This window comes from Schistocerca cancellata, chromosome 1, assembly GCF_023864275.1.
Source record: "Schistocerca cancellata isolate TAMUIC-IGC-003103 chromosome 1, iqSchCanc2.1, whole genome shotgun sequence".
Classification (NCBI taxonomy): Eukaryota; Metazoa; Arthropoda; class Insecta; order Orthoptera; family Acrididae; genus Schistocerca; species Schistocerca cancellata.
This window is the reverse complement of record NC_064626.1, coordinates 484,174,242-484,318,420: the sequence shown is the minus strand read 5'-3', so window position 1 is coordinate 484,318,420 and position 144,179 is coordinate 484,174,242. Positions and strand designations below refer to the sequence as shown.

The 144,179-nt window shown below is 40.6% G+C and overlaps 1 protein-coding gene across 1 annotated transcript; it reads left to right on the top strand.

Moving 5' to 3' along the window:
* Positions 1–32,744: 32,744 nt before the first annotated feature.
* Positions 32,745–137,814, top strand: LOC126177668 (serine protease snake-like). Its single transcript, XM_049924472.1, has 7 exons — positions 32,745–32,897; positions 99,873–100,199; positions 101,899–102,053; positions 107,657–107,763; positions 121,266–121,528; positions 128,827–128,990; positions 137,041–137,814. The coding sequence occupies exons 1-7, from the start codon at positions 32,804–32,806 to the stop codon at positions 137,206–137,208; spliced, it is 1,278 nt and encodes a 425-aa protein (XP_049780429.1). The 5' UTR covers positions 32,745–32,803; the 3' UTR covers positions 137,209–137,814.
* The last annotated feature ends 6,365 nt before the right edge of the window (positions 137,815–144,179 follow it).

Below are 144,179 nucleotides of genomic sequence, written 5' to 3'. Positions count from 1 at the left end.
AACATTCGTTCTAGGATACAACCATGCCCCACCGACGAGTAAGCAAATCGGTTGAACAGCGTCATTCATTTGAACGGGATCGCATTGTGAACCTGCGAGGAGCTGGATGGTTGTATCGACCTATTGCTACATATGTTGAGCACGATGTATCGTTAGTGTGTCGCTGCTTTCAACAGTCGTCTGTGGAACATTTCCAAATTGTAGATGAGGTTCTGGACGTCCACGTAGTACAGACGCCCTTCAACATCGGCGCATTGTGTGAGCAGCGATGGCCGGCCGAATATCATCCATGAACGACATCCTTGCGCATGTTACATCTGCTGCTTGCATCAGGTTTATGATCCTGTGTGCCTCTGCCCAGGCTACTACTCACACCGCCACACCGCCAGTCATCGCTACATTGGTGTCGTGAAAGAGCTGACTGGGGAATGGAATGCCAATCTGTTATCTTCAGTGACGAGATTAGGGTCTCTCTGCGTGCCAGTGATACACGTATACCTGTTGAGCTGCCTGTTCCACTGTGCATTCGCCCATGACACACAGGTTCCTTCCCAGGATTCACGGTGTGGACAGGCAATCAGTAACAACGTGAGGTCAGATTTGGTGTTTCTGCAGGGTAAAGTACCCAGTGCTCGCTACATTGCATAGGCTGTTGTCCCAGTCCTACTGCCATTTCTTTGACAGGAAGGTGCTTTTCCACCAGGACAATGCACGTCCACACACGAGGCTGAGACGCAACGTGCTCTTCGTGGTGTGCAACAACTGCCCTGCCCAGCAAGATCACGAGATCTCTCGTCAATTGAACACATACGGGGCACGGTGAAGAGGGACCTTACTCGTTCTCCAAGGCGTGCAAGAACCATTGCCGAATTGCAACGTAAGGCGCAAGATGTTTTGGACAGTTTATTGCAGGATGTCATTCGTCACCTTCTCGGTTCCATGCGAGGATACATGCCTGCGTTGCCACCAGAGAAGGTGCACTGTGTATTGTTTCGAATGTTTGGGCACCCTTTACTGTGACACGTGTGTTTCATTAGGTTTGAATTTGTTGTCATATACTGCTACAGTTATGGACTACCTGTCCCAAGCCTTGTCAATAAAACGGCATTGTCACTGAGTGTGTTCCAATTTTTTCGGCAGAGTATTATTTACTGTTAACTGACATAATTAGAATATGTCTCAAAGCAACGCTTTTGGATTCAGTGGATAGAATTCTAAACCAGATCGGCGAAAATACTTTGTCCAAAAGTCTGGGCTCTGAGCACTATGGAACTTAACATCTGAGGTCATCAGTCCCCTAGAACTTAGAACTACTTAAACCTAACTAACCTAAGGACATAACACACATCCATTTCTGAGGCAGGATTCGAACCCGCAACCGGAGCGGTCGCGCGGTTCCGGACTGAAGCGCCTAGAACCGCTCGGTCAAAGCGGCCGGCCAAAAGTCTGGCACTCAGTTTTAATCTGCCAGGAAGTTTCATATCAGCGCGCGCTCTGCTTTAGAGTGAAAATTTCGTTCCGATAATAATAAATTGTTAAACAATAATGAAATATATAAAACGTCTTAACATAATAATAATTTTTTACGTCAGTCCTTAGTACATCGCTTAGCATGACGTCAAAGAAACTGCAGTTCAGAGTATTTCACGAAGCAGCACGATTATGAACAGAAGTCTGCAGACTGTGACTGTGCGAGCATGTAAATGACGGGAATACTTTTTCTTTTAGTGGCTTCCGGCCACGTTCAGAAGGGCAATGTTACTGCTTTTTTTCCTTTTTAGTTCGGTGGAGGGACTTCCCCGTTTTATCTTCTCTTAGTCAGCTTCTTGATGGTTCTACTAGTGTAATCAGGAACCATGTCACATTTGTTGTTGGCAGCATCTACGGTCCGATTCTCAATTTGTGCTTTTACCTGCGTGCAATGTTACCGATAATACGTAAGCGTATCTTCGTGGGAAGCTCTGATGCACGCAACTGAAAAGTACAGGCGTTGGACGAATGTATGGAAACACCAAAAACGCAACACATTACCATGCCTCATAGGGTGTAGGAAACCCGTCGCCACTCAAAAACTGCTTCCAGTTGTCTCGGATCCCACACCGTTTTTTTTTTAATGGAATGTTATATCATTCTTCCTGCGAAATAGTGGCAAGGTCGGTATCGATGATGGAGGTACACTATTGACCATTAAAATTGCTACACCACGAAGATGACGTGCTACAGACGCGAAATTTAACCGACAGGCAGAGGATGCTGTGATATGAAAATAATTAGCTTTTCAGAGCATCCACACAAGGTTGGCGCCGGTGGCGACACCTACAACGTGCTGACATGAGGAACGTTTCCAACCGATTTCTCATACACAAACAGCAGTTGACCGGCGGTGCCTGGTGAAACGTTGTTATGATGCCTCGTGTGAGGAGGGGAAATGCGTACCATCACGTTTCCGACATTGATAAAGGTCGGATTGTAGCCTATCCCGATGGCGGTTTATCGTATCGTGACATTGCTGCTCGCGTTGGTCGAGATCCAATGACTGTTAGCAGAATATGGAATCGGTGGGTTCAGGAGGGTAATACGGAACGCCGTGCTGGATCCCAACGGCCTCGTATCACTAGCCGTCGAGATGACAGACATCTTATCCGCATGGCTCTAACGGATCGTGCAGCCACGTCTCGATCCCTGAGTCAACAGATGGGGACGTTTGCAAGACAACAACCATATGCACGAACAGTTCGACGACGTTTGCAGCAAAATGGACTATCAGCTCGGAGACCATGGCTGCGGTTACCCTTGACGCTGCATCACAGACAGGAGCGCCAGCGATGGTGTACTCAACGACGAACCTGAGTGTACGAATGGCAAAACGTCATTTTTTCGGATGAATCCAGATTCTGTTTACAGCATCATGATGGTCGCATCCGTGTTTAGTGACATCGCGGTGAACACACATTGGAAGCGTGTATTCGTCATCGCCATACTAGTGTATCACCCGGCGTGATGGTATGGGGTGCCATTGGTTACACGTCTCGGTCACCTCTTGTTCGCATTGATGGAATTCTGAACAGTGGACGTTACATTTCAGATGTGTTACGACCCGTGGCTCTACCCTTCATTCGATCCTTGTGAAACCCTACATTTCAGCAGGATAATGCACGACCGCATGTTGCAGGTCCTGTACGGGCCTTTCTGGATACAGAAAATGTTCGACTGCTGCCCTGGCCATCACATTCTCCAGATCTCTCACGAACTGAAAACGTCTCGTCAATGATGGCCGAGCAACTGGCTCGTCACAATATGCCATTCACTACTCTTGATGAACTGTGGTATCGTGTTGAAGCTTCATCGGCAGCTGTACCTGTACACGCCATCCAAGCTCTGTTTGACTCAATGCGCTGGCGTATCAAGGCCGTTATTACGGCCAGAGGTGGTTGTTCTGGGTACTGATTTCTCAGGATCTATGCACCCAAATTGTGTGAAAATGTAATCACATGTCAGTTCTAATATAATATATTTGTCCAATTAATACCCGTTTATGGTATCATCTGTATTTCTTCTTGGTGTAGCAATTGTAATGGCCAGAAATGTAGATAGCGATATGCGATCTTTTCTCCAAAGCAGACCAGAAAGGTTGTATAATATTGAGAACTGGTGATTGTGGTGCCCAGGGGAGGTGCAACAGACAGTTCATCCTGGTGCTCATAAACCAATCCTGGACGATGCGAACTTTGTGGCCAGGCGCTCTGTCATCTTGGAACACAGCATCATCACTGGATTACAAACAATGTTCCATGGGATGGACCCGATCAGCAAAAATGGACACATAATCCATGGCAGTAATTCGACCTTGCAGAGTAACTATAGGTCCCAAGGAATACCACGATATGTTTGTCCAAACCATCCCCGAGCCGCCTCTATATTTCACTCTTGGACGTAAATTCGGACAGAAGTTGGAAAAAGTGTGAAACAAGACTCATCCACCCAAATGAATTTCTTCATTGATCCATGGTCCAGCTTCTCCTGTTACGGGCGTACGCATGACTGATGAGTGGTTTCGGAATTCTAAATCACCCTGCAATTTCCTGCTTATAGATTTCAGGGTTCGCTAGTGCGACGTTCAATTATGCATTGACTTTTACAGCTCTCGTTACGATCGTCTGTCACGATTACTCAACACACACTTCCTCCGGGTTGTGTCTTGCGGCTGATGTCTTTCCGCTTTCCCTACATGCGGTATAAATCTTCGACACGGCGCCTCTTGAAGCACCGAATACTTCGACTACCTTGGTTACAGAAGCATGCACCATATGAGCACCAACAATTTTCCCACATTCGAATCCACCTAGCTCCGACATAATGCGCTCACAACTACAGAGAACATTGTTCTGACCGCGACTGACACTTCCAACCTATTGAAAAAGATGCGCAGGTGCCGTTGGTGGTCAAATGCAACGGAGCAAACTCCAGATTTGACTAGAATATTGTGTATTTACTATATATGCAAGCACGCATTTCTCGTGGTTTTCCGTATTTTTGTCCAACCCCCAGTATACTATCTTAAACGTACGAGTAGCTTCTGATTGTTCGAATACCTTGTCATTTTCGAAAATTTTACTTTTGACGCTATTAATTCTCTGAATGTTAACTGTGAAATTTGGAAATAAACGCTCTACTAAAATTTTTCCTTTATGGAAGGAGTGTAATGACCCCGCCGCCCCTTTGGATGCGCCCCTAATTGGGGACCGACGTCGGGCAGTTAACGCTGCAGACATGTTTGTTCTACTGAGAATATTGTGGCTGGAATCCGTGTACCATGGTGTTACACCTGTGCTTTTCTAAGCTCGATGGAGAAGTGCCAGGAAGCGACACAGAGAAGATTGGAGACTCTTTATTTCAGCTTTGAGCTGTAACGTTTTGCATCCATCTTGACTGCAGGACATTGCCTTAATCGCCGCCGCTTCGAGACACTGACAATTTCCCGTGAACAGAGATAGAACATTGCTAAAAACACAGGATTTCCCGTCACGCTCGGCAATGACAATTAGCAGTTCGTTGAAGCGCAGACAACAGTTGCCAGAAAATCGTGGGAATTTTGTAATGAGTAGTTTATAACCTGAGATTCCAGCAGGAGGCAAATGCTTCCTCTTGCTCTCACCTGCGATCGCCTATTAGGTCAACTCAGTTTTCTGTAGGTATCGTTACAATGACTTCAGCAACACCGAGCAATTTTTATTAACGAATGTAATTCTTGTAGTTTCAAACCATAGTTAATTACCAGAGTATCTCTGTCCTGTGTTTCGCAGCGTTTCGTAATTTTGTAGACATTGTAATGATGTCCCCAAATACAGTATATTATTTTTTCCACTTCAGCTACATGTGGTAAATATTTATAACAATTTATTTCAGTGTATCTGTGTTAAATTTATTTCCAAATATTCACACAAGTTTGTTTATTTTCTGCGAAGTTTAGGAGATTGTGACGACGCGCACTTTGAACTGCGCGCTGCAGGTCGCCGGGATGATTTAGTCGACGGCCGGCAAACGTGAGAAGTGGGAATCCACAGCGTCAAGAGCCTCGATGCGCTTTATTTCAATAATAAAAAAAGAATTGAAATAAAAAACCTTGTAAATAATCATGCACTTGACGCAATATAAACGTTTGGTTTCTTTTACGAGTTCGTTGACGGCGGACGTCGTCCGTTTCACACTGGTAGTATTTGTATTGTCTACAGTATGAGAGAAATTTAACCATATATCTTACAGGAAATAATAACTGATCTGAGAAGATTTACCCGGAACAATAAACGAGAATTCTGTGTATTTTATTCCAAGAACATTAACTATTTCGCATGCCTGCATCTGAAATTAACGGAATGTCACACACACACACACACACACACACACACACACACACACACAAACAAAAGAAAATGTGGACTGAAAATATTATTCTCGTGTGCCTCTGAAATTAGAATATATCGTCACTGATCGATAGTCATCTCTGACTTAATAATTACGTAATTTTGTTTTACAAGTGGAAGTAATAACTCTGTTCTCTACTCAGAATTTTCCGCTGAACCAGAATATTTACGAGAAAATTACGTGAAATCTATAAAAGAGCTAATACTTTTTCGCACATGATAAGATGGGAAAATAATTTATTATATGAGGTGTTTCGTCGAGCTCCCGAGAAGTCTGATGGTTCAAATGGCTCTGAGCACTATGGGACTTAACTTCTAAGGTCATCAGTCCCCTAGAACTTAGAACTACTTAAACCTAACTAACCTAAGGACATCACACACATCCATGCCCGAGGCAGGATTCGAACCTGCGACCGTAGCGGTCGCGCGGTTCCAGACTGTAGCGCCTAGAACCGCTCGGCCACCCTGGCCGGCGAGAAGTCTGACGCCGATAAATTTACAAACGCCTCAAAAAGCATCAACATTAATTTCAAGGGAAACACTACATATTTCACTGACATAGCAGTCCCATTTTTACAGTTTGAGCTTCTTTCTCTTGCAACTGTTGCTGATACTCTGTATTCGTTTCTGCATTTAGTTGGTTTTTGAGGGTGAAAGTGTTACCGGGTGTGTTTCCTTCTTCTGAATGATCATTTGATATAATGTGATCCGCCGCGTCAGACGACTAGATGTACTTCTTGTAAACTCACACTTCTATTTTCTGAGCTGTTGGCCCAGAAACTCTTCGATTAGTCTGTACTTCGTGAAAACCAGGAAGATCTTAATAATATATTGAAGACCAGTCATCTGTATTGCAGTCGAATATAAAATAATTCCCATGAAAGCAACATTAAATATTGTGCAACCTTTTTCGTGGCTCTTCTTCATAAATATCAAACACTGGTGCTGTATTGCGTAAAGAGTAGATCGTGTTATGACCGTGTCAGTTACGAGTTAAGTTATGACCGCGGCGGTGGCAGTTTACTGCTGACGAAGAGGAAAAGGTTATTCCCTGAGCTCAGTTTAAATTTGGAGCTGACTAGGCGAGGATACCGAGAACGCTTCATACATGGTAAGGGCCTGGCTATACGAGTCGCCGTCAGTTGTTCTTTACTGACCGTTTGTCGTCTTGGTTAGTCTACTACGGCGTTGATGAGCGAACGATTATTTTACTTTACTGAGAATCAACGACAGAGAAACCTTTCAAGAAAGTAAATCACGAGACTTCACGTCATATTAGGTAGAAGCAGAAGCATCCCCAGCATTTACTAAATAACAGATATGAAACGGTATGTGCACCTACTATTTCCTGTTACGACTCTTTACCTCTGGTGAATTTCTCTTTTAAGGGACCGCACCTACTCATCATCACCGATTTCGTCCAGATTTATTGTATACAATGAGTGATCAAACAGAAATGGGAATTTTTTAATTCGAGGACTTTATATACACGATTATCGGAGTTTTTTTATTTTGTTGGTGCACGTGGTTTGCATTGCCAACTGTTGTGAATATTTTGTGTATTGTTGACAATCGAAAAGTTATACGTGTTTTTGCGTGCTCTGCGAATTTTTACTTTCGAAAAAGATGGATCGAAGAATTTACATTAAATTTTTCTTGAAAAATGGAGTAAAGTGAAGTACCTCATTCGGAATGTTGTCTGTGGCTTTTGGCGAATCTACTTTGAGTAATTCAAGAGTTTGCGAGTGTGTAAACGTTTCAAACAGGGTCGAGAAGACGTTGAACACGACCATTGCCATGGACGCCCTAGCACATAAGTTACTGACGGCAATGTGGAAGAAGTAAAGAAAATGGTTCCGGCAAATCGCCAGATCACAATCAGAGATGTTGCTGATGATGCCGCTATATCCTTTGTCTCACGTCAACTCGGATGTTTTAAGAATGAACAGTGTAGCAGCAAAGTTTGTTCCGAAATTCTTGAATTTCCACCAAAAACGACGTCGCGTAGCAATCGCTCAGGAGTTGCTGAATAAATGAAGCCGACAATGATCCAGAACTTCTAAAGAAGGTTATAACAGATGGTGACATATGGCCAAATCTTTAACATATTGCAGCGTGTCAGCAACTGTGAAATGTACAGCAAATAAACAATGTTTTCAGCCTTCAGTTGCAAGGTAATTTTATTCGTTTACCTAGGTTTCGATTCCAGTAATGGAATCTTCTTCAGAACCTATAAATTAAACCACATATGGACATATATTACTCACTAAAATGCATTATCAGTCTAATGATTGAATAATGAAGAAATTGTGATACTTACAACAATGAAATTATTTTTTGAGCCAAACACTGGCCATGTCACAGATTAAAAATTAAAACATTAAAGACGCATAATCATAAGATTATGTCAGTCAAAATTAAAACCATTAGGGCGAACGTAGACGGAGCTGCGCCGGCCATAAATCAGGACCACACGTAAGCGGCTCGAAAACTAGGCGTCGTGAGCCGTTACGCGGCGAGGCTCGGCCGCGGCCAAGCGCATGCGCAAGCGCAAGCGCGAGAGACAAACTGTCTCAAAATTACTTAGAGCAAATATACATATAAACAAAATGTAACTGAAAGCTGTCTTACAATTGGACATACCTATCTATTGGTATAGCAACATTAAACAATTTACCTGTAAAGGTTCTGAAAGCATGACTTTCTGTTCTGAAAATACAGCTCCTCGATGTTCTAATGATCTGCAATATCCTGCCACTAAATTCAGTGCTGTGCTGTGCATTTAACTGTTATTGCCCCAAAACAGGCCTTTGCCACTGAAGAGAAAAGCCTTCACTATCTTTGGGTGGGGGTAGGGGGGGGGATGACGTGATATCACATGGCAAAAAAATGGTTCAAATGGCTCTGAGCACTATGGGACTTAATTTCTGAGGTCATCAGTCCCCTAGAACTTAGAACTACTTAAACCTAACTAACCTAAGGACATCACGCACATCCATGCCCGAGGCAGGATTCGAACCTGCGACCGTAGCGGTCGCGCGGTTCCAGACTGTAGTGCCTAGAACCGCACGGCCACTCCGGCCGACTATCAGATAGCACATCAATCGCCGAGTGGTTTCGTGAGTCCGGCCTAGTAGTGTACTGGTTTTCAGAGATCGAAATTAGAGGATCGGCTAAAGCACTCAGCCGAATACTACATGTAGAGATCCATACGCATGTCTATGATCCAGTAAATGGAGGGTCGAGCTTTATATAGCTTCCTGAGGATACAGATGATAAGAAGGCATGTATTAATACCAAAAATAAAACTGACCAGGCTTGTTTGGTGTGGTGTCACAGCCAGACACCACACTTGCTAGGTGGTAGCCTTTAAATCGGCCGCGGTCCGTTAGTATACGTCGGACCCGCGTGTCGCCACTATCAGTGATTGCAGACCGAGCGCCGCCACACGGCAGGTCTAGAGAGACTTCCTAGCACTCGCCCCAGTTGGACAACTGACTTTGCTAGCGATGGTTCACTGACAAAATACGCTCTCAGTTGCCTAGACGACAGTTAGCGTAGCCTTCAGCTACGTCAATTGCTACGACCTTGCAAGGCGCCATTACCAGTTACTATTGAGATTATGAATAATGTACCCTCAAGAGCGATGTTCACCATTTATGGATTAAAGTTAAGTATTCCAGCAGCTACGTACGTTTTTTGCTAAAGTCTAATTTCCTTGTCCTGTTCCAGACCTCACGCCAGCCTGCGTGAGCTAAAACTCGTGCCTTTCGGCTTCCTCTCATACCGGTGTTGGCTCTCCTGCCAACCCACAACATTTGGCATGGTCAGTCATGGGTTGCAAAAGATCTGCAATGGCCATCTCGATACAGTAGATACCTTGACACTCATAAGCGTTACAATTTTGATGGTATTGAGTTCCTCATCAAGATCCAGGACATACCTAAATATGAGGTGCAGAATCTGGAATATCGGTTCATGTGTATGGCCCAGAAAAACGCAAGTCAGATGAGCAGAACAAGCGGGATATACATATAGTCGTCAGACCCCTCTATTCCTCAAAATTTGCTGGTGGGCGTAACATGCGTGTGAACATGCATGCTACTATTCTCAGATGGAGACAGACATCTTTATGGTTCGATCAGGGTCATGCACCACCTACTTTCATCACAAACGAGTAAAAATGGTCATAAACAGCATATTTGTTTAAGATGTCTCAATGCCTTTTCCCTCAGACAAGTTATTAGCGAAGCATCTAGTAGATTGTTCTTTCAAGCATCCAGTACATGTTATTATGCCTACTGAGGAAAAGAAATTCATTAAATTTAAGAATGCTCACCATCAGGAGCGGCTCCCGTTTGTGGTGTATGCCAACTCTGAATCCCTCCTCACTCCTGTGCCCCACCGTGAAGGTGACCCTACAGCTTCACATACTACCTTCACAGGAAGACAAGCACCAAATGTGGTAGTGTACCAAGTTGCATCGTCCCACGATGCGAGACTTAACTGATACTAATCTTATGTCACCGATGATCATGTGGTTTGGCTTCTCATGGAACTTGAATATCTTTACAGCAATAACAGTCCCATGACCAAATCGAAGAAGGATGAAGATTTGTACAATAATGCACTTGACTGCCGTATTTGTGAACTGCAATTAGACAAAAAAGTAGAAACTTTTCATAGTGACCACCATCATCTTGTGGGAAAGTTCCATGGCGCCGCCTGCAACTCATGCAACATAAAGTATCAATTACTGTGACACATACCCGTTTTCTTTCACAATTTAAGCGGGTATGATGCTCTCTTTCTTGTTGAGCTCTCTGATAACTATGGAGAAGGATCAGGTCAGTTTCCTGCCTGAGAGTGTTGGAAAATATATTTCATTCTCCAAACGAATGATGCCGAGAATTAAGCCCCGCTTCTTTGACTCGCTACGTGTTATGGAGGTGACTCTGCAGAAACTTGTTGAAACTCTGCCTCAAAACAATATACAGATCACCCAAGCTGCATACCCTGATGAGGAAAGTTTCAATTTCTGACTAGGAAGGGGGTTCTTCCATATAAGTATCTGGATAGTGTGGCAAAACTCAACAAAATCAGGCTAACGGACGTAGCTGCATTTTCCAGCAACCTCACAGGCGATGCCATATCGGATGCAGAGTAAGAGCATGCTGTGAATGTCAATTGGGAATTCAACACCTCCACAGCTTTACATAGACACAGATGTGTGCTTCATCAGAGATGTTTTTGAGAAATTCTGTAGTCTATGCATGACCACATATTCCCTGGATCCCACCTTCTATTACACAGCAGGTGGGTTGTCGCGGGACACTGAGCTGAAGAAAACGATGAGCAGCATCAAACTATTGACGAGTGCTGACATGGTTCTTTTCTTTGAGCAAGAGACCCAGGGGGGCTTTGTCAATGTGTCCATGGGCACACCAATGCAAATAATCCATTTGTGGGTGAACAGCTCAGTAAATCCCTTGATTCGAGTTACATAATGTACTTGGATGTCAATAACCTATACCGGCACACCATGCAACAATCGTTGCCAATTGGCAATTTCAATAGATGCTCAAAGAAGAATGCAAAGGATTAGGTGGAAAAATCGAGGGTACGGCATCTAAGGCTGGTGTGGCGTATATGGTGGAGGCAGAACTCACATACGCTATTAATTTGCATGACGTGCATGCCGGCTTTCTGCTGTGTCCGGAGCATCTAGATCTGGGAGGAGACTCCACCCAAAACTGACGATAATGCTAGGGAATAAGCCGAGATACGTTATTTACTATCCTTATTTCCAGTAGTTTCTCCTATCGGGGATGAGGCTATGGGCTATCTCCTTCAAGCAGTCCCCCTGGTTGAAGGAGTATTTTGATTTCAATACTACACTAAGGGATGTGGCGATGTGTGAATTTGAGAAAGATTTTTAAAAATTAATGAATAATTCAATTTTCGGCAAAACAACGGAGAATTTGAGGGAACATTGTGAAATTTTGATTAGTACCGAATGGGGCATAAGACCAAATTTTAAGCAGTTCACAATATTCATTGGGAATTTTGTTGCTGTGGAAATGGCGAAGGTTGCAGTAGAGTTCATGAAACCTATCTATGTGGAGATCTGCATACGAGACCTGTCCAAATTCCACATGTACTGCTTTTATTACGAGTTTGCGAAACGTCATTTCACTGATCCTAAGTTACTTTATGTGGATACAAGTAGCTTCATTTATTCGCTGAAGAATTGCAATCCATATGAAGTAATGAGATGCCACAGTGAAGAATTCGACACATTTTCATACACGGCCGATAATCCTTACAGTATTGTTCCACAGAACAAGAAATTTATTGGTCTAATGAAAGACAGGGCGAATGGGTCACTAATTATGGAGTTTGTAGGTCTGTGAGCAAAAGTGTATGTGTATCACACGTTGGAAGGTACCACCCAGAGGTAGGCTAAGACTGTGCATCATGCGGCATTGAGAGCCCTCTCTATCGAAGACTAAATGCAGTGGCTTTACAGCAGTGTTCTCTGTGTTCTGCCCCAGCAATAGTATATGGTACAGCAAACTAGTGTTCAATTGAGAGGACACGACAAAGCAGGGTGGTGCAGTGCTTAGCACACTGTACTCGCATTCAGAAGGACGACGATTGAAACCCATACAGATTTAGGTTTTCTGTGATTTCCCTAAGTCGCTCCAGGCAAATACTGGGATGGTTCCTTTGAAAGGGTATGCTCGATTTCCTTCCCCATCTTTGACACAGTCCGATCTTGTGCTCCATTTCTAATGGTCTTGATGCCAACAGGACGTTAAACCTAATGTTCCTTCCTTCCTTTGAGAGGATACGAGGTATATACTGTGCCGCAATTTGAAGTCAGCCTTTCGCCTCATGACAATGAAAGAGTCATTTGTGATGATGGGTCTGAAACTTTCCTGTACTCACACTATCCATTTGTTGAGAGAGAGGGAGTTGGAGGACTCTGATTGAGTGAGAGAGAGAGAGAGAGAGAGAATAAGACTGGGTGTAAATGTTGCAGAATAGTATGACCCATTTATCGTAGCATAAATAATTTTGTTGTGTGTGGGGAGGTGGGATGGGTAAATCTTTATTTATGTGCACTATGTGTGTGAGTAATGTATACCGTGCACACTTGTAATTATATGTCTTTTAAAAATATATCTGTGCACCATGTGCACTGACAAAAAAACTTGTACATCAGAAATATATATATATACTCATCTTGCCTTTCATGTAAATAGAATAGTTTATTTAAGTTTCACCTGCTGATAGTCATACAAGTCTGATTAGTTTATAAGTGTATATGTATATACACGTAGTTCACAGCCCATTGGAACTGTTGTTGTGTAACACAGCCATGTAACTGCTACTACTGGGATTGTGGAATTGAATAAAAGTATGTCCACAATAGTTTTTGGCACAGATTTATGTAACTCCATATTGTAAAAGTATCAACGAGTTATTTTTTTGTTAGTGTGTAAAAAAAGTATCTCTGCATTGAATATTGTAACTAAATTTTACGTCAAGTACCGAATTGTTTCTCAGGAACTAAACTATATCTCAAGAATCAAATAATATCTATGAGAATTGAAGAAACGAAAAAATTTGTTACCATACTTCTTTGTTTCTAGATCTACACTCTACAAACCACCGTGACGTGCATGGCAGAGGGCGCATCCCTTTGTACCACTTATTATAGTTTCTTCCTGTTCCATTCACGTTGGAGCGTGGGAAGAATAATGGTCTGAATGCCTCTGTGCATACAATAATTATTCTATCTTATCTTCGTGATTCCTGTGGAAGCAATTCGCAGGGGGTTGTAGTATATCCCTAGAGTAATCATTTAAAGACAATTCTTGAAACCTTGTTAATAGACCTTCTCAGGATAGTTTACATCTGTCTTCAAGGGTCTATCAGTTCAGTTCCTTCAGTTTCTCTTTGACCCTTTCCCTTGGATTAAACAAACCTGTGACCACTTGTGCTGCTCTTCTCTGTATATGTTCAATATCCCCTGTTAGTCGTATCTAGTGCGAGTCCCACACACTTGAGCAATATTCCTGAACCAGTCGCACGAGCGATTTGTAAGCAGTCTCTTTTATAGACTGGTTAAACTTCCCCAGAATCCCACCAATAAACCGAAATCTATCACCTGCTTTACCCACAGCTGAACGTATGTGATCATTCCATTTCATATCCGTTCAAAGTGTTACATTCAGGTATTTGTATGAGTTGGCCGATCACAATGGTGACTCACTGATATTATAGTCATCAGAGACTACAGTTTTTCTTATTGTGAAGCGCAAAATTTTACATTTATGAAAATTTAGAGCGAATTGCGAGCCTCTGCACCATGTTGAAATCTTATTAAGATCAGGCTAAATATTTATGCAGTTTCTCTCAGATAGTACTTCATTATAGATAACTCTATCATCGGCAAAAATCTTAATTTTACTATTAGTATTGTCTGCAAGGTCATTAATATACAACATGAACAGCAAGGGTCCCAACAGACTTCCCTGGGGCACACCTGAAGTTACTTCTACATCTGATGATGACTATCCCTACCAAAAAGTCCTCAAGCTAGTGAAAAATTTCACTTGATACCCTATATGATCATACTTTTGACAATAAGCATAGATGCAGTACTGTGTCAAATGCTTTTTGGAAATCAAGAAACACTGCATCCATCTGCTTGCTTTGATCCAAAGTACGTCATGTGAGCTTTGCTGCTTTGTTGTTGTTATTAACATAAAACCTGTTCCGACACAAATGATCTTGGTTTTGAACATGAAGGTGAAGTTTAACATTGGAATTAACAAAATATATAGAATGGTTACATGGGATTGTACCTATCATGCAGCATTCCCATTTCGAAAGACATACAGCAAACATGTATAAAATTATATTACAAGTACTTGAAGAAAACCACAGACATACTATATGGGCAAAGCTGTATATTGTCAAGGTGGGAGCAACTTGAAAAGCAATCATACAAATATTGTGAGGTAAAAGCTCATTTAATTTTCCACCCAACTTGAAAGTAATTTTGCATTCTCATAAGCAGAAACAACACCATTTTCCCAAGTCTTTTTCTTGGGTTAATGGGGAGCAGGGCACCTGTTGAATTCCAGGAATTGAATAGCAGCAAACTTGAAGATTCGACTCATCCAAGCGATCTTCTTCTCAGCTTTGATGTAGATGAAGGTATCTGTGTGGTTGAATGATTGAAGCGACATCACCACAACTGTACAGGGTGTACCAGGATCATCCCAGTGAATTCCATGTTAGAAACATGTTAACAACTTTTCACTCCTTCATGTTTTAGCACGCGTCACATCCTTTAAAGATCTTGGCAATGCAATATTTGATGAGATTGTATCTATTGTGCCAGCATTTTCTATGAATTCAACATCTTTAAATATGAACTGTCTCTGTTCATCATCGTAGAAACTCTGAGCATCTGCAGTGATGTTCACACCTTGAGATTCCATTGTGAAATGCTCAGGTATGGCTCAGCATCTGTTCATTTATACAACTCATTGCACAACATCATTGAGCATGCAATAGTTAATCACACAGTCATGTAAAACTAAAATATAAACTGCAGTGTGTTCTGGGAAATCTGAGGAAGATTCAGATTCAATTCGTACATCTATAGGTCCAGATTAAACTATCTTGTTCTGTTTTGAGCGGCCTATTACGATGACTGGCGCCAGCTCTTTGAATTTCCGTGGTCTGAGCAAACATCCTTCATCTTCATAGTATGAAGCACAGAACCTCATATGCTAACCTATACATTTTCTTTCCACAACAGGTGTAAATTATCATACGGATAGAAATTCGGAATACAGACAGACTCTGGCATTCGTTAACCTGCAGTTGTCAAACTTGGTGGAATCGTTTCCTACATTCTCTCTTCTATTGGTCTGAAACGCAAGTATGGTGAAGCTGGGCATCTCCAGTTGAGCATAGTTTTTAATAGTCCACGTTTTCCTGCTTGCTGTCAGTAGCACTCGGTACTCAAATCATCCCATAAGTGGAAAGAGGACGATAGAAATACACTGGCATTAAGAACAACTTGAAATGCTGCTCATCTGATACACTGATGTGTTGCGTTCTCCATACTATTTTACTGATGTTGATCTCATTCTCCTCTATAGCTCTTTGAATGTGTGAGCTGTTATCCATTGCACTCCGTTCCAGGATAAGTTCCTATTTAGCGTTTAGAACAGTTTGCCAAATGACATCAAAGTATTCCATAAGTAGCATTAGAGATATACATCCAATAAATCTCTTCTGCTTGTCCACTGTACTACTCACTGGCTCGACTATGAACCATCCAGCATTTTCTAAAGCGTTGAGATCCGAGGGACAGCAGAAACATTTGTTTTAAGAGTTGATGCTATGCAACGATGAGTTGGTTAGCCTGGTCCACAATGTACAGCTCCACATAGTCTAATGTCAGAACTGCTACTGAGAGATAAACAGCATTGGTACAGGTCTCAATGAGCCCATACCACGTTTTAAGTGACGGCAAGAATCCATAAATTGGATGAATCAATGCATTTTATAGATAATAGTTTGTTGCAATGTTACCTTCAACATGGATTGTACTGCCAATAAGTATATTCACTGACTCTTAAGATCTGTAAAATTTAATAAGGCGATTCTTCAAAACCTGTCCTTTCATGAAATCCAGTAGCCGTCCTATGGAACCTTTCTGGTTAAAGTCAGTCTCTGCATTAGGTGCCTTTCTACATCTACATCTACATCTATACTCCGCGAGCCACCTTACGGTGTGTGGCGGAGGGTACTTATTGTACCACTATCTGATCCCCCCTTCCCTGTTCCATTCACGAGTTGTGCGTGGGAAGAACGACTGCTTGTAAGTCTCCGTATTTGCTCTAATTTCTCGGATCTTTTCGTTGTGATCATTACGCGAGATATATGTGGGCGGTAGTAATATGTTGCCCATCTCTTCCCGGAATGTGCTCTCTCGTAATTTCGATAATAAACCTCTCCGTATTGCGTAACGCCTTTCTCGAAGTGTCCGCCACTGGAGCTTGTTCAGCATCTCCGTAACGCTCTCGCGCTGACTAAATGTCCCCATGACGAATCGCGCTGCTTTTCGCTGGATCATGTCTATCTCTTCTATTAATCCAACCTGGTAAGGGTCCCATACTGATGAGCAATACTCAAGAATCGGACGAACAAGCGTTTTGTAAGCTACTTCTTTCGTCGATGAGTCACATTTTCTTAGAATTCTTCCTATGAATCTCAACCTGGCGCCTGCTTTTCCCACTATTTGTTTTATGTGATCATTCCACTTCAGATCGCTCCGGATAGTAACTCCTAAGTATTTTACGGTCGTTACCGCTTCCAATGATTTACCACCTATGGCATAATCGTACTGGAATGGATTTCTGCCCCTATGTATGCGCATTATATTACATTTATCTACGTTTAGGGAAAGCTGCCAGCTGTCGCACCATGCATTAATCCTCTGCAGGTCTTCCTGGAGTACGTACGAGTCTTCTGATGTTGCTACTTTCTTGTAGACAACCGTGTCATCTGCAAATAGCCTCACGGAGCTACCGATGTTGTCAACTAAGTCATTTATGTATATTGTAAACAATAAAGGTCCTATCACGCTTCCTTGCGGTACTCCCGAAATTACCTCTACATCTGCAGACTTTGAACCGTTAAGAATGACATGTTGTGTTCTTTCTTCTAGGAAATCCTGAATCCAATCACAAACCTGATCCGATATTCCGTAAGCTCGTATTTTTTTCACTAAACGTAAGTGCGGAACCGTATCAAATGCCTTCCTGAAGTCCAGGAATACGGCGTCAATCTGCTCGCCATTTATTTCAAATTTAAGTGTATTGATCTTTACATGTAGCACAATCCCTTTTACAGACCGTTTTAAAACGTCATTTAAATGATAAACGTCATATGCACCAGGTTCTATTTCCACAATTTCTTTTTTACCATTAACTTCCAGAAGATACCTAGTTTTTGCCTCCGTGATATTCGGAACGCTGTTGCATGTCTCGAGTCTATTCAGCGCAACATACCATTCCCCAGTGCTGAAATCAATCAATGGGAAGTAACGTTCTTTTAAAGTCACAGTACACGACACTGAATCTGAACCTCAACTGATGAGTGAATGTTTAGTGCACCTCCTTATATATGACTCCTTGTAAACGTTAGGAGGAACATGATGCACAAATTTCCACACAAATATTTACTGAAATCTTGGTAGCGATGAAATATTTTGATTTCCGCATAGTCATCGGTAAAGTATCCTGCATAAACACACCATGGAATCTTGGAGTGCTGAATTTTTTTCTAACAAACTTAATAAAATCTGTGTTTGTAAGTGGTCTATCCGGTGGGATAGCTAATGGGCTTTTTTTCTTATTTATGAAGAGACATAGTCTTTTCTTGTATGCTTTCAGGCATAATCCTTTCCCGATGGCTGCAGCTTCCATCATGTGATTATGTCTTCTTATTTCCTCTGGCTGCTCCTCGGATTTCTCTCTGCTCCTGACTGCTCTGACAATAACCGCAGCACTACAGCCACTGAACCCATCGATGGAGAGACTTGCGAGGAAAGGAATGAGGAAGGGGATAATTGCGCCTGATGTCTTGGGTATTGGCAGAACCCAGGGTATTTTAAGCAGTCCTTTATGCTTCAAGGCGCTATTAGTTGCATACATCGCTGTCAGGATAAAGTTTTTTAAACATCCCTGCCTCGCTTCTTCTTCTTCTTCTTCTTCATTGTCTTCCTCTTCTTCAGGCCACGATGAGTGGCATTCATAACTTGCTTGCATCCAAGCCCAACTTAATTTTACCGCACATGGGTTCATCAAATACAAATGCTGCAATGTGCTGCCCTATACCAATAATATTTCTCGCACATTTTGCCTTGGCATTATCAGCTAAAATTTGATCTTCAGCGTGATGTCCTGGGAGATCTGTATGTTTTGCAGATGCAATGTCGTGTTCCAAACATGTCTTGTCAAAGAGGTTAATCCCATTATCACCATGAGCCAAACGTTTTTGAAACTTTGTACCAGATGTGTACCAGAGTGTGCAATCCAACTGGAAATTTTATTGAGAATGATGTGTCTCCTATTGTGAATTTATGCTGCTGCGCTGGCTGTGCGATTTGCACCCCATTATACAGCAAATCGTCAGCGCTAATCAAGCTGTTTTGTTTGCAAGAAAAAAAATGGTTCAAAAATGGTTCAAATGGCTCTGAGCACTATGGGACTTAACTGATGAGGTCATCAGTCCCCTAGAACTTAGAAATACTTAAACCTAAATAACCTAAGGACATCATACACATCCATGCCCGAGGCTGGATTCGAACCTGCGACCGTAGCGGTCGCGCGGTTCCAGACTGTAGCGCCTAGAACCGCTCGGCCGCCCCGGCCGGCCTATTTGCAAGAAAGCTAGGCCATTTAACTTATACTCTATACCGTCAACATCTTATGACATGCCCTATGAGAAATACACGTGGTTCTGAGCACTTCTGCATTTCTTGCGTGTAAAAGCATCCTGAAATTTCAGTGCCACTGCTATCCTTTAAGATGTAAGTTCTGGATTTGTTCTCTGCAATTTGGAAACTGTGAATATCTCACTCGACCAGTTTGAGAGGTATGAGTCCTCAAATGCTGTCTTTTGTTTTGAGATACACACCATTATATTTTTTGTTAGCGTGAATGCAGAATCTTAATATAATAGTATGCCTTATCCACGAGTCCATTATCATGAACATTAATTAGTCTCATTTTTATTGTGCTACGTTTGGTTAGATTATACTGTGCAGTTATTTCTGAGAGGATATCCATCCATTTGTATGAGCCACAAAGATTAAAACACATCCATATATGATCTTTTATCGTTCTGTTCAGATCTCCTGCTGGGTTTTCAAACCTAGTGAATAAGATTCGCTCCTCAAAGGTATCCGCAGTTACCAAGTATTCTAATTGCCATATAGTGTTACTAATCCGATGCCCTTCACTGAAAGATTAGGGGAGGAAACTATCGCTAGCCACAGGATTTCTCCTATTGTTACAACTACAGCTAGTTGATATCAATGCTGCTAGTATTGCTGCATGGAGGAGCAGGAGGAGGACGTATCCAGCGGTTTGGGTGAGAATGTGGGGGAAGAGAAGATGATGTGTTTCCCCAAAATGAGCAGCCTGGCTGTGGCTGTGGATGCATAGATGATTGCTGCTACAACCCTGAGCCAGTTACTGGAGGGAGGCTGGCCCATGGACACCAGAGTGGAGCTGATGCAGGGACACCATGGAGACAAGTACGGCAACTGCTGCAGCTTCCCATACAGTGATGAGCGACATCTAACATGGCGATGCATACCACACAGGACTGCATGTTGTATGTGGTTTCTTCACTACCCCGTGTACCCATGTATTGTGATGAGACAGTTACTGCCAGAAGAAGAATAATGAAAAACAATTGAGTTCAACTTTCTAGACATTGCTTGTTGCTGCTTCAAGTACATCATTATAAACACTGATTTATTTTGCCTGCCGGTGTGACCGAGCGGTTCTAGGCACTTCAGTCCGGAACCGCACGACCGCTACGGTCGCAGGTTCGAATCCTGATTCGGGCATGGATGTGTGTGATATCCTTAGGTTTGTTAGGTTTAAGTAGTTCTAAGTTCTAGGGGACTGATGACCTCAGATGTTAAGTCCCATAGTGCTCAGAGCCATTTGAACCATTTGAACTGATTTATTGCAAACAGTGTGAGTGTGTATAAAAATTACCTATATTGTTTTGGCTCTGTGACATGTTCCTCAGGTAACTGGAACTCACCTCCAGCATCTCCGTATGCCGACACAGCTCCCTCCCCATCTCCTCCATCCATAGTGGTGTGACATCACTCGCGCCAAAACCACAGTGGATCCATTAGTCCAGCTCACTGAAATCACTTACAACATATTGATTTAATAAAATTAAAATGTATATGCACACAAAATTCAGAAATGTTTTTTAGAATATACATTTGCACGATAGCTGTGACAGGGAATATACACTACTGGCCATTAAAATTGCTACACCAAGAAGAAATGCAGATGATAAACGGGTATTCATTGGACAAATATATTATACTAGAACTGGCATGTGATTACATTTTCACACAATTTGGGTGCATAGATCCTGAGAAATCAGTACCCAGAACAACCACTTCTGGCCATAATAACGGCCTTGATACGCCTGGACATTGAGTCAAACAGAGCTTGGATGGCGTGTACAGGTACAGCTGCCCATGTAGCTTCAACACGATACCACAGTTCATCAAGAGTAGTGACTGGCATATTGTGACGAGCCAGTTGCTCGGCCCCTATTGACCAGACGTTTTCAATTGATGAGAGATCTGGAGAATGTGCTGGCCAAGGCAGCAGTCGAACATTTTCTGTATCCAGAAAGGCCCGTACAGGACCTGCAACATGCGGTCGCGCATTATCCTGCTGAAATGTAGGGTTTCGCAGGGATCGAAAAAGGGTAGAGCCACGGGTCGTAACACATCTGAAATGTAACGTCCACTGTTCAAAGTGCCGTCAATCCGAACAAGAGGTGACCGAGACGTGTAACCAATGGCACCCCATACCATCACGCCGGGTTATACACCAGTATGGTGATGACGAATACACGCTTATAATGTGCATTCACCATGATGTCGCGAAACACGGATGCGACCATCATGATGCTGTAAACTGAACCTGGATTCATCCGAAAAAATGACGTTTTGCCATTCGTGCACCCAGGTTCGTCGTTGAGTATGCCATCGCAGGCGCTCCTGTCTGTGATGCAGCGTCAAGGGTAGGCTCCGTCACGGTCTCCGAGCTGATAGTCCATGCTGCTGCAAACGTCGTCGAAATGTTCGTGCAGATGGTTGTTGTCTTGCAAACGTCCCCATCTGTTGCCTCAGGGATCGAGACGTGGCTGCACGATCCGTTACAGCCATGCGGATAAGATGCCTGTCATCTCGACTGGTAGTGATACGAGGCCATTGGGACCCAGCACGGCGTTCCGTATTACACTCCTGAACCCACCGATTCCATATTCTGCTAACAGTTATTAAATCTCGACCAACGCGAGCAGCAATGTCGCGACACGATAAACCGCAATCGCGATAGGCTACAATCCGACCTTTATCAAAGTCGGAAACGTGATGGAACGCATTTGTCCTCCTTACACGAGGCATCACAACAATGTTTCACCAGGTAACGCCAGTCAACTGCTGTTTGTGTATGAGAAATCGGTTGGAAACTTTCCTCATGTCCGCACGTTGTAGGTGTCGCCAGCGGCGCCAACCTTGTGTGAATGCTCTGAAAAGCTAATCATTTTCATATCACAGCATCTTCTTCCTATCGGTTAAATTTCGCGTCTGTAGCACGTCATCTTCGTGGTGTAGAAATTTTAATGGCCAGTAGTATATCGATTTGAATATGTACGCACCTGGCAATTCTCCTTACCTAGAGCGTTTGGCACTGGTGCTGCTGTCTGCTGTTTCTGACCACTTCATGATAAGTCGATGGCTGCACTATTGAAAACTCTATGTACTAACGAAGATGCAGCCACACTGATGTGACCACGGATGATAACATAATTAGGATGCCTGGGAGTTGGGATAGCCTTTGTGTACCTTCACTGATTTGGCATCAGCCAACAGCAAGACAGTATTCTGAGGAGGGTTGAAAACCTCTGTCTGTGTGTTTGGATATGTTGGTTCATGCATATGTTCACAGGAATAGGAGGTAAACACTTGAGAGAGAGAGAGATACAGGAAGCAAGCCAGATTTACGTACAGATTTGCAGTCTTGGTGCGTGGGATAACGACGAGAGTGCTCCTGCTGTCCTACAAAATCACATCCCAGACTGTGACTCCACGTTTAGAGTCATTGTGTGTAGCACACAGACAGGTTGGTTGCAGGCCGCGAACTACCCTCTTCCTAACCAACATACAGCTATCATTGACGCCAAGGCAAAACCAGCTTTCGTCAGAAAACGCAACGTACCTCAACCTGTCCTCCAATGAGCTCTAGCTTGACATCACTGAAGTCACAAATGGCGGTGGGTTAGAATGTATGGAATGGACGTCTACAGGGCGTCTAGCTCAGAGCTGTCTTCGAAATAACCGGTTTGTAACAGCTCGTTGTGTCACTGTGGTACCAACTGCTGCTGAGACTGCTGATGCAGACGCAGTCCGATGCGCCAAAGCCACGAGCCCAACACGAAGCCCTTCCCTCACGGCAGTGCTACGTGGTCGTCCGAAGCCCAGTCTCTTGCCACCGTACATTCATATGATCGTCATTACCAGCAATCCTGTACAGTGGATACATTTCTGCCAAGTCCTTTTGCAGTATTGCAGAAGGAACATCCAGCATCTCGTAGCTCTATCATACGAACTCGTCCAAACTCAATGATGCACTGATAATGGCGTCTTTATAGCCTTAAAGGCATTCTTGACTACTATCAACTCACCACGTCCAGTGTCGAAGATAACTAACGCTCACGACCGTAACAGCGTGTACTTAAAGCAAACCTGATTGGCGTCCTGTGATACTAGCGCCACTCTTATGTGATTGGCGCGAAATATGAACAGAAATTATCTTTCGTATGTAGGAATACACCCACCAACTGTCGTTTACGTAGGACAGCTCGTTCTTGCCGGCCGCGGTGGTCTAGCGGTTCTAGGCGCTCAGTCCGGAACCGCGCGACTGCTACGGTCGCAGGTTCGAATCCTGCCTCGGGCATGGATGTGTGTGATGTCCTTAGGTTAGTTAGGTTTAAGTAGTTCTAAGTTCTAGGGGACTGATGACCACAGATGTTAAGTCCCATAGTGCTCAGAGCCATTTGAACCAATTTTTTTTTTTTTTTGAGCTCGTTCTTGGTGTTGCGATTTTTTTCCAGACTACTTGTATGTCACTACGGACATCGATAATGTGTGTCACTCATGAAGGGCGTTATGCTCAAATACCGACCTGGATAATAAATAACTTAAATGCAACCGATGGCGTGCAGCAACATGTCTTTCAAAGAATACTTACAAGCTGCGAATCACCAAGCAAACAAGATTTTCCCACTCAGTATTTTGCCATTTTAATTAAAAACGCTGAAATCAACACTTTGCCGAAGCGATGTGAGACTCGTAGTACGCAATTTTAATGGTGTAGTATCATATACATGTTGTACCAACGTCACTCTCAAGGTGGTTTGGGAAGAAAGCTTTTAGGCTTACATGACGTTGACGCAAGGCGGTGGGTTGTTTCCTAACACCGGAAGTTGAATTATTCTCACTATGCTCACTTATAATACGGAATTTCTTTGCTTTGGTATCTTCAATTTATCTTATTTCTGTTTTTTTATTTGTTTTCGTGACACATTGCGAAGGTTGGATGAGAACTATTTTTCTTCTAAATGTTCACCTACACGAGAGATAATATATTTCAAAGTGAAAAACGATATAGGTTGTACCGTATACGGTCAAAGACACCGTCTGTTTGTGTATAATAAGAATAAATAAGGGGCTGGCCATGAAAATTGTTTAAACAGTGAAAAACTCCGCTTTATGGGGAAAGAAAACAGTTTCTGTCGTAATACGACAATTAGAAAGAAAACAAGAACAAAAGGTTACAGTAAAAAAGCGCACTGTAATGTCTTCTACTGTTGATACGTGTGCAACTATGTTTTCTCAAGCAAATTAATGTCGAGGTTCTGAAACGTTTATACGACACTTTTCCTATTATAATTGTGTAGGCTTCTGCGGCCAGAGTCAGTCGACATAAAAGTTTTCTGGGTATGGTACCGCGTCATGTTGTGTAGACCCAGAAGAAGGCCGCTGCAACCGTCGCCGAAACGTTGGTTTTTCTCCAGCAGCAGTAGTTTAACACATTATGACGTGGTACCATACCCAGAAAACTTTTATATAGACTTTTCCTATTATTTCAACTCCCAGAAGTATGGGAAATTTAGCAGATGATCCATTTTAAGTACAGGAATTTTTTTGGTCATTAAGAAATTTTTAACAGAAGTAACATAGGAATTTTACGCCCACCCGTTTTCGTAAAAAAGATGTGTGATATGCGAGCCAGATACAGTCGACAACTACCGCAGTCGCAGATCATGAAGAGGAGTTCGTTCATGTAATGCACCAACCACTATGCAAACCACGTCCCATCTGATGATGGCTTAAGGTCCTTACATACAACGAATCTATCGGTCAACCGATGCACCAACCGACTTCGTGGCAGCCTACACTCTTCCCGACCGACTGCATTCAGCGATTACAGCAATGACCTTTTGTTGTGGTTTGTTCAAGTTCATTGAGTTTACGTTCTACGAGATCCTGTTTGGTTCCAGACAAACAAAACTTAAGGTGTGGCATGGCTGTTTTACAGGTAACAAGGCCAAAAAAGATCAAGAGAAAGCTGTGGAAAAGATACGGATAATGCAAAGAAAAAAATTTGTTCCTTAAGAAGGTGGGAGACCATGGTCTGCGCTATTATCCTGAGAGACAGCCTCCACTCCTTCCAAATTAACAATGTAAGTGGAATGTCAGATCCCTTAATCGGGCAGGTAGGTTAGAAAATTTAAAAAGGGAATTGGATAGGTTAAAGTTAGATATAGTGGGAATTAGTGAAGTTCGGTGGCAGGGGGAACAAGACTTCTGGTCAGGTGACTACAGGGTTATAAACACAAAGTCAAATAGGGGTAATGCAGGAGTAGGTTTAATAATGAATAGGAAAATAGGAATGCGGGTAAGCTACTACAAACAGCATAGTGAACGCATTATTGTGGCCAAGATAGATACGAAGCCCACACCTACTACAGTAGTACAAGTTTATATGCCAACTAGCTCTGCAGATGACGAAGAAATTGAAGAAATGTATGATGAAATAAAAGAAATTATTCAGATAGTGAAGGGAGACGAAAATTTAATAGTCATGGGTGACTGGAATTCGAGTGTAGGAAAAGGGAGAGAAGGAAACGTAGTAGGTGAATATGGATTGGGGCTAAGAAATAAAAGAGGAAGCCGCCTGGTAGAATTTTGCGCAGAGCACAACTTAATCATAGCTAACACTTGGTTTAAGAATCATGATAGAAGGTTGTATACATGGAAGAACCCTGGAGATACTAAAAGGTATCAGATAGATTATATAATGGTAAGACAGAGATTTAGGAACCAGGTTTTAAATTGTAAGTTATTTCCAGGGGCAGTTGTGGACTCTGACCACAATCTATTGGTTATGACCTGTAGATTAAAACTGAAGAATCTGCAAAAAGGTGGGAATTTAAGGAGATGGGACCTGGATAAACTGAAAGAACCAGAGGTTGTACAGAGTTTCAGGGAGAGCATAAGGGAACAATTGACAGGAATGGGGGAAAGAAATACAGTAGAAGAAGAATGGGTAGCTTTGAGGGATGAAGTAGTGAAGGCAGCATAGGATCAAGTAGGTAAAAAGACGAAAGCTAGTAGAAATCCTTGGTTAACAGAAGAAATATTGAATTTAATTGATGAAAGGAGAAAATATAAAAATGCAGTAAATGAAGCAGGCAAAAAGGAATACAAACGTCTCAAAAATGAGATCGACAGGAAGTGCAGAATGGCTAAGCAGGGATGGCTAGAGGACAAATGTAAGGATGTAGAGGCTTATCTCACTAGGGGTAAGATAGATACTGCCTACAGGAAAATTAAAGAGACCTTTGGAGATAAGAGAACCACTTGTATGAACATCAAGAGCTCAGATGGAAACCCAGTTCTAAGCAAAGAAGGGAAAGCAGAAAGGTGGAAGGAGTATATAGAGGGTCTATACAAGGGCGATGTACTTGAGGACAATATTATGGAAACGGGAAGAGGATGTAGATGAAGATGAAATGGGAGATACGATACTGCGTGAAGAGTTTGACAGAGCACTGAAAGACCTGAGTCGAAACAAGGCCCCCGGAGTAGACAACATTCCAGTAGAACTACTGGTTGCCTTGGGAGAGCCAGTCCTGACAAAACTCTACCATCTGGTGAGCAAGATGTATGAAACAGGCGAAATACCCTCAGACTTCAAGAAGAATATAATCATTCCAATCCCAAAGAAAGCAGGTGTTGACAGATGTGAAAATTACCGAACAATCAGTTTAATAAGCCACAGCTGCAAAATACTAACACGAATTGTTTACAGACGAATGGAAAAACTAGTAGAAGCCGACCTCGGGGAAGATCAGTTTGGATTCCGTAGAAATACTGGAACACGTGAGGCAATACTGACCTTACGACTTACCTTAGAAGATAGATTAAGGAAAGGCAAACCTACGTTTCTAGCATTTGTAGACTTAGAGAAAGCTTTTGACAATGTTGACTGGAATACTCTCTTTCAAATTCTAAAGGTGGCAGGGGTAAAATACAGGGAGCGAAAGGCTATTTACAATTTGTACAGAAACCAGATGGCAGTTATAAGAGTCGAGGGGCATGAGAGGGAAGCAGCGGTTGGGAAGGGAGTGAGACAGGGTTGTAGCCTCTCCCCAATGTTATTCAATCTGTATATTGAGCAAGCAGTAATGGAAACAAAAGAAAAATTCGGAGTAGGTATTAAAATCCATGGAGAAGAAATAAAAACTTTGAGGTTCGCTGATGACATTGTAATTCTGTCAGAGACAGCAAAGGACTTGGAAGAGCAGTTGAACGGAATGGATGGTGTCTTGAAGGGAGGATATAAGATGAACATCAACAAAAGCAAAACGAGGATAATGGAATGTAGTCGAATTAAGTTGGGTGATGCTGAGGTTATTAGATTAGGAAATGAGACACTTAAAGTAGTAAAGGAGTTTTGCTATTTGGGGAGCAAAATAACTGATGATGGTCGAAGTAGAGAGGATATAAAATGTAGACTGGCAATGTCAAGGAAAGCGTTTCTGAAGAAGAGAAATTTGTTAACATCAAGTATAGATTTAAGTGTCAGGAAGTCATTTCTGAACGTATTTGTATGGTGTGTAGCCATGTATGGAAGTGAAACATGGACGGTAAATCGTTTGGACAAGAAGAGAATAGAAGCTTTTGAAATGTGGTTCTACAGAAGAATGCTGAAGGGGATGGGTAGATCACATAACTAATGAGGAAGTATTGAATAGGATTGGGGAGAAGAGAAGTTTGTGGCACAACTTGACCAGAAGAAGGGATCGGTTGGTAGGACATGTTCTGAGGCATCAAGGGATCGCCAATTTAGTATTGGAAGGCAGCGTGGAGGGTAAAAATCGTAGAGGGAGACCAAGAGATGAATATACTAAGCAGATTCAGAAGGATGTAGGCTGCAGCAGGTACTGGGAGATGAAGAAGCTTGCACAGGATAGAGTAGCATGGAGAGCTGCATCAAACCAGTCTCAGGACTGAAGACGACAACAACAACAAGTGTAGGCCAGGTGTTGCTTGAATTCAAAGAAATAGTATCGGCAGCAATTGAGATATTTATACCAAATAAACTAACAAACGACGGAGCTCATCCTCCTTGGTACACTAAACGGGTCAGAAAACTGTTGCAGAAACAACGAAAAAAATCATGCCAAATTTAAACAGACGCAAAATCTCCAAGTTTGGCGACCGTTTACAGGAGCTCTAAATTTAGAGCGGACTTCAGTGCGAGATCCTCATAATAGTTTCCACAACGAAACTTTGTCTCGAAACCTAGCAGAAAATCCAAAGAGATTCTGGTCGTATGAGAAGTATGCTAGCGGTAAGACAGAATCTGTGCCTCCTCTGCGCGATAGCAATGGAGATACTATCGAAGACAGCGATGTCAAAGCAGAGTTATTAAACACAGCCGAAATACCTTCACAAAAGAAGACAAAGTAGATATACCAGAATTCGAATCAAGAAGAGCTGCCAATATGAGTAACGTAAAGTAAATATCGTCGGAGTTGTGAAGCAACTTCAGTCACTTAATAAAAACAAGTCTTCTGGTCCAGACTGCATACCAATTAGGTTCTTTTCAGAGTATGCTGATACAATAGCTCCAGACTTAACAACCATATACAACCGTTCGCTCGACGAAAGATCCGTACGCAAGGACTGGAAAGTTCCATAGGTCACACCAATATTCAAGAAAGGTAGTAGGAGTAATCCAGTAAATTACAGGTCCATATCATTAACGTCGATATGCAGCTGGATTTTGGAACATATATTCTGTTTGAACATTATGAATTATCTTAAAGAAAACGGTTTATTGACACACAGTCAACGCGGATTTAGAAAACATCGTTCTTGTGAAACACAACAAGCTCTTTACGCACAGGAAGTGTTGAGTGCTATCGACGAGGGATTTCAAATTGATTCCGTAATTCTGGATTTCCGGAAAGCTTTTGACACTGTACCACACAAGCGGTTAGTGGTGAAATTGAGTGCCTATGGAATATTGCCTCAGTTATTTGACGGGATTCGTGATTTCCTGTCAGAGAGGTCACAGTTCGTAGTAATTGACGGAAAGTCATCGAGTAAAACAGAAGTGATTTCTTGCGTTCCCCATGTACTCTTACAGGCTATTTGCTGTTCCTTGTCTATACAAACGATTTGGGAGACAATCTGAGCAGCCGTCTTAGGTTGTTTGTGATGACGCTGTTGTTTATCGACAATGAAGTCATCAGAAGATCAAAACAAACTGCAAAACGATTTAGAATAGCTGTCTGAAAGGTGCGAAAATTGGCAATTGACCCTAAATAACGAAAAGTGTGAGGTCATCCACATGAGTGCTAAAAGGAATTCGTTAAACTTCGGTTCCACGATAAATCAGTCTCATCTAAAGGCCGTAAATTCAACTAAATACCTAGGTATTACAGTTTCGAACAACTTAAATTGGAAAGAAAAACACTGAAAATGTTGTGGGGAAGGCTAACCAAAGACTGCGTTTTATTGGCTGGACACGTAGAAAATGTAACAGATCTTCTAAGGAGACTTTACACCACACTTGTCCGTCCTCTTTTAGAATACTACTGCGTGGTGTGGGATCTTTACCAGATAGGACTGACGGAGTACATCGAAAAAGTTCAAAGAAGGGCAGCACGTTTTCTATTATCGCGAAATAGGGGAGAGAGTGTCACTTAAATGATACAGGATATGGGCTGGACATAATTAAAACAAAGGCGTTTTTGGTTGCAGAGGAATCTTCTCACGAAATTCCGATCACCAACTTTCTCTTTCGAACGCGAAAATATTTTCTAGACGCCGACCTACATAGGGAGAAACGATCACTATGATAAAATAAGGGAAATCAGAGCTCGTACGGAAAGATATAGGTGTTCGTTCTTTCCGCGCGCTATACGAGATTGGAATAATAAAAAATTGTGAAGATGATTCGATGAATCCTCTGCCAGGCACTTAAATGTGATATGCAGTGTATCCAAGTAGATATAGATGTAGAACGGATGAAACATGCATTTAACAAACCATTCTTAACGAAAAAAGAATAAAGATACTGTCATAAGAAAGGCTGTAAGCTGCGAGGAGGGGCTACATTGCGGTTTCAGGCATTGGCAGAGGTTAAGAGGACCTCAAACTCGAGTGCTGTCGTATGGCCACAATTACTATCTAAAATGATTCCTGAAACCTGCAACGTGATTTGTAGTTGTCTGAGGAAATACGTCATGGTAAAACAAAATAAATGAAAGAAGCATTTAGCAACTGCTAGACCTGTAAAAAAAATTCCACACTTTGCTCTACCTAGCAGAAGGCTTGGACATTTTGGACTTTTTTAACACATATAACAATGGAGCAATCATGAGTAAGCGTCCATTGACTGGCTGTATTACGGTTTTTATGTTTTACTTCTGAAATCTCAAATCTAAGATCTAGTCAATCTATTCAGTCTGTATAAGGTCGACGGACTTTTATTTATAAAACATATATCTTCATATATATTCTTTACAGACGAATGGAAAAACTAGTAGAAGCCGACCTCGGGGAAGATCAGTTTGGATTCCGTAGAAATACTGGAACACGTGAGGCAATACTGACCTTACGACTTACCTTAGAAGAAAGATTAAGGAAAGGTAAACGTACGTTTCTAGCATTTGTAGACTTAGAGAAATCTTTTGACAATGTTGATTCGAATACTCTCTTTCAAATTCTGAAGGTGGCAGGGGTAAAATACAGAGAGCAAATGGCTATTTACAATTTGTACAGAAAGCAGATGGCGGTTATAAGAGTCGAGGGATATGAAAGGGAAGCAATGGTTGGGAAGGGAGTGAGACAGGGTTGTAGCCTCTCCCCGATGCTATTCAATCTGTATATTGAGCAAGCAGTAAAGGAAACAAAAGAAAAGTTCGGAGTACGTTTTAAAATATATGGAGAAGAAATAAAACTTTGAGGTTCGCCGACAGCAAAGGACTTGGAAGAGCAGTTGAATGGAATGGACAGTGTCTTGAAAGGAGGATATAAGATGAACATCAACAAAAGCAAAACGAAGATAATGGAATGTAGTCGAATTAAGTCGGGTGATGCTGAAGAAATTAGATTAGGAAATGAGACACTTAAAGTAGTAAAGGAGTTTTGCTATTTGGGGAGCAAAATAACTGATGATGGTCGAAGTACAGAAGATATAAAATGTAGATTGGCAATGGCAAGGAAAGCGTTTCTGAAGAAGAGAAATTTGTTAACATCGAGTATAGATTTAAGTGTGAGGAAGTCGTTTCTGAAAGTATTTGTATGGAGTGTAGCCATGTATGGAAGTGAAACATGGGCGATAAATAGTTTGGACAAGAAGAGAATAGAAGCTTTCGAAATGTGGTGCTACAGAAGAATGCTGAAGATTAGATGGGTAGATCACATAACTAATGAGGAAGTATTGAATAGGATTGGGGAGAAGAGAAGTTTGTGGCACAACTCGACCAGAAGAAGCGATCGGTTGGTAGGACATGTTCTGAGGCATCAAGGGATCACCAATTTAGTATTGGAGGGCAGCGTGGAGGGTAAAAATCGTAGAGGGAGACCAAGAGATGAATACACTAAGCAGATTCAGAAGGATGTAGATTGCAGTAGGTACTGGGAGATGAAGCAGCTTGCACAGGATAGAGTAGCATGGAGAGCTGCATCAAACCAGTCTCAGGACTGAAGACCACAACAACAACAACAACAACATATCTTTTACTCTCTCTATATTCTACATGAAATTATTCGTTAAAAAATGAAACAAATGCTTCATTTCTTGGATATCTATTGCTATACTCCTCGCACGACTTGTTCCACAAACATCTGGAGTCAGACAATTCCTCCAGAAACTCTGACGTTAAAGTGTCTTCCACTCTTACACTTTGTCATGTATATTAGAATAGTATTTAATCCCGCTCCCAGTGACGAAAGTCGAACTTTTGTCGGCCAGTTGGCACGACATCGCTACACACGCGTCAATTTATTGTGGTGGAGTGAGGGGGGTGGTGGTCGGTTATCGGAAGGTGCTATCCGACCGATATCCAGACAAGAAAAGTTGATCAGTCGGTTGGCCAAGCACCTACACACGTCCAATACATCGGTCGGTCTGGGATGCAAAAGCGAAAGATCTGGCGTACACACTGCACGAAAGAAGAAGAGCTGCACTGCCCCGGAACTGAAGAAACAGGAGATCCGCTGTCTACAACCTTCTGGTGCTCGAGAACGGAAAGAGAAGCGGAACTCGTTAGTTCCTTTCCAGGAGCAGACACGCGCCACGTCATTGAGAGCCAGGGAAGTGCCGGGCAGCGCAGGAAGTGTTTCGGCCGCGCGCGTTGCAACATAAGAGACCGAGGTGACCGCTCGTGGAGAAGCTGGAGGCCGCACAGTGCTGCTTCAGACGCCGACCAGGATGCACGCTCTGTGGCTGCTCGCGACGCTGTCCGCGCTGCTGTGTGGGACGGCGCATGCGCAGTGGAACCTCCCGCCGAGACGAGTCGGCATCGGTCAGTATACCGCTACGGTGCATGCCTAGTGCATGCGCTGTTACTTCGATACGGCCCGGAATGTGTAGTAAAAACGTGACACTTTCTGCGTCACATGGCTATCTTATTGCACGGTTTATTTCGAAGTGGTGGTGATGCCCGATGTTCTGTTATGTTTTCAGCTCGTTAGGAAGAAATGCGTGATTGTCCATCTGTGCCATACATAAGGCTTGTCTTCGGTCCCATTTGTGCTTTCCTTGTATAGTTTTTGGATGTTTGTTGTTTTTCGCTGCTCTGTAGTATATGAGGAACGTTGCGCTGTTGCATCAAGAAATGTCGAGTGAATTTCGCTCTAAAACTACCTTAGAACATATCCCCTGTTTTTTACATATCTCACGTATGCTGCTGAAAGTCGTAACAACGACTGAAATTATCGAAGTTGCCTAATAAATACTTCACTGCATGAATGTTCCTCCTGAGTGAGCACCTAACGTTAGCGTTTGTGAAACTGCTTTCCATTTCCGATGGAAACCTAATGGATTCATTATTATTATTATTATTAGGTAAGTAACGCTTGGTGTCAGCCATCTGTAGATTTGTACAGTGTCGTTGACCGTTCGGGTTAAAGTGTATTCACAACGACACAGCGTTTCAAAGATTGCATTAGGTGCGGATACAGTACTGGGTTCTGGGGTAGTGGGGGTGTGAGCCAGGAGGTGTTACGTTTACTGACAGCTTTCCCGCTCCCTCCAAATATAGCTTTTCAGCACCCACGTTTTTTACGTACCTCAGATACCTAGAAGCTTAATAATAATTACAATAAAATGTTTTACGGTAACAATTAGTTTACGTCAGTGCTCAGTGCTGGTCTTTAGCGTAACTATCAAGAAATAGCAGTTCAGAGTAATAAATCATCTGAAAAGCATTTGTCCGAAAATTTGAGAGTGCGAAATTAAAGCGTTCTCGCCGTCATCAGTATTTCACTTACCACTATGACTGTGAACACAGGTCGGCAGACTATAATCAGCCATGTAAATGTGAAGAGCGTGGGACGGTGTTATTTCTTTCAATAGTCTCTGCTTAGAGAAATTGTCATTCTTTCATCGTTACGCCCACTTGAAGAGCGCGTTTGAACTTGTTAGCTTGGTCTGACAGCTTCCACTTTATGCCTCCTTTCCCAAAATCGTTTCATGAATTCGCTGTTTCTTGCGTTTCTCTGTTGACGGTTTCCCAGTGGTGTTTTTAGCTTTGTCTGCGAACGCGTGATTTGTAATTAGAATTTCAAAGGCTTTTCGGTCTCTGTGGTATCTTCTGTAGTCTTCTTCTCTCGTAAGTCCTGCTTAGTTTCTTCTAACAAAGTGATTTTTACCTTACTTGAATTTAGTTTATTAAGTAGTTCTTTAATCTAATGTCCTTCTTAAGATGTGACCGTAGAGCTTCTAGCACCTACGTATTGCTTCAGTGAACTTGTCTATAATGTATTGGTCTGTAGTTCTTTCAGTCCATATGCCATTTATATTGATGGGACTACGAATTTTTCATTCTTTTTTTTTTTTTCAGTTTCCATCAATGTTTCAGTGGCCTCTTACAGATGTACTTCCTGAGTCATATAATGTTTCAGCCAAAATAGCTGTCTAGTAATACCGAAGTTTCGCATTATGAAATATCGCTTGTTTATCGTAGTGATTCCATGTTATTCAGTACGCTTTGTTGAGGTTGGTAGCTCGTTCTAAATTTGCGTTACTCAAGGCCAAAGCATGATGTAAGTTATGAATTACTTAAGACACACATGAAATCGTCCCATTCTTCGTTTGTAGTCGGTCTTTTCCCTAATCGATGGTCTTTTCCTTTGTCTTGCCTTACTCAGCTGCCTATGGGTTACTGGTTCTACGTCTGGACACACGAACCGTGTCAGGTTTTTTGACGACAGCAGGTACATTAAACGTATGAATGGGCACTTCTCGTGCCTGGATTGTTTTCTGCAGCCGGCAAGCCCATCCAAGCGGCCTAGCCCTCAGTGCTGCTGAAAATTAGTTTGTTTTAAACACAGCTTGTAATTTCACCAGAATTCCTGCCATTTTCAAGAGTATTAGTTGTTCAGTTACCTTATTTTTTCTTAAAAGAAATCGATGTATGTAGAAACATAAACGCTTCAAGTAAACTGTCCTGGAGGCCGGAGAGGGGAGAAGGGTGCGGCTATCATAATAACCGTGTCACCATTCCGCTCCTCTCCCCACCTCCCTGTACTTGAACTGCAACACAAATATGCTTTACCATGAGACTGCCTATGAACTAAACCTGCACCAACTAATTTCATATGCTAGTTCATCCATAGTTTCAGAAAACTTCCACTTCATAAGAGTACGTTCTGAGTGAGTCTTTTGTGAACATCACAATTGTGGTAAATACTGTCATCCATGAAATGACTGTTAATTGAAACTGGAGTCAGCTTTGTAACTACCGACATAAGTTATCTTAAATTTGTAACTGTCCGTGTTATTGACGTAATCGTGTGAGCTTAATAATGTGGGAATAGGGTGGGATGGAGAGGCGGGGACGATTTGTTTCTATTGAAAATACTATTGTATTTTATTCTTTCCGTGGGGAATAAAATGATACGCGTTGTAATTAGTTCTACTTAATCCAGGTCCAGGGTCTCACAGCGCGTCAAAATAACATTCTTCTTCGGTTACTAACCGCGTGAGTTGCAGTTCCCGTCAAGTCTTAAGTACCAAATTCTGTCGTCCTTTGTTATGTCTTACAACGAAGTGTGCGTGTGCGCGCGCGCGCGCGCTTTCATAATGCTTGATCTAGAGCATGCTGACTAAATATCAAGTTAACGGTACATCTAGAATAATAGGCATTTGGCTTGAACACAAGAAATGTTACTGTAAAACAGATGAGGTGAAAAAAGGTGCGATTAAGGAGTGCTTTTGGCTCTGAAGCAATTATTAATCTCGCGCACTTGCCCGAAATGCAGAAAGTAATACGACAAATATCCTCTCTGAAACAGACTAGTTAAGCATAGATATGTCTTTGTGCTGAAATTTTATGTAGGTCACTTCTGGAATTTAAACTACATTCAGACGACTAAAATTTACTCACAGGAACTGACGAAATATTACCAAAGGCAACTCAGTATTTTATAATATCGTTCCTCTGAATAAATGTGCCACACAATGCATACAAAACACGCTGTTTCTTTTTCCGCGAGCGAGTGATCACCCATCACGTGTATTCGCTTACAATTGCTGAATTAAAAGTTAATTTCATCTAAAGATGTTTATGTTCGACTTTAAGCAACTTAAATACCTTAAACGCATTGTGAACGTCCTAAATGAACGTGAAAACTGTGCACCTCTTCTATAACTTGGTTTCTCTGGTGTTTACAGCCCTATAACACATAGTAGCCCATCGAAGCGACATGAATTGGTACTTGTAAGATGTTGCATTATCTGTAATCCAACTCCGCAGATAATCGGATATGATAGCAATTCAGTATTTGCGCTAAAATGATTTGGAAAAAGTATATAAATGTCGAGCTCAAAATTAAGTTAATTTCAGGGCTTCTTGCTGACTGCGATTCGCGCAACTCGAAGCGAAACGAAGTTGGAGGGAGGGAACAGAATACTTTATATATGGCTTTCGATATTTAGGCCTGGTCCTAACCAAAGTTTCCATCCTACCGTTCGCTTTCTACTACAGAGGGCATTACAGGAGTTTATGCCAAATGCTATTTAAACTCTTAGAGTTGAACCATGGACATTGCCATCGGTGGAGAGAATTGCGTGCCTCTGCGATACAGATAGCCATATCGTAGGTGCAACCACAATGGAGGGGTATCTGTTGAGAGGCTGGACAAACGTATGGTTCCTGAAGAGAGCAGCAGCCCTTCAGTAATTGCAGAGGCTACAGTTTCGATGACTGTCTGATCTGGCATTGTAACTGTTGTGTAAGACTTCGTGCACAATGTTAAGGAGAGGTGTGGCAACTGTCGTCATAGAATGGTGGATAGAAGCAGAAACGATTAGCGTACAAAGACTCATTACAGATAATGAAGCAAGAAATAGCCCAGTTATTTCAGTGTCAAGGATGAAGCTCTCTGTACTAAAGCACGATTGATGCTATTGGAGATGTGACCAGATGACATATGCATAGCGTCACTTAGCAAACAGGCTCCAAATGTGAGTGGGCCAGCTGGCTGCTGATGGCGGTCCTATATCGTGGCGGCAGTGTGTGCACGTGATACGGAGCTGCTCGAGCCATGGCCCAGCTGCCATGCTCCATCGGGTCCACCAGATCCCACCGGCCGCCCCGATAGCTGAGTGGTCAGTGTGACGGATTGCCGGGCCCGGGTTCGATTGCCGGGCCCGGGTTCGATTCCCGGCTGGGTCGGGGATTTTATCCGCGCAGGGACTGGTTATTGTGTTCATCATTTCCTCCCCTTCCGGTGTGCAGGTCGCCCAATGTGGCGTGGAATGTAATAAGACCTGCACCAAGGCGGCCGGACCTGCCCCGTAAGGGGCCTCCCGGCCAATGACGCCAAACGCACATTTCCATTTTACCAGATCCCACACGACTATTGGCATCTGACGGAAACTTGCAATTCCGACGCCAGTTTTGACACCCATGGGATGGTATCAATATATGATACCACAGTAATATCAACCAAAGAGGCCTTGCTGTGCTGTTAAGGTGAACATCAGAAAACAATGGGAAACTACAGCTGTAATTTTTCCAGAGGGCATACAGCTATACTGTATTTAAATGACGGCATCCTCTTGGTTTACCGAGCGAGATGGCGCAGTGGTTAGCACACTGGACTCGCATTCGGGAGGACTACAGTTCAATCCCGCATCCGGCCATCCTGATTTACGTTTCCCGTGATTTCCCGAAATAGCTTCAGGCAAATGCCAGGATGGTTCACTTGACAGGGCACGGCCGACTTCCTTCCCCATCTTTCCTTAATCTGATGACGCCGATGACCCCACTGTTCGGTCTCTTCCCCCAAATCAATCCAACTAAACCCTCTAAGTCTACCTCTTGGTTAAAATATTCTGGAGGTAAAATAGACCCCATTCAGAGATCTGGGAGGAGGGGGGAATACTCAGGGGGGATATCATCAGGATAAACAAACCTGGCGTTCTAGAGATCAGAGCAGGTCCCTGAATTGGGCAGGTAGGTTAGAAAATTTAGGGAGGATGGACAGGTTGAAGATACAGTGGGAATCACTGAAGTTATGTGGCAGGAAGAACAGGACTTCTGGTCATGTAAACATAGTTTCTCTCATATACTCTTACTCTTTTGGCTCCACAAACTGCTGCAGTCGGTTTTTGGCCTCGTCAGGTAACCACTTCCTCAGTATTGTCTTATTTCCTTGCCCCCCCCCCCCCGCCCCGCAGTACATGGAGATCCTTGGCAGACTGGTCTCTTCTGTCTCATTTTTGGCCTGCCTAGTGGTCTTCGTCCTTCTGGTTTGTTCTGAGACTTCTATCAATAAAGATCCCTGATCTCTTCTATAGACGTGGCCAGCCCATCTTAGTCTTCCTGTATTGGCCTCTGCAACTGCATCTGGTTCATTGTATAACTCCATGAGGTCCCTGTTCTTTCTTCTTCGGCATTCTCCTCCGTCATAGATTGGTCCAAATCTCTCTCGCAGGATTTTATTCTCAAAAACTTGAGTTTTAGAGTTATAAATAAAAAATCAAGTAGGCCGGCTGGAGTGGCCGAGCGGTTCTAGGCGCTACAGTCTGGAACCGCGCGACCTCTACGGTCGCAGGTTCGAATCCTGCCTCGGGCATGGATGTGTGTGATGTCCTTAGGTTGGTTAGGTTTAAGTGGTTCTAAGTTCTAGGGGACTTATGACCTAAGCAGTTGAGTTCCATAGTGCTCAGAGCCATTTGAACAAAATCAAGTAGGAGTAATGCAGGAGTAGGTTTAATAAGGGATAATAAAGTAGGAATGCAGGTAAGCTAATATGAATAGCATAGCGAGTGAATTATCATACGCCAGATAGACACAGAATGCACGCGCTTCACATTAGTACAGGTTCATACGCCAACTATCCCTGCAGATGATACAGACCGAAGGAATCTATGATGAGACAAAAGAAATTATTCAGATAGTTAAGAGAGACGAAAATTTAATACTAATGGAGGACTAGAATGCGATAGTATGCGAAGGAAGAGAAGGAAAAATAGTAGGTGAAGACGGACAGGAGGAAAGCAGTGCTGTATCATCATTTGCTAATAGGTTACCCGTAGTGTCTTTGCTCTGTAAGGCGTTAAGTGGAGTTCTGCAGCCAGACCGGTTACGGCTGTTGCCTCACCCAACTGAGTCAGCGCAGCGTCGTGTCGGCGACGACCCTGAGTCGCCTTGAAGCGAAGTCACGGGTCGCGACTCTGTTCAGGGATTCCCGGCGTGGCCTGCGCTCTCATGCATGGAAGAGGCGCGCATTGTCCCAACGAACAGTTACGGAAACTCCCGGCCCAAAGTTAACGCAGGAAGCAACCTGATTTACTTGATCTCATTTTATTTATTTATTCATCCAGGGATCGTCTTACAATGGCATTGGAGTTATCTTAATACAATGAAAATAAATGGCTCAAAAATGTACATACACGTACAATAAGCTTTATAAGGATGGGACAGAGGACCGGCCATGACCTTGATGAATGAACCATCCCAGTAATTGCCTGAAATGATTTAAGAAAGCCACGAAAAACCTAAACAAGGATGACCACCCACATCAAGAACTACATCCTTCAGAATGCGAGGCCAGCGCCTTAACAATTACACTGCCTCATTCGGCAGGTCTCCAGTGTACAATGTCCTTTTGTTCATAAACAATTTTGCGAGAGTTTTGGGGGGAGGGCAGTGGAAAGCGCAGCGGTGATCGCTCCACTGGCTTCTGAGAGTAGATGCGGAGAGAAAATACCTCGTGTTTAAGTTAGCCATTCTGCAGTAGCACCAGGAGGGCGGCTTCTGTGATTCTCTGAAACGACAATCCCCTTCATCACGGGGGTGTTTACGTCGTGAATTTGAGTTTAGCGGCCCTGTCTTTTACCGATTTCCACCATATTGTTACTTTTTCAAACGAATCATCCACCTGACATTCAAACTATTCGCCTCCCCCCCCCTCCCCCAATCCCAATCATATCATCTACTATCTAGGAAACATCAGTGGTTCCAGAAGCTGGAAGAGAATTGATATTACTGAAATTTGCCTATTAGTTTTCAGATTTGTTCAATAGTCCAATGGCCAATGATTAGTCATCAGATTCGTAATTTTGACTCCTGTACGAATCCGCGATAAAAAAATCAGTCAGTTAATTAAACACTATTCCTTGATAAGGAACTGAACTATACAGCCACTCAGGAATCTCCACGTGTTAGAGACTCGTCGTGGACTTAATTTAAATACAGGGTGAATCAACTAAAACTTGCACCAAACATATTGCGGAAAGGGAAAATGCTATTGATGTGCGGTTTTCGCAGGATGGATTGCTAGTCAGGGTTTCGTATTGTTAGCCAATACACAGATTGTAATAATACTCAGAAAATGTATGTTGTGTGCAAACATACACCTTTTTGGAACTATACCCTTGTGGCAGGTGTGCTCAAATGTCATATTTTCGAAAATTCATTATACTTAAGATTTTTTGCTGATGCACGAATTGTTTCGCTTCTTGCAGTCTTTTTGGCACAACTAGTAAACTGTATTTCTCATTCGCCAGTGTTACGTGAGCAAATTAAGAAACTATTGCGTCTTAGCGCCGGTAATTAGCTTCCTGCTCGTCGTTTTAGCTTTTTAAATATCTTTCAGTCCACTTGTCGTAAGATATCTTATTAAGTTAAAATCATGGTATGCCAGATTGTGTTGATCGTAGATGATAACTGTTTCAATCGCCTCCTCTCCACCGTGAAAAATTACATCCTACGTGTACTGAAGGAAATGCTGTGTTAATAAATACCCATTTATCTTTTGTACTTGGCCGAATACTTGGTGTAACACACATTTACAATCATTTGTTTCCAACCGTATCATATGCTATCTCGAAGTCTATTAGAATACACACGAGTCGCCAAATTTAAGACAACCTTTCTTCTGATAATAATAATGCATTACATCGTCGTTATTCAAAAGCAAAGTATTCCGTTACTCTCCTGACTTTTAGGTCTGTCTCCCAGAATTTCTCTCTCTTCATGACCTGTGACGCGCGAGGCCTTACATGAGCCTGGTGGGTAACGTTGTCAGAGTCGAGGCGATGTACCAAATACATGATTCAAAATAGTGATAGGTGGAGCTGTTTGTATTTCTCTGCCAGGCGCTTGCGTACTTATCACCCACGTTCACCGTATACCCAAAATTACGTCAGAGTTCGTCATTCACCGCCTGGTGGTTTAGGAATTGCCATTGCGGTAGTGTACATGCCCTACCCGAACACCACACTTTACCATAAATTTCAACCCATAGTCGCTAAGTCCAGCTACTCTGGTTACTCCTTTCATCAACATTTTTCCTTAAACAATCCCTAGTGAGCATCGCCCAGAAAGAACCAAAGAAAAGGTGTTACGAAATCCTAAATGTGTCCACCAATTTTTATCAGTATAACGGACCTACCGCCCCCAGTTGGCTATAACTTTACCAACCAGTAACCTGTACTCCAACAAAATTAAGTTATCGATGAACTGAATAAGGGTATAAGCTTAATCCAGTGCATAAAGCAAGAAATAGTTCATTTCGTTTAACGTTCGGACCTTAAAACATGGATAAGGAACAGAACATGGCTCGTAAAATTCATACAGGAAAAAAGTCTTGTATTTATAAATCGGAACGGATTTATTAAGGACCTAATACTAAAGGGACACACTTAGTATAGACTGTTGTGTACTAGAATGCGCCCAGGCTCGGAAGTACATAGATCTCGAAAGCTATTCTGATCGAACTCAGTGCCAGTTTACCATTAGTTCACGAGACTTGGACAACCGAGATGGTCATTGTTAAGGGACCATCAGCAAAGATTTAGTGTAAAAACGGAGTTGATGGCTCGGGTCGCAACGTCATTGTGAAAAGACCTAATCCGCAACTTCGTAACTGATATATTTTCGTTCGGTATTATGAATTTACAACAAAAGGTCGCCTTTTTCAGCTAGAACTGATTTGGTCTCAGTGTTTTACCAGCTTTGGCCCTACTGAAAATGGGGTGCCCTTATCTTTCTCCGATCTTCGAACGGACTGATAAACGCAGTTACAGAGGGACCTATAAATTAATATGGGCTCAAAATTTACGGTGAAGCATTTCATTTTTCAAACTATCAGATCACTGCCATCGGTGAACGACTGATAACAAAAAATCTTGAGTCGATTGGACATTTAATACTTTAGATGTGTACCACTTACCTACTGAGCCACAATGTATCAGAAATATTATGGTCAAGCACTTTTCTCGGAAACACCTGTACAGCCAGTTAACGAACAAACTGTTGTTCGTTACCTATCTAAAGGCATTTAATTAGCCTGTCAAATATGATCAGGTCCTCGTTCAGTCCTAGCGAACAGAAAACACAGCCCAACTGTTGATTTATTATTGGCACACGCGTTGCAAATGGACCGCAAAAGTTTCAGCAGCGATATGTTTCCAGTTCTGCTTGAAAACCTTTTCAGTTCTAATGTTACTCCAAACCCTAAAAAAAATCACTGGATTGTACAAGTTGACGGGCTCCATGATCTACACTCCTTGTGAACACCGAGAAGGGTAAAGGTACTTCAGAACTAATTATATTTCTATTGTTAGGTCACTGCCTATCAGACTGACTACGTCTCTATCAGTAAATGCGGTCGTCGTTGGTAAACATCCTGAAATAACTGTCGGTATTTCCCGTTATGCTATTAGTGCCGCCAGACTCAGCACGCCGGTGTTCTAACGCACCATTCGGAAGGGCTACAAGAAGACTGCTTTCAAAAACAAGGTTCTTCATATTCATAACGGTAATGGAAGGAACTGGGGAAGGGACAGGGCGGAGGCGAGAAGGAAAAAGAGGGGGGGAAGGTAAGAATTGTAGAGGGAGACCCAGCCATTAATACAGGGAGCAGGTTGAAATGGATGTAGGTTGCAAGAGCTTTCCGAAAAGACTCGCTCATGACACTAGCGTGGATATCTGCATGAAACCAGTCGCCAGAGTGAAAACAGAGGAAAGGAGCCCATCTGCATTAAAGGCATCTGACGCACTGTACTATGGTGGTGCTAGATAAGAAAGTTCGCCGTTTCAAATGCTATTATTTCCTTTGCTGGAAGAAATTGCCATCTGCAGTATTGCGATGGTGACGGAGGGAGAGATGTACAGCTTTCGGAATGTGTCCGTACAGCCATCTCAGCACAGGAAATGTCATATTACAGTTGGTGAGTTGGTTTTGCCGATTCATGATGGAAATTAATTTAAGTTGCACACTGGTATGAACTGATAAAGGCTTAATGAAGGACTAATTCGACAAAAAAAAAACAAGTTTTACGATGAGTATGCAAAAACGAGTAAACGCAACACAGGATACGCTGTTTTGGTATGCTATAAAATTCCTACTGGTACCACAATAAGAAATGATAAATCGCCGTTGGTACACACATGGGATATTCTCTAGTCATTCCATACTAATTTCTGTATATCTAAATTAGCAGGAATTGCTTCAGAAGCCACGAATGGAGAACTGAATATTTATGCAGGTCTGTTAAATACTATCTAGACAGAACAGAACAGTTTACAACAAGATGATTTGTGTATTACAGCCACGCTTATAGATACCCCAGTATTCAAACATACAGAAGGTACTTAGTGACGTAAATTTAGAGGCTGTGCGTCTGACAGTGTGCTGAGTAGTACGTGGAAAGTCAATTAATTGAGCTCTTGGTTTTCCCCTAACATTCTAAGCACCAAGAGTATTAGATTAGCAGCGCAGGAAACTACATATCGAAGTTGCTCTGTTGGCGAACTCGTACAGTAGCTTACACGCTGCTATATCGTCGGGAGCTAACAAGGATTGGAGGCTGCTTACGAACTGATGGCAAAGAGCTCGAAATTTTGAGGTGTACAGTTCATAATACCAATTAGACAACAGTTATCTAAGTCAAGTCCCAAAACCCTCTTCGGTGTCTTATTGCGTAACGATACTTCATACCCCTGACCGTTGATCTCTTTCATGGGAGACATGCCTTTGGTGATAATAGAAAGTAGTAGCCTTCGTGCCCACGCGAGGTTTCACCTTCCTTTAAATTCGTATCCAACCGTAACAACATACACTTAACACTCACAGGGACTTGTTACCAGTCATCCACTCGACACAGAAAAACGCTCAAGTTATTGAGTAACAAACCTTCAATGAACGAAGAGAGTACATTGGTTAACTCCGCTGAAGGCTGAGAGAGATCTTTCTGGTAGGAACCTATGGACTGTGGAGAAACCATTCTTGTCTTATACTTGTCCCCAGGTACGCAATTCCAGCAATGTGTATAGGGTCTGTCGAGTTTACGAGCGTGGTGATGGAAGACCGAATCTTAATCTGACCGTTATTCGTGGTCTGGTGTTAAGCTGGTAAGAACATTTCAAACAAATAAGTGTATTTACTCTATTCTTTATCTCCTTCCCTCCCATAACAATCCAAAAGTATTGTATTTGTTGCCGGTGACAATGATGCCTTATGATCTTATCAGCTACTATGTGATCGTACGTCCTCGAAAGATTTTTCGAATCAGACCACATCTAATAAGCTACCGGCTACATGGTATATTCACAGAATGCCATAAAACATCAGTAAGCTAGTTTATTGATGTAACAACAAAGGAGGCAAAATCTCGCCTGGACTCGATTAGTTACTCGTTTGAACACTGAGCACATAAAATACATTGTTTGGTGAAATGAGTAATGGAATTGTATGTTTCCAGCCGATTGTTTTTGGTATGGCGCTGACGACACGATGAGAGCTCTCATGCTTGTCAACAGTTAGTCCAGGCTGTTGATGAGTGCAATAAATGGAGTTGGGGCTCAGCCATTACCCTGCACAGATTAGCTGATTGTCTTCACTGTGAAAGTCTTCTGAAGGACTGTTTATGCCGATGAGCTGCTCGAAGAATAATGTGGTATGCACAAGCTCTTAGGACAAGTATAGTTTTATGCGTACTATAGAGATTTTCAAACACTTAACTGTTCAGAAATTTGGCGCCAATCTACACTGCCATTTCTGAGAGATGTTGGAGAGGTCTGTGCACTTTAAGAGATCTCACAGCCTCAAATGCTAGAAAGCTGAGAGAGTTTTCTCGAGTACCAGGTTCACCATGAGCCTTACCTCATTCTTTGCGTCTGTTGTTAATCAACACTGAGAATGTTAAGTATCAGTCATCAATTGTCATACATTTACATTTCGGACATCATTCAGTTATCAAGTGCTGTATAATACAAGGAAAAAAATCAGTACTCGCAACGCTACACATGCTACCAACCATGTAGAGATTTGTATTGTCCTGCAGTGTAACATACCTTTACGTTTCTACGTCATTAAGCACGGTTAAAGTAAAAAGCCAGAAGTAAACATGCATTGTCAAACATAGGTCTTCAATCTCATGTTGCACATAATATACTCATAAGGCTCGGTTGTCAATTAAAGATAGCTACCTTCACCTAAGATAGTACTATCCTATAACGTATAATGTGTATCACTGCGTCCAACGAAACAAGTGTCACATTTAGAGGAATTTGAGATTTTTTGTGCTCTGAGAGGAGTGTCAGCGTGTTAAATGAGAAGATATAAGTGTCCAAAAGGGCATTTCTTGGCTCACTTCAGCGATGTCCTCATTGATAATCAGCCACCAATTTATTCTACTAAGCAGCGATAGGCTTTAATGTGTCCTGCTAGTCAATTACATGGATGCACAAACTGAAAAATAAAGTGCAGTATTGGCTTTTAGGATTTTCTAGGACTTGACATATTGTTTAACGATTTTACGGTAGATAGTTGCATCGTTAGAAGCTGTGATACATAAGTTACATGATTATATTGTCTTTGGTAGGTGGAAGCACCTGCCCTTAGTTGACAACTGAGCCTTACGAGAGTATTACGCGCCAATGTGAGATGTTCGTGGAAGACTTTATATTTGACAATGCATATTTGCTTCTTTTTATTTTTGACGATGCCTAACGGTGTAAAAACTTTAAGGTATGTTGTACGGCAGGACAGTATAAATAATTAAATGACTGGCAGTGTGTGTCATATTGCGATGTATTGATTTATTCCCTTGTTAAATAGTACTCGATAACGGGATAATGTAGTCCCGAAAAATGTTATGTTAAATACAGCACACATTTAACACCTGGTGCGTGACATCTTGAGCAACGATCTGTTGCGGCGATGGCTGGATCGACAGCCGAGCTAAAACAGGTTTGACATGATTTGGTAACTGTCAGTGTAATTTCATTAATATAAGTGACTGTGCGTAGTGATAGTGTCGAGAGAGTTGAAATGGCACTGAAAAGGGCTCATAAAATATTTTATCCGGAAACGGGTATAGCCTACAGAAAATCGTAATACATACTGCACTTCTCACAAATTTTAAATTCTGTAGTCGTTGATTCACACCGTAAGTATACCTGGGTTTGACACAATAATATTAATGCCTATATCATATGTTGTAGGGTCACTTGACGCCAAAAAAAAAGCTCTTGACATTTTACAGGATAATGTAGACGCCAACATTATTTTTTCCAATCCTCGCAAACAAAATGCTGCTGCTTTGTGAATTACAGTGGAGAACAGATTCCTTACTCGTTTTTCCAGTGCAGATTGATAATGGCTGATATTACTAACCGTAAGTTGGTGCATAAGTTATTAGTGTTTCTTTTGCATGTTGATATTGCGATTGCCATGGGATTATTTATCGATTGTCATTTTTTATTTGTAGTTCACTGCTATTATTTGAGTTCGTCATTTTGTCGCTTGGAGATAATGAGTGTTGTGAGCACTAGAAAATTAAGCACCAAGGTGAGAAATAGCAACATTCCCGATATAGTCTTCTGAGTTCAGTAGAGGGATGAACGCATCGGAGGCAGCCAGAAACATTTGCGCCGTGTATGGGGATGACACCTTTGGACAGAGCACGGCAAAAAATTGTTTTCTCGTTTTAAGGGATTGTTTCGACACTAGTGACTCTCCACGTTCAGGAAGACCTTGGGGTTTTGACGACGATAGTTTAAACCCATTAATCCACAAAGATACACGTCAGTGTACTCGGGAACTGCCAAATGCAGTGAACTATGATCATTCTACCATCGTGTGACGTTTGCATGCAGTGGGGAAGGTTCAAAAAAGTTCTGTATACGTATCGCCTGCTCTAAACCAAAACTACATCTCCCAGTACAAAGACCTGCACGCATCCACAAGAGATGTTTTGCATCTGCTGCAACAGCGACGGTGTGGTGAAGTACGAATTGCTTCCCCGAGATATCCATCACTGGTGACATTTGTCAACAACTGAGACGTCTTGCAGACGCAGTCCAATGACGACAGTAAGACTGCGTGAAGTGATGCTACCTCACGATAACACCCACAGGCATTCTGCTAGACTGAAAAACACACTATCAGGAGTCGGATTGGGCAATAATTCCGCACCCACCTTATTCACCTGATCTTGCACCCTCAGATTTTCACCTTTTCCGCTCTCTGTCGAACTTCCTTTCTGGACGAAAATGCTCTCGGAGCATGGCTCAACGTGTTCTCCGCCTCAAAACCACGTGATTTCTACAGTCGCGCAATCGGAAAGTTACCCCAGTGTTGGCAGACTCTCGTAAATGGTGAAGAATGTATTATTTATGAACTAAAGTTTCTGTTATGTATGTCTGTTGTCTTTATTAAACTTGTGGGAAAATGCTACGAACTTTTGCAACAACCTAATACTTAACTCACGCTGTAGAGACTTAGGCAGCTGTACACTCATTCAGGCGACCTTGAACATTTTATAGGAGCAATACCCTGGTCGAGTGGGATCGAGAGGTCACGCTCACGCCACCCATGGGGTTAACATAATCGAGAATTAGATTTTCTCATGATTTCCCTAAATCAAGGGTTCCTCTCAAAGTGCGGCCATCCTTACCTATTCAGAGATTGTACTCCTTGTTGTCGACGGACGTCATTGTTAATCTTTCCTTCCTCCATTTCTGAGTTAGTGTGTGGAAATATCTAAAATTATCTCATAGACTCTATCGGGTACTTTTTCTTTTAGTGTGACCATAGTACCCGATGAAAATCCAGATACGACAGCCGTTCCGACGGATCCTCGACCAGGCTTCACAATTGGAGGAAAACGGTACTGGCCGTTTTGCCTGTATACGTGGAGAGATTATCCTGGTCATAGGATGACTAGATAGATGCGTACCGCTTCCTTGAACTGCACAGGACTGTCATTCACTCTTGCTTTAGCCTCTAAAATGAGTTAAGCTTATTGGATTTGTTTGTGGAGTTATGTGAAGCAGATGGCTTACATGTTTTCGTCAATGCTGAACCGTATCTTGTTGTAGTAGTCACTGAAGAGTAATTCAGTGGCTAAGGACGTAACATTTGTGCACTTTACAATGAAGTATTAAGATGAAAATAAAGAAAAAAAAGCTGGACTTGAAGGTGACAGTCGTATGTACAGCGAAGGTATGATGATGAGAGCTTTGTTGATCTGCTACCAAACAATGGAACAGGATGTGTTACAGCCGTGGCAAAGCCTTCACCTTCCATAGAAAGACCCTGAAGCACGTGAGACGGTACGCTCTACGTCAGGTGCATTCGAGAGGTCTCGGAACAAAATACGATGGCGAGGTGAGGATTTCATTCAAACGGAAAGTGGGCACATTGACACTTAGTGTAAAGTAGTGTTAACATTCGTAAATTGCAGCAAATGGCTAGGTTAATGAACATTTGCTTCAACTGATGATGTCGAATAAGTTGCAGACGTTACAGGCACGGCACTGTACAACTTAGGTCTTAACTTCAACTCTCAGAGAGCTCACATTCGTTAACGAGTCAAAAAACACATTGCTTCCTTTAGTTCTCAGGGTGAGCATGAAGTCTTTCCGTGCTTACAAAGTTTTTACTCTGAAAAAGTGATACAGCTACGCGGTTTGTTACAAACGGTAACTTAACTCCTAAGGTTTTTTTTATGGATACGCTCCCACATGTGCTGTTTGTTGCCCGTAGGAATTCTAGGTGATTCTAAATTTATCTCCGTGTCACTACAAACATCTCTTACGTAATTGCCTTTACAGCATGCCGTATTCGTGCCGCAAGAGTCTGCACGTCAGAAACTGGTGAACTGAACACTTTATTCCTAACGTAAACCTACAAAAAGGTCATGAGGAGTTTTGTTTGGTCTTCAAGATGGGCTTGATATCGTACCGTCTCTGCCGATCCATGTGTGCGGAAGGTTTCATGCGAGAACTGGCTAAGAAATAACACCCAATGGGGCAGTGCCCTATCATATTTAAGCACTATCCACAGTTGAAATGTCTGTAACTGAGGTACAGCGTACAGTGCAGAAGTGTATCCATAAGAACTTCATGAGTTAAGCTACCATTTGCAACATACAGAATAGCTATTATACAGCAGAGTTCCTTGGAAATAAATGGCGACGAAGCTTAAATTTCTGAATTCATAATCATTCAGACGGATACACTCTTCCCGCGTACTATGCGAAAATGGAATAGGAAGAGAGGAGATGATAGCGTATGTACTCTTGCTGTAAGGGGTTTGCAGTGCACAGATGTAAATGTGCTGTACGTGGCACGTCTCATAAATGGGAAACATTTTCTAGACCCGTGTCAGTACGTACTTTTTACTTTTTATGTGAGGAATGTGACTGCCCACCATTTTCGAACGTGCTGTCTAACTCTGATGTATTAATAAATAGTTCAAGTAATGTATGTGCAGTCAGTGAGACGGAAGTAGTAAGAATTAGATAACTGGATGATTTTACATCTGTGCAGAGTTAGTTTACATTCATATGTATATGGTAATGACTGTAGTACGTGAACTGAGCTGATCGTTAACTTTCAAATACAAAGTTTCACTGAAAACTTTGAGGACGTTGGGGTCGCAATTAAATGTGATTTTACGGCATTCCTGGATTTTGTGAAGTAATATGTCTTAAGAATGCGGTGCCTCACAGCTCGTAAATATTTGGCAAACTTCTGATTCATACCTAAGAGCTGTTGAAAAATTTCGTTATTATACAAGCAGCTGCGATCCGCAAACTATCATTGTGTGTCATAAAATATTTACATCATCTTACAAAAACTGCGTCAGATAAAATCCGTGATACGTCGCTGTTGTCAGACAGCAACATAAATTGTTTCACCAGTAGTAAAAATGGCGATTTAATTTATATTACTTTTCGACAACTGTGACGGTTCATGCATGTTATACTGTCTGACGCTGTTGATTTTATGTAGTCTTCTAAGCTTTTTGTAGAAATTTTATGATATCTGATGTTGGTCTAAGGATAGAATTGGTTGTATAACAAAAAATTTATATCGGCAACTCTTGGCAATGAATCACGACGTTTCTGTCATATGAAGTAGCCACTTACAGCTACGTCAGTTTTACTAAAGAAAGCTTTATAACAGTGCGCGAAACACACATCCAGTATCGCCACCACAGTCGTCAACGCCGTCCTCTTCATTGTCTTCATATGTTGCAATCGGGAATGAACACTGAACATGTGCAGCTAAGATTTAATTAGGAGCCGTGCCTGAGAATTGTCCAGCATCCCGGAACTTCGCAGTGCATGTGGAAGACTACTTTCCAGTGCTCTTGGATCCAGTTCAACGAGCTCTAGGCCGGTGTAATTGCTCTTCGATGCTTCTGGGGAAGTGGAGCGCCCCCTACCTGTCTGCTGGTACACAGGTCTCTTCCTTGTGGTGCCTCTAAACATTTAAAGACATCTTTATGCGTTGTTCCCATTTCTTCGAAAACCCATCCTATGGCCTTTAAGCAACCGCTTTACTCGTGGTCAGCTTGTATCAGCGCTCTGCGGTGCTAAGTAGAACTTGTTTCACAGCCTGTGGACTACCGAAGAACTGGAGCCGAGTCCCGTTGCAGCGTCGGCGCAAACTCCATCCTTTCGCAGACTTATAATTCATCGGACGAAAAATGCTTTCTAAGCATTTAGACCAAATGCATCATCACAATTATTCAGGCGAAGTTACAGACACAGGGTGAGTGAAAAAGGACTTTAGAACTTTGGAATGATTTAGAAATTTATTGAGATAATTTACAGATACGTCATTTTGTAGCAAACCACCTCATGTTTCACACAAAAGTCTAGTGTCGTTTCGGTTCGATGTGACTACCATTTTTGATGCAGCAAACATCCAGCCGGTAATCAATTTCTGCCTACACTCATTGCAGCAAATTGGGTGTAACTCGGGCAACACAGCATAGACTAAACGCAGTACTTCCCAGCTAGTATTTCGTGCAGTGCAAGTCCCGCGAGACACACATCGCGTTGAATTTTGTGGACTGCGGGCAAAGCTCTCCCTAACCTATTCGACACAATCAACACATGGGCGACCTGGTGATCATGTCGCAGTGAACAAACCGTCTCAACAAAGTTATTGCGCCAAGAGTAAATTTTAGGCCTGACTGGGGTTGTTTAGCGTGTTCGGTGCGAAATTTAAGCAGAAAATTTGTTGCAGAGTTCATTTCATGAAGCTAAAACACACACGGAGCACGCTCCGCACCAGTGAAAGCAGCCATATTGTGTGTGCACTACGCTGGTGCTCCTGGTGGCGGAATGGGGTAGCGATGCACTACGTAAATATCTATCGATTCTGTAAGTTGTCTCAATAAATTTCTGTATCATTCCAAAATTGCGAAGTCGTTTCTGACTTCAAATGTATTATTCGAACATTATGGAAAAATGAAACCCATGCGGACAGAAGGGTGAGTTAAAACGTCGCTTAGTACATTCTGGGAGTAGAGGCTGCCCCTGATGAACGACGAGGGTGGTTACTCGGCGATTTACCACACCCATGTACATAAATACTGGACTGGTACCCACACCCTGCCTCCGATACACGCTGCTCAAACATCTGGAAAAAGTTCTCACACTTGCACATGAGATTTACTGTAGACGCAGACAGATGGGGCACACAGATTCCGTCGGGGTGAGTATTGGTGCCTCCCGGGTTCGATTCCCGGCGGGGTCAGGGATTTTCTCTGCCTCGTGATGACTGGGTGTTGTGTGATGTCCTTAGGTTAGTTAGGTTTAAGTAGTTCTCAGTTCTAGGGGACTGATGACCATAGATGTTAAGTCCCATAGTGCTCAGAGCCAGTATTGGTGCCAGGGAGGGCATCTGGCCAGTATCACTAAAATTGACAAAACCTGTATAACAAATGCCGACTCGTCCAGAAACGAGGAAAAAATGCAGGAGGAGCTGGAGGAAGCAGCAGCTTATGGAAAAACGAACATGTCTAAGTTCTAGTCCTGAAGTATGCAAATTTTGGAGTCAGTCTGCAGCAGAATGGTGAAGGTGTCTATAAGAACTGTCCTGATTCCAGATAGGTGGAAGTATTTTTGCCGAAGGAAACGTTCTTTAAATTCAAGAACCGAATGTAACACTCACTCATTCACACACCCTAAAACACTCTTCGGAAGCTGAGGTTGACGATGCATGTTATTACCAGCTGGTTCGAATCCCTGTAATCGAAGAAATTAAGTCATTAAGGTTCGGACCACAACAACAAGAATTGTGATGCACAATTCCTAATCAGTCTCTGTACCATTGTCCTAGCTTTACCACAAAGCTCTCTAGTGTGTCGTGAAGCGAGGACGTGTTAACGCAAAGGACAATGATTGTCCGTGTGATGAGAATATAGAGTTCGCCAGACTACACAGGGTTGCTGGATTAGAGAGATGTAGACCAATCTCTCCCTCCCTGCTCCCGCCCTCCCTGTCTAATTTCGCGAAGGAAATGTTGCAATATACTAGAAACAATGTATCTCAATGACACGAACGAGAAACGCCGAGACGTATATTCTATTTTTCTTCCATTACGTCAGCATGTACTTAGTTTTATAGAAAACTTCGACTAAATTTGGTGCTCGAGCTTTCATAGCATTACAGCAGCACAAAAAGCAACCTGTCCAGCCTATCCTAGATACTGAGATCGATTAGAGTACAAGAAATATGCCGACCGCAAATGAAAAAAGAAATATGTTTAGTAACGTTCCAGATTTCTCGTGGATAAAGTTGAATGACGTGAGCAGCAACGTTTACGGTATTTGCTAAAGACAACTGTATAGGGCCTTAGCGACTGATGTTTGTTGCCCGCGCGGAAGCGCAGAGTCATTACTCACTTAATAGCGACCTTGCACTCTTGACTGTCGAGAGCAGCAGCTCAGTTTCGCCTGATTAACTTTCTGTTCAGTTTGTTTCCAACTCTGAACATATCTGAACGCCGGCAGACATTTCACATAGGCGAAATACTTATGCGAAAAACTTCTTCCATACGCAGATCCTCATAGTCCACATTCGCAACAGAGATTTGAGTGCAAAGCGGTTTTAAGAAGAATCCCTTAAAATCCAATATTGGATGATAAAGGAAATTTGCTTTTACACCATGAGCTGCATGTCTAATGCATTTATTTTCCAGATCTCTATTCGGGCACATAGCCCATCAGTGGCATCTGACACAGAAGACAAAAAACAAACGCGTGCATATCGATGACGGTAGCACAAGAACATTTTGTAAAGATTAATGCAAGGACATAAGATTACTTCGTACTGTGCAAGTCTACAGCAAACGATGTGTCTGTCAGGTGTGAAACCTTTATGATGGCTAAAAATAATGCAGATCTAAAATAGACAGAACCGCGAGAATATAGAACACGATAAGGTCCATTATGACTCAGATCAGGGTGAAGAGTCTTTAAAGTTCTGGTATATTCTTACCTCTAAGACCATAGCAAGATAGATCTGAAAGATGGGCTCAGTGTAATTTAATATAGCGTTTTACGTTTCAGTTGCTAGAAAACTGATAAGTGTCTAAATATGTCATTTATCATAGCTACATACCACAGACCATTAACATCAGACGAAATTTTTAAACTCTTCTTGGTCGGTGTGAAACGCCGGGCTCTGGAGACCGAGCGGTTCTAGGCGCTTCAGTCTGTAACCGCGTGACCGCTACGGTCGCAGGTTCGAATCCTGCCTCTGGCATGGATGTGTGTGATGTCCTTAGGTTAGTTAGGTTTAAGTAGTCCTAAGTTCTAGGGGACTGATGACCTCAGATGTTAAGTCCCATAGTGCTCAGAGCCATTTGAACCACTTTTTGATGTGTGAAACGTCTGTTCGGCCGAGTCCAGAATTGTCGAACCTGTTGGACAAAGACTTTCACGTGGTGTGTGTAAAAGTGTCCGTTGTTTGTTTGTAATTCATACAAATCTACAGTTTTATTCCGATCTTGATGAAATTTTGCACACTTTATATTCAAGACAAGAGGGAGAAACGTTGTTACAAAACATCTCGAAAAGTATTTGACCGATGTACTTCGAAGTTCTTTACTTTAATTTGCAATTTAAAATGGAATCGAAGCATAATCTATGATGTAATCGTTATTACTAAATTTTGGTTTGAAGTTGGTCTATATGTAAAAGTCAGAATCGGAAGCCTAGAACATGATTTTTATGAATGCCGTAGGTGAAGACGTATTTATTGGTCGCATTCCGTTGACACGTATTGATTCAAATATGCCCTTCGATTTAAAGCGCTTGTATTTTCCCCCTTCGGCTTTCATTCGCTACGAGGATGAGATCCAGTGACCTTTACCAGCAGATATTAAACACCCCTGGCCAAGGCAACGTCGAGCACTGCTGTTAGTATTATCATCTTTTCGAAAGTGGATCCTGTCAGTTAGACCTAATACTTGAAAGGGTTCAGAAATTATGAACACTACATTCTGTTTGACGACGAAATATGACCGTGACGAAATTTTATATATTTGTGGCAAAACTGTGGCCATTTATTAAAGCTCAGGTAATTAATTTCATATCTACAAAAATAGACGCAATTTTTCGTTCAAAAATACTAAATTTACAAAACATCAAAAATTTACGCATAGATGTTCATTTTTACATATGCTGGGTCGATATGATGAGCAGATTCAGGTATGTGGCTGTTTCGTTTATGCGCAAATTCACTTCCGATGTCTCTTTGTAATTTTGGTATATTTTTGTACGACAGATAGCTTCCGTAATTTTTAGAACAGAAATTAATTACCTGATGTAAAAAAAATTGTGAGCCGTAAGTGGAAAAAATAAATATATAAATTTCTTTCCGGATTACTGCCAAAGTTTTGCAGCGACTGTGTCAAAACTCGAGATTTGTTACAGAGACTCTTTACCTTGACTACGAAACTGAAAATAAACTAGGTATTTATTGTATGAAATCAACGTAACTGTCTCTTCGCATTTGAGTTGTGTGATGATCACTGGCTGGAACGTCGAGCCTATTTTGAATCCCCTGCGTTCCTTTTCAAAACCATTTGTCGAAGGAGAATGCTAGAATTTTTCTACGATATTCTCGTGAATTTCTATCTGTGACAATGAATTTCTTGTAATTAGCATAACGGCTGACGCCAAACATTTCTCTGTACATTCATCCAGCTTTCCACACACCATACCATGCTGCGAAAATATGTAAAATGCGTCTCTGCTATTTCCTCTAACTGGTAATGGTCCTGCTTGTTAGATAACCAGTCATGAACTGTAAAAAGGTGGAAACTCAACGGTGGGCTATCACAGATGATTGTATATTGTTTTCCAAGTTAGAGCTAGCAACGTTGACATGCTAGGCACTTGTTTGTTTTGAAACATAAGTGGTTTACGTAAACTTATCTCACGCTCACTGAACATACAAATTCAACCTTGCCTCGCCAGAAACATCCATTTCCTACCATTGGTTCCTGATCTCAAAATACTCACTGTAGGTTCCTCTGCCTCAATAATATTGATCCAAAAGCTTTGGAACAACGTGTATAGTTAACGTTACAGGTAAAAAATTTCAGTGATTTTTATACGTCGAATAAATATTAGATTACCCATTTACTTTTCGATTCAGTAGGTCAGTAGTGAGGAGATTCTCACGGATTCAGAACATACCATAAGACAAGAATACATAATAAATATTTATGAAGGAAAAAAGATACTCTAATATAACCTCCACAGACCCCGACTGAAATGGTCCTCATGGCTTGGAAGATGTCAAAAAAAATCTTAAACGTATTTTCATTTAAAAAGTAATAACAAACTTGTCACAAAAGTGGAAATGTGCAATACGTTGAGGTACATGCGATAGTTCTTGCAGTATTGTAGCACTCATCATGAGGTGGAAAATCAGTGTACAGCACATATTCATATTACTGCACTGAGTCTGTACAGAAGTCAGATCTTACGCAATACGCGATTATTTGACGTTATTAGTAACACACAGCTTTTGGTGAATGTAACAGAGTTCAATTACGGGAAATTTTAGGAAAGAATGACATACTCTAGCATCTAATAAACGTAATTCAAAGTGTGTATATAGACAACAAAGTCATAGTACAAAAACTATTTCCTTTTGCGAGAAAAATCTGTGAAGGAGTGAGACAAGGGTGTCCTTCATCACCCACATTTTTAATGTATACAGAGACGGCGTCATAAAGACGTGTAGAATAAAGTAGCGCACCATTATAAGCTTAATTATAAAGTTATAAATTTAAAGAAGATCAAATAATCTTAGATTTGGAAGATAAATTAGAGAGAGGAATTTGGTCCTTGCACAGGATAGCAAATGATTATAATATGACAATGTCTAAAGGTAAAACTAAGATTGTGGCATTCTACGGTAAGAAGAATTTAACAGCAAAAACAATTGATGATAAACGGCTAGAACAAATAAATACTTTTAAATTCCTGGAATATGAGGTTTCGTATGTCACACACAATGATCAAAAATACAAAATGCAAAAATTCCAGCAGTTTGTAGGTACTGTAAATCGCACTCTCCTCAAAGTTGGAAAAGAGATAGTACTAAAATTTTATAATGTGATGGCAGTGCTAGTTCTAATGGACGTGTCAGACCAGGACTGGAACCACCGGACAGAGGTAGAGGATTAGGCAGCAGAGTGAGACTCCTAAGGCCTATAGCTGGTTACAAATTCGTAGATCGAATAAAAATAATGAAATAAGGGATGAGCCAGGTGTCAAAAGCATACTTCAGAAAACAGAGTACGCCAATAAGTCCTGTAGACTTCCCTAAACTGAAATTTATTACTAGTTACACTTTTTATGGCTGCTAGTAAATTATTGAAAATATATGTACCTGAATAATGGACACATTTTTGGATCAAAGTAGGTGACTCCTTGTGAGGATTCTTATTTATAATGATTTCATCAACTCAACTGTTGGACTGAAAAAGAGATAATTTTAATGACAGGTTTCAGTAAGGAATAAATGTAGACCTCGGGTGTAAACATCGGTAAAGGACACTGGGTGGGAAACAATCGTTGCAAGTAAAACATGGTACGTTGTGGGATTTATTCACATTAGTTGATAGTTACATGATAAACCGAGAAATGGTGGCTCTGTTTCTAATTTGAGATTCTCACAAATGGCAACATCACAGGGTCCCGGCTTCGGTTGCCGGCCGGGTCGGGGATTTTCTCCGTCCGGGGACTGGGTGTTCGTGTTGTCCTCTTCATTCGGGAAAGTGCCGAGACTGGAAATGGAAAGATTTGGAGCTTGTACGGGCGCTGATGACCACGATGTAGAGCGCCCCACAAATAATCGTTATCATTAGTGATAACGGTAAAAATGATGGCTAACAGTGACGATTTGTACAAATCTGAGGATGATGGGGTAGTTAAAACGAAACTCAATCTGAACAGGCCTTGAAGCCCCAACGGACCGACCGGCCTCCGTGTCATCCTCAGCCCACAGGTGTCACTGGATGCGGATATGGAGGGGCATATAGTCATCAGCCCGCTCTCCCGGCTGTTGCCAGTTTTCGTGACAGGAGCCGCTACTTCCCCATCAAGTAGCTCCTCAATTGACCTCAGAAGGGCTGAGTGCACCCCGCTTTCCAACAGCGCTCTGCAGACCGGATAGTCTCCACCAAATTGCTAGCCAAGCCCGTCACCACTTCACTTCGGTGATCTTACGGGAACCGGTGTTACCATTGCGGCAAGGCCGTTGACATGTTGATAACTAAGGACTCCGATAAAACCCTGAATATGTTCCTGAATGCAAATACGTTTCAGAAGTTATTACTAATCAGGTAAATGTAAATAACTATATTGTAAACAATGTTATCCTTCTTACCACTGTCTGTGAATTTACATCACAGTGTGATGGTAGAAATGTTAAGGGTTATCTTGAACATTGTCCTGAATCATAGAATAATTTCTGAAATTGCTGTACTCAATTAATTAAAAGTTAGTAATACAAATCTTATTATTATAAAATACTGCGGACGTTTTTTTATTTTTTTGAGATGTTTCACAGTAATGTTTCGTTAACTCGCCCAGCATGTAAAGAGTGGTATTTCAGTGCGAACTGATGCTAAGTACACTGTTTGCAAGTAAACAGTGTTAAGTAACCATTGACGTATTTTTAAGGGTAAAATTTTGGATGGCATTCACGATATTAAAAATGTCGTTCACCTAGAAATATTTGAAAACAGTGACTTACCTGAATTGAAGGAAAAAAAAAACCACAATGGAAGTGTTCGAAATATCTTTATGGGGATTTATGAAACTGTGCTGTGCAATTTCTCAAAACAACTTACTTGTCCCTTAAAACTGTTCACAGCCAAAGTCTTCGAATACGTTAGGGAACAGTCGTTAGGATGCTAATTTCTTGAACAGGTCTCTGCAACACGTTATTGAATACACACAAGAAATACTCGTATTACATGATTTTTGGAATTGGAGGATTCTAGTTTGGCTTGATGAGTTATTACAAATAGCAATTCCTTCTGACACAATGTAAGGAAAATAAGTATACTAGCTTTTTTATTATGTCACCTATGGCTGGCAACATCCGCATTGGAATAGTAATTCAATAAACCGACGTGAAAGTATTAATCAGTTCATATGAACTAGAAAATATCTTGTTCATTTCTATGTCGATTCATTTCTAGAAAACTGGAAGATGAATCGAGCGAGTTAAAACAAATGGTGCGGTGCAAGTTGACTATTTGATACACTTACCGAGAGAAACAATTGCGCATTGCAGAAGTTGCTTTGGAGCGTAGCAAAGAAAAAGTGTGTTTATATTTATTTAATAGTGTAGCAATATTTCAAAAAGCCTGATTTATTGGACGCAACTCTTCAACGTCTCTACTTAATAGCCGACTCTTGAGTGCTGAGTGCTCAGTTTCCGTTTTCGTTATTTTGCTGAAGCTGTAAATCTAGGAGGAGAACCTCAGTTATTAATGTCTCAGGTACTGCGTGCGTGCGTGCACGTTTATCCACATTATTTGTATTGTATACCACGATCTGGATGATGAATAATTAATAAATCAACTGGTCGCTCCTTTGATTCTAGTTTTGCCCTAAATTTCCTTCCCCATGTTTGATTCCCCCACCCCCTCCCCCTCCCAATGAACCATAGACCTTGCCGTTGGTGGGGAGGCTTGCGTGCCTCAGCGATACAGATAGCCGTACCGTAGGTGCAACCACAACGGAGGGGTATCTGTTGAGAGGCCAGACAAACGTGTGGTTCCTGAAGAGGGGCAGCAGCCTTTTCATTAGTTGCAGGGGCAACAGTCTGGATCATTGACTGATCTGGCCTCGTAACGCTAACCAAAACGGCCTTGCTGTTTTGGTACTGCGAACGGCTGAAAGCAAGGGGAAACTACAGCCGTAATTTTTCCCGAGGACATGCAGCTTTACTGTATGATTAAATGATGATGTCGTCCTCTTGGGTAAAATATTCCGGAGGTAAAATAGTCCCCCCATTCGGATCTTCGGGCGAGGACTACTCAGGAGGACGTCGTTATCAGGAGAAAGAAAACTGGCGTTCTACGGATCGGAGCGTGGAATGTCAGACCCTTTAATCGGGCAGGTAGGTTAGAAAATTTAAAAAGGAGAATGGATAGGTTAAAGTTGGATATAGTGGGAATTAGTGAATTTCGGTGGCAGGAGGAACAAGACTTTTGGTCAGGTGAATACAGGGTTATAAATACAAAATCAAATAGGGGTAATGCATGAGTAGGTTTAATAATGAATAGGAATGCGGGTAAGCTACTACAAACAGCACAGCGAACGCATTGTCGTGGCCAAGATAGACACGAAGCCCACGCCTACTACAGTAGTACAAGTCTATATGCCTACTAGCTCTGCAGATGACGAAGATATTGAAGAAATGTATGATGAGATAAAAGAAATTATTCAGATAGTGAAGGAAGACGAAAATTTAATAGTCAAGGGTGACTGGAATTCGATAGTAGGAAAAGGAAGAGAAGGAAACGTAGTAGGTGAATATGGATTGGGGTTAAGAAATGAAAGAGGAAGCCGCCTGGTAGAATTTTGCACAGAGCACAACTTAATCATAGCTAACACTTGGTTAAAGAATCATAAAAGAAGGTTGTCTACACGGAAGAAGCCTGGAGATACTGGCAGATTTCAGATAGATTATATAATGGTAAGACAGATTTAGGAACCAGGTTTTAAACTGTAAGACATTTCCAGGGGCAGATGTGGACTCTGACCACAATCTATTGGTTATGAACTGCAGATTAAAACTGAAGAAACTGCAAAAAGGTGGGAATCTAAGGAGATGGGACCTGGATAAACTGACTAAACCAGAGGTTGTACAGAATTTCAGGGAGAGCATAAGGGATCAATTGACAAGAATGGGGGAAAGAAATACAGTAGAAGAAGAATGGGTAGCTTTGAGGGATGAAGTAGTGAAGGCAGCAGAGGATCAAGTAGGTAAAAAGACGAGGGCTAGTAGAAATCTTTGGGTGACAGAAGAAATATTTAAATTAATTGAAGAAAGGAGAAAATATAAAAATGCAGTAAATGAAGCAGGCAAAAAGGAATACAGACGTCTCAAAAATGAGATCGACAGGAAGCGCAAAATGGCTAAGCAGGGATGGCTAGAGGACAAATGTAAGGATGTAGAGGCTTATCTCACTAGGGGTAAGATAGATACTGCCTACAGGAAAATTAAAGAGACCATTGGAGAAAAGAGAACCACTTGTATAAATATCAAAGAAGGGAAAGCAGAAACGTGGAAGGAGTATATAGAGGGTCTATACAAGGGCGATGTACTTGAGGGCAATGTTATAGAAATGGAAGAGGATGTAGATGTAGATGAAATGGGAGTTGATATACTGCGCGAAGAGTTTAACAGAGCACTGAAAGACCTGAGTCGAAACAAGGCCCCGGGAGTAGACAACATTCCATTAGAACTACTGACAGCCTTAGGAGAGCCAGTCCTGACAAAACTATACCATCTGGTGAGCAAGATGTACGAGACAGGCGAAATACCCTTCGACTTCAAGAAGAATATAATAATTCCAATCCCAAAGAAAGCAGGTGTTGACAGATGTGAAAATTACCGAACTATCAGTTTAATAAGTCACAGCTGCAAAATACTGACGCGAATTCTTCACAGACGAATGGAAAAACTGGTAGCAGCCGACCTTGGCGAAGATCAGTTTGGATTCCGCAGAAATGTTGGAACACGTGAGGCAATACTGACCCTAAGACTTATTTTAGAAGCTAGATTAAGAAAAGGCAAACCGACGTTTCTAGCATTTGTAGACTTAGAGAAAGCTTTTGACAATGTTGACTGGAATACTCTCTTTCAAATTCTGAAGGTGGTAAGGGTAAAATACAGGGAGCGAAAGGCTATTTACAATTTGTACACAAAGCAGATGGCAGTTATAAGAGTCGAGGGACATGAAAGGGAAGCAGTGGTTGGGAAGGGAGTGAGACAGGGTTGTAGCCTCTCCCCAATGTTATTCAACCTGTATAATGAGCAAGCAGTAAAGAAAACAAAAGAAAAATTCGGAGTAGGTATTAAAATCCATGGAGAAGAAATAAGAACTTTGAGGTTCGCCGATGACATTGTAATTCTGTCAGAGACAGCAAAGGACTTGGAAGAGCAGTTGAACGGAATGGACAGTGTCTTGAAAGGAGGATATTAGATGAACATCAACAAAAGCAAACGAGGATAATGGAATGTAGTCGAATTAAGTCAGGTGATGCTGAGGGAATTAGATTAGGAAATTAGACACTTAAAGTAGTAAAGGAGGTTTGCTATTTGGGGAGCAAAATAACTGATGATGGTCGAAGTAGAGAGGATATAAAATGTACACTGGCAATGTCAAGGAAAGAGTTTCTGAAGAAAAGAAATTTGTTAACTTAAAGTATAGATTTAAGTGCCAGGAAGACGTTTCTGAAAGTATTTGTATGAAGTGTAGCCATGTATGGAAGTGAAACATGGACGATAAATAGTTTGAACAAGAAGAGAATAGAAGCTTTCGAAATGTGGTGCTACAGAAGAATGCTGAAGATTAGATGGGTAGATCACATAACTAATGAGTAGGTATTGAATAGAATTGGGGAGGAGTTTGTGGCACAACTTGACTAGAAGAAGGGATCGGTTGGTAGGACATGTGCTAAGGCATCAAGGGATCATCAATTTAGTATTGGAGGGCAGGGTGGAGGGTAAAAATCGTAGAGGGAGACCAAGAGATGAATACACTAAGCAGATTCAGAAGGACGTAGGCTGCAATACGTACTGGGAGATGAAGAAGCTTGCACAGGATAGAGTAGCATGGAGAGCTTCATCAAACCAGTCTCAGGACTGAAGACCACCAAAACAACAACAGTTTGATTCAGTACCTTTTCATTAGTAACCCGATTAACCATATAATATTGAATATTCCAAAGTATTCTTTAGTAGCTCTACTTTTCGGAAGCTCATATTCTCTTCTTGTCTGAACTTTTTAACGCCCACGTCCCACATCCGTACAGGTCTTGCAGACAAATACCTTCAGGAAAGACTTAATAATCCTTACATTTATATTCGATGTTAACAAATTTCTTTTTTCAAAAAGTGCATTTCTTGCTATTGTCAGTTTGTATTTTATATCATCTCGACCATCGTCAGTTATTTTGCTGCGCAATAGCAAACTCCATCTACTACTCTAAATGTCTCGTTTTCCAATCAAGTTCCCTCAGCATCACCTGACTTAATTTTAATACACTCCATTAATAATATTTTACTTCTGTTGATATTCATCTTATCTACATGCAAACAAGTTCTTTGCAAAATGCTACCCCTTTCATTCAATTGAGCTTGCAACTCCTTCGCCATCTCTGATAATTACAATTGAATCATCAAACCTTAAACTTTTTGTTTCTTTTCATTGAACTTTAATTCTGTTTCCACATTTCCTCTGTATACCTAATATTACTGCCAGGTATTTAAGCGATGTGGAACGCCACAGAGATTTACCACTGATAGATCCTTGGCAACTGACGATATTCACGCTTCAGAGACATACAGATATGGTTTCAAAAACGACGTGGAATGCTAATTTTCCTGTTACGCAATTGGAAATATACGTCGAATTTTGCTGGCCAGTTAGATCAGGGCGCACGTGACATTGAAGTCTGGGGACAATTCCGGACGTTTTGCGCATAGCGCAGTTAATTGGTCGCTGTGACGCACATAGCGGTTTCACGGGATCGCACGTGACCGCATTAACACGAGAGTCAGTAACCCGTTCTGGAGGACGTGGCTTCAAGATTCATGCTGACCTTTTGAGGCGATCGAAACTAAAACACCTCAAGGAACAACAGAGCCACGATGAGATACAATAATATGTAAGTACATACCTTAGAATTAGAACAATCACGCTTATTTGATATTAAAATCACCGTCTGATGATAAGAGGGCTGAAAAATAAAGTAATTCGTCGAACACTGATTAAAGAAGAATGATAAAACTAAACAGAATGATAGGACGATCGCGACCTGGATGGTTTGCCTTAGATGAAATGATTTAGGAATACCGTGCAAGAACATAGATCAAGAACAACAAGAGGATTTAAACCCGGCGCTTTTGTATAAGATGATAAAGATGTCACACAGTTTAGTTAGTTATAAGATATTCATCGTGTAAAAGAGAATAAAAGAATTTAATTATTAATCCAGTGTCTGGCTTTAACACTACAGCGTCATTCTGTCCACATGCAAATGGTCTGATTCAGCCACTTTCCAGTTTCTTTATAGCTTAACGTCGAATACGAACAAAGGGTGTAATATGATGCTTTTGTAACTTTCGAAACCTTGCGTGAGCGATTTCATACTGAGCGTGAGCAAAAAGAAATATCAGATTGTGAAGTCCAAATTCTAGTACAAGAAATGGTATTTTTTAAATCTATAATATTTATTATATTTATTTTATAATACTGAATCAATGTCAGTTGACAGTGGAAATGGCACTGCATTAAGGGGAGTTGGAACGCCCTATCCCGACAGTGTTAAATTAAGTGACTTGGCTACCCCGTATTTCAGGAACCACTGTAGCCATTGACATGAAACTTTAACAGGACATTAAACTGTGTGTTCTGAGTCTACTGAATTACAATAATTGCATTTCAGCCACTACTTTCGGAAATACATTTTTTTTAATTACACAGTTAAACTTTTGTGTATCTTTCTTGTACGTTATCCAAAATAATTTTAATTATATATAACATTATGTTCTTCTTTTAGTTCAGTAGACTCAGGATACGTTTGTTCATTACTCCCAGAAAATTTGAAACTCTACTCGAAGTGGTTTCTGAGATTTAGGGAAAAATGCAACAGAAAATGTAAATTTTCAGGATTGGCTTCTAAAGTTTCAAAAGACTGTAACTCAATTTATGCTTATTTTTTTTTTATTTTTAGTCACTCAGAAGCACCCTGCGTCATACTGTATATCATCCTCTTGATCTTTTTTAAAGTTTTTTTCTTCTTTCTGGACTCCTTAGTGGCCAACTGTGCTGCACGCTCTGCTTTATCAATGTGAACCTTGTCCATCCGTTAGAGTTCACTGATGCGGTTTGCTCCAGGGTTAGTTATCATATGCTGTAGAACTTTCACCCTAACAATGTTGCATCATTAAAAGCAATAACAGCATCACTGACGCCACACTTTTTCATCCCAACAAAAACATTTTTCCATATAATATTATTGAACAACTCACTGGTATTTTGAGTGTGACCATGCAGACACTTCTTCAGTAATTCAGGATTTGCCAGGTCTCTGTAAATAGATTTTACGATACCCATGACTGCTGCTGGGATGGAACGTTTATAGCTGGAATAACTGTTTGAGTACTGGGCATTGGAGTAATTGCACCATGAATCAGGCCCAGGAGGGCAAAGGTGGTGTACTTGGTTTTCATCAGTTGACAGTCTGCTTCATTTTCAACAAATCCTCAGTTCTATTTCTAGTGGCCATCCCATAATACTGCTGTAGTTCATCAATCATTTTGTCTGTCGGCCTCCCTCTTAGGGTTTTACCATCAGAAAGTTTCTTGTCTCTCAGACTTTGTTTCAACTTCCTCAACCTGGTGTAAATGTTCTTCTCGACATTAACTTTATAACACAGAAATCCACAGCCTTCTATATAAAAAAATACCGATTTCATTAGATCTTGAAGTAATGCATGTAAAAATTTTAACATTTCCAACCAGTGTAGATTATATTTTTTTTTTAAATAAAATACTTCACATGTGAATTTATAAGTGATAGATGTATATATCATTTTATTCGGAAAATTGCAAATTTTATGAAAATAAAAATCCGAAAATGTGAAAAAATTTTCCATTCTAACTACCCTTAAGTGAATGATAATAAGATACTATTAACAATATGTGGTTGTATTAGACTTTGTTACAGTTGTCGCCCGTTTCTCGCATCCTCTTTTGAAAGAATCCCTGCCTTGCCAAAGAACTCTTCGTATTCCTCTTCGTCCTTTACTAAAAAGCTTGCTTTGGTCAGTCCTCTTCTTTTTTGTGGCTGCCATTCCAATACTCTCCTTGGTCGATTATCTTCTCTCCTCCAGATTTGTCCATTCCGTTTCAGCCAACGCTCTATTTCTTCAAGCAAATGTTTTTCAATCATTATCATCTTTCATTACTCTACCGTTGTAGTCCACATATTCGAAAACTTCTCCTAAAATCATTTTCCGCTAATCTTCGTCGATCAACGAGTCATCATCAATCTTTTAAACAATCGTTTCATACAATCTTGCCCAAAAACAGAATGACAACTCTGCTCACTGGATATGTCCGCTTACGCCTTTTTCGTGTTCTCTAAAAAGGGTAGGATAGCTTTTTCAGGATGCAGGGTGTAACAAAAACCACAGAGCGCGCGAAGAAACGAGAAACTGACGCGTCGACGTATTTTCTACTGGTGATCACCGTTTCCACTATTTCAAACTAACTGGTTTCGGGCAGCATCGCCATCTTCAGGTCATTTGTCATACTCGCAGAGTAACTAGTGTTAATGGAACTGTCAGTAAATAGGAGTGAAATTAATGGTTCCCGTAAGATTCATTCCTCTACAATTACAAGAAATGACCTGGGCGTGGGTGACACTGCCTAAACGGTCTGTTTGGAACTAATAGAAACAGCGGCCGATAGATGGAAAATACGTCTCTGTAGTCCTAAACCACTGTCTCGGAACCTGGTATCAGTTGCAGGTTGCCTGCCTAACAGGTTCCGGGGGCAACAAAAATATGATTTTCAATATATCGCCTAATTATTTTAAGACAAATGTTACAGATGTGGACTGTGTGTCTTGAAGCATAACTGAGGGCACGCAAATACCCGGATCATATTCAACCAGAATTTGAGAATGAGAGAACTTAACGACTTCCAACAAACTTCACACAAACTTCACACATAATTTCAGATCTTTACGTAACATTTTCCCGCTGATGTACTCCCCCCCCCCCCCATTCTTCCCCCACCCCCAACAACAAGATGAAAGAAAAATGTTTATCGCTTACAGTATCGTTGTTCATGAAATCAATCTTCAGCATGAGGCGTGACATTATAATGTATTACTTCTCTACTGCCGATTCTATTCCAAACAGGAGTTGCAGACAGTATCCGCAAGTGCCATTAAATATACCTGCAAAATTGTCATCAAACGATACATAGTTCAGGAAATATGACGTCATAATGTCAAATATTTAAAACATTAATTCTTCTGTGAAGCAATCAGTCGTTTGAAGCTGTTATATACATGCAAGTTACGTTCTTCAAAGAACGGAGGATTTCCCGGTTTTCTAATTGCAAGGATCCCGGGTAATTCCCTGTGACAAGAACGTCTAGTTCTGATAAACTTTTCCAAGGAGTCAAGCGATATCCGAAGAACTGAGCTAAGGTCATCTTCAGTGGCCAAGGCGCTGATGGTTCCTTAATGTCGACCAGCCAGTAAACACGAGGGCGCGGTAGAAAACACACTCGCTTTAAATATGGATAGCTAATAATCGTTTGAGCAAATTGTCTGTTTGTTATCCAGATTATTCTTTCTTTGAGTGCTTGGAAAGATGGAACTTCAGATTATCGAATCTTTCGGGACCATCTCATGTTATCTGAAGGCAACTTCATGACGCTCCTCTGATGTCAATGATCAGCATTCGTGAGGAGTCAGTGAACTTAAACTGCTTGTAGCTTTAGTAGCATCAGTTGGAAAACCAGGGCAACCTCTTCCTTGCAGCTGAAAACTTCAGTCTGCCAGTATCTCAAGGTTTTCTGCATTCCTTGTAGCTATTTTGAGAGAAAAGAGAGATACAGGCTAGTGTGTATATACAAAATGAATGTTTTGCTTTGTTTCTTTAAAGCTGTGCGAAACGGAGAGAATGGAAGCGGTAATTTTTTTTCCACATGGGATGCTTCTTCGTTACAAATCTTCGTTCGGCTTTTTAAGCCATTATCTAGTGTTCATCTAGAACAAGGTTCCATACTCAAAGAAGTGGCAGCGCTTCACATGATGTGGTACCATTCGCGATACTTTACAAATTGAACTGTTCTGAATGGCTTGACAGTTATTCGGTGCAGTATGCCAAAATATCAGTAACAGTTAAATTTAAAAAAAAATAACATGGAAAAATGCTGCTTTCAGTCAATAAATTTGTGGCCGTAGTGCCTAATATTAAGAAAAGTACCAAGAAGACGTACTGTCACTCTGAAAATGAGTAACATCTGCAAGGGTGATCGGATGGTTTTTTGATTGGCTTGTTATCAGCGAAAGGTAAAAGTTCCGACTAAAATGTCCCAACCCTGCACATTGTTTCAATCTGTTAGTGTTTGATGTTCACGTTTGATTTGTATGGGGCAGCGAAGTTTTGACATAATAGTTACACTTGTTTACTTAGACGTGCTTCCTTGCTACTAAACTTATTTATATCTTTATGAATATCAAATGTACTCTGGTCAAAGCTATCCGGTTGGATTATTGAAGACCGCCGCTTAAAAAATGTTTGTGTCACGCCATTGCCGCGCTTGACAATAAACTCTAGTTTTTACGATATTTTCACTCTCCCTGACGTAATTCGCGGAAGTGATGTTTGGTTTTATTGGGCGCTCAACTGAGCAGTCATCAGCGCCCATACAAAGTCCCAATTTTTTTACTCAGTCCAATTTAGCCCCTGTCACGAATGATGATGATGGTGAAATGATAACACAAACACCCAGTCCCTGGACAGAGAAAATGCCCAAGCCGGCCGGGACTCGAACCCGAGACCCCGTGATCCAGAGCAGCAACGCTAGCCACTAGAGCACGAGCAGCGGACACTCACAGAACACGTAGTGGGAAAACAAACTTGTGACTGACGCAGTAAAATGTTTACTTGGAAGCTAGGGAAAACTTAAAAGTTGATACACCCTGGTACGGTTCGAAACAATTTTCTTTCATTCTAACAGCACCATTCGAAAGTAATGGCGTCAATGCAACGTAAGGAACTCTAAAAGACAAACACTGTCTGCCTAAAACGTGAATAATTATTTCGTAAATTAAAATTCAGTGTACGAATTGTGTAAAATTTCAGGCAATATTTCTCGTTTCCTGGAATTTCAATTAGCGTGATATCTAGTGAAATGACGAACTTCATTTTTATGGGCATTGAGTTTGTCTTCACTAAAAAGAATGTAGCTTTTTTGAAACGTCAAGACGAGCTACGTCATCATGACGAGGTAGTCTCACTCACTGGGCAGTAGTCGTTTTCACGATAGTTTTTCAAACGTCTCTCTTCCAGGAAAACTAAATGCTACCCAGGATTCCCCCCAATGCACCGCAGAGGTTGGCCGTCTGTCGCAGTTAAACTGATGGAGCCTCTTTTGCTTTTGTTCCATATAGGTCTCTATAGCAATATTTACGAACGCCAAGCTTACATCTCAGTGGTATGAATGAAATTATAGACGTCTCTTTCTGCTTGCCCGCTAATACACATAAAACAGATTCTGCTCGAAAGCTATCCATATTTTACTAAAATCTTCCCAGACGACACTTAGCTGTAAGTAACTAAAGTATGCCTTACATCTGTGCAACGTTTGATGTAGGCAAAAAGTATCCGTTGTCTCCAAGAAGTAGGCTAGCCATATTCCATGTCTAAAGGCCTTCGTGCTTCAGAAACATTAATCGTTATTTGTCGTTAAGCGCCGGCCGCGGTGGTCTAGCGGTTCAGGCGCTCAGTCCGGAACCGCGCGACTGCTACGGTCGCAGCTTCGAATCCTGCCTCGGGCATGGATGTGTGTGATGTCCTTAGGTTAGTTAGGTTTAAGTAGTTCTAAGTTCTAGGGGACTGATGACCACAGATGTTAAGTCCCATAGTGATCAGAACCATTTGAACCATTTTGTCGTTAAGCAAACTAAGTATCTATCAGCTGCACTTGCCGAATAATTGTGTAGCGGCAAAGACAATAGTAAAAGTTGTAGCCAGAAAGACAAGGCAACACGAATCTGGAGTGTCTACGCCTCGAAAGACAATGGCGTTGTATAACTCATTACTAAGGCTGAAAAACTTACAGGTGAAATAGAAGTGACGAGGTTGCGCTGCATCTACATCATCAACCCTTCAAGCATTAGGCGTTGCCTGTTCCGAACTCACAAACAAAACCATTCCCATCTTTTTCTAGGTCTTCCAGTACATCTTTTCTCATATGGCTTGTAATTCAGGATTTTCTGAGGAATTTTGTGCCTTATCGGAGGCACCTTCACTGTCGGGCGGGAGGGTTTGCACGCTTCGAGGAAGTCGCGAGTTGTGCCGTCGGTAGCGTAACTACTTGCAGAGTCAACCTAGCCGAAGTGGTCTCGACTGAAGAGTCACACAAAATAGGGCACGGAGGGTTCTAGAGGCGCGGTGAAGCCAGCTTCCCTAAGGGAGACAATCACAACAGAAAACCAGGGAGGTCGCGATACCTACAGGCCGCAGCCCCATCATGCGACCTTATGTGCGCCGTGCTCGTAACGTAGGCAGGGGAATATAAAATTATTGGGAAGTTCACAAACAGCCTCGGATACAGGACTGGATCAGCTGGTAACAATCGGAAAAACTTAAGGGACAAACGATTTGGTTGCATTTACAGTGACACGAAACTACTCTAGTGCAAATTATTAAGTAGTGACGCTGGAGAAGAAATTGAGAGCGCAGTTTTCTTTGTAACCGAAAAACTTCAGCATTTTGAAATACTTGTCTGAGTTGTAGTTACACTCCTTTAGTGGTTCACAAAGAAGGTATTCAGTGAAGTTTGTCACGTTTATTGGCTAGGTAAAGTAGACTATTGGAAACACTCGTATTAGCAGGCTCTCAAGCGTCAATGCAGACAAAATAACGTGGCCGTTGCGGTGATACATTACATCATTGTACGACACTTAGTTCAGGACATATGACGTCACAAACACTGAGATGCATGAGAAACTACCGCATCATGTATGACGTTTTAATTTATTACTTCATTGTTAGTAATTCCATCCGCAATACTTTTCGCAGGCAGTATCCACATTTTCCACTGAAAGCATCTACAAAAACGTATCATTGTACGACGTACAGTTCAGGATATATGACATCATAAACTCTTAAATGTGTGGAAAACTATCACATTATGCACGGCGTTTTAATTTATTACTTCTTTACTACTAACTCTATTCGCAACACATTTCGCAGACAGCAGCCACATATAACACTGGATGAACGTACAAAATTATGTCATCGTACAGCACATAGTTAAGACAATACGAAGTCATAAACATTGAGCCTCATGAAAATGAAACTTCAGGGCGAACTTCGATAGACACCCAGGTGAAATACGTGTGCACATAGGTGTGAAAACATGTTAAATATATGTGAAATATATTTGAAATATATTTCAAGTGCGTATGCGGACAAATCCGAGGGTAAGAAGCTCATCCTAAACCCGAAAATGATTTCGATCATACTTGTGTATTAAACCAGAGACCTAGAAACGACGGAGAGGCTTCGTCCCGCCGTAGCGTTCAGACAACCCCACAATAGGGCACAGCAGTCCAGCCACCTCACCACTGCTCCACACCGAGCCCAGGATTACTGTGCGGTTCGCCCCCCCCCCCCCCCCCTCCCCGCCACCGTTCTGTGGGTGGCCGCACACTTGCATCGTCGTCAGTTTTTCTTATTCATTACCAAACGCAGTCATTTTCTCAGTTTTCAATAGTGCTTAGATATTCAGGTTATTAGCAGATGGTCAGTACACATCAATTTATCGCAAGTTAATGTTGAAAGACAATAAATTAATACACTGCAAAGCATGCTCAAGATTTCACCATTCCCACTCCACTTTTCCTTCTCAGTCCTATCGAAGACAGGCTTTCGAATGTATGCTGTAGCAGGCAAATGTTTTAAACCAATTTTTCATCGCTTGCTTTTTGAAACTGACGTGACGTAGTATAATTACAAAGAGCAACCGGGAGCAGTGTCCTTCATTTGACGACCAAGGTTCAAGTACCCGTCTGCCAATCTTGATTTATGTTTCCTTCGCTTTCTTTAAATCAGTTTAGGTGAGTAATTGTATGGTACCCTCAAAAAAGGCCACATTCATTTCCATTACAAGGTGTCTGTACATCTCTAACAAGCTCTTAGAAGGGACGTAATACCATTTCCTTAAGATTTTTGCAGAGTCAATGCAATGAATCTAACTACAAAATTATTTTTCTTTATTTTTTACGTTTACTTTGTAGGGCTTTTATCTCCCTGAACGAGAACTGAAATACATAACCCCTGATTTCACCTTCTCATCGGAGAATGAAAGCATTGCAAGAACTGACGTGCAAAAGGACTTGGGCAAAACAAGCCATTAACGAGCAAAAGGAACGGTCTTCGCATATTCGTTATCTACTATCATCTGTAATGACTTTGTTGTTGCTAGGACGCTAAACGCCTGGGAAAGGGCAAAAAACAGAATAGTTCGATGGCGAGAATGTTCATGTGGATGATGTGGTTCCTACACGTAAACATGGCGTGGACAGTGGAAATAATGCAGGAAATCTATTCTACGCTGACAAGCACAATGTGTTTTTTTATATATTTCGTCAAATGGACCTGTTCCGCGTTCAGCAGTATTTATTAGAATGTTTGACATGTTCCAGTCAGCTATCTGTATTTTTGCTGTTTATATGTGCAATATTTTATCGATTTCATATTGTGTATACAAACAGCAAATTGAACACAGTTCAATTGCCAAACGTGTTTTATTGGTATACTGTTTTCATGGTTTTTTCTTCTTTACTAATTGTAAGTCTGGCTTCAGTTATTGCTTGGGAGATGGAAAAACTCTGGTATCCTTCAAACCATTCATCTTGGTAATGTACCCAATTTTCCCAGCGTTTTCGCAATTCTTCGAAACACTTCTGGAATGTCTTTTCTTCAATGCTGTTCAAAACGGTCTCTGTCTTCTACAGAAGGTCTCTTGACTGGGCCGTTTTCAGCTACAGAAATAGCTAAAAGTACCATGCCGGTAAGGCGCTGCATTCATGAACTGTGCGGCTGGTCCCAGCGGAGGTTAGAGTCCTCCCTCGGGCGTGTGTGTGTGTGTGTGTGTGTGTGTGTGTGTGTGTGTGTGTGTGTGTGTGTGTGTGTGTGTACTTAGGATAATTTAGGTTAAGTAGTGTGTAAGCTTAGGGACTGATGACCTTAGCAGTTAAGTCCCATAAGATTTCACACACATTTGAACATTTTTACCATGCCGGATTAAAATGAAACAAGACAGACCATAGGAACGCTTCGTTTTGCTTAGTCGGAATCCATACACGCAGCCAAAACTTTGTCGCTCTCAGGTTTGGTCAAACGTTAATTCGCAGCGCTATGGCCGTTAGGCATCTGTACCGATGTTATGCTGCTTTATACAGGACACTGCGAAGTGACGAAGTAGGAAATCCAAAGTTTTGCGATACAGAAATACAATCTGTCATCTACTGACAGATGATCGCACTAAAAATCTGACCTAGTGCGTACAAGTCTCATTTGCATTCGCTCAAAGTCACATCATAGAATAGAATTTCAGTTGTGATACGTCGTCTAGTTACTTGCTAATGAAACACATCCGTGTGCAACATGACATGTTCTAGCACTCCGAGTGGGAGCACCATTATAACAGAAGCAGTAGTATTCGAAGTTAAATGGCATCATTTTCTTCAATAAACGTCGGTATATATAGTGATGTTAGCAAGAATAAAGTATGAGCCTGTTATCACGTCGAAACATTGACACGGAAAATTTACACGTGATTAATTCAGCGCTTGCTCGGAAACACGTAGATTTTCCGAGTAACTGTAAATGCAGTTACACCATTTTACTTGTCTGATATTTTATGAGATATATTGAGCCGTTGTACTGATCAATCACTTCCAAAGGACTTGCGGAATGTGAAACGTTTACGTTGAAGTGACTTTTTTCTTTTTTTTGTATAAAACGCCTTGCACTGACAAAGATGATATATCGGGATTCCGATGTGTAATGGTCTTATGGATATGTCTGGATTGTTACAGCGTGACAAATTCAGTCCACATATCCCTGTCGTCCGCTATGCGAGACGTCTCCACGACTTCATTTAACTTCCTTAAGAGGAAAAAGATGACACGAAACGTACTGACACATCTAAGACTGTCTACGTTACTTTGTAAATTGTTTAATGCAGTAATTCCTTAAAAAAATTGTGTTAAGTCTCAGTTGCAAACTGTCAGAAACTATTACTAGCATCGATCATGATTTACTCACAGCTGTATTGTCACTTTACTACACAACCGGACTGCAACAAACAGACCATCTTCAGATATATTGTTACGTAACCAGATGTACGACTGACTACAACCACTATCAATCATCCTGTCAAAAACCAACAAGAGGATTCACCTACAAACCTGGAGCACGTCTAGCATGGCAGTAGATCTGTACTGAGGATCAAGCCATTTCAGTCTTGTCATGTGCTTCGCCATGCATGTGCTGCATGCTATATGTACCTCAGATGTATAGTTGAATTGACATGCTGGTTTTTGACATGATGCTTGATAACGGGCCTGGATCATGGTCTACTATATGCTATATGTGCTCCATATCTACAGGGTGTTACAAAAAGGTACGGCCAAACTTTCAGGAAACATTCCTCACACACAAAGAAAGAAAATATGTTATGTGGACATGGGTCCGAAAACGCTTACTTTCCATGTTAGAGCTCATTTTATTACTTCTCTTCAAATCACATTAATCATGAAATGGAAACACACATCAACAGAACGTACCGGCGTGACTTCAAACACTTTGTTACAGGAAATGTTCAAAATGTCCTCCGTTAGCGCGGATACATGCATCCACCCTCCGTCGCATGGAATCCCTGATGCGCTGATGCAGCCCTGGAGAATGGCGTATTGTATCACAGCCGTCCACAATACGAGCGCGAAGAGTCTCTACATTTGGTACCGGGGATGCGTAGACGAGAGCTTTCAAATGCCCCCATAAATGAAAGTCAAGAGGGTTGAGGTCAGGAGAGTGTGGAGGCCATGGAATTGGTCCTCCTCTACCAATCCTTCGGTCACCGAATCTGTTGTTGAGAAGCGTACGAACACTTCGACTGAAATGTACAGGAGCTCCATCGTGCATGAACCACATGTTGTGTCGTACTTGTAAAGGCACATGTTCTAGCAGCACAGGTAGAGTATCCCGTATGAAATCATGATAACGTGCTCCATTGAGCGTAGGTGGAAGAACATACCGACGAAACTAAAATGAGCTCTAACATGGAAATTTCTTTATTTGTGTGTGAGGAATGTTTCCTGAAAGTTTGGCCGTACCTTTTAGTAAGACCCTGTATAGTTGAATTGATATGTTGGTTTTTGACATCACGCTTGATAAAGGGTCTGGGCGGTCGTCATGTAATTATCACAAACCACTCGAAGAACCTCTGTTTATGAATGAAGCTGTTTGTGTACTAAAGCGACAATGCAGCTGCGTGCAAACCATGATTTTTCAGAAATAGTTTCGACCACTTTTTGATCACCTCCACATCTAGTTAAACACAAGTTATGAAACGACAAAATCTGATGATGATAAGTGATCGAAACTTGTAAGAATTTGTGAAAATTTGTAACTGAGACTTTCATTTTTTTAAATGCACGGTTGCACAATTATCATGACAATATAACATATATTACGAATGATTTTTCGTTCTACAGTATATATCGTAAGGATTAATTAACTAGACTCAAATGGGACTATAATTAAAATCCCGTTTTGACACTTCAGTAGTGGCAAGTTCCCATTAAGACAGTTTCGTTATGAACGTAAAATTAAACCTACAATTTTTACTGGAAATAAATTTTTTCGCTACTCTTCTTAGAGTGATGATTTTCTACCGATCAGTATTTGTTCCCCGAATTTCTTGATCGATATATGATTCTTTTCTTTCGAGGGAAGAGACGGATGATCAGCCGTTGGCAATGCAGTGCGTTTCTAAAGCTCTTGTGTAGGCGTGGCTTAATATCATCACAGGTACGTACTGAGAAAACAGAGTACTAATATAAAGTGTGAAGATTAATCTAAAATCACAATTATTATAAATATGGAGTAGTTGTTTACGTATATATACGGAAGAACCGACACATGAAGACTACTGGCCGCCGGGAGAACGAATGCCACCTGATGGCGTTTGGGTGTGTGAGGCGATAGAAACAGTGCACAAGCGGAGAGACTACTTCTAGCGACGATATGGGCCCCAAATTGGAAAACTCACGAACATAGGCGACTTTGGAAAACGGCAAATTATTATGGTCGGGCTCCTGGGAGCGAGCATCTGTGAAACAGCGAGGTTGGTCGGCTGCTCATCGTTTTACTTTTGTGAGCTTCTGCGGAAAGTGACTGAAGGATTGTGAAAGCGCGAGCAGGCGATGAGGTGTTGGACGTCCACGTTCCACCACATAATGTGCACGTCAGATGTTCTTCCACTGTGTAAGCATGTAAGAGACAGTCGGCGATTTGTGACAAATCTAACAGCATACTACAGTGCCCGTGCTTGTGAAGTGTTTCGAAGTACACCGTTCAATGGACATCGTTGAACACTGGGATCCACACCAGACGATCACTGTGTTGCCGATATAACAACGTCAGTTATAATGGAGGTTGGACGGTAGATCAAGGAAATGAATCTGCTGGCAAGATGATTCACGTTTCTTGATACAAGAAGTCGATGATCGTTTCCGGATATGCCATCATCCTGGCGAACGGATGCTTGAAACACGCACCGCGCCATGGACGCCAGCAGGGGGAAGTAGTTATGAGCTACTCGTACATTCACGTGGGCCTCCATGAGACCTGTGGTAATAACGGACGACATGACAATTGGACGACGGTTCAATCCCGCGTCCGGCCATCCTGATTTAGGTTTTCCGCGATTTCCCTAAATCGCTCCAGGCAAATGCCGGGATGGTGCCTTTGAAAGGGCACGGCCGGCTTCCTTCCCTAATCCGATGATACCAGTGACCTCGCTGTCTGGTCTCATTCCCCAAACAACCCAACCCATGACAGTTGGAGTCTACGTGAACATCCATCATTGAGGACCACTTGCATCCCTTCATGCTTGATGTCTTCCTTGACGGTGACGACTTCTTCCAGCAGGATAACTGTCCTTATCTCAAGACCATAATCAAGCTGTATTGGTTTAAGAATCGGACGCACGTATGCGCCCACATATCAACTGTATTGCGTTCTAAAGGTGTAGGGCCTACCCTCACGCTTTTAAGTATGTGGTCATAATGTTTGGGCTAATCAGCGTGTGCTTCATGAAACTTCAGCTCACCGTGTTGCATCAGAGTAAGAGCCTGATGCTGTGCAACAAGAGACGCGTAGGATGATATCGTCTGCTTGAGAAACGCCTTGCAGATAACGTGAGACGCTCATCACTTTTTGTCATGGTCTGTTTGGATACACATGAACCGTTTCTGAAAAGTCAGCTATTTTTTCCGACTGGATGGGCGACTTGCTTCAGAAAAATGCATTTTTTTCCGAATGAGAGCTGGCGCAGTTAAAGGGAGAGTCTGACAGTTGCCTCCTTTGACGTAACTGACTTCCACTGGCGTTCGTCGTTTCGGAGATGTAACTTGCTGACAATTAGATCTCGTTGAATGTAATTTATCAGCGGTTAGCGGCCTCGAAAAAGATAATACACATATGGTACTCGATAGCGGTAGTCAACATGCTAGGGAATGTCTGAGCTGTTCTTTTGTCATACATCGCTCGCGTGGGTTGCGTCAATATATGAAAGTGCTTGTGATCGTTTAAAGTAGCATTCATCAGTCACAACAAAGACGTACTAGAGAATTCGACGCGCGTAGCATGTAATCTTTCGCGTGATCTGACTAAACAATTGTCTGCATGCACACTTCCGTGTGGTTCTTATAGAGAGATTAGTCTGCAAGCTCAAGGCTCTTCTTATTTCCTTCCAGAGCACATTTCATTTCTTTGCTGCAGGTCTGTTTTTCACACCAGCTCTTCATAAGCACCCGAGCAAACAGTGCTGCTACGGTTGCAATATTGAAGACTTGAGTCTCGATGGGCGGGAGAGAAACATTGATTCCTGATTAAATGTTTGATAAGGCTAAATAAAAAAAAAAAAATAGGGACAGCAACTGTATCAACCAGCTGCTACTTTTAGCATGCTAATTAACAGAAATATGACAGAAGAGGTAGAGAACTTTCAATGAGCATCGATGTCCGACTGCGAGCTACTGCGCTGGAAATTTCGTATTGCGTTGAGAAGCAAACTGTCTGAATTGCTAAACAGCAACCATGTAAAATCTCAGTTTATCCACTTGCCTAGAGCTAATAGCAGTTTCATTTCATTTTGAACCGTGTCAGTCATAATAATCGTGTCTCCTTTCCTACATTTGTTTCGAGTTTTTTTTTTTTTTTAACTGAAGGGTAGAGTGGCCTGTTCAAAATCAGACCCCAGGCATCGCTGACTTCGTGCGTTGACTTTACCAGCAGACACTGTAATTCTACAGGCGCGATGTAGTTTTCTCTATTAATGTTCCGTTTAAGATTGTCTATTGTGCGAGGATTGTCAGCGTACATCTTGCTTTGTAATGTGCCCGATAAATAAAAAAAAAAATAAAGTCCGAAGACCTTCGGGACGCAGACGTTCTTACCGACAGTCTGTCTTCAGGAAACATGTCGATGATGTGGGCCATACTTTGGTTGGATATGTGGCGGTTGCTCCATTTTGTTGGAATACTGGATACAGCTTCTCTGCATCTGTTAATTGAGCGTAGAAAGAGTCAAATATCTCTAGATACCGGGCATTATTTATTATGTAATTGGAAAACATGGGACCTATCATGCACGTGCCGGACAACACACACCAAACATCACCTTATCTTCTCTGAGTGGAGAGGTTTTTCATTCAGAATAATCGTGGTATCCTACGACTAGTATCTGCAATTCTGGGAGTTCAGATCTCACAAATGAAAACAGGACTAATCTGACATGAGGTAAAGCAAGGGTCCAAGTAACCGTTAGCAGTTGGTGTTAACTGACATTTGCAACAATGAACTCTATTTTTTCTGGTCTTCTGACTTCAGTTCTTGCATCACACTCACACGACAGTCATTTAATTTCATGTCTTTTAGTGCACAATGACACGACGTAATACAAAAGGCGACTTGCGAGGATTTCTCGTAATGTCCAGTCGAATTCTGACTATAGAAACAGGGGTCCTCACTGCCGTCGCCTAGTCCTCTGCACATACTGAACAGATACTCCAGCCTTCATTTCCTGTACAAATGTTGAATAATGCTGGTCGTGGTGAGTTTCCTACCAACATACTTTGCTTGAAAAATATCCTTACATTCCTTGATGGAGCACTTCTGTAATACTCCACAATATCAATTCGCTCTTCTAATGCAAATTGCCCCATTTCTGTAACAACAATACGAGCTTCTCACAACAACTGATATCCAAACCCACAACTGCACTCAACTTTCCGATAAAATGCAGTGTAGCCAACTGCCGAGACAGTGTTGCCACTTCACAAGCAATTCGACTAGAGATAATTAACTGGGTGGTAAATGAGGTGTACCGGTTTTATGTGGGACACCCTTTGTCACACCTTTTACTTGACTGCAGTTGATGAAATTGAAGTAATTAATTTCTGTACAATCTTTCATTGGCACCGAAGTACTAATTTCAGAAAAACTGTATCTCTCCGTATTTTACATGAGGTAACGGTCCTACCGACCGTACGCCTGATCTACTTAAGAGCCTCTTGCTTTCGTGCTTGTCGAATGCACTGTTAATCCATTCTGTGTTGATGTTCATTCTAGCTATATCATCCTGGATGTTACCTCGCCACCTAATTCTACTTCTTTGCCTCCCTCTCATTCCATCATCTGGCCTATCGAATGCAATTTTGGAAGTCTACTTGCCGTTATTCTTGCTTTATGACCCGCCCTGTTCAGCGTTCCTTCTTTAGCACCTCATTAACACACAATCCGGTTTTGCCAGCGATTTTGTAATAATCCTGCATCGTTCTGATTAATTCTGTTTTGGAACTACTTATATCATCTGCATAGGTAAATAGGAATGTTCGCCTCCTGCATTTCGATCGCTTGTGGATTAGTTTAGCAAAACTTTCCATCGACCTTCTACAAGATGAGGTCAAATAAAGTGGGTGAAATGACGTCTCGTTCCTTGAATCCAGTGAACACCTTAAAAATTTCGGTTTCACCTAAAGGTGTCCTTATACGACACGAAGTTTCGTCTGTACAGATTTTAAGTAATCTAATTAGTGTCGTCTGTATTTCAGATTCCCTCTTTATATTTAGGGGTGTCTGTCGGTGTTTGCTATCGTAGGCCTATTTCAAAACTGGAAATAATACTAGTATGTGGTCATCTACACTAAATTCCCACGTCTTCTCAGTTATTCGGCTTAGCGTGAATATATGACCTAATGTGCATCTACTTCTGCGGAAACCGCAATTAGTTCTTCAGTTATTCGGATCAATCTGTTTAATAGGTATATCTCTAGGATTTTATATGTGGCATCCAGTAAAGCAATTCCTCTGTAGTTATCGCACATAAGGGGAACATTCTTCTTAAATATGGGGCGTAGAATTGCGGTTTTCCAGTCTGGGGTTATGTTTTATGTCTTCCATATTGTTTCTGTTAAATATGTAGTTCTAATTCCAGCTACGGCCCTCTATTCTTTAATAACTCAGCGTAAGTCTGATCTTCACAACAAGCCTTGTCATTCTTTTATTTATTTATTGCTGACTGCATTTTTACAGTCTGGTTGGTGACTTGTACATCAACTGTATCAGGTTTTTCAAATCAGCCAGAGTCACTACGTCTCCATCTGGTGATACCCATGTCCCTGAATTAATGCGTTTGTTTTGAAGTTTTGTGCTGCTTAGAATGAGATCATTTGTCGTAGCGAAGTTTATAAGCTAAGCCCAATTATCTGAACTTTCCTTGTGTAAGCTGTAATTGCCAATAGTTAGCCTGTAACGTACCTAAAGCTTAAAATTCCATGCTTCCGGGAAATTCCTTTGAAGTTTTGGATACGATCTGTTCAAGCTACACTTCTTCAAAGTTAAAACTCACCACGTCCATAGCCGTCATCCGTGCGCGTTCTAGTATACCCCAGTTTACGCTTGGAGTCCCTCTTTTGAATTCTGGTCTCTTTTGTAATTTTCAGGGTACTTGTCTCGTCTCCCGCACCCATTGTTGGTTAATTGACGCAAGTGCATTCTTAAAGATCATATCAGGTTCTATACATATATCACTGAAAACTTTCACATCACTGAAACACAACAATGCGTCCACGACCACAGTTTTTAGGGTTCTGAGGCTCACGAATACTGTTTTAGGCTTGTTCCCCACACATTTATCGGAACTTTCGTTAGGATACTGAGTTTTCCCATGGATGCATTTAGCAAGCAAGTTTTTGCCAGATAAGTCTCTGTAGATTGGTTGCAAAACATTTGGCATTGACGTTGGTAGGGGATGCTTGTGTATACATATATCGCCAGTTACGCCAGCTCTCTGATATTTACACAAGGACTAGGGACCTTTGGACAGGCAAATGACAAGGATCCTCGTCTGAAGCAGTCTTGTGAAAGGTGGAGCACACAGCTTTTGTCATTCCTTCTAAATTATTAGTATTTCTCCGTATTATTTGGTTCGCACTTACGATCTTTATGGATAAAATAAAACTATAAACACAGTGAGATTACTTCTTGAAATCAACTTCCTTCAAATCACTACGACGAGTAAAACGTAAACCTTCGACCATAAATATAACAGACTGGCCCTGACGTCATTTTCGTGGCTCCAACATCTCTGGGCTAAAGTCACGTGAATGTTGGCAAAACATGGTTGTTTCGTGTTGCGCTTATGGCTGTACTCAGCGTTTTGTCGGGGGAAATGGCATTACATTTCACGTGTGTTTCTATGATAATGCAGATGCGTTTATTGAAATCTGCTGAAGTGACTTTTATATGTCTTTTACACTTGAAATAGAGTATCACGTAAATTAAAGTGTTGAAAGTGATGCCTGTAAAGTCAGACTCATACTACATTTTGGAAAGTATCTGTGATAATTCCGTTACAGAAGTAAGTATAAGTGTTTCTCGTTCCTACTCATAGGTTCTCTAAGGATGAAAACCGAAGACAGCTTTGGATACAGGCCCTGAAACGGAAAAACTATAAGCCATCTGCACATAGGCGCCTTTTTGTATATACAAGTGAGATTATAATAAGGTAAGAGCACCTATAGTCGACACATGAAGAGCATTTTTTTCTACCTTCTAATACTATTAAATAAATGTAGGTTCCAAAATTATTTTCTGAAACTTCAGAGTCTCACCTTTCATCTAAAATATTTTTCTAAACTGATAGTTTAAACTTTTGTAAAAATAGTAGGAACTGAACCTTTGAAGTGCACCTAAAATTGATACTCTAAAATGGACCTGCTCCTAAAGTCGACAATTTTGGGACCTATAGTTGACATAATTCCCATATCCCATTTTCTTTTATAAGTGACTAGAGCTCAAAACGCGGCGAATCCAATATTTAAAGTTTTGACACGAGCCCACTCTTACTGTTTAAGAATTTTAACGACATTTTACTGTAACTGATAGTTTATAGTAATTTAGTCCCACTGCCCACCAGAGGGGCCTTCGATATATTTTTTAGATTTTATAAATGGTATTGTGAACAAATCCAGGTCAAATGTAGTTCTGACATAATTTTTCGCAAATAAAAAAAGTAATTTTTGTTGGAAGCATTTGGCAGTCAATTGAGAAATGTGGGTAAAATACGATACAAACACAGGATGGCAGACCGCTCATTTGAAATCCCGCCACGTTTTGCCAACAGTCACGTGTTTTTATGTTGGAGCCACACCAGCCCTATAGCTTCTGCACAACAAGGCCAGTCTACTAGTATCTATGGTCGAAGACGTAAACTGAATGCTCAATTGTTTTGACGTCACGCACAATATCTACGAGCGCAAGAACTGCTATCGACTTTCGTTAGCGTTCGATACTGGCCTCCTAAAAGACACCTTGCACACATGTTGGAATTTTATAAAAACTCATCATTCTTGGTACGATTTATTATGGTTATTGTTATGATACAACGTCACATAGTGATTTATCGAAGATTAATGGTTCCATATAAGTGTGTTCTCTCAGGAGTAAGTTATCGTCAATAATTTACAAATTAAGCATGAAGCACGGTTGTATTACAATTTAATGTATCACAAACACGTCACTATTCCCCATTACAAGTGGTTCAAATGGCTCTGAGCACTATGGGACTTAACATCTATGGTCATCAGTCCCCTAGAACTTAGAACTACTTAAACCTAACTAACCTAAGGACAACACACAACACCCAGCCATCACGAGGCAGAGAAAATCCCTGACCCCGCCGGGAATCGAACCCGGGAACTCGGGCGTGGGAAGCGAGAACGCTACCGCACGACCACGAGATGCGGGCCCCCATTACATGTCAGTTAATAATGCATCAACGATATTAACCTTCAAAAGATACTATAGTAACCAAAACAGGAGTCTAAAATCACATGTCCAGACGCTAGTATTATGGATAATGTTGTCATCTATGGAGTCAAAATATGTGTATTAGCATAATACTGCTACAAGCAAACATTTTCATCGTAGCAGTGTTAACAAATTCTGTGATTTTTTTTGTGAATTTAATACAAATATGTTCTGCAATATTCGATGTTATTTACATTTCCGTCTGATTAGAGAACGAAGGATAAAATAAACATTTGGTGATTTCTGAATGTGTGCTTAGGCAGGAATCTAAGAGCTCAGCTTAAATAGCTACGTCTGAAACGAGAAGCAATATAATTCATAATCTTCCTTTTCGACACAGGCGATAGCAGTTCCTGCGGTTTTCGATAACTGCGCGTCAAGGCAACTAGATTGCGCGTGACGTCAGAATGAGTATTACCCTTCGCTCTTTTCACAAAAATTCCCGCAGTCGTGACGTCTTTTTGACGTCACGCGCAGTTTGGACGACCGCATGATTAGTTATCAACTTTGTGACACGGCAGAATATGAACTTTATTGCTGCTCGTTTCAGTCGCAACAATTAAATCTGTACTCTTAGGATCCTACCTAATCACACCCTCGGGAAACGCCACACCTTCGTAAACAAACAACGAAATCCAGAATGAGATTTTCACTCTGCAGCGGAATGTGCGCTGATATGAAACTTCCATTGATGAGAGATTAAATTGGAAGAAACACATTGGTGATCTGTTGAAACGTTTGAGTTCAGCTACTTATGCAATAAGGGTAATTGCAAATTTTGGTGGTAATCGTCTTAGTAAATTAGCTTACTAAGCCTATTTTCACTCATTGCTTGCATATGACATCATATTTTGGGGTAATTCATCACTGAGGAATAAAGTATTTATTGCACAAAAGCGTGTAATCAGAATAATAGCTGGAGTCCACCCAAGATCATCCTGCAGACATTTATTTAAGGATCTAGGGATATTCACAGTAGCTTCTCAGTACATATACTCTCTTATGAAATTTGTTATTAACAACCGACTCCAATTCAAAAGTAATAGCAGTGTGCATAACTACAATACTAGGAGAAAGGATGATCTTCACTATTCAAGATTAAATCTAACTTTGGCACAGAAAGGGGTGAATTATACTGCCACTAAAGTCTTTGGTCACTTACCAAATAGTATCAAAAGTCTGACAAATAACCAACAAGTATTTAAGAAGAAATTAAAAGAATTTCTGAATGACAACTCCTTCTACTCCATAGAGGAATTTTTAGATATAAATTAAGAAAAAAACAAAAAAATATAAAAAATAAAAAAAATAAAAAATAAAGTTGTTATATTAACTTAATTATGTTGTTAAATTAACTTAATTATGTCATGTATTGGAGAAATTTGACTCGTTCCACATCATTACGAAATATCGTATTCATGATCCATGGAACTAGTATTAATCTAATCTAATCTCTAATCTAACCTGGCAGATTAAAACTGTGTGCCGGTCCGAGACTCGAACTCGGGACCTTTGCCTTTCGCGGGCAAGTGCTCTACCAACTGCGCTACCCAAGCACGACTCACGCCCTGTCCTCACAGCTTTACTTCTGCCAGTACCTCGTCTCCTACCTTCCAAACTTTATAGAAGCTCTCCTGCGTACCGTAAAGCTATGACGGGGCGTGAGTCGTGCTTGGATAGCTCAGTTGGACGCCGGCACGGTAGCTCAGCGTGTTCGGCCAGAGCTGTTTAGCCTCTGTAATAAAAAAACGGAGTGGAAGGATCAACAAAATTTAAAAAACAGTTGGTGGAGCGCTTGCACGCGAAAGGCAAAGGTCCCGAGTTCGAGTCTCGGCCCGGCACACAGTTTTAATCTGGCAGGAAGCTTCATAGCAGCGCACACTCCGCTGCAAAGTGAAAATCTCATTCTGGAAGCATCCCCCAGGCTGCGGCTAAGCCATGTCTCCGCAATATCCTTTCTTTCGGGAGTGCTAGTTCTGCAAGGTACACAGGAGAACTTCTGTAAAGTTTGGAAGGTAGGAAACGAGGTACTGGCAGAAGTAAAGCTGTGAGGACGCGGCGTGAGTCGCTCTTGGGTAGCTCAGTTGGTAGAGCACTTGCCCGCGAAAGGCAAAGGTCCCGAGTTCGAGTCTCGGTCCGGCACGAAGTTTTAATCTGCCAGGAAGTTTCAAACAACGAAATGCTTGTGACGACGAAGAATATGAATGTTAATCCTCCTCTTTTCACTCGCAGCAATTGAATCTGTCCTCAGTCTTCTACCGAGCCACACACTCGAAAGGTGATATATATTTGGAAACAAAGAGTCAGACATTTGGGAGAAGGCAGAATATGAATTTTATTGTTGTTCGTTTCAGTCGCAGCAATTTAAGCTGTCCCCTTAGGTTCCTGCCTGACCACATACTCGGAGATAGCTGAATATTTATTTCGTCCTTCGTTCTCAGATCAGACTGAATACAATAACATCCAATACTGTAGAACATTCATAAGAAAATAACAGCGTATTAACAACGCTAACATAAGAAAAAAAAGTTGTATGTAACAGGATGCGAGCCAACAACTTCAGACTCCAGAAACTACGACGTTATTCTTTACGCTTACACTTAACCATGCGATGTTTAACTCCGGTCTTCGTTATCATATTCTATCTTGAAGGCTCATATCGCTGATGCGCTATTAAGTGGCATTTAATGATAATGGCAATGAGTTTGTCGTAAATATTGAATGCTCCGTTACATTCAAACGGCATATTGCAAATTATAAAACAAGTGTGTTTCATTCTTAATTTGTTTATTTCTTGAAAATAATAATTCGCTCTTATGTGAAGACATTCATCATGGGTAAATCATTATGTGACATTTTATTATAGCAATAATTACAATAGTCATTCCAAGAATGGCGAGTTTTTGTAGGTCTACGGTACGCACGCATGGAATCTTCTGAGAGGCCCGTATCGAATACTAACAAAACTCGATAACCTACCATGCAGTCGACGGTCGTAGATGTTGCGCGTGACGGCAAAATGACGTCACGTTCGCGGGAACTGTGAAACGAGCATTACTCTTGAAAAGCAGCGGTCAAAGTAACATCAGATATACAAAAACCATACATATTCTTGTTCAAGAACTACTGGGGTATAACTTAACACGATAACAATAATTATTTCGACGGAATTTTCTTCCTGGTTCGTTAAGTTGAGTAGTCACCGAGGAAATATGTACCAGCCGGACTGGTAACACCCAAATTTAGCAATTTCAAACGGTTCCTTCCTGTCCAATTGCTCAATCGTAATTCTCGGCCTGGGGCAACACCATGTAGCTGGTGGATTCTCACTGCGCTGTCGGCGAACATAGTCATAATGGCACAGTTATCTCAGTGACACCAAGCGGCGTCGCCAAACGGCGATGGCAGCGCAGAGGTTCTGTGCCAAGCGGGAACTTAAGATGTGTCGGAATATCGGGTACAAAACTAAGACAGTAAAATACTGTTTTCCCAGATCTGGAAGGCAATGGTAGTCGAATGCTTACGAGATTGACGTTGCTTATTTTGATGACGTGAGGTGGCTGGTCGTCTGGTTGTCAACAGGTTCTCGCGAGTTTAAAGTGTGTCGGTAAATAGTCTTTACTAACAAATTTTTATGATCCGGCAAGCTGAGGAAATATGTTCCGTCAAATAGTATTCTCTTTTAATTTTGCGGGGAAATATAAAAGTAGTATCTATGTGAATATCGCGACCATGTAACTATGCAAAGAAACAGAAAAGTTTATACTGGCAACCTTGATTTGGATTTCTATTCTTTTTTATGAGCACGTGTACTTCTAAACGTTGAGTGTTGCACATTTCGAATGTCGTCTGTGTTATATCTGTTTCCGTACTATCATCATGCTCTACCAGCAATCGACATTGAAATTGTATGAAAGAAAATGTATTAATTTATTTGGATGGCTAGGTAAAAATGTTCGAAAGATATTTCGCATAATATATTTTTTCATTACATCAGAATTCGTATTGTCATTAAGATTTTCTGGTTTCGCATTGCGTTCCACTGTGTTTTTACAAGACTTGCACTTTGTTGTAAGATGTATCGAAATTCCAGTGAATTTGACCGTTAATTAAACTTATTGGATTGATGGGAAGTTAGGGTTTAACGTCCCGTCGACAAACGGAACCGAAGGATGGAGAAGAAAACTGGCAGTGCTCTTTTGATGGGTATCATTTCAACATTTGCCTTAAGCGATGGGTTCTCACTAACCTACTCAGATAAACCCACTTGTATTCTGCAAGACCATTAACTTACCACTGATGCCTGGAACTAATTTTTATTGACATACATAGTTCTATGTATACAGGTCGCAGGGAAATGGAATTAAGCAACAAATACTTTTAATATCTAGCCTACACGCTTATCAACCTGTTTCATGCCCTTGGCGTCTCGTCTTTCTCATTTATACGACGAAAATCTCAATTTCCTTCATACATCAACGAACCGAGAAGAAAGTGCATCTTAAAACTACATGTGAAATTTGTCAAAGAAACGTCACCAAACGGCCTATGTTTTCAGAACTTAATTTTATTTAGACAACCAGTTCCGGTATCTCATTAATGCCATCTTCAGGCCCCTTTGCACTCCATGTATACAGAATAAGATAGATCGATACATGCATAACTGGAACCAGAGTGTTGTCAAGTTCAACAAAAAAAAAAAATCGCGGAATCCAGATACTGATGGCTCCAGTTATGCAAGTATCGATCCATCTTATTCCGCATACATGGAGAGCTTACGGAACTGAATATGGCATTGATGAGACGCCGGAACTGTTTGTCTAATCAAAATAACTTATGAAAATACACTGCTACTTTAGCAAATACCTGACCAGTCGCTTTCCCGTATCCATGGTGGATCAACAGAGATTACATTTGAAATGGATTTTCTGATCTGTGACCCCTCCGTTCAGTTTCTGACTCAAAACCGTCAAGAATGTATTGCTGGATTTGTGTGTTGCTCGTTACCTCAATGGGCATTCGGTTAACCTCTGTGTCATTCCCCGTGTCTCGTCCTGACTGTTTGTCACTGGCAGGACAGTGTCGTGACTTGTAAACACTCGGCCCCTTTTCTAAGAAGTTTCCAAGTGGAGCGTTATGTAAATTAAATGCGTTGCCAAATGTGGAGACGACGACACTTTCTCGCCGCGGACTAGCGGTGCTTGAGGCACCGACACGGAACGCGTGTCGCCGCGAGGTGCCGGTTGATCAGTGGCTGGGGCCGAGGAAGGGGAAAGAATGGGGAGGGAGAGCGGGCAACGGGACGCGCCAGCCGCCAGGTGCCTGTCACCAAGGCTACGCCGGCTGTTGCTACTCAAGTGATAATACCAACAGGCTACCTTCAAATTCATTTCTCCGTCAGAACATATGTCTGATATTCTGCCACAAAACCACTGTAACTGGCAGCAAAAAAGGAAAACAATGTGTTGTGTTAATCTTGTTCTGAGGAAATGAAGCCTCTACAATAAGTAAAAGTATCATCAATCACCGTCACGTATTCTGCCCTGTGGCCAATGTCCTTTCGCTACAAGCTCGGCATCTTCCATTATTTCCTCATTTCGGAAGTTCCATGCTGCTTTTCGCGGATGATGCTGTAGTACACAGAGAAGTTGCAGTATTAGAAAATTGCAGCGAATTGCAGGAAGTTCTGCAGCGGGTAGGCTCTTGGTACAGGGAGTGGCAACTGACCCTCAACATAGACAAATGTAATGTATTGCGAATACGTAGAAAGAAGGATCCATTATTGTATGATTATATGATAGCGGAACAAACACTGGTAGCAGGTACTTTTGTAAAATATCTGGGAGTATGCGTGGGGAACGATTTGAAGTGGAATGATGATATAAAATTAATTGTTGGTAAGGCGGGTGCCACGTTGAGATTCGTTGGGAGAGTCCTTAGAAAATGTAGTCCATCAACAAAGGAGGTGGCTTACAAAACACTCGTTCGACCCATACTTGAGTATTGCTCACCAGTGTGGGATCTGTACCAGGTCGCGTTGACAGAGGAGATAGAGAAGATCCAAAGAAGAGTGGCGCGTTTCGTCACAGGGTTATTTGGTAAGCGTGATAGTGTTACGAAGATGTTTAGCAAACTCAAATGGCAGAGTCTGCAAGAGAGGCGCTCTGCATCGCGGTGTAGCTTGCTGTCCAGGTTTCGAGAGGGTGCGTTTCTGGATGAGGTGTCGAATATATTGCTTCCTCCTACTTATACCTCCCGAGGAGATCACGAATGTAAAATTAGAGAGATTCGAGCGCGCATGGAGGCTTTCCGGCAGTCGTTCTTCCCGCGAACCATACGCGACTGGAACAGGAAAGGGAGGTAATGACAGTGGCACGTAAAGTGCCCTCCGCCACACACCGTTGGGTTGCTTGCAGAGTATAAATGTAGATGTAGAACCTCCCCTTAACCATACTAAACTAATCTACAAACAAACATGTGCACTTCTGTGAATATGCTGATATTCCCAGTTCGTCTCATTTAGTATGGGTCCCACACACTTGAGCAATACTCTAAGTTGGAACGCACGATTGCTGTCAGCAGTCTCCTTTGTAGTCTAATTGTATTTTCCCAGCGTCCTTGCAACGAACATAAGACTGCCATGGGTCAAGGTAACTATAGATGGAGAGTCATTGATTACTGTAGAAGTAACTTCATGCTTGCCTGAGGAAATTCTTTGGCACCCTTGGTGGTCATGTTGTATATTAATGACCTTGCAGACAATATTAATAATAAACTCGGACTTTTTCGGAGATGATACTTTCCTACAATGAGGTAAATGTAAAGTCTGTGGCGTGAGCCTGTCACTCGGCTATTGACCTAAAGCAGAGAGTGCAGCCTTCCATTGCCGCGGCACTAGATGGGGAGAGTGGCGGGCTGATCATCACGGCTGCCTCTCCCCCCCCCCCCTTTTTTTCGCGAAAGATCGCTGTTACTGATTTGACAGCAGGCAGAGAGGACTTGTAGACGTCCTGAAGGGACTGGAACAAGGAAAAATTCCCTCCTGTATTCGGGATTGAAGGCGAGACTCCAGGTTCGGAGTTAGGTGCTAGACACTATTAGCCTCTCTGTAATGAGGTACTACACGGAAAAGCTACACTGGTATTCAATTACATCTTGACAACAGTTCGAAGTGATGCAAACATTGACAACTTACTTTAAATGCACAGAAAAGTTAAATTCGCGCTTTACAAGACGAATAAACACACTGTTACTAAAATACCAATGAGCCACCATTGCAGTTAGTCAACTCACACAAATACCTGGGTATAACAATGTGTGGGGAAAATGTAGTGGAATGGTAATATAGGCTCAACTGTAGGTCAGGCTGGTGGCGGACTTCATTTCTTTGGGGGCACTGGGAAAATGCAGTCATTTTGCTTAGGAGCCTGTTTAGAAAACAGTAGGGTATCTCTTCTTAGAGTACTTTTCAAGTGTGTGGGACCCATATCAGATAGGGCTAACAGGGAATGTTAAGCTTGTTCAAAGAAAGGCAGCAAGAATGGTCACAGGTTTGTTTTTCTCAGAGGATAGCATTACGCAAATCCTGAAGAAAAAAAGAAAAACAACAACATTGATAGGGTAACACTTTTAGCTGGACATCAATTATTCCGTGAAAGCTACTGTAAAACTTGTATATAAGTATTCAGTGAAGAGTCTATAGATATATTTTTATTTATCACTGCTGTAGGTATCGTACAGACAAAATTAGTCCAACTGCAGCATGCACAGACTTGTTTAGCATTCATTATTCGCGCGTTCCATTCGTGATTGGAATTTGAAGACACTGTAACGTGGTATCATTCTAAGTATCCTCTGTCATCCGATTTACATTGGTTTGCAGAGTTTGCATATCTCCATAAATTGATACACTTCGTTGTATGACTTGTCTGGTTCCAGTTGTGGCTCACTGGCATTATAGACGCAGGACACTGCCTTTTTGCCTTTTGTGAAATGCACTGCTTTACATTTCTGAACATTTAAAGCGCGTTCCCAGTCTTAGCATCATTTTGAAACCTTATCAAGATCCGACTAAACATTTGTGCAGCTCTTTCCGGACAGTATCTCGTTTTAGATGGCTTCATCATCTGAAAAACTCAGAGTTTACAACTAATACTGTTATCACGTCATTAAGATACAATCCGAACAGCAAGGGCTCCCATATACTTTCCTGTGGCACTCGTGAAGTTACTTCTAGATCTGGCGATGACTCTCCATCAAAATAGTCAGGTGGTGCAGTGATTAGCATACTGGAGCCAGATTCTTGGAGGGGAGAGAGGTGATGGTTCTGATCCCTGTCCGGTCTGGCATCCAGATTCAGGTTTTCCGTGACTTCCCCAACTCCTTCAAATGTTTAAAATGAGGAAGCTGCAACCAGCGTTCGGTTGGCGTTGGAATCGTGAATAATGCTGCTTGCTGTGTGGTCCGTCCTTGTCTCGACTGCCGAATGTACGAAAGCGTTGTTAACGGTGATCGCAGCTAAACATTTGTCTCAAGAAAGAATATAAATGCAATTTGAGCTGCCCTCTAACGTCCTCACTATAGGACTACTTTCGAAAATACACACATCCGGAGAAAACGGCCAAATAGTTGTGATCAGCTGCTCGTCTCACTCGCACGAGTTTCTTTCATTTTTTAATCAGTCTTAAGTCGCAAACGCGAAGAAAATCATTCCTGAGAGAGCATGCTGTTACATGTGAATAACATCAAGCAGTAAGCAGCAAGCCTATAGCAGGATGCAGACCTGCTTTTTTCAGTTCAGTGGCAGCTAGTGCAAAATGTCACCAGTGTGCTGCAATGTGGAGGCGTAAAGGCTTTTGGCTTAAAAGGATAATAATCGTAACTAAATTGAATATATTATTTTAGATGCGTAAATTGAACTGTTTAAATATATTTAAATTTCATAATTAATCTTTTAACATTGTGAGAAATAAAAGAAAATGACAACAGTGAGAATCGAACCCACTCTGATGAACTGCTAGTCCACGTGCTTGACCAGTAGGTTATACAGTTATTTGTACCACTGCTCAAAAATTCCTCATACTCTAATTTTAAAGAACTTAAGCATCGTTGGCTTGTTTACATGTCTTGTTCCGCCGATCCTCTCACTCCTGCAGATGAGTTACTTCCAAATCTTGCTGAATAAAATATTTTCGAGTGTTTATCATAAAATATAGGTGCCTCTGCGTGCTATCGTTTGTAAAATACCTCTTCTTGATATCTTGAACGGTTTATGAAATATGACTATTGTTATGGCCACATGATTCCCGATGTGCAGGTACAGAAATGGGCGCGTCGTATGTAGCAATCACACAGATATAAAAACAAATGCTGTAGTCTATTTTCACAGCAAAACGAGATATCGTTCTGCACTCTTTTAAACAAAACTTTCGATCTTGTCTACATTTCATACACAGGAATTATGGGCTAAAATCAACCAAACGCAAAGTTTCCGCAATACCTCTCCAGCTCTTTAAAATTTCGTACTATGCTTTACTTATTATGCAGCAAAAATTAAATAAATAAAAATGTTGGTAGCATTGGGATTGCCATTTTGGTTACGAGCTGCGGTTTACAACTAAAGAGACAGTAAACGATAGCAAATTAAGAAAATGGAACTTGAATAAGTCAAGACCCACAGTTTTTCGAGAACCTTAAAGTTACTGACAGAAACAGAGGAAGGAATCCGCTAGAATACGAATCTTTGAGAGAAGAAGTGGTGAATGCAGCAGAGTACGTGAACGGGAAGAAGGTACAGTAGAAATCGTTAGATAAAACGTGATATATTAAATTTGACACAAGGGGAAAATATAAAAATGTAGTAAATAAAGTAGGCCATCGGAAATAGAAATGTCTATATATGACGTTAACAGAAAGTCCAAAATTGCAATGCCATTTTGCTATTGGAAAACATATGGGAATGAAAAATGAGAAAGAACAAAGAAAACTTTGCTCAAAGGAGAAGCAACTGTCAAGAACTCATTTGGAAAAGCCAGAACTAAGCAAATGAGAGAAGGCTAGAAAGTGGAAGGAATATGTAGAGAGGAGAGGGGGAGGGGTTGTACAAACTAACCACACACCTCAAAACAATCCACATTATTCACATCTCCTTATGGCACCAGTACTTAAATACCACTATAACTGCCGGCCGTTGTAGCCGAGCGGTTCTAGGCGCTTTTGTCTGGAACCGCGCGACAGCTATGGTCGCAGGTTCGAATACTGCCTCGGGTATGGATGTGTGTGATGTCATTAGGTTAGTTAGGTTTAAGTAGTTCTAAGTTCTAGGGGACTGATGACCTCAGAAGTTAAGTCCCATAGTGCTCAGAGCCAAATTCAGTCCAAACTGGAAGATGTGAAAAAAATAAAATTATTTCACTTTATAGTTTTATTAAAATCATATGATAGATACCTAATAGTGGCCAGAATGCCATGTGTCTGCCCAGGCAGCAGCATTAGGTGAGAGCACAGTGACGACATGGCTGGTCTCAGCACGGGAAGTAGAGAGCATGTTTGTAGCACTCAAACTGTTAGTTTAGCATTGAGAGAAATAAAATTAAATAAATAAAAATGTTGGTAGCATTGGGATTCGAAATTAGGCTGCCAAACTGCCATCCTGTGCACTAAACCACCTTGCCATGGTGCCTTTGTGACAAGTGTTGCTCTAAAATCCATCATACTCTACACATGCACAATACTTCACCTACAGTGATCATGGAAAAATACTTACCTGCCGCTGTGAGTAGTGTAGCAGCCCCATTGCCGGCAGAGCATGCACAGTCGAAAACCAACAGCTGTGTTCCTTTTCTGAGCGATGGTAGTGCAGTTGACGATCATTTCAGCACTTGACATTGTTTTCTATTTATTGATTTATTGACATTGTTTACTATTTATTGCCGAGAGAGCACTAAAAAACGTTTTCGTCTGTTTTCGTTTCATGCCAGCATGTATTAGAAGAGAACTGGCGTAATTTTAGTGCAATTTTTGGCTCGCTTTCTAAGAGAAATTGCGTAATTGTAGTGTGATATTTACAGTGTGCTGCAGCACATTAGCGCATGATTATCGGCCGCCATAGCTTCAACTAAGTAACTGCACGTTTTTAACCACAAGACCACACCAAAAACCTACGTCAAGCATTATCCTTCACGTTAGAATTTCCTGAAGACTTTCACTTTCTTTATAAAGCTATATTTTACATTACAAATGAAATGTGGTAGCAGACTGCCCTTGTATTCAGAAGGGTGAGAGCTCCAATCTTAATCTAGCGATACTGATTTAGGTTTTCTGTGGTTTCCCTAAACCACTTGAAATGCCAGAATAATTCCTAGTATAAACCCAAAGCTGAATACCTGTCACATTCTTTTCAAACTAGATCTGTAAGTATGTAAATGTCTGCATATTTGAATAGCGTCATTATCATTGTTCTTAATTTAATACAAAGACATGTCCAACATATTTGTACTAATATTCCTCCTCCTCATACTACTACTACTATATAACCTTTTACAGCTGCGTAATTCAACTGGAAGCATCACAATTAGTAGCAGTCATGTGGGACACCATGCTGCAGGGGACACCAACCCAGATAGCACAGTAAGCCGGTTTCAAACTTGTTTCCAGATGTAAAGTTCAAGTATATAAGCTTGATCCAAGCTGGAATATTCAGGCCTGTTAGTTGGATTCAAGCTTGAAACAAACATCAAAGTTGGCAGAGTTCAAGCTATATTTCAAGCTTGACTTATCAAGTTTGGCTCCAGCTGTATCTACACACGTGGAATACAGCCTGGTATTTACAGCTTGTTTTAAGCTACAAAATTATTAATCTGAATTTATTGAACCTAATTAATTAAATAAATATCAGAATGGAAATGGTGTGAAAAAAATTATCAAGACATGTAGGTTTAAAATTTTTTATTTTCAAAGTGTTTAAAATTGTTTTATTTTAAAATTTAATTATTCTGAAGCCCCTCTGGCCCCAGCACACAGACCAGAGCAGAATCAAATATCGCTGACTTCTGCTGGTATAATGATCCTGTAACAGGTAAAAGAAAATGTTAGCCATACCTAAACATAAAAAATGTAAAAAGTTGAAACCGATCAATCTAAATATAATTTATGCCCCAGATTAGCAAAATACCTTCAAACTCACTGATGTAGTAAGAATCATTAACTAGTATAAACGTCACTGAGTAAGCAGCTGCTTCTGGTGACTTCATTCCAAAGAGTTTTTAAAGTAATTTGAAATAACTCTTTGTTTGAAATTTTTAAAGTAAAGATGACATTTGGGTAATTTTGCGATGACTTCATGAAGAAGCCACACATCACTATTTCTAACAGTTTCAGGGCCATTTAATCTGAATTATAAAGAAACAATTACTTGAAATCATATACACCTCATACTGTAAGCTTATGAGGAAACTACCGTTTACAAAAATGTAGACTTTTATTCTATCCACAATTATATTTTGGTGAGTAGAACTGAATCAAAATAAAATAAAAGATGAAATCGAAATAAATTTAAGAAATTACCAGTTCAGTGGAACTGAAATGTAAAAGAACAAAAAATGTTCTCCTTGTCGTATTTTAATATTGCCTTTTATTAGATTTCAGCCACATTAAAAATAACAATAAAAGTAAGAAGTACCAGTAGGCCTTGCAGTATTATTTCACCTAGGGAACAAAAAAATTAAGAGCAATTGAACACCAGTCACAGCTACGCAAATAAAAAAGACTGACACCTATTTAGTGACTGGTTCTTGATGCACTTTTTCCTGTTCACCATGTCATTACTATTTGTATTCGCAAAGAAACTTTTCACACTTCACGATTATTCATTCATGGTGTGACACACACGAGTATTTACAAGTAAACAAATGTAATAGGGCAATATATATATAAAGGCGAGATTTTAAAAAGGTAAAATAACATTAAGTTTTAATTTATTGGTCCCACGTACTAGAGAGCTAGTTTAAAATTACCTCTTTTTGCTGAACAACTTGTAATATGTTTTCTTAGCTGGTAATCCATTTCACTTTCATCCAGGTTCAATTTTTCTACGTAAAAGAATATGATATTTCTTTACGTTACGTAATAATATTTAACATTTGTAATATTAACGTACCACTAGAGAAAAATGCACCAGCGTACCTGTAATACTGCTATACCGGGTCTGAAGAAGATATATAGTGTAAGGCAGGGGACGCCACACATTTTCCGAACTATTTTCCAGTATAAAACAAACTTCACAACAGTCAACAATCATTAGCGCACGTCACAAAAATAAAATGGCCGTAAACCTAACAGAGTCAGTGCAAGGCTTATAAACGCTTGTGGCGCTTCCCGTGGACATATATGGAAGCTATGCTGTGCGCGCATTTGCAGTACAGCCTTCCAGGGAAATTACAGTTTATTTCAAGCTTGGGAAAATTATTTTAATTCAAGCTAAATTTTTACAGCTTGATGTAAGCTGTGTAACAGGTTGATTTTTCAATCTTGAATTTTCAACTGAACCTAAACTCAATATCCACCTTGAAATAAGCTTGAGTGCTAGCTGGGAAGGGCCTATCACAATTACAGTGAAACCCCACTGTAACACTTTTCAAGGGACTTCAACGTCATAATCGATGTTTTTGAAAAGCCTGCAGCTGCCATTCATTATTTAAATAATGAAATACGGCACTAGTTACGTATTTTTTCATGCTTAGCACGACGCGTTTCGAGAATTTTTTCTCGCCGTCAAGTGTAAATAGTAAATACGTAAATAAGTATTTTGTATAGTGTTTGAATATGTGTTATTCTGCTTCACTTGCATTGTACTCGTCTTTTTGAGGATATCATGTATTGTGCCTCATCAGTTATGTAGACACACACACACACACACACACACACACACACACACATTGTTTGTGTAACATCACAAAAAATACATAAGTAAATACTGCACTTGACAACGAGAATAAATTCTCGAAACACAAAGTTTTGCTCAGCATGAATTAAATACGTAACCGGCGCTGAGTTTACACTATAATCATTTGAGCAACACAATGTGAATGACGGTGTCAACTAGCGATCCACCTGGCTATACGCCGAAACACGCAGTTTTTTTTTTTTTTTTACATTATGACGCGGTACCAAACCCAGAAAACTTTTATGTCGACGCTAAATATGGTTCAATAAAGGTGTCACTATGATCACAACAATGACGAAATTGCATTTGCGCAGTAGAGACAGTCTGAAAATGGATGTGATTGGTCATGTTAGCTTCATTCGAACGAACCTAGTTACTCCCATCAGCCACCACGCCACGTAGAGCTCGGCAGCGGCGGGAGATACGGCACAAATTGTTACAACCTTTACTCGTTTAGCCATTTAAGTCCGCTGAATAGAGTGCCCTGGTGTCAAGAAACTTAACCATTTAATATCTGTAAACACTACTGGACGGCCAACATTATACCAACATCATATTTTCTCCACAAACATTTTTTCGTAATGCGTAAATCACGGGAAAATTATCAATATGTTGAAGCAAAACAGGTGCAAATTAACATTGTGGGCGTAGGAAATTTGATGGGACCGATAAAAAATTTCGCAAACAGCGGGAAAACGTTAATTCCAGGAACGTAAAAGCGGGGTTACACTGTAGTGCCAAAAGCAGACAAGAGTGAAAGTCTACAAAGGGCAAGGGGCCAAAGGGGGAGGGCTGCCAAGTAAGAAGTCAATTTGTGGAAAAGGTTCTCAAACCAGCCCTGGCAATGTCAAAAGGTAGAACTGTCGATTTAGAGCTCTGCTAGAAAGATATTAAATGGTTTCTGGTATGCATCTGGTGGGTTGGGTCAAAGTCCTAGAAAAATAGAGGGGAGAATCTTCTGAATGATACCACCCTGCTTAGTCTGCCAACTGTGTTCACAAATTCTTGACATGTGTTGTGCAATTTTTATTTTGAAGCACATATATATTCTCCGGATATGGCACCTGCAGCCTTTTTACTTTCAGGAACTGAGGAGAATCCTTATGGGCACGTATTTTGTACATATACCACATACCAGATTTAATGAGTTTCCAGCAGCTTTATAAACATTGTTGACAGTATGCCTGAGGTAGATGGAGATTACTTTGAAGACAGGGAAAGGTATTCTTTCTATCTTCCATTTCTTTGTTTCATAACAATATAAGTATTTCTTTTACACGTACATTACAGTTGGCCTCATATTTGATGCCAATGTGATCTTTATACTGATTCTGTTATGCTCAGTATATCAAGGGCTACAAAAAGCTACGGAGCAGGATGTGAAAATCACTGTCTCATTGCCTCCAGAAGGCACCATGTGTTCTTGTATAAATGGGAGCAAAGAATCAGTCTTCATGGTGTGTTTTAAGTTCTGTAAAATAAAAGCTTTAAAGAGAATGAAATGCTTGATAATAATTCAGTGAACTGCACCACTTGGATGTTCCTTTGACACCATTTCTAAGCCTCATGGGAATTCATTCACTTAAAGTGCTTTCTCATGAGAACTGTTTACAAAGTACAACTTAAGTTCGACTGTTACATTAATTAATCTGCAGTAACTATGACTACTACTATGAGCATGGATATCTGCAGAAATTTATCCAAGAGGGAGGTAAGATTCTAAACTTGCCATTTTTTGTATAATGTGAACTAAATTTGTGAAAAAATGTAGTAAAATTATATTTTTCTAATGACTGATAGTTATCTATGGTTATCTACACAATACATTCTTGAAGGTAAATTACTCCAATATCTAAAGCACATTTCATTAGTATATATGAAGTACGTAGTACTTTTATTTTATTAGCACAGAAGCATTTTGATTTTGAACTAATTATCTTCCTACCTCATTTATTTAAATTACTTAATGTGATATTTATGTGTAAAGCACTACAGAAGAACAATTTCAGAATAGATATTTAATTATAGTAACATTAGACCTTGCCAGATTTCAGCCATGTATTTTGGAAACATTGTGGGCCTTAACTCCGTTGATATGATATTGACATGATAGATTTTACACTTTTTTTGGCCACAGAAAAATAACAAGATAAAAAATATAGCGACTGCACTGTTAATAATTCAACCTTTCCTTCCACTGTCAACTGTAAGGTAATAGTAAGTGCATGTGCATATCTTTCTTTTCCATACATGACCAGTGTTAATGCACTGAATCTTCTACATTGTTGCAGCTGCTGTAACACCAGACCATCTTTCCTTCTTTTTTTTAGTTTCTGTTACAGATCTATTATTAGAAAGCAAAGCTAATATTAATTATTATGTATGTGCAGGATCCTCTTGCACACTGAATGATGGAAGACAAGGTGTATGTAAGAAGTTTGAACAGTGCCGAGAGGCCATTGAGGAACTACGGAAGGGGATCCAGCCTACAACCTGCTTCTTCGATGGTTTTGTGGCTGTCCCATGTTGTCCAGTGAAAGGACTGTCAACTCCGTCAACACCTGGAACTCCTCCCAGAGTGACAACACCATCAAGACCCATACCAACTCCAACACGACAGCCAACACAAGGACAGCCATCTTCATGCCACGATCCTATAGAAAACTGGTCACCAAGTCCTGCAGAGGAACGATCACTACTTCAGCTTGCCCAGCAGAGTAAGTACTTGTGCAGTTGTGTGTTGTTGTTGCTGCAGCATAGAATTTCGAATAAATTTTTGCATTCTTTAATAATGAATTACTCTTTCTTGAAATCCTCCCCACTCCACCAAGAGTGTCTTTCCGCCATCCACCTAACCTTCGTAACCTCTTAGTTCATCCCTATGAAATCCCCAAATCACCTTCCCTACCCTCTGGCTCCTACCCTTGTAACCGCCCCCGGTGTAAAACCTGTCCCTTGCACCCTCTCACCACCACCTACTCCAGTCCTGTAACCCAGAAGGTGTACACGATCAAAGGCAGAGCCACGTGTGAAAGCACCCACGTGATTTACCAACTGACCTGCCTACACTGTGACGCATTGTATGTGGGAATGACCAGCAACAAACTGTCCATTCGCATGAATGGACACAGGCAGACAGTGTTTGTTGGTAATGAGGATCACCCTGTGGCTAAACATGCCTTGGTGCACGGCCAGCACATCTTGGCACAGTGTTACACCGTCCGGGTTATCTGGATACTTCCCACTAACACCAACCTGTCAGAACTCCGGAGATGGGAACTTGCCCTTCAGCATATCCTCTCTTCCTGTTATCCACCAGGCCTCAATCTCCGCTAATTTCAAGTTGCCGCCACTCATACCTCACCTGTCATTCAACATCTTTGCCTCTGTACTTCCGCCTCGACTGATATCTCTGCCCAAACTCTTTGCCTCTGTATATGTCTGCTTGTGTCTGTATATGTGTGGATGGATATGTGCGAGTGTATACCCATCCTTTTTTCCCCCTAAGGTAAGTCTTTCCGCTCCCGGGATTGGAATGACTCCTTACCCTCTCCCTCAAAACCCACATCCTTTCGTCTTTCCCTCTCCTTCCCTCTTTCCTGACGAAGCAACCGTTGGTTGCGAAAGCTAGAATTTTGTGTGTATGTTTGTATTTGTTTGTGTGTCTATCGATGTGCCAGCGCTTTCGTTTGGTAAGTCACATCATCTTTGTTTTTAGATATGTATAAAAGAAAACACTGATTGAGAAAAATAATAAATTATGAGACAGCATTGCTGACAAGTATTCACCTTAATTAGTACTGCAAATCGTTTTAGTCTTCATCGTTGTCATCGTAACCTGTATCTTCACAGGGTTTGCATATTAATCCGCATTTAGCAAATTTAGTTGCAGATGATATTCCTGCCACCACCCTTTCTTCCCAGGGACAGAATTTATGCATTCCATCTATGTCTGTGTCTTAGTGTTATCCCATGTGAAATTGTCATACTGTTTCTGAAAAGTTTTCAAATTGTGTAACCAAGGTGGGACCATGAGCATCAGGCCAGTATTCACTCAGCCATATATGGAAAACTCCCTAAAAACTACATCTAGGCTGGCTGGCACACCATCCTGCATTGTTAATCGGATACGTTTGGGCCCAATGCATCTCCCCAAATCCAGAAGCGGCATGCTAACATGAACAGCTATTTGGGTGGGTGTGGGCCTTTAGTACTGTGAAAAGACACACAGATTGAACATCACATAACTGACCCTTGTATTTATTTATACAATAAATATTTTTTCTCAAGCAGAATGTGCAAATATTACATTGTACTGCAGTTTTCCTTGAAAATGCATATTAACAAAATACTTAAATTTTTATCAGGTCTATTGGTGTACACAGTGCTTTCAGAGAACTTTCTTTTGTGTTACAGAGTGTGTTGAGTATCGGCAACATGTTTACCAATTGGTGCCGGACCCAATTCTCATAGATAATCCGGGACTCCTCAACCTGTCAACATGTGGTATGGACAGAGAACCACTCATTGTTGGAGGTGTTCCAGCTTCTCCACGAGAATTTCCACATATGGTGAGAACTATGTAATTTTAATGCTTTTTGTCTGTTGCAGGTAACATCCCAGTTTAACTTAAATTACTTGATTACTACTTGATACTTTCCTTATAGAGAGAGGAGACAATCGGACAAGGGTAAAGAACCTGTAGGTGCATTGGTGGATTAGAAGAGGTGTGTAGTGCTGGTGTCAGAGTAGGGAAGGGCTTAGGTAGGTGGCAGACAGGGCTAGTGAACTTTTAGGATGGAGGGTTTACAGGAAAGGGGGATATGTTGTAAGGAGTGTTCCATGAGCTCGGATCAGAAAAGTTGGTGTTGGCAGAAAGAATAAAAGTGACATGGACTGTGAAGCAGTCATGAAAGTGAAGCACATCATGTTGGACAGAGTGTTCAACAACTGGATAGTCCAGCTGCCTCTTGACCACAATTTGGTCATGGTCAATCTTGCAAATAGCTTATTAATTTTCATGCCCTCCTAGAAAGTGGCACAGTGGTTGCAGCTTAGTTGGTAGATCATGTGAGTGGCAGAACACCACTGTGCGAGGGTGGAGATGATGATCCTCATTTCAGGGTACATCGACAGGTAGTGAAACCCTAGCAGAGAATGCAATTAACTTGCTGAAATTCTGGGTGATACTCAGTTGAAAGATGTGTTCTTTTGTGGTCAGACAATAGATATTTAGGATGGGGTACGTTACTGGAGAGAAGGCATGGGAGAACTGGGTTGGATGAGTAATTGTGGTCTGAGAGACCTTTGTCCTTTTTGGAGAGAATGCTCATAGCTACACATGTGATGGCCACAGATGGCTAGGTTATATGAAAGGCTTCTTAGTATGGAATGGGTGGCAGCTGTTAAGTGGAGGTATTGTTGAAACTTCCTGGCAGATTAAAACTGTGTGCCCGACCGAGACTCGAACTCGGGACCTTTGCCTTTCGCGGGCAAGTGCTCTACCATCTGAGCTACCGAAGCACGACTCACGCCCGGTACTCACAGCTTTACTTCTGCCAGTATCTCGTCTCCTACCTTCCAAACTTTACAGAAGCTCTCCTGCGAACCTTGCAGAGGTATTGTTGGTTGCTGGTAGGTTTGATGTGGATAGAGGTACTGATGCAGCCATCCTTGAAGAGGAGGGTGTAATGCACCACTTCAGTGCTGCATATTCAATGACTCATCTTCAAACCAGATGTTAGTCTTTCTTTTCGAGTGAGTTGCATCAAAGGACACATCCACACACAAAATTGAGTAATATCTTGTTAATGGCTTCATTGTCCATTGTAGGACATCATAATGTTGGCAGTTCATCTTTATACTACAAAGAACATTAATTAATAAAAGGATTGGGAAATTAAGGTAACTTTTAAAAATTACTGAATGAAGTAAAGTTTCTGAACTTCAAAACATTTATATTCAGCAGTATTTCACACTCTGAACAAACAACACAAAAAATATAGCTGCTCTCAGCACTTTTACAAAAGCATTTGACCTACAACCACTTTCCACCAATTCTGACAACATAGAGGAGCAGAGATACTATGCAAGGTAAAGAGTTCACATCTTCATCAGTGATAATTGGTGGTACATATTTAGCAAAATTGATCAAATGAATTTAAGAAAAAGTGTGTAAAATATGACAACATCGTTTTAAACACATGAAATATAAATATTCATGCAACTACCATTAAGGAAGGTGGTTTGTTGGGTTGAGGAGGACCAGGTGAAGTGAATGAGGAAAAGGTGTTGAGCTTCTGGAGGACTCACCCTCAGTTCAAATCGCAAAATGTCATCAATAAATCTGAACCAGGCAAGGAGTTTGGGATTCTAGATGGTTAGGAAGGATTCCTCTAGATGAGTCATGAATAGACTAGCACAGGATGGCACCTTGTGGATGCCCATTGCTGTACCCTGGATTTGTTTGTAGGTGATGCCTTCAAAGAAGAAGCAGTTATGAATGAGTTTACAATTGGTCGTGATGATCAGGAAGGAGCTGTAGGTTTAGTGTCAGCTGGGCACTGGAAAAGTCAATGTTCCATAGTCAGAAGCCCATGGATGTTCAAGAATACTTTCGGACAAGGTTCTTCCTCTGCAGTAGGAAGCACACAGACATTCACATAAGCACAACTCGCACACACAAAGCCACTGTCTCAGGGCACTAGTGTAATAAGTGACTTGAAAAATAACTATGGGTACTAGAACTGCAGGCACATCTCACTAACATCAATTTGCTTCAAAGTTATGTAACCAATTTTGTGCTCACATATCACAACCTCCTTTTTAGGAAATATGGCTGTCCAACCACACTGATTGTGCGTGCTTCATTTGTTCATTTAACCCAGATGGCTTTAGATAGGGGAGCCTGGATTAATGTTGTTTTCTTGGCTTCTGAAAAGCCTTTGATGAAGTACTGCATTTTAGTAAACAAAATGCATTCATACAGAGTACTGAAATGTGTAGCAATTCAACAAGACACTTCCTCACTGTTAAATGTGGTGTAGGGTTTGTACTGATGAGACAGTGCCAGAAGTGAAAGGAGCATCTGGAGTACGGGTAGCTCAGGGAAGTACAATAAGAATATTACTGTTCATAATATGCTTTGTCAGAGAAGTCTCCATACCTCAATATCAAAACAGTAGACTATATTGAATTAATATGTACCCAGCAATCTGTATCTGCACCATCATGTTTTTGTCTTCTTTGACATACTGCAAAGAACTGCAGGTGTTCTGCTTCAAAAAGCATCCTCAGCACTCTTGTGCAAATCTTCATTGATCTTGCACTGATCCTGAATTATCTGCCATGGCAAGTCCAGCCTCTGTAGAGACCATTAAAATGGAACTGAAGGTGTTGCTCAATCACAGCCACTCCAGCACCCTTGAAATTGTTATTCATGTGCATGAGTTCCTTAATAAACAAATTGTGCTGGAGCTCTATCCTGTTGCAATCACACGATACAAGATTCTGACACCTTTGTGGTGAGGCATGACATCTGCAACATGTTTGCACAAGAATTTTCATTCATGTCCACTTGAAAATGCTCTGAGCACATATTGTGTAACATTCCAGCCAATATCATAATATGAGGCAGGTTTTTTTCCAACTCTTGCACATATTGGGAATTTTCCTTAGATCAGAAAACCACATTCCTCCTGTACAAACTGCAATATATCAGACATTTATCAGAAAGTAACACACTTAGTGAGATGTGGAATTTGGAAATTGTGCGAACAAAGCAAGACAGGCTGGAATTCTGACATTGTAAGATAGTTCATTAAAAAAATATTGGTCTAAATCATTCCATTTTCAATTTTTTATTTTATTTTTATTTTTTTGTAATGTGGTCATGGATTGTTGACTGCACTTTTTGAGGTTCATGGAAATGGATACCAATAAAGCAGCTATTTTTTTTTCTCCAGTTGTGCAAAGCGAGGAGAGGTACAGGGACTTTGACACTGTATATAAATGACCTAACAGAGAATGATTTTAGATTTCTGAGGCTGTCCACAAAAACATTCAGTTGTACATTGTTAGAAAATGGTTGTGAATTGCAGGAAGACTTGAAGATAAGTGGCATTTGCTGCAAAGAGTAGCATCTGACTCTCAAAAGTTATGTAATGCACAGTATAGGTCAAAATATTTAATATTGTTGTGAGTACATAATCATTAATCAGTGATTGATCACTGGTATCGTACACCACTATCAAACACCAAGGAGAACTGGTTTAGACTGATTTCAAGTGTATCGACAATGCACATCTAACCACAGGGAAAATATTAAGATTACTCAGCAAAAGGCTTAAGTAGTGAATCAACAGCTGCCTTTTGGATCACCTTCTCCCCCTCACAAATACATTTTCTTTTTAACTATACAGTAGGAACTTTGTTGTTGCAGTTCCACTAAACTAAACTCTGCTGGTCCCCTTTCCACTCCTTTGCCAGTACCATTACTTTCCCTCTAGTGTTATTTTATCTCATCTTATTTTCCACAACCTTTTTTTAATTACAACATTTTAACAGAATTTTCTTTCTTTCTTTCTTTCTTTCTTTGAATATAGAGAGTAATTTCAGAAGATGATAATATACAACAAATGTTGCTAATCATTGGTGAGAGAGCACTCTTTACATTGTCAAGAAGTGAAGCATGGTAAGTTCACACATAATGATTAATTTCCACAGAACTCAATCCTTCCATCAAAAATCAGAGATGTAAAGTGCATGATAGCAGATCTTTTAGCATTTTTTTTGGTCCTTTAGTGCCCAGTACACTTACTATAAATCATTTATGAATGAAATTTGCTTGTCATTTTTATCTAGGACACAAAACAAAAAAGCTGAAGAAATGTTTCTAGTTCATTCACATCAGTTTTTCATTCACATGGTGAAATATGAGATTATTGTGTACCTCAAATAAAGACTCTCCTCGAAAAGGTACAGTGGAAGCTTGTTTATCTGCCCCTCATTAAACTGTATCATGGGTTCATTCAGATTCATTCTTTGTTATTATTGTATTTGTTAGTATTATAGCATAACCAGAAACAAAATGAAGACTTTTGTTTCAAAATGATGACAAAGGATAGTTTAGTGAATCACGGGACAACCAAAACGCAAAGAATGAATTGCTAGGTGATACATTTTTTCATGTGGTGTAGTGCAAATATAGAGACTGGCATTCCAATTTCAGGTGTGATGCTGCAGGAAAAGTCAATAACTTTAACTAAGTAGCTTTCTAATTGTGATCCCAACTTTGTAGCCAGCCAGAATTGCTTAGGAAGAAGGAAATAATCCCATGGATTGCATCATCTGTCACTGACTACAGAAATCAGCACTTAACTAGAGGGAAAAACACAGCCAGGCAAAATGATGGTTTATTTGAACTCTAGTTCCAAACAGCTTCAGTCAAATGCTGCTCAGCCATTCTGTTAATGCTCTTGGCCATTATTGGAAACATGCAGTCACATTTCAGTAAACAAAGTACAGTGATGACTATGGAGAATGCATCACACTGTCAGTGCTTTCAGATGAGTTGTGCATATACTATCAACTTCGATTATGCGATAACTCATGATAAGCTGACCTAATGGCCATCACTCCCAGGTGCAATAATATTGTGACAACTAGTAATGTGGGCAAAATGCCTGCATAATTATGCTGTGTAAAAACAGCATACAAACCTAGCTTATTAACGGTTTCATTCTTTCCAGTATCTGGCCAAAATTCATGTGAAAATAATTTATAATTTTGTGTTTGTGAAAATAAACATAATGTGTGTTCATGACAGTAAAACTGTCGCATGTTTTTTTTATTTTTATTTATTTATTTATTAATATCATTTTTAGTTTCCAGATAATCGAGATTTTTGATAGTCCATATGACCTACAGTCAAACCTGGTACCAGATAAATGTGTTTCCATTGTATTTATATTTTGTTTGTATAGTAGTTTGGTGCTATATAGTGAGTGTGTGGAAGTCACACTGCTCTTATAAGCATATGATTTAGTTTCTGAATGTTACTTTCTTTCTCCAGTTATGCTTTTTAGCTCACTGATAACAATCCTGTTACACTTAAGATTGTGAACATGTTTTTACCTGTTCCCTTGATACATAAATAATTACTGTATTTCTTCAGGCTGTTATAGGGTACGGTGATGGGAAGACAAGCTGGCAATGTGGTGGAAGTCTTATTAGTAGCAGACACATCCTTACTGCTGCTCATTGTGTGACATCTCCTAGTGCGTGAGTGAAAAAATTTATATGTAGTTGAGTGTAACAGTTCATAGAAGGATAAATTTAGTTCAAAGATAAGGCAAGATTGAAATACAGAATTGTTTTTTTAACAAGTGAAACAGGAGAAGGCCAGGGATAAAAGTAATTCTGCAATACATTGGGACTTACGGGATTATTTGTTTCCCGTAAAATTTTACTAAAATTTAGAAAAGAAAATTTATGGAGTAATCAGTAAAGATCACCCAGATGCTAACAGTGTATAACTCAAATCCATGACAGTTAATCTTAATAACACAGTCCCCTTACCCTGCTACACACATACTTCATCTGGCATTTAGTGTGCATGTTTACACTAACACAGTAAAAAAAAAAGAGTCCGAATTGTGATATTATTATTCTTAGCTATCTTTACAATCTTGACACAAAGATACTGTTAGCATTTCTTTTGTAGTTTAGCTTGACAAAACCAGTAATATTAATAAAGGTCTGGGGATAATGGATAATTAACAATGGAAAATTTAGAATGGAATTGGAGGATGGGCTGTAAATAAATCTCTGCTTACTTTTGAATTGTTTTACAGGTGACATCCAGAATTATATGTTGTTATAAACATGGGAACCAGTAATTAAACCATTTGTAGTTTATTCTGCTCTCCAAAGTTTTTGTCCCACTATCTTCTCTTTAGACCTTCAGACTTTCTTTCCCCATATTTTGGCTTACAGTTCAGCACTGTTTTTGGTACTGAGGTTCTAACCATGAGTTCCTCACATTTCTTACTATACTTTTATTATTTCCTCATTCACGTTCAGCATCTTTAATTCTTGTCTGTTATCTTTCTTTCTCATTCTATATAGTAATATGCATTGTGCCACAATTACATTCTCATCTTTGTATAAATTATTTGTTCTGGCCTGTTGTTTAGCTAGTGTGTCTTTTTCATATTCATAAAGCAGTGTTGGCGCCACCAGTATTTTATCAGATTTAGTCATTGTTTCCTGTCTGTTGTTCCTGACATGGGTGTGTACATAAGGTTGCATTCATAATGTACAAATTGAAGGTCTTGCTGCATAATTCTGGTAGCTCCAATTTTTCTAGTTTCCAGTAAACCAACAGTACCCATCTAAAAACAGTTTGAATTCTGGGTTGCATGAAAATTTTGTCTGATCCTTAATGGTTCTTATATATTATGGCAGTATTTTCACACAAACATTTGTGCTCCAGATCTTCTGGCATGTGTTTCATTACCAGAGTTACCTATTTCTTGCCATAAAAGAGGTCTGTTTTTGTGAAACAGATTTCATAAAGTGATCTCCGATCACAATATTCTAGCATTCAAAAATCAAAGCAACCAATACAAAAAGCAGGGCTGAAGTATAAAATCATATCTCTGTACTAAAAACATACTTCATCTCAAAAGTTACGCAAATATCGTGTACAGCTTGCAAATAATGTTAATAATACTACTGTTTTCTTTTATCTGGTCAACGAGGCTGAAGGTTGCACAGACACTATCATGAAAAAAACTGAAAAAAAAACATAAAAAGATAGCACAGCTCAGAAGACCACAAACTCACAACACACAAATGTGAACCATAAGGAACCTAAGCACATGCACCAGTTTTACCCAAGACTGATTAATCTCACAGCCACAAAACTAAACAATGAAGAAAAAGAGCTGTTAGGAAAAGGATTGAAATATGATGTGAATGCAAAAGTAGATGAGCAATACATGGAAAACCTCATACAGTCAGAAGCTATTCTGAAACAGGAGTAGTAGTGTGAAAACACCAGTGTGAACACTAGGCTAACAAGAGAACTGATAAAAAAAAGAAATTCTTAAAATTAAAACAGGCATGGAAAAACAGAATGAAAAAAACAATAAAACACAGAATTCATAGCCTAATGCTCAATAAATGTAGAAAGAAACTCCAAAATGAAAACATCATTATTTATGCAAACAAAGGAAGTACAGTTGACCTTACAGGAAAACAATAATACATTGACAAAACACAAGAGTTCATTTCACAAAATAATATTAGGAAATTGAAACAGATTTCAGGGTAAGGTAAAAGATATCTTTAAAAGCACATGCTACACATTAGATGACAGAGAAAAAGGAAAACAAATACCAAGTAAACCCACTGTACCCATCCTTCGATGCAACCAATGATCAATAAACTAAATATCCTTTACGTTCGATTGTAAAAAATCTCCGTCCAAACAGGCTTTGGAAGGCCCAATGGTGCCTACCGGCTGCCGTGTCATCTTCAACCCACAGGTGTCACTGGATGTGGATATGGAGGGGCATGTGGTTTGCACACAACTCTCCTGGCCGTATTGTCAGTTTACAAGACCAGAGCCACTACTTCTCAATAAAGTAGCTCCTCAGTTTGCCTCACAAGGGCTGAGTGCACCCCGCTTGCTAACAACTTTCGGCAGACCGGATGGCCACCCATCTAAGTGCTACTCCAGTCCAACAGCACTTCACTTTGGTGATCTGATGGGAACTGGTGTTACCACTGCCCCAAGGCCGTTGGTGATTGTAAACTATGAAATTTATTTATTTATTTTATCCATCTTTCAGCATTAACATGCAATCGATGTGGTCAGAAGAATCACAGCTATTTGTACATTATGTTTTGCATAACGAAGTTCCCCCTTGCAAACTTGCAGGATACAAGTTGAAATTACTGGCTGAAACCTATAAAATGGAAGAAGACAGAACTATAAGAAACATCTCACAGTTACCGCAACTCATAAAAGATATAAAAATCCCAGAAAAAACTATCCTACTCTCTTTTGAAGTAGAAAATATGGCTCTGACACACCAGTAGCAGAAACAATAGACATTATAGAACAAAACCTGAAGGATAACAGTCAGCTACCGCATGAACACATCACAGAAATACACGAATTGTTAGAATTGATGACTGAGCAGAACTGCCTTCAGTTTAATGATGAGTACTATATACTAAAAGATGGGCTACCAGTGGGATCCCCAGTGTCAGGTGTCCTAGCCAACATTTCCGTAAACCATGTGAAAACCAGATTTTTGGAAACATTATCACTAAGAATTAAAACCTACTTTATTGGATCAGATATGTGGATGATATCTTTTGTTTAATTGATGAATGTTCAGCAAAAATTGATAAATTGCATGCAAATATAAACACAATACAAAAAATATGAGTGTCAGAATGGAGAAAGGAGGGGACAACCAAAAAAACTTCTTAGATATAACCATCAAAAAAGAAAACAATCAACAGAGCTTTGAAATTTACCATAAACCTACAACAACAGACATTATCATATGTCAGACTTCAAATCACCCACACTCACAGAAGCAATCAGCACTCAGATTACATGCTTTGTAGACTCAACACAGTACCAGTCAGCACAGAAAGCTAACATCAGACAAATAGCAACAAACAATGTGTACAACAGCAATCTAGTCACAAAGTTAAACAAAAAATTAAACAACAGATACAGTCAATAAACTTGACACATACTAGTGCAAAAACAAGAGCACAACAAACAATCACACAGCCAACCAAGCATGCACAGCAGCAGAAAAACACACCACAGAAATAAGCACACACAGCAACATATCATCATCACACAGAATACATAAAAACAAGAAAGAAGATTAAAGATGGTACAATGACCTACAAGCACAAACTCACACATAAGATAACAAACATTTTCCAAAGACATGGCATAAACATAGCATTCAAAACACAGTTCACTCCAAAAGTACTTTCCAAAAATAACAAGACACAGATATCTAACAGAATCCAGGAATGTGCCAACTACAATGCAACACATTTGATGAAAAATATGCAGGGCAAACCAGCAGAACATTTGTTACCCAGTACAAAGAACATACCAGAGCCTGGAAATGTGGGACAGGCCACTCAATTTTTGCATTCAAGAGAAAATAATCAAAAACCTACTAGGAGAGAGAGAGAGAGAGAGAGAGAGAGAGAGAGAGAGAGAGAGAGAGAGAGTGAGAGAGAGAGAGACATGAAAATAGTTAGAATAAATAATGATACACCTCCTAACCTTATAGGAAAATTACCACACATACAAAACAAAGACTGAAAGGAAGATACTACTAAATGACCAAGCAAATATGATTGACTACTAACTGTTTACACTGATCATACAACAGACAGTAATCTCACAAGAATAAAATCATAATAATAATAAAAATTTAAAAAAATGTGCGCACATATTCTCTCAGTTCAAACTGTGTAAACTCATTCTGGAACCTGGAGTATACAGTGACATGTTTATAAATTAGACCAGCAGTTTCCTCACTCTGTATTTAGGAAGAGGACAAAGATTTAATGGCTCATAAGTATGTGGAAATGTATGCCAATGACCTGAAGCACTTTAGCAATGTATAGGTTTTCTGAATTTAGGGCAAACATTGGTTGAAATAAGAAAAAAATATGGCTCAGTGGACATTAAAAGCTACATTCTGGGGGTATGCAAGAAAGCTTAGTATGGAAAAAAAGTTTCTTCTTTCATATGTATATTTTTAGATTAACATAATAAGAAAAATGAACTTCGTGTTTGTTAAAATGCATTTGGCAAATTTAGAATTGAACCATTTTGGCCACTCAGAATGAATTCAGCAAGTCTGCAATACACATCCTGGAAAAAGTAAAAACTGGTATAACTGGGGTCATACTTGGCTGAAACACACAAAAAAGTTACAGAATCTAGATTTCCAAACTGTTACTTTAGTTGGCATTGCAGTGTAATAGACATATTTAGGTTTTTAGATGCAAAGGATCTCAACTTTCAGAAATGGTTCTACTTACTTCTGTATTAGAGCTGACCTGATGCTGGTTCAATTTCAGGGCAGCCAGCTGTAGCCAAAAGGGGATGAAGTTGCAAAGAAAACCGTTCATACCAAAATAAATAAGTAAGTCTGAAATACTCCAAAAAGAAAAAAGGGAAAATAAAACCATTTTCTGGCCCACAATGATTCAAAATGAATATATATTTCATTTCATCCCTTGATTAAAAAAGGAGTTTTCATCAACTTAAGAACCTTACTCATAACTTTACAATGAAACTGTATAAAACCAACTGCTACATAGTGCACCAGAGCGAGCCTGCCTGTGAACAAGCAAGCACATGCAGGTTGAAAGTGGGATGTATAAGCTTCTGGTATGTGCAAATCAAAAAATCGTGTAATATTTCAGGACACCCACTGAAAATGCCTTGTAACTAAGGCTAAATGTGTCTGGGTGCGCAAGATAAATAAGAAAACTTAATGTGCAGGATGCAAAGGACATTTCTCTTTTGAACTACTGTAATTTATATTATTTTTTGCTTTGAAGCAATGTGATTCAACACTGTAAACAGAAAGTATGACTGAGGAAGCTCTGGCCTGACCTTACCTATTCTTCTCTCTTATCTATTGAACGTGATCAAACTAATGATGTGTCCTGAATAAACATTGTGTACCCACTGTATCAAAAGAATCTCATAGATGCATTTTTCATGTTTGGCAAGTTTTATGGTAATGCAATTTCTCAATTATATAGTCACAGCCAGCAGCTTGGAATAATTTATCTTATGCACTTACAGTTCTGTACATCTTATAGTCAATCATTTGTCATTTATTTGCATCGTATATCCGTTCACTTTCATTTCAAAACTTTCCACTTCTCCTGCACAGAGATGTAGTTGCTATTTCTTCACTAAAAGTGATTCTTTCCCATCAGTGGACTCCTGTAAGTTGTTAAACCCAGAGCTAAATTCCAAGTCATTCATTAGTCTTTGAACAAATGCACTATTATGTTTATTAGGTCCAAGAGTACAGGTCATGATTCAAAAACACTGAAATCTTAATAACACTGTTGTGTAAGATTTCTGTAACAAAATTGCATCAGTTAATCTCTTGAATAAAAGATTTATAATGACTGGGGCTAAAGATTTACTAAACAAATAAGAGAAGAGTCATCATCTTCCTGCCCCCACACCTTTGTCTTAGCCCATACTGAATCATTTTCTTTAAATGCCAGAATTTAGTGTTGGTGGTAGCAAGATTCAAATTGTACTGGAGTGCTAGGTTCATCAGGGTTTTACACTCTTTGGTGAAATTCACCCTCTAATTCATCTAAAATCATTTGGTCACCTGCAAAAGAAAGATTTGCATAAAAGTAATAATAAATATTTGAAAGAATTTTAGAGAGACAACACAGGGTCAGGGGTCACCATAAGGATTAATTGAATTAAATTTCCATGTAAAGATAAAAACTAAAAATACTTACATTTTTTCAGTTTTGAGGGCCAGGTGTACCAAGAACAGGCATACGTATTTAGAATTTACAAAGAGCTTAGTATACTTAAGTCTTTAATTAGTGTCCTATTTCTTTATATCTACTCAGAAGATATTCTTTGATATTTCCATGGATTACAATAAGTTTCACTCGGAAAAGCTCTAGACGTTTACAAGCATTCTATAGCCTCAGGTTTTAAAAACACACAAACAAGCTGTGTTATGGTTATTAAGACCCAATGGATGTTGGCTGATACCATATCATCCTCTTGTGATGCAATGGCATAATATGGATGCAATATCAAGGGGCATATGATCAGCGCACTGCTTTCCTGGCCATGTTGCCGACTTTCCAGAACTTGGAGCTGCTAATTCTCAATCAAGTAACTCCTCAGTTAATCTTCTTGCTTTTAAAATGAAAAGAAGCAGCAAACTACAAAATAAACATTTCAGTTTTAAGGCACTGGGTACCTGGACAAGTCATAAACTTAGGTCTCTCCTACTAGAAGGCAGTATTTATTTATCATCTTAAATTATGCCATAGCATCCTAAATGCCTAGAAAGTACTAAGAATTACAAACTGAGTCTAAAAATGGAGGGAAGTCTGAGTTAAACAGCTAATCACTTATATTTGAACAAAAAGACTAAAGGGCATCCAAAGAAAGGGAATAATATGTGTGAGTGAGAGTGGGGGGTGGGGAGTGCCTACGAATGTGTGACCATCTCTTAAACCCCAAGCTTAACTGAGCCAGAGACAACATTACAATCATATGAATGTAGTGAGACTGCTGAATTTGATGACATACTTAAAGATTCAGTTTAAACATTTCGACAAGTAGCCTGAAATGGAGCCTGTATCTCTTCACTAATTTTTCCAGTATAAGTACATGCCAAAAGCACAGCCTAGGAAAAATCCCAATAGTTGCCAGATCAAGAAAATAACTGTGGAGTACACTGAGTGAGTGACAAAATATTATCTTGTATAGGGGATTGGGTAACTGGGTGAAACATGCACAATAAGGAAACTGTAGATAGGACAGATGATGATGATCCTACACAGGAGCTCATAATCCACCCAATATGATTGTCAATGAATGTTGAATATTTTGTAGAAGAAGGCTACAGAAAACTTAATTAAAAAAAGTCTCTTATCATTAATCATAAAGCTACTTGAAGAGAAAACTAAAATGTCTTCAAAAGCTCAAATTACATACAGGTACACTCGTAAAGCTTATGATCCTTTTATCAGTGATTGGAGGAAAGTGGTAGTTACTTATTATTAGTTATTATTTATTTATTTATTTCCAATTTGTTACTTATTGCTCTTTTGTTGGTGGGGTCATTGCTCTTTTGTTGGTCATTGCTACCATTTATTTGTTACTACTGCCATATTTGGCAGATGCCACACTCCATTTAATTGAGGAGACGAGATGAACCCATAAACTATGGACCTTAACCCAGGGGGGCTGGTAGTGAACTTTTGTTCCTTAATGTAACAGGTAGCTAAACTGTAAGTGCACCTACATTGGCTGTATCCATGGAGAGGCCAAACTAACATACCATTCTTCAAGAGGGTCAGCAGTCTTTTCAGTAGTTGCAGAGGAACAGTCTGGATGACTGACTCATTGGGCATAATAAGATTGAAGCAATATTGCATAGCTATGTTGGTACTATGAATAGTTGAAACTAAGGGGAAACTACAGCTGTTGCACTTCCTGAGGACATAAGTTCTACTGTATGTTTTAATGATGACATTTTCTTGGGTGAAACATTCCAGAGGTAGAAAAGTCCTTCTTTCAGATCTCTGAGCAGGAACTACTCGGGCCGATTTTTTCACCCAGAAAGACAAATCTGCAATTCTAAGGTCTGGAGTGTAGAATGTTGGTCACTTAATCAAGTAGGTGAGTTACAGGATTTAAAAAGAGCAATGGACAGGTTGAAACTGAATACAGTAGCAACTATTGAAGTACGGAGGCAGGGATAACAGAGCTTCTGGTTATCTAAGTACATAATTATTGTATAGTGCTAGTGGAGTAGAAGATCTCAAGATTAATAAGAAAACAGAAATGTAGGTGAGCATCTATAAACAGTATATTGAATGCATCTCACAACAGAGATTAATAAAATACCAACATTTGCCACAGTAGTACATTTTTATAGACCTACTAGCTCCACAGGTGAGGAAGAGACTGAAAGAGTATGACATTAAAAAGTCAGGTTGTTAAGAAAGACAAAAATTTAATTGTAATGGGGGATGGATTTCAATAGTAGCAAAAGGAGGAAAACAAGACAATAGGAGAACATGAACTGTAGGAAATAAATGAAAGGAGACACACATTGTATCACTGCTAACACTGGGTTGAAGAATCATGAAATAAGGTATGTAGGAAAGATTTGGTGTTCATATAATAGTAAGACAAGAGATTTTAAAAATCAGATTTTAAACTGGAAAATATTTCAAGGGGTAGGCGTGGACTGCCCATAATTTACCGGCTACAAACTGAAGATTAAAAAAAGTAGAAAGTTAGGAAATTAAGAAGTGTGTCAGATAAATTGAAAGAACCACTGCTTGTGGAGAGTTTTAAAGGGAACTTCAGGCAACAATTGACTAAAACAGTAAAAGAGAATACAATAGAAGGCAAATGGGTAGCTTTGGGAGATGAAATGGTGAAGGCAGCAGTAGATTAAATAGGCAAAAAAACAAGAGTCCGTACAGGTTCTTGGATAACACAAGAGATATTGAATTTAAATGTCAAGAGGAAAAAGTATAAAAATGCAGTAAAAGAAGCAGACAAAAAGGAATACAGATAACTAAAAATGAGACTGACACTGTACAAAATGGCCAAGCAGGAATGGCTAGAAAGAAATGAAAAGTTGTAAAGGTTTGCCCGACTGTTGCAAAGATAAATTGTTGCCTGTGAGAATATTAAAAAACCTTCAGAGGAAAGAGTAGCAGCTGTATGAATATCAAGAGCTCAGATGAAAAGCCAGTGATAAACAAAAAGGGGGGTGGGGGAGGGAGACTGAAGGTGAAAGGAATTTATAGAAGAGCTGTGGATTGAAACAAATTTGAAGACAATATAATCAAAAGGGAAAACGAGTTAAACAATGAGGATGGAAGATATGGTACTACAGAAAGAATCTCTCATCTCACTGAAAGGTCTAATTCAAAATGAGGCACTTTGAGTAGATAACATTCACTCAGAATTATTGGGATCCCTGGGAGAGCATGTCATGACAGAACTACTCAGCTGCTATGCAACATTACAGAGGTAGGTGAAATTCCCATGGACTTCAAGAATAATATAATAGTTACAATTCCAAAGAAGGTGGTGCTGCCAGTGTGAATATTACTGTAGAATCATATCTAAAAACAAAGATGATGTAACTTACCAAATGAAAGTGCTGGCATGTTGATAGACACACAAACAAACACACAAAATTCAGGGAGGAGAAGATAGTCTGCAACTTGTACAGAAAACAGACCAGTTATTAGTAAAAAGATATGACAGGCAGGCAAACAATCAAAAGGGAGTGAGAATGGGCTGTAGCCTACCCCAGATGTTACTCAGTCTGAACCTGACCAAGCCGAAAAGGAAACCAAAGTGAAATTTGGGAAAAGGATTTAAGATCAGCAAGAAGAAATTAAAACTTTGAGCTTTGCTGAAGACATTGAAAGTCTGTCAGAGATGGTGTTGTTTGGAATAACAGCTGAACAAATTGGATATAGTCTGGAAAAGATATTATAGAACTAATATAAACAAAAATAAGAGTAACTGAATGTAGTTGAATCAGATCAGATGATAGTAAGAAATTGAATTAGGAAATGAGACAATAAAAATAAAAAATAGTAAATAGCTTTTGCTATTTGTGTAGCAAAATAGCTGACAGTGATTGAAGTAGAGGGGATATGACACATGTGTTGGTAATAGCAAGAGAAATGTTTGTGAAAAATACAAAGTTCTTAACACGGAAATTTCTTGACAGTGACTATAAATTTAAGTGTTCAGAAGTAATTTCTTCAGATATCATGGCACAAAAGTGAAATATTGAAGGTAAATAGTTCAAACAAAAAAGACTAGCAACTTTTGAAGTGTGGTGTTAAGGGAGACCATTTAAGATTAGGTGGGTAGAGTTGATAACTAATGAGCAAGTACTCAATCAAACTGGGAGAAAAGAAATTTACTGCACAACTTGGCTTAAAGAAGGGCAGTTTTGAAGAGCACATCGTGAGCCGTCAAGGAATCGTCATATTGGTAATGCAAGGTGGTTTGTGGGCGCAAGTTAGAAACTGTAGAGGAAGATCATGGCTTGTCTATAGTCAGCAGGTTCAGATGGATGCAGATTGTAGTAGTTATGAAGAGGATTGCACAGTTCAGTACATCAACACAGTCTTCGGACTGAAGGCCTCAACTATAAGATGGTGATCATTGCAGTTGAGCATGTTTTCCTTTCAACTCTCTCTACATCTACTTCATAAACAATGACAGCATTGTTAACATTTGCTATGGCAACTTGGTGCTTTATATACCTGACCAGGGACCTGTAAAATAAGATGATTCAACCACAACAGCTAGTGTACTTTATGTATCTTGATATGACATTTATTTCAGGGAATATGTACTCTCAGCTAAATATGAATTTTTACAATGGGCTCCCCATAAACTACATTACTCTCATTCTGGCAACATTTTGCTTGTGTTAAAATTTAAATGTGGCAGTATACTTAGGTGCCCCTAAACTGGCTAAGTTGCTCCACAGGTCAGAGTAAAGCAAAAGGATATCATATTTCTGTGTGTTGGTAGGTACATATTGTGTTTTTACTTCATTACTGCCTAACAGATTTAAGTAAACTAAGCAAAACTGGCATGAAATAATACTAATGAATGTACAGTAGAGTCCCGTTAATCCAAACTAACTGGGACCGGACCTTGTTCGGATTACCAATTTGTTCAGATTAGCTGGAATTACAGTGACGAGTTTCTGGAATCAAGAATACCAGGCAGGTAAGTAGGTACACCATGGTAACAAATGGGAACAAGTGTGGGAACAATGGCTCACTCCCACTCCTTGTTGTTGTGCATTTTTGAGACCTTTGTAGTGTCTGAGGTCAGTGCGCTGCCAGTTGGCTCACAAAGCACTTGGTTATGTTAGTTATCAATTGCTGGCATGCGTAACAGTTGTATTGCATACGTTCAGGTGTAGTGGTGTATGTATTTTCATAATGAGTAAACAGAAACATACAACATTACCTCTCAAAGAAAAACTGAATGCACTGAAGCAGATAGGCAATGGTGAAAATAAATCTAAACTGGCAATGGAACTAGGTGTTGGTAAAGCAACCATTTGTGATTGGAAGAGGAACTGAGTGAAGCTTGAACAGTCCTGTGCAACATCTTCAGGGAAAAGACTTGAAATCTGGCAGACTTTGAAACAGTCCAGGTATGATAAAGTGGATGAAGCTCTTTCCCTTTGGTTTACGCAGGAAAGAGGAACGGGAACTCCTTTGAGTGGAACATTGTTCAGGAGAAGGCTGTTTACCTGTACAAGTTAATGGATGGTGATGAGTCTTTTAGTGTGAGTATGGGTTGGTTGGATAGATTCAAAAAATATCATGGAATCCACCAGCTAACAATTACTGGATAGAAATTTCTTCTGACTGTAATGCAGCGAAGAAATACTTGGGTGAGTTTGAAAAAAATGATAAGAGAGGGAAAGTATTCTCCCCAACAAATTTATAACACTGACTAGACTGGCCTTAATTTTAGGGCATTGCCGACAAAAAGCCTGACATCAAAAGCAGGAGACAATGCTCCTGGTTTTAAAATGTGCATAGATCATGTGACTTTATTAGTGGGCAGCAATGCTGCTGGTAATCACTAGCTGCCTTTAATGCTGATCAGCAAATCTGCTAGGCCCAGATCTTTTAAAAACTGCAACATGAAGTCCCTGCCCATATATTATCGCAACCAGAAAAAAGCATGGATGTGTGGAAGCTGTTCAAAGAATGGTTTCATGGCCAGTTTGTTCCCTCTGTTTGACAGTTTTCTAAGGAAAATCATTTGTCTCCCCATGCAATCCTTTTGACTGATAATGCGCCATCTCACACCAGCACTGAGGAATTGTATGATGGAGAAATTGTGGCGAAGTTTTTGCCGCCGAATGTTACACCACTTCTACAGCTGATGGACCAGGGCATACTGCAAACATTAAAACTGATTTACAGATAAGTTTTTAAGAATGCTGGTCCAAGATGATAGTATTCCTTTAGCAGGCAAAATAAAAAAAAAAAAAAAAAAACAATGTGAAGGATGTTGTTTATTTTGCCACTGAGGCATGGCAGAATATTTCAGAAAATACTCTGAGAAAATCATGGAGAAAACTGTGGGCATCTCTTGAATTTCAGGACAACTTAGTTGAAAATGAAGAGGAAAATCTACTACAGATGATACAGACAGTCCCTAAACATGAAGAAGCTAGTGGAGGAGATGTTAGATGAGCAGATGGCAGCCGATGGGGCATCTGTGGAGAACCTTACTGACACTGATTTAGTTGCTGCTGTGACTAAAGACCAGGAAGAAGTGGACTGCTGTGATGGAAGTGAAAATGAGCCTGAAAGCGACAAAGGAGAGCTGGTGCCACACAGTGAAGCAGCAGAAGCCCTTGACTCGCACTACGTTATTTGGAGCAACAGCCCATTGCTACACCTGCTGACTTGATGTTTATGAGACGATGGCACAGCTATGTGTCATATAACAGACTGTCTTCATTATGCCAAAAAACGAGGACTGTGTTTTTGTCATCTAAAAAGTAGGGAAAAAATGTCTGCTGTATTTTAGTAAGTTTGACAGCTTTTCTTTCATTGTTATGCATTGTTTAAACCTAATGTTTTCTTGCCAATTTTTTCTAATACATGTTTACTGTACTGTGTAAATTAAAATAGTGTGTATGTACAACAGTTTACCACACAGTTTCCCATACTTAGATTAACATTTTTCATATTCGGATTAAATGAACATTCGGATTACCGGGGTTTGGATTAGTGGGACTCTGCTGTATATTTCAAATAAAACAAAGTAGTATTCAGATGATCTGTACATGTGTTCTCTATGGTTTTCTTGGCATATTTATTGTATTGAATAGACTTTGTTTTTGTATTTTTTGTTTTGGTTAATAAACTGCAGTATAAAAATAATTGATTTTTGTATCCAGGGGGTGTGCTAGGCGAGTACTTCTTGGAGCCTTGTTGTTGAATGAAACAAATACTAATACAGAACCCCAGGAGTTTAATATTGTACGTCGGATACGCCATCCAAGATACAATCCGCCCAAACGCTATAATGACATTGCCATTTTTGAGCTTGACCGTGATGTATCGTTTACTGGTTTTGTAAGGCCTGCATGTCTGTATGACACTTTTGCCCCTCCAGCATTTGATAAGGGCATTGCCACAGGATTTGGTCGTCAGGATTGGCGTAAGTTTGTTTTATATAACAATTTTAAATACCATTGTAATGCATGCTCACAAATGGCTTTCTGTTAGTTTCTCTATGTAAATGTCTAGCATATTTTGAATACTCTTACAGAGATTAACTGTTTCACTCCTATATTGTCCCCAGTATGGACAAGAAGAAACAGATGTAAAAAGAGAGAGAGAGAGAGAGAGAGAGAGAGAGAGAGAGAGAGAGAGAGAGATGACAAACATTGAATTCAATGGAGGAAGTGTCAACTTGCAGATGGATCCAACATAACCCAGAAAAATCATTGTTCTTTTCTGATCCATGTCAAAAAATGATAATTTTTACTGTGTCACAGGGTGTGTACATTAGTTTCTCATACTTTATCTACCAGCTTCCTCTGACCGGGGAAGCTACTAATATAATACGCAATCAAATAAAAACAACACAGATGGGAAAAAAGTACTATGTATACTGTTTATTATTTCAAAAGCAATCACCACAATTGTTAACACATTTAATCCACTATGAGATAAGATGGTCAATGTTATGATGGAAAAATTTTTGTGATTGCTTATGGAACCATGATTATACCCACAATATTGCAGTGCCTGTGTTATTCTGATTACGGTGTAAAGTTCCTTTGGATATGCATGGATGTCCACAGGAACAGGCACTGTGGTGACCACAGCTGTTACGAAACATATGAAATGAATTTGCAATTGCAAATAAGTGCTACCATCACCTGTAGAATGGTATGATGACAATGAAAATGGGTGCCAGACTGGGACTCCAATCTGCTTATTGCAAGCAGTCACCTTATCATTTGGCTATTCATGCATGACTCATGGCCAGACCCAAACTTCCATATGTTGTCAACCATGTGTCTATGACCTGTACTTGTACATCCGTTATGTATATTCCCATATGGATTAGGTGTTATGCTTGGAAGTCACTTGCCTAGTATTGCAGTGCCTGTGTTACTCTTATTACAGTGCAAATTTCCTTTGGACATGCAGCCATGTACACAGGAACAGGCCTGCAGTGACCACAGCCATTACGAAACACATCAAATGAATTTGCAATTGCAAATAAGGACTATTATCAGCTGTAGAGTCATGCACAGATAGCCAAATGGTAAAGCAACCACTCATAAAAAGCAGAAAATCAGGGTTTGAGTCCTGGTCTGCCACAAATTTTCATTGTTGTAATTCCATTCTACTGCCAATGGTAGTCTTTAGTCACAATTGCGAAGTCATTTGATGAATATACCCAGGTGGGCACCTCTTCATCTGAAACAAAGTGGTACCATGAATGTTTTTCTTCAGAGCTCCAAAAATATGGAAATCACACGGGGAGAGATCACGACTATACAGTGGATGTGTAGGGGCTTCCCAGCTAAACTTATACACCATACTCAAAACAGCCTTTACAACATGTGTGCAGACTCTTACACATCCACTATACAGTCCCAATCTTGCCCCACACGATTTCCATATTTTTGTAGCTTTAAAGCAAGACATTTGTGGCCATTGATTTGCTTCTGATAAATAAGTGCAATCAGTGTTTCGTAGACAACTGCAAACTTTTTTCCATGAAGGTATTGACTGTTTTGCATCACAGTGGGATAAATCTTTTAACAGTTATGATGATGATGATTATTCTTTAAATAATAAAGAGTTTACTTACTTTTTTCATCTGTCTAGTTTTCAGTTGAAGTAAATTGTGAGACAAAGTCTCCACAACATCCTATTTGCAAGAGTGCTAGTCTTGGAATTTTTGCAGGAGAACTTGGGTGAAATTTGAAGGGTACAAGGTGAGGTACTGGTGGAAGTAACAGCATCTTAATTCATTCCATGTGAATATTTACTTTATGATGGAGATGGAAAAAGATGGCACATTAGCCTTCCTGGATGTTGTGGTACAAAGGGAAGCTGATGTAACACTGGAGCATAGCTTTTGGTGCAAGCCTACTCACACTGATTGTAATTTGTAGGCTACAAGTTATCAATACCCTGCATGACATGATGGTGAATTGCATGCCCTTGTTCACAGAGCAGACATTGTATCTGATCTTGACAGTTCGTTGGGTAAGCTTCAACAATTGCAGACAGTTTTCTGACAGCATGAACATTCTGAAATATGAATTCATCTCACCCTGCAGGAAAAAAAAGTCCTGCTGAGGGAACAAAATGAAGAAACAAAGGCACCCTCTATCAGAGCTTTCTCACTGTACTTTTATTGTATTTCCTCAACTGTCATAAGAGTCTTCAACTGGCACAACATTAGATTTGTCCATTATCCTCTTGTCAACTGAGAAATGCATTGAATACTGTTAAAGGTGAATTCACCTTCAAGAATCAATGTGTGTTAAAGATGTGGAATGGTATCTATTGGACAGATATGTCCTACAATGCAAGATCACTATGAGGGAAACCATCATCATACCTGTCTCAGCCAACCATATAAATCTGTAATAGCAGAACATTGCCTTAGTACAGGATAACACATAATGTATGAGAAACTATGATTATATCTTCATTTCATTTATATGGGACTCTGTGATAAAGGAGGCAATACGTATTCATGACAGATAACTGAATAAAAAGGGACTCAGGATTCCAATTAAGTACAGTGTGGAACTCTGTACCTGCTGCCTTTATGTATAGAGAAACTTGGGAATTTTTGCTGACAGTTCCACTGTAACATAACGGAGAAACCATCTAGCTGCCAAGTTTTGGTTTGATTCACAGACACAGCAGTACTCAGCAGGAGCACTGCTGACCTGGTGCATGTCTGAATGCCACAGCTAAGCTCCTGCTAGGGGTCTCTGAACATTCAACATTCATCAAACTGGAAGCAACTGAGTTGCACATGCACAACTTTCAGATGGGACTTCCTTAAGAAGGACATCACTGTGTGGGCACTGGCAATTGCTATTTGTCAGCAGTAGCCTCACAATGTCAAACAGATGCCTTGAAGAAAATTGTGGGATTTACAAAGTGTGATCTGGCACCAGATCTGAGAATCACATATTGAATCTAACTTGATATTTGTGTCTGCCAGATCATTAACATAAAACATGAATGGCATGGATTCCAATCATAAACTTTGTTTGATACCCCATATAACAATATTTTTGTTAATGAACATCTGTTTGGTCATGAAAAATATACAGAGGTTCCTTGACTAACTCAAAGGCTCATAAATATGCTTTCCAAATAAAAAAAACTCCAGTTGTGTTATCAAAACAGCCTGAAAAATAATGTATAAAGAGTGTGAGAAATGGCAATATTGTAAACACAATAGCATAATATTAAAATAAAATAATGAAATAATAAATAATATGAAATAAGCGTTTGTGAAATTCTTACAAAACTTCATTAAGATTGGCACAAGTAAAGTACATGACTAGATACACAATTTTTATGTTAGAAACAGCAGCCAATCTTTTCTCACCCACAGAGTTAACGAGAGGGGCCTCCTATCTGTTATCTCAAAATGTAAAGCTAAGATGTCCAGAAACTGAGATGACATTTCACCTAAGCTGCTAAAGAAATGCGGAAGAGAATGAGTGAAACAGATGACATGCATAATTCATACTTCCCTCTGCCATGGTGGTTTCCCCGATCTCTTGAAAAACCACTTAAATTCTACACTCCTGGAAATGGAAAAAAGAACACATTGACACCGGTGTGTCAGACCCACCATACTTGCTCCGGACACTGCGAGAGGGCTGTACAAGTAATGATCACACGCACGGCCCAGCGGACACACCAGGAACCGCGGTGTTGGCCGTCGAATGGCGCTAGCTGCGCAGCATTTGTGCACCGCCGCCGTCAGTGTCAGCCAGTTTGCCGTGGCATACGGAGCTCCATCGCAGTCTTTAACACTGGTAGCATGCCGCGACAGCGTGGACGTGAACCGTATGTGCAGTTGACGGACTTTGAGCGAGGGCGTATAGTGGGCATGCGGGAGGCCGGGTGGACGTACCGCCGAATTGCTCAACACGTGGGGCGTGAGGTCTCCACAGTACATCGATGTTGTCGCCAGTGGTCGGCGGAAGGTCCACGTGCCCGTCGACCTGGGACCGGACCGCAGCGACGCACGGATGGACGCCAAGACCGTAGGATCCTACGCAGTGCCGTAGGGGACCGCACCGCCACGTCCCAGCAAATTAGGGACACTGTTGCTCCTGGGGTATCGGCGAGGACCATTCGCAACCGTCTCCATGAAGCTGGGCTACGGTCCCACACACCATTAGGCCGTCTTCCGCTCACGCCCCAACATCGTGCAGCCCGCCTCCAGTGGTGTCGCGACAGGCGTGAATGGAGGGACGAATGGAGACGTGTCGTCTTCAGCGATGAGAGTCGCTTCTGCCTTGGTGCCAATGATGATCGTATGCGTGTTTGGCGCCGTGCAGGTGAGCGCCACAATCAGGACTGCATACGACCGAGGCACACAGGGCCAACACCCGGCATCATGGTGTGGGGAGCGATCTCCTACACTGGCCGTACACCACTGGTGATCGTCGAGGGGACACTGAATAGTGCACGGTACATCCAAACCGTCATCGAACCCATCGTTCTACCATTCCTAGACCGGCAAGGGAACTTGCTGTTCCAACAGGACAATGCACGTCCGCATGTATCCCGTGCCACCCAACGTGCTCTAGAAGGTGTAAGTCAACTACCCTGGCCAGCAAGATCTCCGGATCTGTCCTCCATTGAGCATGTTTGGGACTGGATGAAGCGTCGTCTCACGCGGTCTGCACGTCCAGCACGAACGCTGGTCCAACTGAGGCGCCAGGTGGAAATGGCATGGCAAGCCGTTCCACAGGACTACATCCAGCATCTCTACGATCGTCTCCATGGGAGAATAGCAGCCTGCATTGCTGCGAAAGGTGGATATACACTGTACTAGTGCCGACATTGTGCATGCTCTGTTGCCTGTGTCTATGTGCCTGTGGTTCTGTCAGTGTGATCATGTGATGTATCTGACCCCAGGAATGTGTCAATAAAGTTTCCCCTTCCTGGGACAATGAATTCACGGTGTTCTTATTTCAATTTCCAGGAGTGTATGAGTGTACTAGAAAGGAATAAAAACTGACAAAAAAACTATGGGCAAATGTCATTAACATCAGAACAGAAAAGGAAGATCTACTATGATTGCAGTAGCAACTTTTATATATGAAATACTAGTATTAAACAAGCTGGTTGAAGGAGACAAGATAACAGCCACATTCCTCTGTATGAGTAATGCTTTTGGTACCATGAACCATACCATTCTATTACATAAATTAGAAGACAACAGGATGAGCGGAGCAGCCTTAAAACTACTTACCTTTTATTAGAAAGACATGAAACAGGGTGTTAAGCTAACTTATAAGAGGAATGAACAGTTGCTAACAACTAAGTCAACCTACAGGGTACTTCAATGTGGTATGCTTCAAGGAAGTGTGTTAGGGCCTTTCCTGTTCATTGTGTTATGTTAATGATTTAACCGAACACCAAAATTGCAAGGTTGTAAGCTTTATGGATGACACACCCCTTGTCAGCTGGGGCAGTGATATGAAAACTGCTGCTAACAGAAGTGAAATTAATTACAACATTCTGTCTACTTAGCTTATTGTAAATAAGCTACTTGTAAATAAAGAGAAAACAGTGACAGTGCAGTCCCGCATGATTATAATCTAAATATAAATCTTATTCCATTCAAAACTCCACTGGCACTTACATATACAAATAAACACACATTTTTGGTTGTATTGTTGATGAACACCTATCATGGATAGAGCACATAGATCAAAATCAGTACAAATGTGTATATACTGAAACTTGTCTTGGTCTTCCTAGACTAAGATACTTTAAGGCAAATATATTTTAGATTGATACATCTGCATTTTCAGTATGGTACTGAGGTCCTGGGTGGGACACCAGCAGTCTATACAGACAGGCTTCTCAGACTACAAAAAAGGCAGTAAGAGTGGTAGCTATGGTAAACAAGAGAAAGCATTGTTGAGGAATCTTCAGAAAAAATTAAATACTTACCATCTATTCCTATCTATTCTATGTACATCCTACTGACAATCCCGTTTCTGAAACTATACTCAGAATGTAATGCATTAAACAATAAAATCAAACCATAGAAACTCCAGGTAGGAACAGCAACAATATTAGGAAATGATCCGAACCTCAACCTATTGTAACCTACTGTCCTCACATTGCCCACCCACCAATTTCTGCCCCCTTGTCATATCACCACCTCTCTTTTCACATTCCCTCACCCTCTGTATGTGCTGCCCTCTGCCAATATACCACCCATCTTTCCCCCTTCCCCATCCTCTCCTTCTCTCCTCCCCATTTTTTCCCCCACACCCCACATCCTGATGCTCACTTGGCAGTCTGTAGTCCCTGCATGCCCCATCAGACAGCTAGCACTCTTCTCTCCCCACACCTATACCCAGCTATCTCTCCACCTTCCCTGTCTCACTCCAGATTGCTATTCACGTGAGTCATATCCCAGTCAGAGCTGCCAGTGGTAGTGGTGATATGTGCGTGAGGTTTGCTTACTTGTGCAAATGTGTGTGTGTTTTTTTTCTGAACAAGGCTTTGGCCAAAAGCTATCAATATGCATCTTTCTGTTGTGCCTGTCTGTGACTCAGTGGGGCATGTTTATGGTGAGCAGCAATCTATCCTTTTCCTAACATTGTTGGTAATAAACAGTAATGTACATGGCTACAGTACACAGGGGAGGGAAAACTTTTACAGAATTACAAGTAATAAAAAGGCTGAAGACCGCAGTCCACACACACTAAGAACAACTTTTTACAAACTGATCTTAACACAGCTAATTTAGAAGCCTTAAAGAATAAACTGAAACATTCATTAATAGATAAATGCTGTTACTCAAAAGAAAATTTTAGGCTGTAATCTGTCTGCAAAATTATCAGCATCTATTGCCATAAGTTTGTTTGCGCTAAAAAAAAAAGTAATTATTAATCATAACTTTTTATATCAACATATGCATTTATGTGTATGCAAACTAAAGCCTTGTGTATGTGAACTAAAGCCATGACAATGTCTGAAAACTGATTGTTAAATGGACAGCAAAAAAATAATTTCAGGAAATTGTTTGGGAAACAACTACTCTGCAGTTGTCACTATTCGCCTGCAATGTTCATTTTTCACAAAATGACTAGAATGAAACTTTGTAATAACATTTTTTTAATTTGCTACTTAAAAATTATTTTTCTGATATCTGATAACATAAATAAGATCATTATAGTCATAAAATACTTTTCACTTATGTTTCAGTTGATAGAGAAGGTAGCAATGAGCTCATGAAAGTGACATTGCCATTTCAACCCTTCTCTGAGTGCAATGGGACATATAGAGCTAACTTCAGGCTTCCAAACGGCATAGATGATAATGGTATGCTTTGTGCTGGTGATCCAAAGGGAAGCAAGGATACATGTCAGGTAAATTTATGTTAATAGACGTCAAATATGTATTTGATAGTACAAACAGAACTCTTTAATGTAGTTATAGTGTAGCCACTCATAACTTTCTAATTGACCATAAAATACTTAAAAAATTTCTGCTGTTCTTGCATTGAGGGTCAACAGCCAGTTCATAAACATAAAATTGATCCTATGAGGATGTGTTTACAGTCTGATACAATTGTGTGTCACTAAAAGTTCCCTATATATAACACGATTGTCCATGAGGCCATTTATATACATCAACATCAGTAGAAGTGTCATGAAAGCAGATGCCTTTTGAATAGAAATGCCATTTATTGCATTTTCAACAGGTGATGAACAGATACACAAATCGACCAAGAATCACAAAAGACAAACTCCCACGGCCTCTAATATAATGTAATGACAATTAAATCATTAAAATAATGACATATAAATAACCAAGACAGTTAATTCTAGACTTTTAAGTGTCTTCACTAAGTTTTTTTATGTTACACTATTTTTCTAATATTTCACATATTTTAATAACAACTTGAGATTTGACAACTACATACCATTTCATTATAATTAATAATTTCTTACTTGACAAATGTGTGCAGTTTTTACGTAATTAAATTTTTCATTAGTTTTGAACCACAGTGCACAGCTGTACAGTGATTATTTGGCCACTTTTATTTGTGTAATTGAGGTTTTCCATATGGCATAACTATTCCCATAAAATATAAAGAAATGCTTGAAGTTTAACAATCAACTATACAGTGTTAGGCTTTCAATATAAGTTAAACATATTGTGAGAAATGTTGTTTCACACATTATAAATTAGGCCAATAAAGTACCATACCTTAATTACCTAGCTACACAAGAATGCAGAATCTATCTCCTAATTTCAGAAAAAGCAATATTTTTGGTCATGCACATACTAATATTGTACAATAAAATTGGTCTTGTTATTGGGTACTTTATTTACTTCAAATTGCATTAATTAGTGTAAAGCTCTCTTTACTTTTGCAATAAGTCTGTAACTTAGCTTCGAATCACAGCAAGTCTTATTAAACCATAACAACCTTCACATGTTACAAACTGTTGAAAGCATGCTGTAGAGCAATCTTGAACATTTATGATCGGCAGCTTTGAACATTTGTCACTGATCTGTCACATTTTCAATCTCATCCTGTCTGAGTGAGTGGTGCATACACCTAATAGCACCGAAGGGACAATGTAATGCTTCCATCCAATAACTGCATTGACACATAAGGGCAGCTTTAATTGTACAGTGTGAACGAATCTTGAGGTCATTGCTCTAAGGGTGGTAGGCCATTGTGCTGTAACATCATATGCAACAGGTTGTACAGTTGGTTAAATAGGACTAATTTAAACTGTCTTCATCAGTCAGTGATTATAGAGTTCGGGCAGCTGAAATGAGATATTCATGTGTCAATAAATGCTCTTGCAATCAGCTCTGTCATAATTCCCTTGAAGAGAATGGCTTCCACCCAGCCCGTCACGTGATTGATGATGTAGAGTATATAACAATAGCCTTGAGACTCAGGAAGAGATGTTCTGGAATCTCAAAATGACCAAGTAGTGGTTGTGCATGATGACCCATCTTGCTCTGATGTCAAGACATGCACATGCATGTGCAGTAAATGCACTCCTTTTACATATTAGGCATTGTAAGACAGCATAAGCCATTTCATGTCAGTGAATGTATGCCAGGGTGAGACAAATTGGATTTGGAAGAATATGTCCTTCCTTATTGATGTGGGCACAAAAAGTTGAATTCAGTTTTGCAAAACATCACTCAGTACTTGCCTGGTGGAACCAGGGATGGGAAACTTTCTGTAAGTAAGTTGATTATAGAATCTTGAAGGAGGTCCATAATTTCCCAGTCTTGCACTGTGCCTCTGCAAATTTATTGGTTTTGACTTGGGTGGCAAGGGCATTTATTCTTAACAGGTAGTCGATGACAATGTTGTCCACTCTATGGAGATGTCACACATCAATTGTGAATTGCGTTGTGGTCTAGGTGATGGAACTGCTGAGAGTAGTTTAATATTACTGGTATTTAAAAAAATGTAATATTAAATTTATCACTTTTGCTGGTGGCAATGCTTCAGAAATGGTAAAATGGTGCATAGAAAATTTTTACTTGTGGATAATGAAATTATATATTCCACCAACCAGCATCAGATTCCCATCAGACCGATGAGAATGTTGACTGATGGCATTGTTTAGAGACCAGTGACTGATCTAAAAATTACACAGCTTGTGTAATTACATTGCCCGGATACTGACAGAAAAGATCAGTAAAAGAGATCTCGGGGATGCTGAAATAAAAGTTTGCTAAAGTAAAAGCCGAATGAACACTAGTAACATTTGGCTGTGGCCACCAAACAATTTGTTGGCAACACTCCTTTGTTGCAGCCTAAAATAGTTCTAAAATGCAGCATAATAATTTGATATGTGAAATTGTTTGCCAAACTTTACAGAGCGACACTTACATTTTTGAAACAGCCATCAAATACAAATGAGAGAGAGAGAGAGAGAGAGAGAGAGAGAGAGAGAGAGAGAGAGAGAGAGAGAGAGAGAATGTCCATGAGGTGAGGTACTCATGTTCAGACCCATGACAATCAGAAAATATGGTCTACATATGCAGTCAAAGATGTAGAGTTTACCACTCTGCTAAAGAAGTGGCATGTGTAAGATGTTTCATTGAAATACTGCAGGATGAGATGGCTTGAATCATCACTGTGATTGAGTGCATCTATTGTGGATCATGCTTTGTTTTCAGATTATCACACAGTGGCTGAAAGTTGCAATCAATGTTGCCAAACTGTGTGTGGACCCAGTGGAGCCATCCCCATAAGGAATGTCAGTGCACGAGGCATGGTTGTCGGTTGTGTGAATGTTTGTTATGGTCAGCTGAAGGTCAACATCACCTCTAGCAGAGTTGATGTCATGTTCTGCATTGGTTTGGCTGCACCTAAGTGGTTAGTGCAGCATAGCTGCTGTGAGTCAGGCTCAGAGACATTTTTATCTGCATGTTTATACATTGTTGGTGATGCAAAATAGTAAAAATCCAGCCTACTAAAATGAATTTGCTTTCCAGTGATTCACATTCATGTGAAATCTTGACCAGTTTTCTTTGGGATGGCATCTTGAAGATCAAAGTCTAAACTGTGTGATCAGGTATGGGGTTAATATCCCCGAGTGTACATAACTGGCGCCAAATTTGTGAGAGTGTATTGCTATCTTGGGGGAACCAGAATAATATCACTGATTCTGTCTGTGGCTTAGCAAAGCAACAAATTGTGCACTGTCATCTCAGAGGCCTTAGGTGACCAGAAGGCACTAAAAAATTGTGAACTACATCACTGGTTGATCTGAGCAGAATGGAGACAGCTTGAGTTGTGAACCAAAATGGATGGAGGAGTGGTAGGTGAATGGTTGTGCAGATGGACTGGATATGGCATGGTATTCACATCAACATCAGTTAACATTTGAGAATCGCCATGTCCAAGAAGCCGGTGCCCAGTATTGGGATGATGTGCAAGCGTAGTGAAGTCTCGGACAAAATCACCCAAAAGATTGTCTTTAGGAATCATTGTTTGGTGCTGTAGATAGCATTACCAGCACTGTTAACACTGCACTGAGAATCATTATTTTTCTGCTTAAACAGTGTTTGTTACTGGGTATTTCACTGTAAAACACGGAACACATGCTTTCAAATGTCACTGTCCTGTCAAAGGAATTTAGGTACATGACAGGTGCAAATTAGCACAATCATTGACATGAAGTATCCAAACTGAGAATGTAAAAAGCATTCAGATGAGCTGCACATGATTATCACAGGTCACCAATGTGGATTTTACCGAGGGATGGACACAGTTCTAGGTAGGATGCACTTTATTTTGTAAGGGACACAGGACGAATACAGGCATAAGTATGTGGTAAGAATAAAGCACACTGAATCATTTTTCCTCACATATTCCACATCATGTTGCTGTTGCTAATCAGTCTCCTCTCTGTGGCAGTTGCTGTCACCTGCAGAGTCCCCACACCTACAGAGCTCAGATGATAAGAACATTACCAGTGAAAGGCAAGGTTCCAGCTTAAAATCCTGGACTAGCACACAGTTTTAATCTTCCAGGAGCTTTACAAACACCACACATGGCATTACAGAGTGAAAGATGCGTTTTTGAATTTTTTCTGTACTTGTAGACCAGAATTATTTTCTTGCCTTTCTTAACCTAATCACATCAGATGATGAGCTGTAGTTGCAAGAAGTTGATGTAGCATTTAAATTGTATAAGATCTGCTCACAAATGCGTGCTTCACTATGTGAATGTTCAGAGTTGAAGTTCTAGCAAGTAGACGGCTCTTTAGTGTATTCTAAACTGGAGCACAAGCCAAGTGTGTCACATGGTAGTTGATCTTAACTGCCAGTCAGCATGGTGAAGAGTAGCTTGTTGTTGTTGTTGTTGTGGTGGTGGTGGTTTATAGAAGCTTGTTGATTGTTTTCAACAATGATGATGAAGCAAGTCATGTGTCCTTCAGTGATTCAGATTTTTGAAGAACTGCAACTGTTTAAAGTGAATCTAGTTGTGAAAGTAGTGACAAAAGTGTTGGTAATGATTTTAAATACTATCTCCTTGGATTAATATGCCTTTCATCAATTACAGTCACTGATAGCCTTATCACCACTGGTACCCCCTCCTACGTCAATGAATCAAAACACTTGGACCATTTATCATGTTGTTACGTAAGACTTCATCCTGTCAGTTGCTTCTCTAATTACACAAGCTAATTTTCAGCTAAGACACTTGGCACAAAATCCATCTATTCTGGTCCTAATCACCTATCTAATCATATAAAACTTACAGTTTGTAGTTACTAAGTGGAAATCTCTTGCATTACATTATTGGGAAATTTACACATGGCCATCTTAAATTTTTCCCTGAAGAGTTCTGCCACTGCAGTACCTGAATCTGGTGGTCTATAAATGTTACTTTTGATTTTTGTCTTCAACAAAATAATTTCACACTCATGATTCATTATAACCACAATATACAAGACACTTATTGTAGTACATATGCCACCAGTATCTAACCCAGTGTTGTTGTTTATATTTTAAGATTTAAAATTTTACTGCTGTTCGCTCTTGGTTTCAGCCAGATTCCTAGAACTATATGGGCATTAATTCTGGGTTTTCCTGCTGACAACTAATATCATATTGACATTTTGTCTTCTTGACCTCCCACAATGAACTTTCCTCTCTGTAATTAATGTGGGTGATTTGATGATTTATCAGAAATTAAATGTGTAATTAATTGTACCTATGTAGGCATTTATGTAATAAAAAGAAAATCCCATATATTTATACCATACATATTCTTTAGCTGGTACAAGCAATTTCTGTTAATTTCATACCTAACTTAGTCAGTAATCTGAATGTTAAGGCCAGGGGGTTTACAGGAACAGAATATGTTGCAAGGAACAGTCAGAGTGGCATGTTCAGCAACTGGGTTGTGCAGCTGTCTCTGGTCCACATTTGGGCAGTAGCCATTCAGGAATGCAGACAGCTTGTTAATAATCATGCCTATGTAGAATGCAACACAGTGGCTGCAGCTAAATTTGTAAATGACGGCTGCTTTCACAGGCAGCTCTGCCTTTGGAGAAGGAAATGTCTGAGACAAGGCTGGAGTAGGGTGAGAAGAGTTATCCTATGTGGCCAGACTGTAGTGCGACCATAGGCATATTTTGAGAGGGATTACTTGTCACTGAAGATGCAACAACTACAGGTGGCTAGGCTGTATGGAAGGGACTGCCTGGTGTGGAATGTATCACAGCTGTCAAACTGGAAGTATTGTTGGTGGTTGGTATGTTTAATGTGGATGGAGGTACTGCGTGTACTCATGTAGCCATCATTCAAGTGAAAGTCAACATCAAAGAAGGTGGTCAGTTGGGCTGAGGAGGAGCAGGTGAAATGTGTATACATCTGGTTGTGTAAGAACTTCTCATGCACAGTGTGTTTCAAAAACACTCTTACAGACTTTGGGGGTAGGTTCCTAACACAAAAAAACTCGTATAAATATACGAGTATGTTCAAAAATGATTAGTTTTCAAGTTATTAATGAAAGTTGATGTCGAATAGTTTGCCAAATACTGCCCAACTACTTCAAGTATCTATGCACTCGTTTGACTCATTGTATCCTAGACTGCATTGTGTTGCCAGGAAGACTAGTTTATGTTCATCATTCATCAGGCATTATGTACATGTACAAATGTAGTGAGTTGGCTAAAAGCAGCTGGATATTCATTTCATGAGAAGGTACACAAAATTTTTAAGTGTGGCAGTGGTAATGCTATGTAAAAAAGGCTGCAGAGGTTTTACAGGCCAAAGACAACTTGGTTAACCAGCCTTTGGTTCTCTGTACCATTGTCTTACTGAGACAGGCTCTGTAGCACCATAGACAACTGATTGAGGAAGATCATGTGTTGCACATACACCTGCCCAGCAAGACCACTTTCTATGGACTGTCAAAGAAGAGCCAGGTATCAGTGCAAGACAAGTGGTTCATGTGTGTGGTGCATCTCAAAATTCAGCATGGAGGGACTTTACAAGCAGTCGTGCATCCATATCATCTTCAGCACTGTGCGGGGCTCTATGCCTGCTGGTCACTGACTACAGGAGAACTTTCATCTATGGTTTGTTGCGCAAAGTGGCAATGAATTGTTAGTCTCTTCAGTTTGCTTAAGGATGAGGCAATGACTGGAAGAGATGGAATAACAGATTTCCACAACCAGATCATATGAGCTGATCATAATCCCCAGACTGGCTAGACTTAAGCATCAGTTTAATCTTAATGTGTGGACTGGAATTGTAGGAGACTATCTAGTAGAGCAATATGTTCTCCCACCATGTCTTACAGGTGCTGTCTGTTGGGATTTTATTCAGAACATCGCCAAGACATACTAGATAATGTGCCGCTGTAAATAAGAAGAAACATATGGCTTATGCATGATGGAGCTCCAGCAAATTTCAGCCTTGGTATTTGAGATACACTGGCTGATATCTACCATGACTGATGGATAGGTTGAGGAGGATTGGTTCCATGACCTATACATCCCCCATGACCTCAATCCTTTGGATTATTATCTCTGAGGGCACCTTAAACAGTTGATGCAGCACACCATCCATGTGCAGAAAATCTTCAATGTGTCAGAAAATCCTTCAAAACCTTTCAAAACCATCAGGAAGTATTTGAAAGGGTGCAACAATCCGTCATATGATGACTGCATGCACGTTCAGAAATAAGAAGGCATTTCGAGCATTTATTATGAGTTCGTGTGTTGATGAACTCCAGTCACCTAAACTGTGGACTTTCATTAATAACTCAGAAATAAAAGATATATGTTTAAATAAACTTATTTCTTGTTCTGATGTAAGAAACCTGTCCCAAAAGCTTATAAAAGTATTTCCAGTGCCCTAAAATATGATGTGGCAGCACAAGCGGTGTAGTTGCCAAGCAAAGTGTGCAAAGGATTGTGGTTATCTATGCACTGTGCTAGTGAAGTAGGTATGGATTATGCAATGTGTACATTTACTTAACAAATTGAATAATTTTTTAATGTAGTTTATGTTCATTTATATAAAAATGATGTTCCATTCTGTACTACAACCTTTTAGTGCCCCTTTTTTTGCGGTTCAGTCATGATAAACAGACATAGTTGCTCTCTCTCATTTAATATTAGTATGGATGAGGAAAGGAAGTAGTAATGTAATGGTCGTGGAATTCAATAAATATGCCATACACAGTTAAGAAGTGCAAATATCTACATCTACATCCATATTCTGCAAACTACTGTGAGGTACAATAGAGCATACTTTCCGTTGTACCAGTTTTGAGGGATTCTTCCTGTTCCATTCACATATGGAGTATGGGATGAATACGTAATTACTAACACAGAACAAAATTTAGTTTAATTTCCTACAAATATAGATGTTGGTAATATGTAACATATCTCATTGTTGTTACTTCAACAGGGCGATTCAGGTGGACCACTGCAGGTACGAGACATTGAACACTGCATGTACAAGATAATTGGAGTCACATCATTTGGGAGTTCAGTATGTGGAGCTGAAAATACACCTGCAATATACACAAGGGTTTCCAGTTATGTTCCATGGATAGCAAAGATTGTTTGGACTTGATTAGTTTTAACTTTTGTACTGCTAATTCATTGTAAAAAAACTCATCACATATGAAAGAAAACCTAATATTTTATTATTTGTTTCATGTAATATGTATTTAAGTGTAAAGTTAGTTTTTCAAAAGACTGAATATCAGTTGATTATTGCTCAAATGTGAATCCATGTCATGTAGAATCATTGTTAAGTAATATGATGAAACTTCCTAGCAAATTAAAGCTGTGTATCAGATTGACACTCCAACTTGGAACCTTGCCTTTCACAAACAGTGTTCTTGGAGGTAGACACTGGTAGAAATAGAGCTGTAGGCTTGGGTCACCAGTCATGACTGGACAGCTCAGTTGGCCAGAGAACTGCCCAGGAAACGCCAGGTTTCAAATTAAAGCCCCAATTCAGCATGCAGTTTCAATCTTTCAGGAAGTGTTAAAACAGTACACACTCTGTTGCAGAGTGAAATATTGTTTCTGGAAGGCATGTATAATTTTTATTGACTTGGTGCAAAAAACAAAGTTATGATTAATTCTTCTTAGGCCAACACCTGCGTAAAGTTTTTCATGCACTATAACAGCTTGAGTCTTTTTACTTATCACTTTCATTGGTGTATATGTGAATAAAGTTGCAGTAAGTTGGTTATATTCTCCCACATCGCAAACAGTTGACTTCCGTAACCTACTTCCTCTCTCAATGACACTTCATGTGGCCTTAAACTCATCCTTGATCAGTTGTATATTACTTACTTGTTGTCTGGTTTTAGTCTTAGAAATTTTCCCATGTCGAATGAATTCATTTACTGATGAGGACACTGATGTCTTTGCTGCTGTTTGTAATTCATTTCCTGTGAGCTGAACATTGTGTGGTGTCTTTGTCAACAAGAAATTGTTCTATACTAGGGAGCAGTGAAACTGATGACTGGTTGGGCAAATATAGAAGGTACTCACTCCACCTTTTCCGCACACTTCCCTCACTAGTGTTACTCTTTAGGGCTCAGTCGTTAGAATTTTCGGTTTTTGTGTTTAAAACTGAACTTGGCAGGCTATTGGAAAGGTGTGCTGGTGGCAGCATAAATGAAGCACAGTGCTGATATATTAATCCTGTTAATGAGAAGTGCCCATTCAGTAGCTATTGATTTCTATGATGCTACCTGGACTGTACCTGTGGCAGATATGATACAGTGAGAAATGTGTGCTTAGACATGAACCAAGTAAAGCTGCCACTTTTGCTGCTCCATAGTATAATGTTTATGTACAGCTTTCAGCTAATCTGTCACTTGGAAAACAAGTTCAGAAAGACTAATGAGAGTGCTTAACAGTAAAAATAAAATTCCATAATCATTCATTAAATTTGATGTGTAGTAGCACTAATTTATATAGTTATGACTGGTACTTAGCTCTCTAGGAGATTGTGGAAATATGTTACTGTAAAGACATAATTTAATTTAATTTAATTTCTTATTTAAATGAAATAAAAATGTATTTTTATGATAAAATACAATTTCCAGTTTTGTGTAGTATTCAATGCCAGTGATCCTAAGCATTATGTAACAAGTACCTATACCTTATAAACAGAGTATGATTATGCTAGCACATGTGTAACATCAACATTTGCTGATTTAAAATTAAATGCTTCTAGGGAAGAGCTATATATTTTGCAATCTGGACATGCAAAAACAATTCATTTGGTAAAGGAAACAAAATCCTAAGTTGGCAAGGCAGTAGGAATAAATGTGTAGATGTCATCATTATTCCTTATTTACAACTACAGCCACCATCTTCTTTCTTTCATGTTGTGCAATTGTGCTTCAACTCATACAATTTACTAATGTCTTCCTGAATTTGCTCTCTTTATTTTCCTTGTCCTCCTATTGGTGCAGTTCACAAAGTGAGTTGGTACAGTGGGTATGACACTGGAATGTACTCATCCCAAATGCAAATCCAAACTCCTTTCCAGCCACCTTGCATCAGGTTCTCTGTAGTTTCAGATATTCCTAGGTTGAATGCTGTGATGGCTCCTTTGAAAACATCATGGCCAGTTCCCTTCCTAATCTGTGCTCAATCCAATATAGTGCTCCTTCTCTAATGACCTCATTGCTGATGGTACAGCACCACGTAGCCTTCATTCTTTTAACTATATAAAGCCCTGTCACAACTGTCCTTTTGGCATTTTTTGTCAAAGTTTCTTCATACAACCAGGCACCTTCCTTCTTTCTTCTGTGTATCCTCATGTGATTATTTCAATCCATTTTTAACTCTGATGCCTTTCCTTAGCTTTCAGTATATGATACAATTTTTTCGTAAAAATGCAATTATTATTTTTGCTTAGTGTTAGCACTAGGTATAATTTACAGTTATGGTGACCTACAGTAAGTTCAGGGTATTATTAAATAAATAATGCAATTTCTTTCATGTCATAATGTATGTTGATCTACATTTACTTACTGCATGTTTACAGTGGTCCTGAGCTTTTTAATTCCATGTGCTCAAGCATTTGCAAGCACCATTCTATATGGGTTTCGTTATTGATAGTTTTTGTTTATCTTCTTTTTTTTTTGTACTCTGAATGCCTCACTCTACTTCAGTTTTCTTTTTTAAGTAATATTTCCTCTTGCATTTCTTTCTATAGCCTTTGAATGTGAAACAGCCTTCAACATCTTCACTTTTGAGCCATCTATGCTGAGTTGGGTTGCATTGTGACAAAAAAATAGGGCTTTTGTTTTCATGGTTTCTCTGACCACTTCAAATTTTTTTTCTATAGGGCTATGTCTGATTTGATACCCAATTACTGGCCAACTAACCTAGTATGGTACTCTACAGCTAATGACCACTTACCAACAGGACAAAAACTCATATCTTCCCTCCTTCAGAGCACTACAGTCTGTTTTGACCTACAGTATTAATATTACTCACAACATAGATAAGCTCTTGCTCCACCACTTACTATCACAGTTCATCTGAAATAACAAAAAACTGTCAAAGGTTTAGTCCGCCGCTCATGGTCTCGCGGTAGCGTTCTCGCTTTCCGAGCACGGGGTCCCGGGTTCGATTCCCGGCGGAGTCAGGGATTTTCACCTGCCTCGAGATGACTGGGTGTTTGTGTTGTCCTCATCATTTCATCATCATCCAGGAAAGTGGCGAAATTGGACTGAGCAAAGGTTGGGACATTGTACGGGCGCTGATAACCACGCAGTTGAGCGCTCCACAAACCAAACATCACAAACTGTCAAAGGTTTAGTGTTCTGGGAAGTGAATGTAAGAATTCCAAGATGCTTAAAAACAGATCAGGGGTACAGCCAAGGGAAATAGGATGGCTCCTTCCTGTGCCAAATGTTTCATGGGTTGCTAGGAGGGGTCTCCTGGGATCTATAGGTCTTCAGCCCCTGGTCTGGTTTAGGTACATTGGTGACATCTTTACCATATGGACTCTTGGTGAGGCTTACCTGTCAAAATTCCTGGAATATCTGAATACCTCCTCTCAATTATATTTCACTTTGTCCTATTCTGAATGACGAGCTGCTTTCCTAGATGTTGATCTTGTCATCTGTCATTTCATATCCCTACAAAGCTGGCAGATTCCAACAGTGACTCATTTGTATTATAGTTATAGGACACACTGTTTTTTTCATTTTTTGAACGAATTGGATTTTTTGTTGTTCGGAACAATGTCGGGGTAATATGTTCCTAAATGCTCCCACAAACACCACTGGGTGTGTCTTTTATGATTCTTGCCAAAAGATCAGAAATTATCTGTGTCTGAGTAAACCTTCATCAATATGGATTGATGATACTCCTTGTGGTATTTCAACTGTGATGTTGTTCTCCATCTTTTTTTTTTGATAGTATGGCAGTGTTCAACAATGCTGGCACATTTGTGTAATTATTTGCAAATTATTCTGGTTTGCCTGTATCATATTGTGATCATGGCGAAATCATGGTTGCATGATTATTTAGATAGCTGACCGATTCTGGTTTGAAGCTACAGATGGACTGTTTGAACTATTCTTTTGTAATCAGTGCAGTTCTTAAAATAGCCCCAACAGCTATGGAGGGTAAGAGTCCACATTACTGGGAAACAAGTGCATGACACGAGGTTGTTGTGCACAAAAGTTTTGTGCTCACCAAGGCATCGAGGAGGTGTCGGCTGTGGGTGCACCATGTAGTCTTGCAGATGCTGAATGTAGGCTGGGATAGATAATGTAGCAGGAAAAGGTGGCTCAATAGTCGCCTGGCAGGACCAGGGGCTATCCATATACCCTTTTTGTGTGGGAAGATTCCACGTCGTGGTGGGCAGCCAGCATACCTAACAATACCAGTGGAAAAGCAGCAGACCATTTGCCATCGCAGCAGGTAAGAGTGGATTTCAACATGCAGTGGAAATATTCCACCACACCATTTACTGTAGGATGACAGCTAGTGGTAGTGTGGACCAGGGTACTGCAGGTCTCAACGAGGATTCTGAACAAATGTGACGTGAATTGGTGCCCGTGGTTGGACGTTACGTGGTGGGGAACTGAAACGTGAATCCCATATTTTGATGAATGCAGCGGCGACTATTTTGGCGGCGACTATTTTGGCCAAAATGTCCAGGATGGGCATGGCTTCTGGCAGTGTGTGAACCTGTCTATCATAGTAAGGAGAAAGCATCAGCCATCTGAAAGGGGGCAAGTCACCGACAAGGTCAATGTGGATATGGGGGAATCGGTGTTCAACAGGAGGAAACGAGGCCTTTGGTGCATGAAAGTGATGGACCACTTTGAAATGTTGGCATGTGATTCAGACACACGTGGCAGTCCCATTAGACACTGGGCCAGAAAAAATGCTCCTTGACAAGGGCAGCAGATGCAGGCCCCAGGATGTGCTAACCATGCAAGTGGTTGAAAACCGATTTGTGGAAGGCCAGGGGAAGGTAGAGGTGGATGCTGTCTTTGGAGCCGATGGGCTGCACGGGGTCAGACAGGAGATCACACCAAACCTGCAGGTCAGTGCCTGTGACTGGGTGGAGGATGAGATTTGGATCCTGATGTCAGTGGGCTAGTATGGGGTTGGTGGTTTGGGCTTTTGCAAGGGCCTTGTAACATAGCATAGGGCTGAGGGTACATGAACAGCTGAGGTAACCGGCAATGAAGTTGTCGACGCCAGCTACATGTCACATATCAGTGTAAGTTGCGCTATGTGCTCCTGATGGCTGAACTCCTGAGGTGATATTTGATCACTGTCTTTCTGGCAAAAACCTGCTGCGAGTGACCAGTGGTCTGTAAAAATACAGAAATCATGACCCTCAGCAGAGGAGCAGAAATACTTCACTGCCTTGCACATTGCAAGCAGCTCCCAATTGTACGCAGCCCATATGCATTGCAGCTTGGCTGAAAAGAAAGACAGAAGCTGTCAAGCATACCCAGTATGCTGCTGCAGGACCATGCCAATCACAGACCGACTCACATCAGTGACAATACCGAGGGGTGTGAAGGGGTTGGAGTGCGCCAGGAGGGCCACCACGGCAAGGTCATTTTTGGTGTGCCCGAAACTATCTGTAATGCTACGAGTCTATGGTGCAGGTCTGTCACTTTTCGTTTTGCTGTCTGGCAGTGCGGCAGTGAGCGGTTCCTGCAGAGGCTGTCTTTTAGAAAACGGCGAAAAAAAAATTTTCCATCCCCAAAGTCTACATAGTTCCTTGAATGTTGCAGGCTATGGAAACAAGGCGACTGCACAGATTTTCTTGGTGAGGGGGGGGGGGGGGGGGCGCAAACAAGATGTGGAAATGATGTGTCCCAGGAATTCAATCTCGGCTACCCTGAACAAGCATTTGTTGATGTTGAGGATGATTCCAGGCATATAACGCCCCCCCCCCCCCCCACCCGGAGTTGTTCAGTGTTCGGTTGAGTTCTGGGCATAAGTAAGAAGTTGTCCAGATAGGTAAAACATTCCAGTGTGCCACAGAAGGCCGGCCGGAGTGGCCGTGCGGTTCTAGGCGCTTCAGTCTGGAACCGAGTGACCGCTATGGTCGCAGGTTCGAATCCTGCCTCGGGCATGGATGTGTGTGATGTCCTTAGGTTAGTTAGGTTTAATTAGTTCTAAGTTCTAGGCGACTGATGACCTCAGATGTCAAGTCCCATAGTGCTAAACCGAGCGAGGTGGCGCAGTGGTTAGCACACTGGACTCGAATTCGGGAGGACGACGGTTCAATCCCGTCTCCGGCCATCCTGATTTAGGTTTTCCGTGATTTCCCTAAATTGCTTCAGGCAAATGCCGGGATGGTTCCTTTGAAAGGGCACGGCCGATTTCCTTCCCTATCCTTCCCTCACCCGAGCTTGCGCTCCGTCTCTAATGACCTCGTTGTCGACGGGACGTTAAACACTAATCTCCTCCTCCTCCTCCATAGTGCTAAGAGCCATTTGAACCATTTTTTTTTTGTGCCACAGAGGACATCGCCCAGGAAACACTGCCACATTTGCATGGCATTACGGAGGCCGAAAGGCATAAAGGGGCTTTCGAAGAGACCAAAGGGTGTAAAATGGCTGTCTTCTCGATGCCATCTGGTGCAACAGGGATCTGCATAAAAGCTTGTGTGCAGTCTACCATACTGAATATGGGAGAATCCAAAATTGATTTGCTGTAACTGCGCAAAAGGAGGAATGGGATAACGGTTGAAAATTAAACATTTATTCAGGTGCCAGTAATCACCACAAGGGCACCAGGTGCCATCCTTCTTGGGAATTAAATAGAGTGCAGAGGACCATGGGCTTTATGAAGGTCATAGGCTTATGGCAGCAATGTAGGCTGCAATTTCTGTCCGCACGAACTTGCTTACAGCCAATGGGAGAGAATGGATGTGGCAATGTACTGATGGGCCCAGTGTAGTCGTGATATAGTGCACTGTGTTGTCATGATATAGTCCACTGTGTTGTGCCCGGGGAGGGGGGGGGAGGGATGAGGTGGGACAGATGGTGTAGAGTGCAGAGCGATGTGCTGCTCCATTGATCA

Bases quoted from the DNA above. Each gene is read 5' to 3' on its own strand.
- LOC126177668 (XM_049924472.1), top strand. From the start codon at position 32,804: ATGCACGCTCTGTGGCTGCTCGCGACGCTGTCCGCGCTGCTGTGTGGG. The intron at 107,764-121,265 runs GTGAGTGAAAAA...TTTTGTATCCAG, and splicing joins TGTGTGACATCTCCTAGTGC to GGGGTGTGCTAGGCGAGTAC. The intron at 128,991-137,040 runs GTAAATTTATGT...TTACTTCAACAG, and splicing joins GAAGCAAGGATACATGTCAG to GGCGATTCAGGTGGACCACT.